This window comes from Anguilla rostrata, chromosome 1 (assembly GCF_018555375.3).
Source record: "Anguilla rostrata isolate EN2019 chromosome 1, ASM1855537v3, whole genome shotgun sequence".
NCBI lineage: Eukaryota > Metazoa > Chordata > Actinopteri > Anguilliformes > Anguillidae > Anguilla > Anguilla rostrata.
The window spans coordinates 27,988,921-28,133,099 of record NC_057933.1 but is presented as its reverse complement, the minus strand read 5'-3'; the positions used below and the strand labels follow the sequence as shown (position 1 = coordinate 28,133,099).

Genomic DNA, 144,179 nt, shown 5'->3' with positions numbered 1-144,179 from the left:
TAATTTGCGTGGATGATACTCCATAAATGAATTGAAAAAGACACTATCTAACTTGCAGAAATGAATGTCTTTCCAGTTCAAGGGACTGTTAACTGGAAATTGCATTGTAAGTATATGCATAGACTTGCAGGACTTGGGGCGGTGAGCCAAGTGCGCAATAAGGAAGGAATTTTAATCGATTTTGTCTTCTCTGAAACGTTGCATCCCATCAAACCTTGACGGTTGGCATAATTATTTTCTATCGCCTTCATTTGCATAAGCCCCCCCCCCCGCCCCCCCCAAACAAAAAGGCATAATTAAGAGGGGTTACATCACAGGAAACCACAATCTTGACTGCTAAGTACTATGCAAAGCCTACAGTCAAACTTTGTATCGTGGGTATTTAGTAAACACAAAGAAAGGTAATATATCAAAAATGGGAGTCTTATCACTCAAAAGATATTTAATGTGTGATTAATATAAAAAAGTGAAAACTTTACTGTACTTTGCTGAAATGTGCAAATGTACAAATCAAATTCCAGGTGCTTGACATCCGTGGAAAGCCACAACACAGGACTTAATCAAATAAAATGTGTCATGATTATGACTTCCAATCATAACTTTTCATAACAAGAGTTGACATAAATCTAGCTTATTTTACTCTGGTTATCTGACATTGAGTAATCCTTTGATATTAGTCTTGTCAGTGAAATGTCCAATCTGCTGTGTGATGCTGTGTCAGGATCTCAGCATTGTGTTCTTAATAACCTAGCTTTCTGTATGGATTTTGGCAGGACAGCCTTTGAAAGAAGGATTGCATAAGGCATCATGGTTTCCTAAAGTACAGAAGACCTACCAATATGTGTCAGTGTATAGCGCAAGCAGCTGAACCACTGAATGCTTGTTCGTACAGTTTGGCTGTCTCTTTGTGTAGTAGTGCTAAGTTATTTGTTATTCTGTAATACTAGCATTGATTATTCACACTCTGTTCTGCATGGCTTCTTCTCAGTTATCAGACCACCTAAAGGGACTTGTCAAGGCCCCTCAAGGACAATTTTAAAACATTTAAGATCCCTCATAAATTAATGACCTAATCATGGCCCCAAATAAAAAAAGTGATGACATTCAATTCACCTTCAGTGAACTGAACACCATAATTCCTATATTTTCCATATCCATTTTAAATTATTTTGGCCGTTATACATGTTTAAAATGAAGTACACAGTAGAGGTTTTACATATGATGTTTCTCAATTTTATTAATGCACAGACAAGTATAATTGGAAAACATGAATTTCATAAAATGTGTTGCAAAGCAATTTAAATATAAACGCAATCTATCCACCCCCCACATTCGGACCTCAATAGATGAGTCAAACCTTTTGTGACTTTAGCAGAATTTAATATAATTAAAGCTGCATCAGGCAAGTTTCCCAATGATTGCAATGTAGTGAAAACATTTAGAAAATTATGAACTGTTGGCCCTGCCCACCTCACACTACAAAGACCACTTCCCCAACCCCATCACCCTAATAATGACATTGAAAAGCATAATAGTGGTGATAAGAAAAAAGATACAGTGATAGAGAGGGAGATGAAGATAATAATAATACTAATAAAAATAATGACAATAACAACAATGATAGCAAAATGAAAAAAAGTAGACGGGGAGACTGCAAAGCTGCAGGGCCGAATTTGCTGTTATCGTCCTGTAGTGGTGGTGGTGGTTCCGGAACAGGTATAATATGTGATTCCATCTGTGCTCCTTCCCTTCTGCTTCGACAATATAGGATCTGAGTTCCCTGCAGATTTCCCCAACTATTCCCATTCTGTCATAGCCATGGGTTTGTATTCACCTTGTGAAAATGGTCAAAGAGGCTTTGTCATTGCTCAATTTTTGAGATTAACATCTCTGGATGAGCCTCAACATTGTTTGTGGGCACCAGCAGCTTCTTACTGATTGGGAGAGTAGTATGAGCCTGTGTCAACATCAGCCTTTCTGCTGGTGAGCAGTGTTTTGTCATGGGGCATGTTTCTCATACTAAGCAGGTTCAGGAATAAATTGGCTCCATCCCTTTTGGATTTCTCCATCAACTCTTTTGCACTGCGGAGCACTCTTTCCGCTAACCCATTCAATTGTGGATATTCTGGGCTACTGGTTACATGCACAAAATCCCAGGTTGACGCAAAGTCCTTGAATTGCTGACTCATGAATTGAGTTCCATTATCTGAAATGACTATGTGGACTTCCATGCACAGAGAAGTGCCTCTCGTGTTTTGCGATTACTGTGCTCAATGTTAAGTTGTGAAGCAGGTCTATCTCAAACCAACCAGGTCAAGAGTCGACCAGTACCAAGTAATGTTGGCCATTCCACTCAAAGATAACTGTTGCTATGGTGGACCACGGCAGTCCTGGCATATATGTGCAATTGGAATGGCTCCTTTTGCTGATATGGCTGTTTCGTTGATTCTGAGCCGGGGTGTGCTCTGTGGAGAAATGCAATATGATCCTACAGCAGTGATGAGGGGGAAAACTGCTTATGGACTTTTCATCACAACTCCATCTTGCACTGTGAGTTTGTCTCTGTATGGAAAGTACTGTTGAATCTCTGATGCCAGCTTTGCTTTACGGTCCGGCCACCCATGATGGATAACTCTGCACAACTGCTGAAGAGTTAGGTCCAAGGATACGTGCTCTTTTAACTCCTCGAGCCTGGATTATGAAATGTGCTGTACTGACATGACGTCAAATCAGCTACTTCATCACCATGCTGGTCTATGCTTTCCCTGGGGGCACGCGACAGAGTGTCAGCATGTTTCCCTTTCTTGTAGATGCTTGTAAAGCTGTATCTCTGTAATGTCAATATCATACATTGTAGCCGTAGCTAGGGCTGTCTGTGTGGGCTTGCTGAGTATTGTAACTAATGGCTACTGGTCGGTTTCAATATGCACAGGCTTCCTATAGGTCGGTTTCAATATGCACAGGCTCCCCATAAGTCGATTTCAATATGCACAGGCTCCCCATAGGTCGGTTTCAATATGCATAGGCTCGCCATAGGTCAGTTTCAATATGCACAGGCTGCCCATAGGTTAGTTTTAATATGCACAGGCTCCCCATTTGGCACAGGAAAATACAAATGCTAATAGCTCTTTTTAAATTTGCACATAGCGTATTTCCATCTGGGTCAAGGTGCGTAAAGCCTATACAATAGGGGTATCTTCTAGAAGGCATGCTGTGCTGATTCCATACTGCGAGGCATCAGGTAAGTGTGACAGGTTTGAGGATGTCGTAGTATTTCAGTGTGGGGGATTGGATATGCTCTTTTTAAAATGCTGAATGGATCCTGATGTTGCTTGCGCCAACACCATTCAGCGTCAGGGTCAGTTCTCGTTGGGGTGCTGAGAGCTCACTGCAATTTGGAATACATTTTCCAAGGTAATCGATCATCCCTAGGACATGTTGAAGAGATGTGACATTTTCAAGAACTGGCATTTTGCTGATTTCCCTTGTTTATGAGGGATCTGGCATTAGTCCTCAACATATTTGGTTAAATACTATATGAATACATAAATTTAGCTAAATTGATAGCTTTAGCTGTGTTCATAACTTGATAATAGATAACTTGTATCATTTTGTAAAGTCACTGCTTTGGCTAGCAATGTGACATTACGTGAAGTTCCTTACAATGCAGACAGCACCATTATACGTAGTTTTTTCATCCCAGTTAAATTGGAAGGAATTCATTTAGGCCCAGTATCGATTTCTAGAGTTATTTTTTATTTTTAGGAGGCCAATGGTGCAGCATAGATCAAACACTAGATGTTTATTGCATTTTAGAAACAAAATTATAGTCCCCTGTGTTATTGCTGCAATTTCTTCACTCTTCACTCTTTAATATTTGTAACATGTATTTTATTTATGTATTTATTTAATATTTTAGAGGAATTCCTGAACATATCTAGATTTCTTTATCCACTCAAGATATTGCATCACCTTCTTCAAAATCTGCTTCTAAGCCTTTTAAAGACATATATGCGGGGTGTAAAACTCCTGGAAGGCTGCAGTACCTATGAGTATTCATGGTTTCTTTTTAACCAATAGTCAGCAAGTCTTGACATGGTATGTGGATTCTTTAGACAATACGTGACTTCAATTAATCACTTTTGCTGAAACTGTAAACCAACAGAATACTGGCCCCTCCAGGACTGGATTCTGACACCCTTGACCTAGACTTAGGGCCCATTCTTGAATGATGCACTTAACCCCAGCTTCCTACAATGCCCTTTATGTCAGGGGTCATGCCCCCATCCCTCCCCAACCCAATGTAATTAAGGTTGTTGAAAAAGAGGATTGAGTTCTTCCATATTTTTCCCCTTAAACTGAGTAGCACAATGTAGGTTTGCAATACAATTTTGTTCCTGAAACAAATCTTGCAAAGCTAGTGCTAGGAACTTGCTAGAGAAATTGGCCGTTCAGAAATCACTGCCATTCCCCTGCCTCCCACTGTTTTAATGGCAACGCCTGTTCTCATGTGCACTTGCACACGGTGTACATAGCTGATTTTATTGCTGTAAAAAAACAATGTAATTGCCATTAACCAAGATTATCCATGCATACATATCTCAAATCAAATTGATCAAGTCTACACGTAGTCCCATTTTGTGAAAGGAGCCGTTGACATTGTTTTTTATTTTAGATTTTATTTCTTTAGATGTGATGGCATCCTGGGAGAGCACCTTTGTTGCCTCTGCCTAGAACCGGCCCTGGCTAGAATAAATAGCAAGCAAGCTACCCAGACAATGCATGTTACCCAATATTCTGACTCATCTTAATTTTCCTGACTGATTCAGAATTTGCTTAAGTTTCTTCTTCGGGTAGTAGAAGAAATGGGCCTACCACTGCTAATAGCAAGTACTGGCTCATACATACACAGCTGAATTGCTTCATTCCTACTACTGGTCTGGTTGGTAATTGATATCTGAGTTGGTGTCATTTCCCATATAATTCTCAAAGTTCTGCTAGCTAGCCAACTGCTAGTGAGAGTACTTTAAGCAGGCTGTCAATCAAAAGTGAACTTCAATATTTCAAATTGAAGGAACACACCTCCACAGCCCCCCAGCTGTTCTGCTCAGAAATGATTTACTTTAAGAGGAAATATCATTATTCTCGTATTTAAAAATTTGGAAAAGGTATGTAAACATATTTTTTCATGTGGCTTAATGAATACCATAGTTACAGAAAAAGTGATAGCAGTTTTTGAAAAATATATTTAATTTTTTTTTTTTTTTTTGCATTAGATAGGAAGATAGACAACAAATGCAAATATAAAGGTGCCACTTTGTCTTGTTGCAATTTGTCATTTTTTTTTAATTAACACTCCTTTTCACCAGTCTGAAAATTGCTGTGACTTTTTTATGTACCTGTGCTTTTGTGGTGCTGCAATCTCTTTGCTGGCTTGGCTTCAAAAAAAAACATTGACAGCCCAGATTTGCATTAACATTACAAATGGATTAGTTCTTTTGATCTAGTTGTACTGGATATTTATGTAATTAGTTAGAAGTCTGAAAAATGAGATATATTTTGTAGAAAAATTTGCTCTATTGCACAAACAGAAATTTGCATGCATTATGTGGAAAAACATACTTTCACATGTGAAATATGAAATATGGAATTTGTAAGTGTTGCAATGAAAAGGGGAAATTAAAAAACTGTTTTCAGTTTTCAATAAGGAGCAGGATATTTTGTATGCCTTACACTGGAGGTAAAGTAGTGGGGAGTGTGTGTGGGGGGGCGGGGGGGGCGGTAAGGGATGGGGGGTGAGCTGACAGGTTAATTTAGATTTCAGAAAAGATTTAAATAGTTCAGATTTAAATAGTTCATTGGAATTCTCATTTCCTCTATCCGAATGATTTCGGTTTCAGGGAAAGAGCAGAAAACCTATATTACCTAAGATTTACAGCTTCCTTCCAACTAGTCTGTACTCCTATGTGCAGGCACACTGGTGACCTCCTTCCCATATATGTAACTCACCACCCATCTAATAACCCTAGTTATTAATGTCTTAACTGCTCATTGGTTTAATTTCCACTCTGTGGGGCCCTCTGTGTTCAGACAGAGAAATACAATGCACTGCATCTTGCAGCCTATATGCCGTTGCAGCTAATTGGACTGGCCTTGTTACTCGACTTCTTGCAAATGAGAGCGGGTTAGGTCCTGAAAGATGCATTGTCTTTCCTTAAAAGCCCCATTAGGCTTCGGGCAAAGGAGTGGGGCTCTCATTAGTGCACCTATTTCTCATGTGGTTACAGCGTTCACTACCACAAGTTATGCACTCAATCAAGCCCGCTACAAACGCCTCTGACAGGGTCGTTTGTCGAGAAAAGGACAACATAATGCAGAATGGCGCAGAATAACCGATATCGCATTCCAAGTTGCGAATACATGTCATGGGGGGAAAAATTTTGAGTGAAGAGTGCATACAAACCTGGAAGCCCTAATTCAATGTTGAGATAATTGCCTTCATTCATCTTTGTGGATGAGGACTATTTTAGAATATTGAGGCCTGTATAGCAGATTAGCTCCAGATGATTAGCTTTCAAACAGTGACAGGACTTCAAAAGTCACTGAAGCTTAACCATTGGCCAGACTTTTAAAAGCCTAGCGGCATCACTGTGGCAGTCCAGCGGAACCACTGCAAACAGCTGATAAGTCTAAGGCCTGCTGGTCAGAAGCAGGCATTGTAATTGTGTTATTTAAAGAAAGGATACCTCAAAAAGTAAACTGCAATTAAGCTGTGACCAGGAAAATCACATCTAGTGGGTCATTCACATAAGGCACTCTCTGCAAGTGCAGTCTGGGCCCTATAAATAGACATTTTGGGGTGATGCCTGGGCCACATCATTAGCTGTTACTGGTAGACTCCGGCTGTTGGACACGCCTGGCTTTGTTTCACTAGAAGCAGAACAGGAAATCCAGGCTTGGTTCCCAAGGTTACAGTACCACTATAGTAACTCCTCCAATCAGTATTTGCTTTCCTGTAGTACTATCTGGTTTTGTATTATGGAAAAAATGGTTTTAGCGACAGTGCTCCTTGAGTGAATTCATGCAGCACTGTGGGCTTCTAAATTTGAGAAAATAGGAACAATCCACTATAAACTGTATTAAAATATCATCATGAATCATGAAAAATATGAAGAATCACCCAATACTAATACATTTTTTATTGATTACTTGGTATTTACTTAATTAACTGTGGGTTTAAAATACTTTTCAGGGGACATTAAATTTGGCTCCACCTTTTTATCTTTGCAATCAATGCCTCGCAATGCCTTGCAACACCAGTGCATTTTAGGTTCATGCTTTCTGTAGTATACATATTGTATTCCAGTGCAGTTAGTTCATGTTAACCACCCGTGCATTAACAATGACCCCCGTATCCTGTATTGTGGAAGCATGGTATGTATTGATTTAATTGGCTAAACAATGTTCTCTCCCTCCAGTGGAGCTGCTCAGTGGCCAACAATAGAGGATTGTGGTTGTACTGGGCAGCTCCCAGGTGTGAATGTGTATGAGTGTGAAGCAGGGTGTTCCTGCAAAAGAGAATCTGTGCTCAGTGAACCTACTCTGGGTAAATAAAGGTTAAATAAAATAAAAATTGATCACTTCTGCACTAGCATCAAGTCAGTTTGCTTATGTAATCTACTGTACCCACAGAAAACACGCCTGTCAATATTGTATTTTTGTAGAAAGGTTTCCTGTTTACATTCTACAGATTTGATCTACTTTTCATGTCTTGTATCATTATTTGCAACTGTACTCAAATGAACATGCCAACAACCCAGATGATTCAAATGATTAAAGCACTGCCTAACTTGATTAATCTGATCTAATCAGACTGTCAAAGAGGGTTATTTTATGCTTACTGATTTGACTTCTACCATATACAGATTATCACAAAAAAATATCTCCTGCTGATAAAAGGGCTAATTTCGAAGCGGGGTAGTTGCATACGTAATGGAGTCGGAAGGACGGTGGCAAAACAATTGCCTTTTTCATTTTGCCACACTAATTTAGCGGCAACGTCATGAAGCCCAACGAGTCCCCACACCGTAAAATTGCGAGTGTAAAAAAACCGTCCCGGGGGAATTGAAATGTCACCGTCGGATGCGTCAGCTGGCGCAAAAACAACTGTCATGCGCTATTGGACGGTGAGTCAGTCTGCGCCGTCGAGAAGATAAACACGAGCGGTTCTTCATTGTGCGATTTCAAACCCCCGCATCCGTCGCGGGCTCAGCGGAATTCGTCTCAAAGATGAAATGCAGATTCCTCCCCCCCGATCCCAAGAGGCTAATTATTATGCTTTTTTTTTTTTACCACTCTTTCTTCCTATTTTTTATTGCAGATTCTTCTTTTGTTACCGCAGTTATTCATAAGTGATTTGGAACGGCACAAGATTGAAGCCAATGAGAAATAGTCACCCTCGTGTTTGCTGCAGTGACACTCAGTTTGAACTCTCTTCCATGCAAGCTCGTTTACCACTACAGGGTCCCCTGATATCCTGTCGAGGACTTCTGACAGCATTTTTGAGTAGCATATTCGATATTATGATCTCACTTTTACATTCTTACACTTTCCTCCAGCAGAGTTTCACTGCATTTTTAACTAAAAGGAACTACATGTGAACATCTACTGGGGGTTGGCTGCAAAGAGAGGCTACTTAATTGCAAGCTCTTTAACTTTTATGGTCCAAGGGTTTTATAATTGTGAAACTGCTGCTTCCCTGTAACTGTGCATTCCTGCTTGTTCCATGATCATAATTTTAGGGATAATTACACAAAAATCATGTCAGATTAGACTTTGGACCACACACAATCTCATTTTATCCTAAACTAGATTTTGATTTTTATTATAAATTATTACCATCAATTTATATAAGGATCCGTCATATCAAACTGAGTCCTTTGTACTTGCAGATAATTTACTGGCATTGCCCTAGTTTCTACTCATCTCCAATCTGTTCCTTCTCAAAATCAGTATTATTTAAAGTCAACCACTTTCTTAGTTATGATTAATATAATTTAAAGTGCATTAATCAAAGGTGATGAAAGCATATTAAAATCAGGATTGATACTCATTTAAACTGACTTGCAAAATAAGGAAGGAAAATCTGTGATTTAAAGGTATATTATTTTTTCAGCAATGCTAAGCTAACAAATCTCCGGTGTACTAGCCGTATAAGTACCTTTTTCCCATATTACAGTGGTACACTTTGTGACTAAAGCAAGATGGCCATACTCCTTACTGATCAACTTGTGCCAGGCTCTCCATTTCATTTGAAGCACTTTAACAAATGAAAAATTCTGTATTTGGTAACTCAAAAGTAGGCTATAGTGCACTGTAAAAACCTTGATTGCATGACCAATCACTTGTCACTGATGAGGATTATAACCTTACAGTTATGCCTGGTATCAAGAACTCATCAGTGAAGATGATAACATCTTTCGGTATCAGTTTACCAGCTTCCATTCCATGCGAAAGACAAATCCCACAAAGAAGACAAATTGTGATTTGAGATGTTTTTTTAGAATTGTGATCTAAAGTACATAGTACATCTAAAGCAAATGCTAAATGCTGTATTGTTATGAATTAATCTGATTTCTCATATTTCACTGAGCTACTCACTGGTTGATGACACTTGCTAGCTAGTTGTCTCAAACCAGATGCATGATTTTGGAAGTGCTATGACTGATAGTGAGGCTAGCTAGCTATCCAACTAATGTGATATTGGACTGTGTAATAGCAAGTTATCCAGTTATCCAGCTAGCTAGCTTCTGAACGTATGCATACAGCTAACATTTGACATTTAAATAAATGTTAAACAGTAGCTGGGCTGTTTAATAGTCTCTATAAATCATTTATACTAGAAGTTAGCTTCAAAAATATAGCTCTGAATGAACTACTGCTAATGAGCATACTAGTTTATCTATATCATCCATTCTCTATTCTCCAGGTTTCTCCCTTCTCAGTTTTAAATTTGATTGATTTTATAATTCTTTTTTCTGGTTGCGTGAGTGAACTCAATAGAGGAATAAACAGTCAGGAGCATAAGGAAAATTGACTAGATCATCACTGATATGTGAAACTGCCAAAATTACAACTATTTATCAAAGAGCAATCCTGCATGTTCTGGACAAATGTAACAGCTAGACACACAGCATTCAAATTCTGAATGTGAAAATCAGATTATTTCCCCCTTCGTATCTCAATCATTTGAAATTTGAATTTTGCTGTATTTACAGCAAAATTGATATATTGTCCTGGCTGTTCCAGTGTCACATCCATGTCCTTTATAATCAACAAATGCAAAGGTTGTTCAGTAATACTGAGACTAAGCAATCAAACCACGTCCAATGTATCTGCATTCTATTATTATTTTTATTATTTTTTGTGATAATGGTTTTGTTTTTAGTTCTTGGACAAAATCTGTGTGATGACTCAGTACAGTCTGTGATCCGGTGCCAAATTCTCTGTCTTTGTCTCTCAAATGAATCAAATAAATCTGTTGATAAAAAATGCAAATATTACAGTACAGATTGAACAAATACAGCGAGTTGACAAGCAAACACAGGACTACGTATGACTGAGTCACATGCAAGTATTAATTTCTGGAAATATTAACAGAGGAATTAAACTCCAGTGCTACTTTAGCTTTTACTTAGAGCTTAGATATAATATGAATCATATGGATTTATATATTATTATTAGGCATGGCAGAGTGTGATGAATTCATTTGTTTTCTCTTTTGATGCTTTACATCAATATGTATTTACTATGAAAACATTTTTTTCATATTACAGTGGTCCTCATATTGCAGTCTTCCATTTATTGAAAATTATTTAGCAGCACAGAATCATTTGCATTGTTGATTGACAATAAGAATAAAAGCATTATGTCCTTCACAAACAATATTTGGCAAGCTATGCTGTCTCAAAAATAACTATCCAAACCACATCTGGAAATAAGTAAAGGAATAACTGCCTGTATTTTTCAATCAAAGTTAACAACAGATGTGAATTGAAGTTTGGCCATTGTTTGCTACTGTAGAATTCAAACTAACAAACAAACAAACAAAACAAGAGTTGTCAGACCCAGGTGCTCACATCAGTCCATGATTGACCACAATAAAACAGAAGTTTGCTTTCTTAGAAAGAAAAAAAAATCTTTTGAAACCACAATTTTCACAGTATGGCCCATTTATGCCATTACAGCTCCAGAAGTTCTATTGGAGTCATATATCACTTTCCTTAAGAATTCCCTGTCAAGGGGTTTGTGGGTCTGTTCAGTCACAGTCGCTGTATCAATGTTTCCATGTTTGTGCTCTGACCATTTCACCCCGGCCTGCTTTGAGGACAGCACAAATTGCTTTCCCTCAATGACCAGCACACACACCATGCAGGAACAAACAGAGAGGTAGCTGCATTGACTGTTTAAAAATGATATTCTTGCTTTTCAAGGGTACTTTGAATGTTTTTTTTTTTAATCTGCTTGTCAATGTAATAGTGAAATATACTTCTACTTTAACGTCTGCTTCTCAGTTAAGTTGCAGTACCAAAGGATTTGCCAGGTAAATGATATACTGTAAGAACCTGCTATCAAGTTATAAACTAAAGTGAATGTAAAGCTATTAGTTAACTTGCTAACTCAATAACCCACGCCATGCTACTGAGCACACCACCTACTGAACACATTTTTGCTAAATTAAGCCATGTTCTAGGCAAAATCCTTTTTTAAACTATTTTCCCCCTACTATGCACAGAAAGGTTTATGTATATGTAAGACATCTTTCTTTCTTTGTCTCCCTCATTTGGGCATGGATTTTCTTCATGAAAACATCATAAGGAAAAGTTGGATGTCTTTTTTATTTTTATTTTTTAAATTAGCTGTTTGTGCAGAAAGCACTTAGCACATTAACTCTGCCTATACCTGCCCACTGACCCCAAAGAGGAAGTGTCCATTATGACAATGTTTTGTCTAATTCTGACTTGTGCTTCAGTATACACTAATTTCATCCCAGATGTTGAATTTATTTTATGACTTTTGTTATGCGCTAAAATCTTCATTAGCATCCTTTTTGTGGCCTTCTCCTTTTAGCTTTTCCAATCTCAAGCCACAACTGATCGCTGGCACCGAGCCATGAAATGAAATAGCACATTCTTTGGCTTATTGACAGCTAATTTGATAAGCGAAACAAAGACCTGAGTTGTGAGCTCCGCATCATTCAGGTGCCTTGTCCTTCCAAGAAGAAAGAAGATGGCCCCTCAGGGGACCCTCCTCTGACTTTGCCAAAGTACAGTAGAACTCATAACTCAGTCAGTATAACTCACTCTCAGGCTATACAGCACCGACAACTCTAGCAACAACTCTAAAACAACTGCAAAACCTGCAACTTATTTCAGCACTGTCTTTACCACTTTAAGCGCTAGGATTGATACCTCATATGCAGCCACTAGAATCTCTCCTACCTTAAAAGCATAGTTTATTTTCTGAGATCTTTGATATTATTTGAGTTTTAGTGTATGTTTTTGGTTGGTCCTGACAGTGGTTATGTGCAGCGAAGAATATATTAGGTACTTACAGAAGTTTCTGACACGAGCCAGCTTTACAAAGGCTGGTATAAGGAATTTGGAGGTTTGCGGTCTAAAACTAGGAAAATGTACAGCATGTATATCTTTGAAGACATGCAGATATAATAATTCTGGAAAGTACCACAATACATCCTACTTTAAAAGCTCTGGAGAACTGAAAAAGGACACAGAAATGATGTGCCTAGGTCTGAATGCTAAACCTGGCTTTCCATTGATTTATTTTGTGAGAAAAAGCAAGCAAAAAGTATACAAATGTAGACTCATCTGAGATAGAGCAGAATGTCCTGGGTTCATATAATCACATCAGTTTATTTCAGCGTATCTCCAGGAAGGGCACATCTCTGCACACATCTCTGCATCAATGGACACTCTGGACAAAACATAATTGTTAAAAATAAACTATGACTACCAAAATGCACATCAAACACAATTCTAAAAGGCTTGCGGACACATTCCACATACTTTTATATTGACCATAAAAAATATGTTTATTGGCATCATAAAAATCTATTTCCTGAAGAGCTCTTTCATTTTGTTTAATTTGCTCAAGATTGTGCCCACACTGTGGGTCTCTCTCTCTCTCTCTCTCTCTCTCTCTCTCTCTCTCTCTCTCTCTCTCTCTCTCTCTCTCTCTCTCTCTCTCTCCCTCTCTTCTTCTCAAGCCATTTACTTATGGTTGATATTTGACTTTTTATGTTTGCACACTGTTTTTTGTACTCACAAACTTCCATTCTCCTTCAGTCTCATGAATGTAGGATTCTATCCCAGCTTAATGTCTTAGTTTAACTGAGTTCAACCTTTTATATTTATTTTATGTATTAGTTTCATCTCATGGTGTTAGTGAGGTTTCTTGAACCTCAGTAGGTGGAGCCACAATGTTAATGGCCTACTTGTCTGAATGAGTCCAATGTTTTTTTTGTTTGTTTTTGTTTTGTTTTCCCCATGGCAAAACATTATGATTCGTCCAAATCAGAGACTCACTGAGAACGTATTACATACCGTTTCAGGGTGGAGGGTGAGGGTGAACATGCACCATCTGTGAGTGCTGACTGCGTCAGAATGAAGCCAGATAACCTGTTACGCTTCTTAGGATTAAAATAGTATTTCTTGTAATAGCATTGTCTCTCTACCACTGCAATTAACAAAGAAACTTTTTGGCCCTCTCCCTCACTTCCTTGCCAAATTCAGAGGTGGTCTGAATTTGCCCTGGCCTATCGGTGCCATCCATTTACTATTGCTTTCACTACCAATTATTCAAACTCAGTATTTGTTCTTTGGAACGTTTAGATGTATTTCCAGGTCAGTCTCATTGCTGAAACCTCTGTCAGTTCCCCACTGAAGCGCATGCCGTCATTCGTTACGTCTGTTCGCCCCTCTGCTCGCTAGCTGAGCCGCATGCTGATTGTGTAGGAGGGCTACGCGTCACGCATAGCTGGCACAGGCGGACAGCGCGCGACTGATCGACCGCGGGAGGTTGTTGGTGCGCGATGAGACACGAATAAACATGCCAGCTGAAACCTACCCTCCTAAGGGTACTCTGCGGTCAATTATCTTTGAACCGTGCTTTAACAGGCAGACTGCAACCCACAACACCCCCGTGCTCCCCCCCCCCATTCCACCCTCTCTCAGTGGGGCTGCCAACTGCAGCCAGAGCTGGCACAATCTGGATTTAATACCAGACTACAGGGACGCATCCGCGCGTCCAAACAGGATGAGCCATGCACGCGGCAGCCCGGAGCCAGCATTTAGGCATTCAATAGAGTCATGGTCTTTTCAGATGTAGCAGACCACAGACCGTTACTGTTTGCTGGGCTAAGGCAAATGTAGCCTCAGTCCTGCTACTGCTGAAAAGGACTAAGTCTATATTCGCCCCATTCCTCGCAGTTCTGTACATTCCTGTAAGGTCTCATGTTCAGTACCACCTCAGGGGATGGAGCCCCTACAGCGGAGACTCCCCAGCTATCGCGACCACACCATGAACTTTCTCCATGGTCTGTGCGACAGCATGGCGTTCCCCAAGACCGCGCAATCACTAGCATTGCAGTTTGGTGTGCCAAACAAGGCACAGTTCCTTGTGACTATTATTATGCAAACAGAAAAACAGTTTACATAAGTTATGAACGTGACCATGGTTATACGATCGTAAACACTGGGTTTCACTTAGATTCTTATCTTCAATAAGAATATAGACAAGAATACATAAAATTAAGGCCAGCCACCACAATAGCGTACAATAACCAAAAATGTACAAATGGAATGACTGGTAGCTTCATCCAAGGACTTGACCCAGCATTTGTCATTGAGACAAACGAAGCACAATAGGTATGCTGGGTATTCTGTTTCTTTTGACTTGCTCCTTTCTACACAGATTCTACAGAATAATATTATATAGTTTCTATTCTCAAGATCTGTTTGACTTCCTGGAGAGGAGCATAATTAATCTTGTCTGTGCCATGTCTGAATTTTTTTTTTTTTGAAAAATTACATCTGCATACTGATATTTCTGGCAGACAATATTATCATTGCTATCATAATTGGCTGTCTTAAGGGACATATTCTGTTTTTGAGTTTTCTTATTTCAATAACTTTAATGTTCTTAATGTAGTATAGTTAAAAAAACGAATGTAATGAAATATAGTCTTGAGAGTCGGTATATTGCAGTCTGAGGCAGGGTTTGATTTCCACCAGAACTCTCCTTTGGATATAGTTTTACGGCTCTCTGAGCAAACATCATCATAACGGTGTATATAATTCATATTTCCAGGCCTCTGAATTCCCAAGAAAGAGGAATGTATTTTTTCTTTCTTGGCAGATTGGGGTTTTGAGCGGGAGAGCGGACCCGGTCTGCAAAAAATATTGTGTTTGCCTGTAAACGTAAATCATGCCAGCTCACGTGTGGTTTTAGCCTCACTTGTCTTTACGCAATTATTAATTTGTAGCTGAAGGCAAAACAATGTCTGCACAAAATCAATATTCCCGGCAAAGGTTGTCATTACGTAAGGATTACTCAAAGGGAGATGGATTGCGCTCATAAATAATTCCAGATCTGACCTGCAGATTAGAACCAGCACTGAGGGTAGGGATAAGAAGTTCAGTCAGGTAATTTATCTGCACTGGCTCTGCGTTTCCAATGGTGTTTTAAAAACCCAAAGCAAATTATTCCTGGATGTTTCAATGATTAATGGACATGCAATGTTTGTTTGTAGGTTTGGTATTGCAGGTTTGTTACATAGAGAGAGGTCAGTATGTGTTCTATGGGGTTGACCAGCAGAACTCTGACACAATTACATGTTATGTCTCTTCTGTTGCATGGTGAAACCCTTGTTTTTTTTTATTATTATTATAATTGATTTAGTAGTTGCCTGCATCCCAGCACCTGTATTATGAATAGGTTGGGGCATTCATTAAATATTTCCTTTTAAAACAAAGACTATTATACGGTAGTGTTATGGCAGGCTCGAAAAGGCGCAACAACTGAGTCCAATTTCATAAAAAAACAATCCAGAACTGATTTAGAAAGAGAACCCAGACATTTATTAATCTAAATTACAAACTAAAGCACAAACTAAAAAAAAAACAAAAACCCACAAAGTTCCCAAAATAAAAAAAGATCTTCACAAAACCACAAACCACATACACAGAGTCCCAACACGACAGCCCCAACGAAGACATCTTCAGTCTCATACTGCAGGGCTTATGTTGGCCACAGGCAGGTGGAGGCGATCAAGCAATTAAGCAATTATCCCCACCTGCGCTACCAAGACAAGCAGAGGCAGGGGATGTAATATTGTATTAAATTATATTGTGTGGGTATGTTTCAATTGTTGTTTTATACAGTACTGCGCTGACAATATTCGGTCCGCACAGTCACAGCTGTTAGCTGTTTACCCATTCTCCTTTTCCTCCAAAATCATGATCTGAACTTCAAATGACATTTGATGACTTTAAACAACATTTCATGTCTCCAGATGAATAACTGCTGAATAAATTGTGCCATATTTAAATCCAGCTGTTAAACCATCCTCGCTTGTGCTGACAATAGTTTGGAAATCTATTAATAAGCAAGAGTTTGCAAACTCAAATAAATACCACTTTTTCCTGGTAATTATCCTTTATAAATATGAATGAATTGGGAATCATGCTCCAATGCTCTAATATGAGTAATTACACTGTAATGACAGAAATTGATATAGTGCAACAGCTGTGTATGTACACATTGTCCCATTTTATTCTCTTCTGTCATTTTCTCTGTCAGAGGGTGTCAGCTGTCGTCTACTCAAGGATCAACATCCTATTAGACATGGGTGAAAGCCAATTAACTCGCAGAGCACAGTCACATGTCATACACACTCACTGAAATCCTCTAAATCTCCTGACTGCTCAGGTGCGATTGTTGGTGTACGATGTGTTGCAGCCATCAATTCTCCTGCTGCCAGTTTCAGTGCCCGCCACTCTAAGCTTTCTGCAGACTGCACAGAAGAGCTGAAATATACATGCTCCCTCTAGTGGTAAACCAGCATGATTGCAGTGATGGCTCACTGAGCAACTTCATATCGGTGAGCAAGTGTTTGGTGTATGTAATCGCAAATTATTAATAAGAAATACATTATTTTAAGACAGGATGGTTTATGGTTTCAGGTGAACAAGGTGTACTATAACACCTAACACATTATGTCAGGATTCTGTTGGGCAGTGGTGTGTGAAGGCAAGGGTTGTTGATTTTTGGAAGGGGATGGGGGGCTGGGGGGTGTGGGGGTGGTGATATTTAAACAAGTTGTACATCGCACACTGATATTCTTCATAAGGAAATCTGGAGTAAATGATCTGAGAAAATGGACACTGTTTTTTGTCCCTGCAGTTGTTCAGCTCTCTAAGCAATTTCCAGTCCTCACGCACACACACACGGCATATAAAAGGCATATAATCAAGGCATATAATTTTTTCCTTATTCTTAACAAATTATTTTTATGCAGTGGTGGTCTAGGCCTGTGGATGAACTAACTGGCTACATATATTTTTAGCTTGTACTTAAAATTGAAGTTTCCACGGATTGCTCACATAGTTAAGTCGGATATTAAAACTTTATCAAGTTTCTTTAAATGAGTCTCGTTCAAAGTGTGCCACCCCCAGGTCAGCCTTGGTACTGTGGCCTTCTCCATCCAACACTGAAGAAAATGTAGCCCCACACCCTATATCACAATATTTGCATTCGTCTGGAGCCAGTTTCTTTGTCTTTCTGTGCTCATTAGTCACAGTAGGCAGCGGCAGGAGGAATCTTCTGGAACAGGATGTGAAGAATGCAACCACTAAATTTGTTCTGCCTTGTCGCGTCCTGTTATTATGTTCCAGAGGTTTGGCAAAGACAGGACTGCAAGCCATACACCTGTTTGTTGACTGTATATAAATACTTTTTTTCCTATCATCATTATTTATGCTACTGTCAGGTATTTGTGCACCCCTTATATCATACCAAAAGCTCTGACAAACGGAAGACCAGCAAAAACAGTAATATTACTCAAGTTATATTTGAGCTTAGCAGGTGCTCTTATGCTGCAGGTGGGCTTATGAGAAACTGTATACATATAATAATAATAATAATAATAATAATAATAATAATAATAGTAATAATCTCAACCATGATGTTTTTTGCATATATCTTCATGTAATGTAGCTTGATTCATATAAAGCAGCAAAGTGTTTCACAGGGAAGTACTTGTATTTCTACAAGAATAGAAATAGAAATAAATAAAAGTAACAGTATAGAAACAACAAAAGATCGCACATGGAATAAGTGAACAGTAAAATATGAGGTAAATGTAATCCATTGATGCAACTTTAATCTGAGTAAAGTACCTCACTCACAATCATACAGCACAGAAACTGCATTTCATTAGTTTACACTATATTCCTTTAGCAGAAGCTCTCATGAAGTACCTCATACAAGCCAAAGTGCACAACTGAATTTGAATATGTTAATAAGAGTAGCAGGAAAAAGATGGAAAAGGATAAATAACACTCTCAAGGGTCCTTCATACTGTGATTTTCACAGAAAAACACTGGAAATAATGGCTTTCTTTGCACACTATCTGGTGATGTACAGCAGAGACAAACTCATGGGACCACTGCTTTCAACTTTTTCTATGCTAGGGCATGAGTTGCTCTGCAGATACCCAATCCTCAGAGGTGAGCAGGCTTTCTCTCTGGAGCAAAATGAATGTTAACTAGCTACCCTGGTTCCAACCCTCTGCACCACCGACATACCATGCTCAAACAAGCTTTGATGCTGTCTGCAAGCACCCTTTGAGTCAGCAACAGCGGAGTCCCATTGGAGACCTGAACCAGCACACATTAATACACCACTTCCCTGACCACAGACATCACACCTGTTATGAGATGTCCTCATAACAGTCTATGAGCCTGCAGCGGGATTGCCAGGATTTCCATTTTGGATTGGCCAAGGTAATTCTGGCTGGACCCTTTAATTGCAGAAATTATGCCAACTGTTTGCACACCCCGTGTCTTTCATTTCATTAACTTACTGTGGTTTCATGGCTCTGTCATGCCAAATATGCACCATTTGCTGTTATTGTGCTGCTTATGTCATGAACAGCTGATCAGCATTCTAATTTATTCGTTATTGACACCTGTATTCTACACAGCTGGAAACTGATGTGTTGCTGTATGAAATATAGAACACTGAGTGAAATAGATCAGTGGTCTGTCTGTGCAATGTTAGAAAACGTACTGTACATTAACTAACTTAGCCACTACTCTCTTCGTTGCATTTCACATGAACATTAGTTTGCTAGTTAATCTAACTGCTAGATTGCCAATGCTAATTTTAATCTTTAATTTTGTGTAATCCAAAGAAGGGAAATGGAGGCCACTTGTTCCAAGGGAGTCCACACTAGTGTTTGTTTGATTTTCATAGATGGTGGAAATACCTGCGATGAGGCAGCCAATCCTGGCAATATCAATTAATTTATAGCCCATAGCTACAGATATAATTTTAAAAACAAGTTTTCGCCATAGCCAGACAAGGACAACAAAAACCCGTCGTACTCAGAGCCGCTGATACTGGCCTGATGTTAAAGTAAGGTGGTGCTGTGATTGGTCAAGCCTTCACACGTAATAGTAGCCTAATAAAATGTCATCTTTTTATTCGATTTTATTTTCAGAAAGGGAGAGGATATTTTATATTTTCATTGTTTTATACTTTACTTTGCATTTAAATGTTAATCAATTATATAAATTATAGAAAATTAAGGTTAAAAAATATGTTCTCACCAGTGTCATTTTAGGATGGGCCCAAGGTAAAAGTGGGTAGGCCCAGGCCTGTTAGGTGCACCCATAGCGCTGCACCTGCTATGGGCATGCCAACTGCAGCATACAGATGATTTTTTCCCATTCAAAACCATATGACATCAGCTGCTTGTTGATTCTATGGAACAGGCTCTCGATATCTGAATTGGTAGTCATTATAATTCATTAAGTGGTGTTCTTATAATGTGTCATGAGACAATACTGTAATTGCTAGTGGATTTAGCAAACCCAAATCAGTCTACTGTCCATTGTTTGTAATCAATATACACATGTGAACCACAAACAGAAATATATGCACATATATCTTCACTTTTAGGTTTCTGGTTTTGTTTAAATGTATTCAGAAAGATAATCATGTTGGATAGACATTGCTACTCTACATCTGGCTGGTTTGTAAACGCCTAGTATAGAGTGGCAAACCAAATACCCCAAGTTCATAGTTTTTACCTTTTTCCCACAGGACCCAACTAAGGCCCCCCCCCCCCCCCCAACTGACGGTGGAATATCATTGGAAAATAACTTGAGGCTGCATCACTTTTCAAAGAGCCTTTCACAGCAGATTGCAGGATGTTTTATTACCAGCTGTTGTCTCCTGTGGCGTGAACTTGGGAAGACAGCAATGTCTGTTACTACTGACAAGAGCCGATGCACAGCAGGACAGCTTTCCTTAATTCTGCTTAATAATGTTACTAATTTAAATGGATGCACTCTTTTCCCTCCTCAGTTGTCCTACTTGCTAATCATCTGCTAAGCATTTGTGTGTCAGCTTTTTTAAAATGTGCTGCCTGCATGAAAACACATTTGCAGTACATACCGTGCACAGTACTGGATAAGTTAAATTATACTTCCATTTTGCAAAAACACATCAGTTGTTGTCAAGGTACCTGGCTATGCAGTCTCTTAGCATATAATATTCAGGACTTGTTAGTGACAACTGTAGCCAGCATCCCCACTGGACAGCACATAATGCTGTAGCTTCTCCCAAAAGGGACATTTTCAGTCAATGATAAATGAAAATAAAAATAGACATTTATAATCGGTATAAAATATAAATTAGGGTTAAAATTTATTTCAAAAGGTTTTGCCTTGTCTTTTTTTTTTTTTTAGTTTTCTAGCATAACACTTCGCATATTTCTCCAACCCACGGACTCACTCCAAAATTATATGGCACAACCGAAAGCAAATACACCACAAAAGAAAGCACTTTAGGAGAGATAAGCAATTTTCTTGTGGACAATCACTAATGTCTGTATGAGGGGAAGAGCCTTTTCGCCTTTAAGTCTTTGTCAAAATAAAACTCCAGATTTTCTGCGGAGTGCAGCAGATTGTCAAGGCATCTCTGTTCACTGTTGGGTTTTTTTTTCCCCCTCTGGCTGTCTTGGAGAAAGTTGAATGAAGGATATTGAAGAAAAGAAAATGTCGACCCAAGAAAGAAATTGAATGAAAAATAGAGCAGGAAATTGACATTGGTGAGAAAGGAGTGGGACAAGAGCAAAAGGAGTAAATAGAAAGGAAAATACTTTTCTTTATTGCCCGTTTCATTTTCCTTTTCATGAGAGTGATTGACGGGTTTATGCAACAATCACTTCTTGAAGGTGGGCTTTGGAAGGGAAATTGTCTTTTACATCAGCACAAGGCAATCCTTCTTAGCCAAAAGGATTCTGTAGTCTGCACTGGCACCCACGCGTATGTGCAGTAAGCTGCAATACTGCTGACATTGTCTTCCATTTAGGAACAAAGTGATTCTGTGTGAAATTCCTGGCCTGTCACATTCAGTTGAATCAGTTGATGTTTTGTGGAAAATGGAGGCAGCCGTATGCAAGTGTACTGAGCTCAATTTCTGACGCAATCGAAAAGTCATGTTCTCTAAGGTTCATTTTTGAGTCCTTATTGGCTTTTTGACAAAATATTTTCAATGAATTTGAAAGTAAAATAAATTTAATATACAGGATAAATGATGCTGGAAAAAAGCACCAAAATCATTTCCAAGTGCATGCATAGCTAGCCACTAGTGTTTATCAACTGGAGTCAGCGGATTAGTCACACCAATTGTAAGGGAGAAGGTTGCACTCCAGAAGGAGTTTAAGTTTTAATTAGCTGACCCCTTGTTTGGGTCACACAAGCAAATCTATCGGAGCGTGCTCAATATCTAATTAACTGGCTCATGCTAAGCCCTTCCAATTGCAAAAAAACCCTCAGCAAACCTTATTACATCATTTATATCCTTGAGCAAAAAAAGCCTACTTAATCAGACGTTGTCATTCAAATTAAAACAGTAAAATAATTTTAATTGAATGCTTTATTGGAAAGAGAGATTCAGATTCAATATCTAACAACAGTGTTCCTTGTCCCTTAACTTTGAGATTTTTTCTTACTCTTAAGCAAAAGTTACGCAGATTTTCTTAATTTCTCACAAATATTACAAGTCAGGCAAAAGTTTAAATGTATTATATTTAAATGTAGCATAATAAAAAATGTGAATATATGTTTTGTAATATCCTGTGAAGTGAATCCTAATGATTTATTTATTTATTTTACCACTATCAAAAATTCATTGACTTTTGCTTTATACCAGGCATCTTGCCACCTGGATCAATCCTTGAATAGCAGATAGAAAACCAAATACAATGGTCTGCTTACCCTAGCTGCACTTTCCAACAACAGTTTTTACATTCTCTGGCCTTGAATCACTTCCTCCAGTAGCCAGACAGATTCCACAAATTGTCCACATAACTGCCAGGCAATCAACACCCTATTCTTAACATTTAAAATGATTTATCTACCTTTGTTGAATCTCAGTGTTCTGATTTGCTTGCTCATAATGACTATACATGAAGGGGTGGAGTTGAGGGTTGAACATCGATGCACACAGCAAAAAAGGAAAACTAAATAATACAAGTTCACAACAGTGCATGAGCATGCATAGTTTACATGCAGATACAAATGAAATTAGTTGAATTGGTGTGACATATGGAAACAGATTGCACGGTCATGGCTTAAAATATCAAAATTGAAAGATATAGCTCATATAGTTACTGGGATTTGAAACAGGTAATACAATTAGTGCATTTTTTAATAATACTTCTACACTCCTAAAGAAAATTGAGTAATAAAAGTCATACTTAAGAAACATAGCTAGTATATGTCAGTAGCTGTCTCTGTTAATTTGAATTGCACACCTAAAATGGGCCAGTGAAAAGTATGGTTCCAGCGAATGATTTCATAATTTCATCCATTTCTTTTTCATCTCTCCTTAAAAGCCCTTTCACACAAAGCACAAATGTCTGTGCAGATTATTTCCACAGAAATTTATATTAGGCAAGTTCATGAGTTGCAATGGGAGCTTGCACACCAGAGCAGAACCTTTCATGACATGAACCTGACAAAAAATAAAAATCCGGAATACATTTTTGTGGAATTCCATCAGTGAAAATACATACATGAAAATACTTGACCAATGAAATCTTTAGCTTTCTATGACGTCACATTTTCAAACATTTTCCCTGGATGCAAATCAGATATTAGCAAGCGACCCAGCTGTATACCACATAGGTAACTACATAACTAGCTAGCTAGATTCATTCAGATCAGAGCATAGGCTGCAATAAATGGTTAATAAAAGATTTAGCCTCTGAGCTAGCCAACAGAATGTGTACTTTTTTGTTTTTTACATTTAACATGGGAGAATCAATCAGATCTGTCTAGTTTTAAAAAGATTAACTATCTGTAGGTAAACACATTTGAAAACTGCTTTGGAACCACTGCTTTAGGAATAGAATAGTTTTTGTTGTTAGTTTAAGCCAAAACAACCACTCAAGCATAGGACACATCATATAATGTCGATCTACAAGATTGCCATTGTTATATCAAGATCTACAGCTTTAAATTGGCTCTGCAGCCATGGTTGTTCTTACATCCAGAACCACCACCCACTATCCCCGTTTCCCATTGACTCCAAAACCCCTGAACAACTTGCACATAAATGACAAGCTTATTTCCTCCCACACAGCAATGTGTCCATCTGTTACATTGCATTGCGTTTTTGTGTAGCATATATCTTGCACCTTATGCAAGGCAACACACATGCTTTGCATTTACCAATTTTTACAGTTTAATGTTAATTAAAGAAATGTGGATTGAGATGTCATAGTCAATTTTACAGACCATGGGGCACATCCACACGCAACAGTGATTTAACAGGATGAGCCACCCAGGTTGTTTCATGAAATCCTAAAATGAATTCATTTGTTATGTTATCAGTAATTAAATAATATATCCCAACAACCTTAAGGGTCATTTTACACTTTAAATTAACTGTATCAATGACATACTTCCAGTCAGTTACACTTAACATTAATTTGACATTATACCACATAAATAAAAAATAATAATAATATTTCAAGTCATTATTGCAAATAAGAACCAAGTTATTCTGGTTAAATAAAGGTAAGGTGAACATATTTTAACTAAATAGTCTGCAAGCAATATAAGTGTGTTCCAAATTAGTGATAATGTAATACCTAAACAATCATTTCATTAGTCTTTTGTTAATAAGTTTATAGCTTGAGCTTAATTAAAATAGTTAAAAGATTTTATCAGTTCTCTGGGGAAGGCTGTTACCTATTTGACTGTCATTTGTTTTGAAATGTAAATTGATTTAATTAAATAAAATAATATAACTATTCATTAAATATTTTTTTTTTAAGTGTACATATTCACATAGAGTTAACAGGTAAAATGTTTATGTGAAACCTCTATGAACCCACACCATTGAAAGATATTCCAAAGATGCAGTGTATTGTCATTAATCTTATCAAGTCAATTGTCATCTTTTAATGAGAAGCAATGGCATTTTGGGAATTGCCATAGCAACTCTTGGCTGTTTTACTTAAATGTTTTTTTTCAGAATCTTCGATGCATGTAATGGAGGTCCTGTTTAATATAAATGGATGTCACAGGATAAAGACAGACCGAGCTCTTAAAATACTGTCACCTCATAGTCTTCAATTACTTTTGGGCAAGTTGTGGAAAGATAGACAGAACATCAAATCAGTCTCCCAGGGAATCTCTAAGCCATTTTGGAACGTGAAACCTTTTTCATTCAGAATCGTGCCATCTGCTTCTGTTATCAGGGGACCCCTTGGAATAGAGTGACACTGTTGAAATTTTTCCTGACACCCTTAAAGGAAGCTTGTGCTCTTCACTGTCACTTTTCATATTATAAACAAAGTCCTTAAAATGAGAATAATTCGGTTCAGAGGTAGAAAAGAAGATACATCACTTTTTTTCCTGCCTTTCAGAGATGTGTACATCCAAGTAATGAGACATGCAATTTCAAAATATTTCATTTCTGTATGAGGAGTATTGGAAATATTTGATTCATTCCAAGTGTTTGTGCTATTACACTGAGGTCTTCATACATTATATCCTCAATACTGTTCATTATATTTCAAATTGAAGACATAATCACTTCAAAATGGTTTGATTACAGACCAATGGTTGACTGGGGGTTGGGAGCGAACATGCAGAAGGATTGTCAAGTGGCTACACCTCAGAAATACAATACTCAGCAGCCCTGACCTCACAGTCAGGGTGTCTACCATCAGAGGAGGCTTGCTCTCTCAGGGGGCTTTATGATGTCACAGTAGACACCTGGTAGACAACCAATGATGCCCCCATTCTCTCTATTTAGCAAGCTGCCAAGATGGCAAGATGACAGCTTTCAAAATCTCACAAGCTCACTCAGCTGATGATTGACATGCAAACTCTAGCCTGAAGTAATGCTGAATTTTAAACCAGAATAATATTATTCAAAGCTTGTCGTTGTACTTTTATTCAAGACTGTCAGCGGAGTTTCAGTTTGTATGTGAAGTTTTATTTTTCTTCTATGTGATGAATACAATGAATACTGAAATAGTTGTTTCTTTCACCGCTTATATGCAAAGAAACCTCAGATGTCTGCAGGGTAAGGCTTCAGAAATGTTCACAAAAAATATTACTAATTTTGTCACCTTCATGTTTATTCAATCAATAAGCTTTCCGTTGTCCCTTTGAAAAAATAATTTAGACATATAAGAACTTGTCTTCACAAGAAACATTTGACATGTCCTCACAACACAGTTATAGTCCTTGGATCTTTGGAGTGACTATAAAGAAGCAAGAGTAGTGGAGTTCATTAAAAGTTGCCTTGGTAAGAATTGAGTGTTCAGCATTGGATGCGGGATGTGTTGAAGCTATTGTCTGTTGTCTCCATCTGGGAGAATTGTGATCAATACTGAGCTTTCAAAATTATTGTCACACCATCGAAGGTTGTGTAACACAGTTTCTGCTGGTGGATGCTGGGAATTGTAATGAAACCGCTCTCTCAGTATGGGATTTCCTGTTAAATCTGTACCTGTATAATTGTACTCTTCTCTACAGGCACTAAGGAACATAAAGACCATTGTATCTGGGAGTAAAAGATAATATACAACTCCTGGTGGTCACAAGATTATTGAATGATTTAGGCAAGTTTAAAGCATGATGTAGTTGGGAGCAAGCCCCAGAATTGGTAAAAGAGGTGGAACTGCTGAAGATTCAGTGCTACAGTAAATCATAACACAAAGTAAAATGGTCAACACAATTTGTCTCGTCATGTCCATTATCTAAATAACAGGTCTCACTATAATTTAGTGGAAAAATGTTTTTTGGGGGCTGGGGGGGGATTTGGCTCCGCAAATATGAAGTTGTTCAGATTAATAATATGCAAAACAAACAAAAAAAATAAATATAAGAGATCTCCAGAAAGGAGTGCCTGCTAAGCATCCTTGGTGCCAATACCTTCCTTTCGCCTGTGTTCCTGATGGCCATGCCATCTGTTTCACACCTTTACATATTTCTTCGAGCTGTGTGCAGCCACAAAACCGGAAAACAGAGTCCAATAAAGCCTTCTCTCTCTCGCAAAGAACTGTGCACGTCATGTTTGCAACAGCGTGAATAATTAGAAACAAATTGCAGAGGAACGGATGGTTTCTGTCCTAGACACAAATCCTCCGGTGCCGATTGCATATCTGTGTTGAATTTAATAGGCATTCATTTTATGCTTGTGTTGCTGATAGAAAATCTCATTCCACAAATTCAGTCAAAGATGGGGTGTAAAGCAATTTTGGTGCTATTAAGCAGTCCCATTTAAACAACTTTGTGGAAGTGAAGTAATAGCCTCGTAAAGAACCGTAAGAAAAGCTGCGTGTGATATACAGAATGAGAGAGCATTTTTAAATGCCACATTTTCAATGTGTTGCTTGAATTACGATTTGTTCAGGGTCCAGCACATAGTCACAGCAACCATAAAATGCATTTGCATGTAGTGAATAGTGTTGTAAAAGCTGGACAAGAACGTGTAACAGAATGAGAGAAAATATGAAAAATATAAAATGTAAATATGCCACAAGTCACCTTTTAGAATTTCTAACCTTGCTCTGCCCATCTAACCCTTACCAGTCTAAATTATTTTCTACACCTCAGAAAAATTGTTGATTTAGTACACAAACTTAAAATGGATTAAAAAAATACAAATAAACACATTAAAAAAATTTGGAGGGAAGAATTAACTACTTTCTATGCATTCTATGGAGTCTGGAATTCCATGAAGCTGTTCCTGTCATGGGTCATGCAAAGGGCCAGATTGCATTTATTGCATGTCATCCAGGAATAGTTTATGCTCAGCTTGCAGCGCTGCTTGTCCTATACCAGTTGTGGCCCGTGGGCAATATTATATTACATTATATTTTATATCCATCATCCCTAACACGCTTATTCCTGGTCAAGATTGTGGGGTGAGAGGCAGGAACACATCCTGGACAGGTCGCTAATCCATCACAGGGCACACACCTTTCACTCACACATACATATCTACAGGCAACTTAGAGTCTCCCATTAGCCTAAACAACATGTCTTTGGGCTATGGGGGGAAACCAGACTTCCCGGAGGAAACCCACGCAGACACAGAGATAAAATGAAAACGCCATGCAGAAAGGCCCCAGCCAGATGTCAGAAGCTTCTTTCTGTGAAACACTGTGCACTGTGCTGCCCATTTATATTATATTATATTATATTATATTATATTATATTATATTATATATAAGAAAATAAAGAAAATTAAAAAAATTAATCAAGAAAATTGCTTTACATGCACATATTTTCTGTAAGATAATGAAAACATATTTGTATATACACTCTTAGTAATAAGAAATATATTGTAGAATGAGTCATACAATGATATGTAATGATATATGACAGACTAGGGCTCAGCTGGAAAGCTTCAGAATAGCCCAGGACAGGGCGAAGTGAGGCCTTTGGTGCCACTTATGTGACGATGCTTAAAATCATGAAATGGTGATCACTAAGTCAAGTTAAAACCAAAGATGCCATATGGTATCATTGTTTTTGAACACTGCAGGCATGTAAAACATTGGCGAAATTCCACAAAAAAGTTTCAGTAATAATCAGTATGGTTAATAAATTTAAACACAAAATTTGTATTTTTTTTTACACAGTAGTATCTTTGAGACAAGAAAGCTCAACATCAGAATTTTTCTTACCACCCGAAATGTGCTCTGATTAAAACAAATGCCAACCCCCGCAACCCCACCTTAATTGGCAAAATTTTCAGTCAATAGTGTCTTTCAATATCAGTAATGCAAGGGGCTTCATAAAAGAGAAAGTGTGGAAAATGGCTGTTAAATATGATGATATCACAATTCATAACTGGGCTAATCCCTCCCTTTCTAACTTAAAATGTAAAATGGCGGGTGTGCATCAACCAAGTTGAAGCCAAGAAGATGACATGATGTTTTGAAGATCATCACATGAAAGATGCTTGATAAATTATTATTATTATTATTATTATTATTATTATTATTATTATTATTATTATTATTATTATCCTTGCTGAATCATAGGGTTCCAGCAGCAGTTGTGGGTGAACCCCTAAAAAAGATATTAGACAGGAAGCCATCAATCACTTTGCACCCATGTGGCAGTGATAAAATGAGAAAACTTGCTGGCTCCATTTGTATCTTTCACACAGTTAGGACGAATGGTGTTGTTTCTGTCTATTCACACACCTTGGACAGTATACGTTAGATAACAGGCTTTATGAATTATTAAGAGCTGTTGCAATAAGACAAGGTAGTGATCATGCCACTGAATATCATTTAGCATTTATTGGTTAGAAGTTACCTTTGGAGTCACCAAAGGTTAGCATGGTGTTTTCAGTGCGAGCACTCTGTTGGGTAGAGCTGAGATTGACATTATTGGAACAGTGGAATGTGAGAGCTAACTGACGGAAGGCCATAATTGCAATTGCTGTGCAGTTTTCTTTGTGTGACGTACACACAGAATTCATTATAACTCCACATCTTCAAATTTAATAAACTTGCCTTTTCTAATACAAAACAAATTGCAATTTTCCCATATTCGGATATGTAATCAAGATCTTCCTGTCCGTCATATTTGAATAAAGCTGGATGCAGTCTAAATTCAATGACATTTTTATGAATAAATGGAAGTAAAAAATCAGTTTTATCTTTCAGATTGCCATTGGTAAAATGTGATGTGTGTGTCTGTGTGTGTGTGTGGGGGAGGTTGAGGTATTAAGGCTAGGGCTGTGAAAGGTAACATATTAAATTAACACAATTTAATTAGAATGCTTAATACCAAAATTTAATGCAATTAACACACAATTTCCCCTTCATTCCAGTGTGCACCAAGTACACGCTTTGCATGCATTCAATGTTCTCTGTTACACAGGAAGATATCAAACCATGGGGAGACTGCAGCTGGGCCTATTCCATGATGACAATTCATGGCATTACCATGCAAGGTAATGAAACAAAACTTACAGGAGTTGATTAAATCACTTCTAATTTGGTTACGTTGTGGGCACATTTTCCTACTGCAGTAGCTACCAATTTTTTTTTTCTTCTGTTATAACCTTTATGAAGATTACTTTGTACAACTGGTTCCCGTTTTGTTCCTACAAAGTTAACTTGCCTTTACCCCTTGTTCCCTGCCAATCTGGTTGGACGGAGGGAAACTACGGATTTGTTTGTTTGAGGATTTATCTTTATTATTTTGCAACTGTTTGTGTAACCTTTGTTGTGGCCAGCAAGCAGCTTACCTGCCTGGTGTAGATAGAACCATCAAGGCTGTCCAGGGGGAAGAAGAAAGTGCAACTTAGAGCTAGGTTTTGTTTTCTTTGTTTCCTTTTTCTTTGTCTCCACTGGCTAATATTTTTTTAAATAAAAATTCTTGCCACTTCTGTGTCAGAACCATGCCTACTCTGAGAGTGTGTTGATCTGTTGCACTGCTCACACCCTCCTGTGTGACTGACACAGCATTGGGTCACTATATATATATATATATATATATATATATACACACTGATCAGCCTCAACATTAAAACCACCTGCCTAATATTGTGCAGGTCCCCCTCGTGCCGCCAAAACAGCTCTGACCCGTTGAGGCATGGACTATATTTGGATTTCTGTATATATTTATATCTACTGTATATTTGTATCTGATATTTTGTATCTACTGTAAATTTGTATCTGATTGTGTTACTTTGTTGTCTTTGATGCTGCAACAGTGCAAATTCCCCCTGGGATCAATAAAGTACACTACTACTACTACTACTACTTATTACATTATTGTTTTTTATTACATTAAAAAATTTGAAATTGATTACATTATTGGGGGTTATTACACTATTGGTAGTTTATTACATTATTGGTTGCTACAGGGCTATAATAAGCTAAGATATTGTTAGAGGGTGAATTATTTCCACATGATTTTAAAAACTCTCGATGGGTCAGAGTTATTTTGGCGGCACGAGGGGGACCTGCACAATATTAGGCAGCTGGTTTTAATGTTGAGGCTGATCAGTGTGTATATATATATATATATATATATATATATATATATATATATATATATATATATATATAGTACATGAGAGAGAGAGAGAGATAGATAGATAGATAGATAGATAGATAGATAGATAGATAGATAGATAGATAGATAGATAGATAGATAGATAGATCTTTATCACATGTCTCTCCCTCTCTCCTCCTAGTATATATTGTCTCTCTACACTGTTCTATCCAAATAAAGCTGAAAAAAGCCCTATATATATATTTTTTTTTTTTTTTTTTTTTTAAACTCCATCAGTGGTGGTCCATCAAGTATATGGTGGTGCAGTAGGTAGCACTGTCATGTTCTCTCCACGTTCCTATCACAGTTCAAAGATATGCAGGTAGGCTAATTGCAGACTCTAAATTGCCCATAGACGTGAGTGTGAGAGTGAAGGGTGAGTGAATAGTGTGCGTGCCCTGCCAATATTGATTGTTGGCCTGTCCAGGGTGTATTCCTGCCTCTCGCCCAATGCACACTGGATAGGCTCCAGCATCCGCTGTGACCCTGCCCAGGATAAGCAGGTATAGATAATGGATGGATGGGTGGATGATTAGAATGTCAATGCACAAACATTGTCATTTTAGTTTCGGGATAAAGCAGATTTAAATTTCTCCAGTTTCCATTTCCTTTTTTTTTTTTTTTGGCCAGATAAGGAGAAATTAAAGGTCACACACTTTAATCATGCAGATTCAGTTTTAAAAGCATACTAAAATCCATCTGCACTTTAATGAGAAATGGAAATCACTTGGAAACATTTCAGCAGCACAACACAAAAAAAAAAAAAAACAACAGCAAAATTTACATATTTATAACGGGAACTGGTGACAAGCCACTTTTACTCATTGTTGGCAGTATATTCCCAGGCCCTGATGTTTCAAAAACTGCGAGTATCCAATTGATTTTCTCCTCGCCACTGCCAGATATGTTTTCTGTGCTTTGACAGGTAGAGGAGATTCTATCAGGACGGTATTGACTTTTCTGTATAAAATCTAAGAGCCTTAGACCTGGAAACTCCCCTGAAATCAGCAGATTTATAATGTCAGTGAGAAATAAAAAATAAAAAACAAGTATGGTGAGTAATGCCCACTGCTAATGTCAGAAGGGCAGAAACATGGCTGTGCCAATTGTGCCATGACCTCTTGCGATGAGCCAGCTAATCCTGCCATCGCAGTTTCCTTTATTTATATGCTGGGTCGTTCTGTATGAGACCCCTGTGACACCTCTCTTGGTATTTAAAGGGTACCTAGGGCTGTGCTGTGGAGAGTGATCAATATCGGCAGGATCAACATATCAGATTGGACCTTTGAAATGATTTATGTTGGGAAAAGGTAGTCAGTATTTGACTTGATAGGGTGCAGGGTTATCACCTTTTCCAACCTTTCTCTCACCCGTGATTTGCAGCTATGCCTGTGCAGAATTTTTATACATAGCCCCATTCAGGGTAGTTGTTTGCTCATTTAATGAATTAGCCATTATACACTCGCATCTTTATCTAGCACTTGTGTTCCACTCTCATCTTACTGTTGTACTGTAGCTCTTTATCATAGCTCTTGCAATTGTCAGACTTTCCATAATTCCACTGACTTAGCCTATGCTTACTGTGTTAACAACACTGATGTTCATGGCTATAGATAACTGATACTTAATGAGAATTTAACCTTATTGGATCATGTTAAACATGATATTTTTCCTAATATTTGAAAATAAAAACCCACCAAGCTTTCCTATACACAAGTTATTGACCTGATATTACTTGTGTCCTAATAATTTTAGAACTACGGAAGCACAGAAGGATATCAACAATCACTTATTTGCGTCAAATTTATGCTTTTATTTATTTATTTTTATTAAATTAATAACATCCTCACGTCCTGATACTCAGTACCAAATAACAAAAATGTTGTTTGATCAGAATTAGTAAGAAATTAAATGCCCGGAAAGCACTAATAAATAGCAGCTTAATGAACCATAACTGCACATTACATTAATCGACATCCTAAACATCATGAAAAATTTGAAAAAGTAATGGCAAATTTGCAAAATACTAATACAGTCACTACATTAGGTACACCTGTTCAACTGCAAACTGCATCCGTTAACACAAATATCTAATCAGCCAATCACGTGGCAGCAACTCAATGCATTTAGGCATGTAGACATGGTCAAGACGATCTGCTGAAGTTCAAACCAAGCATCAGAATGGGGAAGAAAGGTGATTTAAGTGACTTTGAATGTAGCATAGTTGTTGGTGCCAGACGGGCTGGTTTGAGTATTTCAGAAACTGCTGATCTACTGGGATTTTCACGCACAACCATCTCAAGGGTTTACAGAGAATGGACCGAAAAAGAAAATATCTAGTGAGTGGCAGTTCTCTGGGCGAAAATGCCTTGTTGATGGCAGAGGTTAGAGGAGAATGGACAGACTGGTCCAAGCTGATAGAAAGGCAACAGTAACTCAAATAACCACTTGTTACAACCAAGGTATGCAGAAGAGCATCTCTGAACACACATCACGTCAGACCTTGAAACAGATGGGCTACAGCAGCAGAAGACCACACCGGGTGCCACTCCTGTCACCTAATGAAGTGGCCGGTGAGTGACATTTACCCAGTCAGCAGTTAGTCCCAGGTTTATTGCTCTCTAGCAACCAATGTGGATGATCAGATGGCTGCAATCTGCCTGCATCCACCGCATCAGTTGGGTTGCTAGATTGCGGAGTGGAAATTAAGATGCTGATGTTGTCCAATTTGGAGTATGCAGTCTTAATCCTCACCTGCTGAACTGATGTGGCAGTGATTGAACAGACATACAGCTATGTTGGCATAGGAAATATTTCAAACTGGCAACCCTGATTGAAAGTACTGTAATGCTTTATGAAAATGTTGAACTGTTGGTTTATTTTGTAAAAGCAGATCAATATTTTGGAGATTGGGGAAGTGAAGCAGTGTTGTGAAACCACAACAGCCAGTTTCACGGTTCTGGGTTTTAACTGATCCTACATTGTCTTGCAGCGACAGAGATGCAAGCAATAAAGATTCAGGTAAAATTTATATCAGATTGTCTGGCTTTGGAAGTGCATCAGCGTCACTTTGTGGCAAAAAGGATGTACTACAACATTACTGAAGCATTTTGTTGTACCGTGACCAGACAGAAACAAAGGACAATATGTATAAATATTATCATAATATTATCAAGGTTTCCTTTCCGACATTTCTTTTTATGATCCCCGTAAAGGAAGTTATATTTAATCATTAACTGTAATAATGCACGAATAATTTTTTTGGACTTTTAGGAAATTCTTGTGTGTGTTGCTAAGTAAAGGTTGTGTAAGTCTCTCTGGATAAGAGCATCTGCTATATGCTTGTAATGTAATAATGTAGTGTGTGTGTGTGCGTGTGTGTTTTGGCAGGGTATTAGCTTGCAGTGATTTTCTTTGCGAGAAGAGAGACAAAGATGCAGGTGAAATATTTTCTGTTGTAACTGTAAATAAATTTCCTGACAAGTGACTTTTGTACTCATTCCAAGGTCACACAGTTTAATGTATTATTACAGACCATATTTAGTTTTTGTGATACATTCTGTAGCTGTTATCTAACCATCCCTTAGGATAAATAATCATCAATGCAACAGAGACAACAGAGGGGGATTTAATGTTTCATTTCCTCTTTTAAGACCGAACATTGTAGTAGAGACACAGAAAAGTACTCACTTCAAATCAATCTTTGCAAGAATTATAAGATTATGAAATTTGGTAAAAATGTTATTCAAAAATAATGCTTATTTATTCATTTATTTTGTGTCATGAAACACCCCAAAGACATGTTTATGTTGGATTTAGATACTTTACAATACAATGATGGAATGACCAGTTCTGAAATTCTGAAAACCTATATATCTATCTATACTGCACTGTGCTTTGTAGACATTAACCCCTTAATTCCACCCCGAGTTTCAAACTTAACTTTCAGGTCTCTCTTTCAGTTCAACACAGTGTAGTGTTTGAAATAAATAGCCTACAGCAACATCAGGCCACTATTCTCAGTAGAATGCATACTAACGTAGAAATAGGAGAGGTTTTTCTTTCATTTATTTCCAGTTTTCCACCTCCAGATACAGTACAATTTTGTTGAACTTTTTTAAAATTTTGTTTATTCATTTATTTATTATATATAATGTTTGCTACAATTCAGATGCATAAATAATGCAGTACCCTGAGAAAGAAGCAGAATATTACATCGTTTCTAAACGACGTACGCCCAAGAATGATGTTACCTAATAAACTGTTGCTGGCCATTCTTTCCGTCTACGATAGTATTTTCCATCTGGTGATAGGGGCGGGGTCCCAAACTGTCCTCATTAAATATTAGCAACTGTTGTTTGCATTGGTCCAGGTGGCTCGCAGCTGTCACAAACTACGGCTAAAATCGCGGGGCTAAATTTAGAGCTGTGTTCGGGTTACTGAGCAGACATCATTTAAATTTTTTTTTTTTTTTTTTTTTTACCATTTTCCTTCTTTATTTCTTCTTACAAACTGCATCACAATGAAATCAGGATAATGTCCATGTATGCCCCAAAAATGCCATGGGCTTTACTATAACTACAGGGTTGTCAGTTCTATTCCAGATTAACACAATGCGATTTTTACACTAGGACAAAGTAGCCTATTTAACTTGTCACAATTCATTAAATATCGAAACGGATATCTGGACATTTATGGATAGTTATGCATGATTCTTTTTTGGAGTTCTCTCGTCTGCAATAGCACAGCGCCGCCTTGGTGGACCCCTTTCGAATGCTAAACCCCGGAGCAGAAAGCAAAGGCACACGTAGGCTACTTCCTGGACCAACTGCAGATAGTTAGACTAACAGTAACTGGAGTTATACGGAACAGTTATACAAGTAACGTTATATCAAATGGACCTAAAGAATCTACGGTTTGTATCCAATGTTCTAGTTTGCAAGCTGTGAATATTTTTGATTACTGTTTCCGTTAGCTATTCCGTGCTCCATGACTCACGCTGGCTACTGCGTCGATGTGGAAAAATCTGTCTGCGGAGGACGGCTACAACTTCCATCTCCCAGTTGCTAGGTTGTAACCAGGCCAGCAAGCGGCCTAGTTAGCTATTAACTAAAAACAGTAGCCTACAATTTATTTTTACTTTAGGGACGGGTATCAGTTTAATGTGAAATAACTATTTTATCATTGTTTCATAATGCTAATGCCGCTTTGTATCTACTTTGCGATAGTCAGCTGCAACATGGCTATGAGCAAACTATTTTAACTAGGCAGGTAGGTTAATTTAGCAGACTAGTTTGCTTAACTTGATAACTTCATAAAGTAGGAATCTGACCTGCCGAGGGGTTTCATCGATTTTTTGAATGCAGATAACACTGGACTGGAATCAGGGCTAAACCCCGGATGTTGTTTGTTTTGGTCTCCAGCGATGTCTACACCATCTTCTGAAATGCTGGAAACACCACATGGCTACCCCTTTGAAGAAATTGAATATGGTGATATTGAAGTTGAAGAGGTAAGTTTGGTCAGCAAGACAATAAATACTTAAATATATTAAGACCAGTCGTGTTTTTAAAGTATTGGCTATTTTTTCCGCTAAGACTGAGTAAGTTGGCATTCAGTCTTATCATCGCTACGGAAAGTTACCAATTTCACGCCTAAAGTACCATACTTTTAAAACTGCCCCAGTCTATCCGCTCTTAGAGAATGTGCGGTCATATCTGCTTGTCAAATATATGTGCGCGTGTATAGCCTACCTACTAAGCATACGCAAACACACCGACTTGCATCTTTGCCCGAACAGAAATGGTAATCTACGATCATTATAACTGTCTATAGGGATGTATGCCAAAACTATTTTTGAGAGCGCATTGCATAAAATTTACCAATAATTGTGCTTTCATTGGTTTTGTGTTATGCAGTGTACTGACTGCACGCATAACAAAAACGACGACGTTTTACTGTAACATTTTAGAGATATGACAATTTAATGCCATTATATGCATATATTGTTGAGATTCCATTACACTTGTAATTTCCATAATTAGTCTTCACATAATTTGTGATAAGCGAGGCCCAAACCATATGCATACCAAATATGAAGCTGATTTACTGTGACATTTTGGAGATATGACCATTGAATGACATTATAACTGTGTATGGGCATATATGGCAACACTATTTCAGAGAGTCCATTACACTGGATTCTTCCCTAATTAGTTGACTGTCTTCATCTGACTGGTAATGAGCAGTGTCCAGACTATATGCATACCAAGCATGAAGAGCATTTTGGAGATAGGATCATTGAAGTTTAAAGTTTATAACTGTAGATGGGCATATATGGAAACACAATGTTTGCGAATCTATTACACTGGATATTTCCATAATAAGTCCGCACTTTCACTTTATTTGTGATGAGAAACGCCTAGACTGTATGCATACAAAATATGAAGCTGATTTTGGAAATTTTGAGATGGGACCATTTAAGGTAATTATGACTGCATATAAGGCAAGACTATTTGAGATTTAATTGTGCTTGATTTGTAATTTAGGCTACCTTGTTTCTGCTGTGGATAGGTGAATAAAAATGCATTTTTGTATGTTTGCCTTAAAATAATTTAATTTGTGTTTTCCTAATTGCTGTAATCCATGACACAGTGTCATCACAATTTAAACATTCATGTACTCGTTTGTTTTCGGGTGGGGATCTTCAGCCAGAGAATGTTATTTTTGTAGGGATATCATTCTGTTTTTCACCATATGTTGGATAACCTGAAAATGAACTTGTAACTCTTAAATAATTAAATAAGCCCTTTACTTTCTGAAATTATTTGATATTTCAGTTTTGATGGGTTTCTAGTTAGCCCCGGCAATTTTTAATACATGTGATGAAGGGTATTTTAAGTACTACAGAAGTTTCAGACAACCTGCTAGCTTTACAATGATCTGAGTTTGTGGTCTAAATCAAGAAAATGCATTTCACGTAAGATCCAAGCAACTTGTACAACAAATGGTAAATGGGTTGTAAATGGACTGCATTTATATAGCGCTTTTATCCAAAATAATTACAATAGATGTCTCTCATTCACCCATTCACACACACTCACACGCCAACGGTGAAAGGCTGCCATGCAAGGTACCAATCAGCTCGTTGGGAGCAATTAGGGGTTAGGTGACTTTTTTGACACACCCAGGGCGGGGGATCGAATTGGCAACCCTCCGACTGAAAGCCAACCACTCTTACCTCCTGAGCTATGTCGCCCAGTGTAAAACAGTGTTTTACCTTCAGAGGTTATACATGTATATTCCATGATTATACTCTAAAAATTACATTCAATATTTCTGTTTAGAACTGTTTTCCTGTTTCCCACACAACCCAGGACCATTATGCTCAAGGAAAGATGTACCTACGTGATATAAAAACTGATATTTATGTATGCAATTATGAATAAACACTATACAATGTATGTATTCATATGTGCAGGCTCTGGAAACATAACATTTCTACTTTGGAGTTGCTTGATGGGTATTTTGATATTATTGGCAGGTCATCAGAAACTTATGCAAATATCTAAGATGCCCTTATGTACACACAGCCTGAACCAATGAAAACCATCCCTTTAAGTCCAACTCAAATGTTTGGTCATCATTTAATCAACATCATTGGGTTTCTCGATAAGGTGTATGCTTACCGTGTCTTTTTAAAAACATTTTACCATTTGCCACTTGACTTCAGGTGGTGGGACGGGGGGCATTTGGAGTGGTCTGCAAAGCCAAATGGAGAGGCAAAGACGTTGCCATCAAGACCATAGAAAGTGAATCGGAACGAAAAGCTTTCATAGTTGAGGTAATGACATCCATTAGCTTCATTGTTGTCCTGTGCGTTCTATGTGACATTAGAGGTGTGGAAATGGCACTTTATTGTTCATAGTAGTTGAGCCATTTCAGTTCTCCCGCTAGTAATTCCTGCAGCGTAGTTTTTCCTACCATCTGGCAGATTCCACTCAGTACACTCACATCCTCCTAGTAACACTTGTACAAGCTAAAACAGCTACACTTTGTGGTGGTATTTTAATTATGGGACCCTGTAGCCTTCAGGGCTTTGAACATATCATTGAGTCAAGACTCAAAAACTCTGAAATTAAAAAACTAGAATTGTTCTTTATTGCTAATGTATTTGCAGCAACCACAAGGTTGAGTAGCTCTCTGTTCAATGGGCGTCAACATGTTTAAACAATAGCAGTAGCAGCACCTTTTAGTTGGTTAATGCTAAAAGCTCTAACAAAGAAGGTTAAATTGTCTGTTAGTTTATGTTGCCTGTGGTTAGTCTGCCTTGCTTGGTTTGTCATTTGAAGTGAACCAATTTGAATACTTTCTTCTGTCTCCTCTCCCCTTCCTCAGCTTCGCCAACTTTCTCGTGTAAATCATCCTAACATTGTTAAGCTTTATGGCTCCTGTAACAATCCGGTAAGTTATATTTTGTTAGATATTTCTTTTATGCTCAACAGATCATCCTATATTTTTCCTATGCATGGCAAATTGTGGTCACTCACTCACGGACAACCTTTGAGGGACGTTTTGTGGGACGCATGCGCAGGTGGTGCCAGCTAAAATGTGTCTGCGGAAGTGAGTTGTGCCTTGGGTCTGGACGGTTCCGTGCTTATTTATACTCATATGGTTTAAAAATAAGTTACAGAGTTGTGTGTGTTATTGAAGCAGTACTGTTTAGTGTTTTGCTCAAGCAATGAAAACAGCATTGGCATTCCTGTTGCAAGTTCAGACATTACTGTGCGCCAGGTGGGGCATAGAAATGTTTTCCCATTTTCTGGAAATGAGTCTTTTACACAGCAAAAACTAATGTCAGAAAAAGATTCAGTCTTGCTTTTTTGTGGAATACATGCATGCACAGCTGTAGTTTCAGAGAAACTGGAAGCAAGTGAGATGTAAAGCTTAAAGTGTGAGTCCTGGTTTAGAATTGTACCTCGATTCATTTGCAGTCCTGTTAAACACACTGATTGTTTCTTTTAACAATAGGTCTGCCTTGTTATGGAATACGCTGAAGGAGGATCTTTGTACAACGGTAAATCTTTGCAGTGTTTTATTCCTTATCAATCTGTGTTAATGTAATCACCTGTGTCTCGTCAGCCCAGTTAAATGAGATAAAGATCTAACTGCTCTAAGCTGATGTTTGTCAGTGTTCATTTCAGTATTGTGAGGTGACATATATGACCTGAGATTGCTTGAGATCACTTGCGATTATTGTGTTTGACCAATCAGCGATGTTCAGTCCTCAAAGCTCAGCCCCAATTGTTTACGGACCTTAGAAAAGTACTACCTCAGGAGCAGGGACTAAAAAGGGGAATAGAAACCACGCCCCAGGAACCAAAATCAGCAATGGTTCCTCCTGTGGAAAAATTGACTTTAGTTCCTGAGTTCCGTAAACGGTTCCTGTGGTGGAAAACGATCTTCTGAGAAACTTCTGGAGAAAGTCATGTTTAGCCATTTTTTGGTGGAAACTGCAGGAGTGCCCGTTTTCTTAAAGGAGCGGTACATGACTGTGTTATGCAGTCTGTGTTTGTGACTGTTGCGAGAGAAGGACTGTGTGTTGCCAAATTCTGATAGGGACCGCTCCAGTGACACTGTTTCGAGCAGGAACGTAAGTGAGTGTGATCTGAACTGGATGAATGCAGTGACCTTTCTCTGAGAACTGTTTGTGACTGTGCTCTGTGTTTACAGTGCTCCATGGAGCTGAGCCACTGCCTTACTACACTGCCTCCCACGCTATGAGCTGGTGTCTGCAGTGCTCACAGGGAGTGTCCTATCTCCATGGCATGAAGCCAAAGGCCCTTATTCACAGAGACCTGAAACCACCAAAGTATGTATCTCTCTCCATGGGGTTCTGTAACATTCCCACTAAAGGGAAAAAATACACCACCTGCAGCTCAGTACAATAGTGATAATAAATCCTCCAATGTGTCTGTGTCAGTGACAAGACAGAGCAGGGAAAAAAATCAGGTTCTTTGCCTTAATGGTTTACATTACATTTCAGGTATTTAGCAGGCTTAGCCAGAGTGACTTTTTAAAAATTATTATTATTATTACAGCTGGATATATACAGAAGCAATTCAGGATAAATACCTTTCTCAATGGTAAAACAGCAGTGTCTTACCTGGGAATTTAACCCACAACCTTTGGGTTACAAGCCCTGTTCACTAACCATAATACTAATGCTATGCTATTGACAATTGAGTTGTGTATTTAATCCACAGCAGAGCTGGTGAAACGCTGCTGTCCTGCTCTTTCGTATTCTTCTCCTCTCACCCTCTCTGACTATCTCTCACCCGCTGTCTCTACTGTTCTCTCTCACCTCATTTCCCCTGTTTTCTCTGCCTCGCTGCCATGCTCCTGCTCTTTCTCACTTTCCATCACCCTTATCCTCCTGGCTGCTTCTCTCTGCCCCCCCCATAACTCCTTTAGCGATTATATTACTGGCCTTCAGTCCCTGCGTTCCGCGAAACAGATGTGGAGCATTTGAACTCCGCTGCGTAGTTTACGGCCTACGTTGTCATCGCGGGCGCAGTGTTCAGATACGCGCGGGCACTCCGCTGAGTGGTACTGGGCACGAGGGCGTTTTCGTAGCACGCCGCTGCCCTCGGGCGGACGTGCCGCCGGCGTTATTTACGAGATGCTGACAACAGAACGCGCCTGGCAAGGCTCCGGGATTGGCTGGCGTGAATCATTCCCCGAGAACTCCAGCCGAATGTCTGTGAAGGCCGCTGAATGTCTGTGAGGGCCGTCTAGGGTGGCGATGACCGCATGACCAGCACGTAAGGTCATTCATATGCAGAGCAACCCTGTTTTTCCTTGTCCTGGTTTTTTTGCGGCCAAGTCTTCTAGCCATTGACATGAATGTTTTTTATTTTTTGTTTTATTGATTTATTTTTTTATGGTGGTGTGGTTTATGGTGGAGATGACCACATGGCCACAGGGTCATAGGTTTGATTCCTGGGTAGGATGCTGCCGTTGTACCCTTGAGCAAGGTACTTAACCTGCATTGCTTCAGTATATATATCGCGCTGTATAAAATGGATACAATGTAAATGCTATGTAAGATGTTGTTTATGCTCTGGATAAGAGAGTCTACTAAAAATGCCTGTAATGTAATGTTTGACAGTGGGGAAAATGTATTTGTATCTCAAATGTCCATTGTCAAATTGAAAACAGTGTGGCATATAGATCGCTACCTAGATGGCCTGTACTTTTTTGTTTGGTGGTTGCTAACTTGAAAGTGTGACTTTAGCATCATCTCGACTCAGGTGTTGGATCCTCATCTGAGACTGATTGTTTGTGAGGTGCTGTTGCCTCGTCTTCTTCTGCAGCTTTGACTGAAATTGGGCCTTCGATTTGCATCTGTTTCAGCTTACTGCTTGTCGCTGGGGGAACTGTCCTGAAGATATGCGACTTTGGCACCGCCTGCGACATTCAGACCCACATGACCAACAATAAAGGGAGCGCCGCCTGGATGGCACCAGAGGTGTTCGAAGGCAAGTGTGATCGAACATTTGAGGAGGTTACTGCAGCTCACATGAACTTTCTGATGAAGTGGGCCAATCAGATACTCTAAATTCATGATATTTAACCATCTGTCCTGTATTGGTGAGGTTGTGACTTTCAAATTTGATTCATCAAACTTTTTTGTGAATGGGTATAACCAAGGACAGTAATGGTGCCAATGGGTGTTCTGTGCTTATGCACATCATTTTATGAATATTCATAAGCAAGTCTTCACTATGTACTTGTATTCTCTCAGTTGAACTGTATTTGTAATCAGTTGTTCTCATGGGCCTTTTAATAAGCAATGTATTAATTTAAAGTCAAAGTGTCAAAGTCAAAGTGTTTTTATTTGTCAAGTGCACAGTATAACACAGGTCATTCTGAGCAAAGATATTCTTGTGACATGGCAGGCAGCAACTACGTAGAAGCAAGAGCAAATTTAAACTGCAATTAGGTAAAATATATTACAGACATAATCCAGTTTGATCATTATTAGATGATCACTAGTTGCTTTATAATTGTGCAATAATGTTAATAGTTACCAGTCATTTAAGGTCAACAATTGATAGATTTTCAAACAGTAGCCCTAATGTGTCCTTCAAGTGTTCCCTGGAAAAGTGCAATTATATATTACAGTGTAGGAGCCTGATGTCTGACTCAAGTAGTGTATTGTGTGTTTTCAGGCAGCAACTACAGTGAGAAATGTGATGTGTTCAGCTGGGGGATCATACTTTGGGAGGTGATCACCCGTAAGAAGCCCTTTGATGAGATCGGTGGCCCCGCCTTCCGCATCATGTGGGCAGTGCACAACGGTGAGATTCAGATGTTAATTAATTTGCCATTTTTATTTATATATTTGCAAGGACCAACGTCGAAGATGTTTGATCTTCGTTGTGAGGAAAAGCACAACTTCTTAACATGGGCCAAGATTCAAATTCAGGAGTCAAATTCAAATGCACAATTCAAATGAACAGATTTTTATGTGGGAAAGTGCAGTGAAGTAATGGAGGGTGAGACATTGTAATCACCGTGGAGAGTAATGAACCCCTGAAATCGATGGAGAGCTTTCGTGTGCTGCGACTGATTCGCTAATTTAGATAATCTAACTCTCACTCAGGTACGAGGCCTCCCCTGATCAAGAACCTCCCCAAACCCATTGAGAGTTTGATGACACGCTGTTGGTCCAAAGACCCGTCTCAGCGCCCGGCCATGGAGGAGATTGTGAAGATCATGACCCACCTGATGAAGGTAGCGTCACTGGAGATTATGAGAGGAAGCTGGGTCTGACGCCAGAATGTTCTGGTCCAGACTGTGGGTATTTGGTTAGGTTTGATTGAGTATCAAGCTGTATTAATGGATACGCTTTGAAATATGAACTATGTACCAGATTGTACTTGGCAGGTGAATAATATACCTTCCAGTGAGAATAATATACCATCCAGTATCTGAGCATGGATGGCAGTTGTTGAAGGCTTAATGTTTTTCTGTCTCTCCTCAGTACTTTCCAGGATCTGATGAACCCCTGCAGTACCCATACCAGTATTCAGATGACGGACAGTGTAACTCAGCCACCAGCACAGGTACTTATTAAAATATGCGACACAAGAGTATGAGGGACTTTCTTTAGTAGAGAATGTGTTATATATTCAGCATTCTTTTTATTTATTTGTGAAAATCTTATTTTCCCAGGGTCCTACTTGGACTACACCTCCAACAGCAATAAAAGTGATGGAAACTTGGAGCAGGGGAGAAATGACACCATCAAGACCATGGAGACCAAGTTTGCACCTCACTTCAAACCGAAGGTACAGCAGCTTACCTTGCTTCTGTTTCCAAGGCCTTTTAAAGCCACAAAGTGAGCGTCCGCATGTCCGACAGTCAAATACTCCCAGGTGCATAAAGCATACAATCAAATTTTAAAAACTTTGGTACATTGGGATGAATTGCTAGTTTCCCGAATGACCATCATTCCCGTGGGGTTCGGATAAATGAGGTTCTAATGATGTTCAACGAGCTGATGAGTGCTAATCTGTGTTTCGCAGGGGGAGACGGTGCGCCCAGGTCTCCCTCTGTCCAGGGGAAGCAGTGTGGAGAGCCTGTCTGGACGGACGCTGGTCCTGGCCCCCTGCGAAGGGAAGCGAATGAGCGCTGACTTGTCAGAGCTGGAGTACCGCGGCACGCTGGGACCTGCAGGTAACACAAGGGCAACCTTAGAACGCACACTTAACACAACGGGGACAGTTAAGGCCCACAGGTAACACTGCAGAAAGGGTCCAGCCTCCTTAAGACCCTCAGGTAACACTGCAGAGAGGGTCCAGCCACGTTAAGACCCACAGGTAACACTGCAGAGAGGGTCTGCCACCTTAAGACTCCGGTAACACGCAGAGGTCGCACTAGACCACGGTACATGCAGAGAGGGTTCTGCCACCTTAAGACTCTCAGGTAACATTGCAGAGAGGGTCCAGCCTCCTTAAGACCCTCAGGTAACACTGCAGAGAGGGTCCAGCCACCTTAAGACCCTCAGGTAACACTGCAGAGAGGGTCCATCCACCTTAAGACCCTCAGGTAACACTGCAGAGAGGGTCCAGCCACCTTAAGACCCACAGGTAACACTGCAGAGAGGGTCCAGCCACCTTAAGACCCTCAGGTAACACTGCAGAGAGGGTCCAGCCACCTTAAGACCCTCAGGTAACACTGCAGAGAGGGTCCAGCCACCATAAGAAACCCCAGGTAACACAGCAGAGAGGGTCTGGGACAACTTGGAATGTATAATTAACACAAGGCAAGTGTTTGGATGCACCTTAGGACCCACCGGTATCACTACTGAGAGGATTTGGGTATCTTTAGAGCCCACAAATTACACTACAGAAAGGACTAGGCCAACTTTAGGACCTACAGGTTACACTACACAGAGAGTCGGGGCCAACTTTGAATGCACATGTAAAGCACTACAGAGAGTCAAGATGTTTTAGGACCCACAGTTAACACCATAGAGAAGTTAAAGCCATCTTTACGACTAGCAGGCTATATCACATAGAGGGTCAGTACTCACTGTGAGACCCACAGGCAACATTAAGTAAGGTCCGTTAACTCTAAGCATATTGGAACCTGTTTTTAACCCTCTGGGGTCTAAGGGTAAAATGAGGCACACTGGTGATTGTGCGATGCTCTGACATTTGTGTAAATTTCATCAACTTTATATACAGTGATTCCAAAGTGTTTCATTGTGTAAAGTATATATTGATTTTGTTTCAGTCATACATTTTGTAGTATTAGAGTTTGTTATTCTTGGTACATTTTGAAGTGTTCAGAGTTAATTTTGTTCTTCCTAAATTAGTTAACTGAGCATTTCCCATTTCTCAAAATGGTGGGCATATTGTAAGTGGGCAGTGCTTTGCCAAAGCTCAGCATTTTCCTTCCTTTCACTGTGGTCTTTTTTTAACATTATTAAACAGAAAAGTACTGAAAGAACATTTGAGGTTTGCATTGCTGTGACCACAACCACACTGCTTGACTGCGGATACAGTTGTACCAGCTGTGTGGTTATATTATGTTCAGTTTGCCTTCACAAGATTCGGCAGTTTTCCACGTGTTGTAGACCACGAACAACAGTAGTGAACTCCTGTGGACATCCTTACAAGCCACCATTGCTCTATTGCATCCTGCTTTGAAGGGTAACTTAGCACAGGGCAGAAAACTGCTGTAGCAGAACTCCCTATGGGTTGAAATTTTCAGGTCGGATGCGCTGCTGGCCACACCTAAATCAGTGATGTCAAAGCAGATTGACAGCTGAGCCTTAATACCTGTAATGACATCACTGATTGGGTGTGGCCAGCAGTGCAATCAGGTTGAAAATTTTAACCTGTCGAGAGTTTTCCAACAACAGTTTTCTGCCCTGTGTTGACTTACACTTTAATGTACTCTAGCCTGCTTTGGCCCACTACAGACTGCTTGTGTGTGTTTTTCACAGCACGACCCCCATACAAACGGGGGCATCGTAAAACAGCCTCGTTTGGCACCGTACCAGAGGTCCCCAAGTTCCTGTTCACAGGTATCGGTGCTGGCAGGTGGTATCGGTGCTAGTGGGCAGTATCGGTGCTGGTGGGTGGTGCCTGTGCCATTTGGGTTTGCTGGTTGGTCTGCATCTGCTTGACTCTGGCATGTGACTCTCCTGCTTGATGCTCGAGGTCTCAGACATTTTAGATTCCCCTTCCACTAGGTAGCACTCCTTAATGTAGAGAACATCCAGTCACCTCCTCAGTGTGTAACTGTAGTAACAGTATAACAGTAACTTAATATGTCATGGATTAGTTCTGACCCTTATTTTTTGTCCTCTCGCACACAACTGAAATCTTTCCCTTTTCAAATGGGTTTGACATTAGGAAATCAGAAATTCTGAATCCATTAATACTATGTAAATAAGTATCTCAAGACATGAGATGGTGGATATGAAATGCTAAATTAAGAGTGTTGTTATGGTGGTTGGCCATGATCGGTTGATGCCATTTCTCTCTGCCAATCAGGTGTGAAAAGAATCATCATCCACATCTCATGATCACTACAGCTTTTTGTGGATTTAATTAGTCCTTTAGAAAATGCGAATGGAAGTTTGTAGAAAAGAAGGATCCAGCAAAGGTGCTGTACTAAAATCTTTATGAAACACAAAAAAATAAACATAAATGGTGTAATTTGCAAAAATGAGTTATTCAGAGACAAACAGTAACCATATCCTTGATGACATAACCTCTTAAATGATATGCAGATTATGTCCTTTATATGAATTAGCTTCTCACACTGAGGTTATGTGCAAATCACAGTCAATGGGACTATGTACAGTGATTGATTACCAAGCAAGCTGTAAATGTTGCATTAGGTTGCATTAGATTAATTTGGGAACAAAAGCAAAGAAAATATGAGGGCTATAGGAGCATTGCTCCATATTTGCCCAGATTATCTCATAGCATGTGACTCCTTAGCCACTATGGCTTGTGAGACGTTTTCTCATGGTAACGATATGGTTTAAGAGGATATACGGCATGTTGGACTGGGAGCAACACGTGATTGCTTAACTCTCTTGTGTATTGTGTTGGCTGTTGGGTTAATACTAATTGATGGCTGATTAGTTAATACCAGTGGGTGACCGTTAATGACTGAGTAACTGATCTTCTTAGCAGTGGTGACATTTGCAAGGTCCTTATAAGGCAACCCACGACTTTAAAAAAATCCTTCTAATATGGTGAATCCAGCCTTTCTTTGTAAAGTCTTGCAGAAGGCTCCACTCGCAATGCTGACGCTCATGTTCACAAAGCATCTCAGAGTAGGAGAGCTGATCTAGAATCAGTTTAGCCATTTGAATCAAAATGTATAAGGGTTGGATGTGGGCAAGGGAAGGTTGATCCTAGATCAGCGCTCTTACCGAGAGGGGCTTTGTGAACACAGGCTTGAGTGTTGTTAAATTCAGAGAAGGACCAGTGAATGCATTTGGCACTTGAGCAGTGAATCCTTGAAGCACTCTTACATGCTGCAGTGCCGTGATATGGCTTTAATCCTGATAATGCTGGTTCTGAATGCAGCCTAGAGTCCCACAAAATTTTGCGTGATCAGAATTGACGTCATTAAAGGGAAGGAGCTATGTCTGCAGTCTCTAGGGTAAATCCTGCGTCTTCCTTTGTTGGTGCCCCTTGTGGTCGATAAGGTGTATCCACGTTGCCAGTGCAGAACAACAGGCTAGGTCGGAGGGCGGGGGAAGGTATTCATCGAAGAGACCAAAGTTATGCAGAATGTTCTAGAGACCTTCTACATCTGTGGCCTGCTGAGTGCCTACAGATGAAACTTGGCCTCTTGGTTGACTATCCAGTACAGTACACTGGATGCACTAACATCCATGATGAAAACTGCATGTCGTCCCTGTCAAGTAAGGAAAAATAATGTAAGTAATCACATGATGATACGTGAACAGCCCAGTCTGGGCCCTTCTGAACATTGATGTTATGTAATGGTTCTGCAGTATCTGCAATAGCATTATCAACATTGCTTGATTCACTGAACCACAGTGGCCTAATTTATCATTTATGATCTGAGAACAATTTGCATAAAATAAGCAAATTTGCCTGCTAATGGGGTAAGAAAAATGTCCTTGATTAAATTTCTGAAAATAAGCAATATAATATTAAGTTAAGATAAATTATCTTAATAGAAACATGCTAGGTAAGAAAATCAATCTTGATACCATACAAACAAGTGTTCTTGTCTGAATGTAAGTTAACAGTGCCCATTAATATTTCAGTTTTTGCAGTGAAGTTACTTGTGCTTGGAGAGGATTGTCTGTTGTATCACATTTATCAAACTGAAAAATTAAAAGTGCACAGTGATGATAAATGCATCCATGTGTTCATGAAGAAGCACACCACACAAGTACCGTAAGATCATGAAATGCTAATTGCCAGTGACCCAATCCCTTTCCAGCAGATCTAATGCAAAACATTTAATAACTAATAATTGTGCATCACATTATATGATCGGTCATTCATTACACTGTTAATTACTGAAAAGTTTATGCATGAATACTTCAGTGGCCTTGTTGCTGTTACTGTAGAGTATATAGCAATGTAGTCCTAGCAGAAGTGTGTGTTCATTTGTGTAGTGGATAGTCTTCAAGTATTATGCTGCTTGTTGTAGTAATAGTTTAATGGACCATAAACAGACCCACTGTTTTATGCACATGATAATCTTTTTGAAGTTGAGCATTAAGCAATGCCCCTAACTAGCCATGAATGGTATGGAATGTTACATACAGTATATTGGTGGAAGGCATGTGAAAGATGAAGTAAATGACTGAAAAAGCAAAAGGAGCAGTGGGAACCAAGTTGGAAGGCAAGGCAATGATTATTTTCCTGCCTCGCAGTAATTGCACACCAGTGGACTTGCACTTCTTCATACAATGGATTGTCACATCTTGATACAGAGTAGGAGGATGATGTCTTCATCTTCCTGCTCCTTAGTTTTCTAACAAAGACACTTGTACCACTTACGCTGAGATGTGATTGCAATGCTGCATTTTATATGGGGGTGTTTCATTTACAATGTGCTGAAATTTATCAGTGTAATAGAGAGTGGACTGTAACAGAGCCAGCCACATGTTGCCCCCCCAAAGCAAGCACATATGACTGAAGCTGTTCATGTTGTTGAAGTGGCCGGTGTCAGTTTGAGTCCTGTGCATGCTGGTTTGTGTATGTGTATACTTGAGCTGGTGTTGGTGTTTTTGATGTGTATTGTTGTGTTTTTGTGTGTGTGTGTTTGTGTGTGTGTGTGTGTGTGAAGCACATGCTGTCACAGGCCAATGAGTTTAGAGTGAAATCTCTACAGCTGTCCCTCTGTTCCCCCTGCCTCACCTCTCCTCCTCCCCTCCCTCTCCCCTCCAGCAGAGCGCGACTCACGCTGCTGTCCTCTGCCCTCTCTCTTCCACAGGCAGCTGTGAGAGACGCAGATCTGTGCAGGATCTGCCAGGGCTCGGGACCGAATCCAGTCAGGTATGGGGCGCTTGTGTGTGTGTGTGTGTGTGTGCACGTGCATGTGGCTTCGTGTCTTTGTGTGTGGAGTTTATGTTTGTGTGTGCGTTTGCGACTTCATGTCTGTGTGGTGTGTGCCTAAGTGCTTGCGTGCGTTTGTGTGTACGTGTGTGGGTGGTGCGTGAGTGAGAGTATGTGGCTTTGGGTGTGTGTGCAATGTGTGTGCATACGTGTTTGTGTGTATGTGCGTGTGTGTGCGCATACGTGTGTCTGTATACACATGACATGGCAGTTTTGGGTGAGCAACTTCCGACTGTTGTTTTTGCTTTTTGACATGTAGCGCCTTTGTGACAAATGACAGCACGTGGTCACCTGGCCCAGTTCCATAAATAGGTTTGAATGAACATTAAGTGGATACTGTATCTCCGCTTATAACAGGTGGCAAGTTCTTTCCCAAAAGTACATTGTGTGAAGGTTTCTTTTTTTTTTTTAACTACAGGCCCTTGGTTGCACCTGCATTAAGCTCAAGTAGATTCTCAATTTAATTTTCTTAGTGTCATTGAACAAATTTCTTTTTTAACATCAGAACTGAGCACGTGCCTGCTTTATATGGCGTCTCCCATTGGACCAAGGAAGAACTTTTGCTGCTGTTGTGTCGGCTGTGTTATGATTGAGATGTGTAGGAATTCCTGTTCCCTGCCCCCACATGCTTTAGAGACCAGCATTCCTAAGGGTGTGTGTCACCCAGCTGTTTTGAGGGGGATGCGTCACCCCGATGTCCCCAAAGTGACACGTAAGCGTCCAGGCGTCTGCGAGACAACTGGGGTCACGGCAAGTTTGCCAAGTTCACAAAGGAAGTAGAACCCTCGCTACAATTTGTGGAAATGGGTGTATTTGTCAGTTCAGTGCTGTGCCTAACATTAATTTCCATGGCAAAATAACTAGCAGGTTCTTGAACGAGCAGGTTCAATTCCACTACTTGTTCATTGGATGTGACATACATTACTGTACGTGGAAAGGAACCTGTTTGATACATTTTGAAGGTGTTCACGCAACTTTTGGCTTAACAGAGGTGGTGTATTAATGGCTGCTTCATCCAGTGCCATCCACCATGTAGTAGCTGTCTCCTTTTTAACCCTCCATGGGTTTGGTTTCCTGGGTAATAAGGGGGCTCCTTTTCTCTGACAGGGGAGCAGGGGCAGCAGCAGGTCCTCCAGCCCGAGTGCCAGGATGATCACGGCAGACAAGGCTGGCCGCGGCTACAGCTTCTCCCCAGACGACCCCACGGGTAGGGCCTGCAGCTCTCGCCTTCCCCCCTAATGGCAACCGTGGTGGGGGGAGGGGCTTGCATGTTCATGAGTGTGAGGGAATGAGGCCCATGCGTGGATCTATTGTAGTCATACATTGCCCTCCAGAATTATTGGCACCCTTAATTAATGAGTGAAAAATGGTGAATAACATTAACTTTGAATATCAAATGTTTTATATACTCAGCAATATGAGAAAATTATATAGTTTTATTGTGATACTATTTCTCAGAGTACAAAATCTTTAACACAAAGTAATTTGAGTCCTTGGTCCTTGCTTGTGGACTCTCCTCTTTGGCTCACCCCACAGGTTTTCAATGGGGTTAGGTTAGGGGACTGGGATGGCCATTGCAAAAGCTTTATTTTGTGGTCAGTGACTCATTTTTGTCTGGATTTGGAGTTATTCTTTGGATAATTGTCCTGCTGGAAGTACTGACCATGACCCAGTTTAGCCTTCTGGCAGAGGCAGCCAAATTTGATCTAAAATCTGGTATTTGATGTAGTCCATGATGTCATGTATCCCTGGACCTTTGGGAGTAAAACAGCCCCACAACTTTGCAGATCCACCACCATGCTTCACAGTGGGGATTAGGTTGTTTTCTACATGACTATGCCTCTTTATGCCAAACCCACCTCTGGTATTTGTTGCCAAAAAGCTTATTTTTATCTCATCTAACCTTAGAACCTGGTTTCAGTCCACCCATCTGACCTCAGAACCAGGTTCTGGTTTCGGTGTTGTTTAACAAAGTCCAACTTAAGTTTGTTGTTTGATGACAGAGGAGGATTTCTTCTGGCAAGCCTTCCAGATAGCTTGGCTTGGAGGCGGTGTAACCAACTTCTGCAATTCTCCGACTGTTGAAAATTAGAGAAGCTTTTGCCTTTCAAACCACCCACCCACCCTCCTGCGTGGGGGCAAAATATACTTTTGTCTTCTTCCAGGCAGGTTCTTCACAGTTCAAGTTGTTTGAAACTTCTTAATTAATAGTGGAGATGAGTATTATAGCCATTTACTTATTTATGAAGGTCAGCAACAGTTTGTCTCATTTAATTTGTGTGTTCTTCGAGCTTCCCCATGTTGATGGATGACTAAGGGAGCTTGGCCTGCCTGTAACCTCATATTCATGCCCCAGTGAAATGGGAAGTCATGGATGACAACTTAGTATTTCCCCAGGACTCTGTTGTGTTGAAAGAAGGTTTTTAAAAATAACTTTGAAGCAATTAAATGTTGGATGTAAATGGGTGTAAAATCAAGCTGATAAACACCATTATTCATGCTCATCTTTACCACGGGTGCCAATAATTCTGGAGCGCACTGTTTCTTTGAATCACTGATACCAACCAATCATAGTGTTTTGCTTGGGTGAGAAGGCTTGATTGATTTGAATGTGTGAAGCCATGCCTTGTAATGCTGTAAAGGGATAGTTCTCCTTCAGGAGGTGGTATTTTGTATTTTGAAAAACACACTTAATAAGAAATGCCTTTTTTAAAACTCCAAACACTATTCCTTTACCTAGCGCTTATCTTTGCCTGATTCATTGTATCTTTCCCTGTTTTCCTACAAATTAATTCTAGTAAAATAATTTTCAGTACTCCTAGAAAAGGAATTGCACCATTAGAGGTCCCAGGGGAAATTGACCCAATAAATTACCTTTCAACAGTATAAATGGTTCAGTAAAATGCAATATCATATTGGGGTGAATTTTCCTTTTTAAAACTCTGACTCCCTTTACCCTGCTACGCAGCACAAGTTTGGTTATGCGGAGATGGAAACTGCGATCTCAGTATGTAGCTTTAGGTTTGACAAGAAGCGATTGGGTATACTGGAAGACACCTGTTGGTGGTACACTTGCCAGTTTCTACCAGTGATGAATCTCTTGTTTGCTCACCTCTAGATACTGGTGGTTCAGACAACTCCATTCCCATGGCTTACCTGACCCTGGACCACCAACTGCAGGTAGTACTTTATTGGCCCCCTCTGTTCCTCAAACTCAAAATCTCCAGGCTTTAGGTAATAAGCCGTCAGCTCATTGGTCCTCGACCCTCGTTCTGGGAAGACCAGGATTTCATGGATACTTTACAGAAGTTTATTACGCAGTCACCTCATCTCAGTTGGTTTCTTGGACCGGAATTGCTTACTGATTTTAAGGTGAAAATAAAAAGTAGCTGACCTTGAGGTTCTCCAAGACCAATAATGAGGTAAAGTGGCTCAGAGCATCCGATTGGGTCATTTTGGTGTCACAGTTTTGGTTCAGTTTGGTTCTGCATGTTTTTTTGCCAAAACAGAAAAAAGCACCGTTGCCACTGGCAATATAATTTTAATTTGACCCAAAATTGTAATTTAAAATGTTTATCAAAATGTATAGAAATCATTGTCAAACGCCATCAAAAGCTAAAGTTACTTAAGTGCCTTGTTTAACAGTAATCATTTTTTATTTTTATGATGAAACTACATTTAAATCTACGGAAAGATGGAAACATCACAGTACAGTATGCCAGTCAATTTACTCCAGATTATCACAGGTGCATTGTAGAAGTACATTTTTTCCTGTTTTTTCAGTCTCAGTGCACAGTAATGTCAGAAACCTAGGCTTGGAGATTATTCCGAGCTGACATTTCGACTTGTGTGAAAAATTCTTGTCAGATTTCTCTAATTACACCATCAAAAGCATGTTTCTTGTTCAAGATTTATTCTGTTGCTATGGGGACCATAGACTGAATGCTTTGTGAAGTAGTGGCGTTCACACTTGGCCTTTTGCTGGCAGGCTGACGAATGACTCCTCAAAATGTTTTTTTTTTTATATAGCTCTTTATTTTTAAACCACATTTCGTGTTAATCTCCTCAGCCCATAATTTCTACATGAAAATGGTGTTCCTATAGTTGTTTTTGTAATAAAAATCAGTGCTTTGTAGTGATGTAATAATGTTTTGTTATGTCATTGTAATGTGTAGTTATTTGACATTGTTTGTTTTTCAGCCTCTTGCACCCTGTCCCAACTCCAAAGAGTCCATGGCTGTGTTTGAACAGCACTGCAAAATGGCACAGGAGTACCTGAAAGTACAGACGGAAATAGCCTTGCTCTTCCAGAGAAAGTGAGTGAGGGAAAAGAGCCTTCAGAAATTCTGCCGTTTCCTGATCGAGGGGTATTGCAAGTGATGTGGGAAGAAAGTTCTTTAGATCATTTGAAGAAGAGATTTTTCTTGGGATAAACCATTTTAATCTCCGTGGGGGTCCCCTGGTGAGAGGAATGTGGGATAATGACGATAATCAGGAGGGTGGATTAATGAGATGACACTATGGCTTTTCAGAGAAATTAAGACCCTGTGTTTCTCTCTCTTTTGCTGTCTATCCGTGATCCTATCTCTCTTGTAATTGTCCCTCTCTCCCTTTCATTGTCTTGACACTCCTTCGTTCTCCTGGTCTCCATCTTTCATCCTTTAATTCTCTTTCCCTGTCCCCGTCCTTATGTCCCTTCTGAATCTCCCTCTCAGTCCTTCTTTTGATGTTCTCCCCATCCCACCCCTCCCTCCCTCCCCCCACTGTCTTCCTCCTTCCTCCTCACCATATCTGTCCATCATCTCTCCCCCTCTCTATCTCATCTCACTCAATCCAATTCAGACATGCTTTATTGGCATGACTGTATGTGACAGCATTGCCAGAGCATAACATTCAAATGAGACAATTGCAATAAATTGAAGGAAAAAATGACAAGGGAGGCAAGTTAAATGATGAAAATAATAATAATCTGCTTGTGACTGAAGGACACGCATCATATTCAATTCTTACATCTGTAGTTCAGAAAATCAGGGACGCTGGCTCCAGTTTTTCAGTGGAATGTCCCACTCCCCCCCTCCCTCCTGTCCCTGCAGGAAGGAGCTGATAGCCGAGCTGGACCGAGACGAGAAGGACCAGCAGAACACTTCCCGCCTGGTCCAGGAGCACAAGAAACTGACGGAGGAGAACAAGAGCCTGTCCACCTGCTTCCACGAGTGCAAGAAACGGCTGGAGCTGATCCGCACCCAGCAGCAGAAGAGACAGGGCACCTCCTGATGGAGGCGGGGCACCTCCTAACAATGGGGGGAGGGGGGGGGTGGGGGATGTGGGTGGGATAGGGTACCTCTCAATGTGGCCAGGCCCTCAGAGCTGCAGGCCTTGCCTATGTCAGTTTAGGAAGTCTCCAAAACCATGCCAGTAACCCATGCCTCTTTCTTTGTACTTTTCACCCAACGGTCTTGTGACAATCTTGTTTAGGTGCACAGTTGGTCCTGGTTTTCTTTGATTTTGTTTGGCACAAGCATGGCAGATCGAGGATGGAAGGGTTGTGATGGTTGGTGGTGGGGTGGTCCGATCATTACCACTAGCGACCGTAACACACAAAGAACACATCTGCCCAAATCGGAGAGTGTTTAGGAACGTCTGTTGACAGCTCGAGGTACTGCATGAGCAGGGTCCCCTTCCATTGGGGGTCAAGAACCTGTTGCCCCCCCCCCCAACATTGTCTCTTTGTGTGGTGCGACTTGGCAAGTCTGTTACTCTGAAAGATTAGTCTGTAAGATGGTCTTTAATTGTGTGGAATTTTTAAAGAATTGTTAGGCCTTGAAAAATTTGAAAAACCTTTTAGACAAGCCCCTGACATCCATTAGTGGCCAGTTTTATAATGTGGCTAAAGCTGCCAAATTTGTATTTAGGCCACTTAACATATGTGATTTAGAGAGATGTATTTTTAAACATGACCTGTGTATGTGCCAGTTTTTCTACAAGCAAGACACAGACTGTAACCTATATGCAAACTTTGCAAATAATCCCATTTAAAGATGCAGTATTAATGATTAATTTCAGTCCATTAAAGATGGCCAAAATTGTAAAGCTGTTGAGGTCAATTGCTTTAGACCCCTTGATTACCTGTTTTGCCTTCTTATTATGAATTTTACTTGTTTATCTTTTTTCCATGTATATTGTTTTCTATTATTCAATTTGTATTGTTTTATTTATTCAGTCTTTTTTAATCGCAAGTTATTGTATGACAGTATATGCACAATGGTACTGTAAGAAAATGTTGACTCGTATAGGAAGCTGAAAGATTTTTGTAATGTAATGCTGTAGATATTTCCTACCTTTCTTTGTATTTTCTTTTTGTTTTGTTTTGTTTTCATGCAGTTTTCTCATTATTGGGCCATTCATTTATTTTATTCACTTTGATGCTATGGTACAAAAAACTTTTGGCTGTTATGTAATATTTGAAAATGTCAGTCCAGAACGTGACATTTTTAAATGTCTTGGTTGTCTCTAGTCAAATATTTACTGTAATATTCTAGGCATTATTATTATGAGTATGAGTATTATTATTATTATTATTATTATTAGGTGCATAGGCATCCTATTTGTTCTGGGTTTTTTTTTTTTTTTTTTTTACCAGTTTGGACATAAAGGGATATAATATCAACAGGTATTGGCAAAAGTTCTCCAAACTTGCTTGTTGTTTTTTCAGGACAGTAGTAAGTGTGAGTCATTTTAGTATGCCATCAGTGGGCCAAATGTTGGCACTATAAAAGATATGAAAATACAAACTTTGAATAGCAATGCAGCTCCTGAACCACAACCACAGAGCGACAGAATTTAGTGCATACAGTGGCCTCTACAATTTTGGGCACTGTTAATGACCATAATAAAAAGGCTGTATAAAATTACCCAGGTAATGACCTCTATTGCAAAAATGGGAAAAAAATTTCATTATTTCATACTAATACTATTGCTCAGATAACGTTTTTTGAATAAATAACTATTTCATATGGACGGATATACTGAGTTGTCTTTTATAGTGTTTTGTGAGATTGGTGAATGTGTTGGGGGATCTTTACCCATTCCTCTATCCAGTGTTTTTCTGCGTTCTTAAGATCCTTCATTCTGTGCTTGTGGAGGACTTTCCAAGTGAACCCACAAATTATCAGTCTTTGCTGGAGTTCAAGATTCTAATGAGTTTAACAAAAACAAAACAACCCCCTAACATAAAAAATCCGCCACCATATTTCACCATAAACACTGAACAGCAACATACTCCTTCCATTGCCAAACCCACCACCAGTGTGCCTGGCCAAAAAGCAAAATTTTTATTTCATCTGACCATAACGGCCATTTTCAATTGACTTAATTGTGGCTATGACAGTTGCTTCGTATTCAAACCCTCTTCTGCAAACTTTGCCCTAAGTCAACAGAAAAAACTTCTTGCCCATAACACCTCCCCCTAGTATTTTGTTTTTTGACTCACTACAGTTTTGACACCATGTCTACAATCCATCCAATGAGCTGCTGAAATGGGTATGATGTCACAATCAGGGTACGGATGGAAATTTATATTTCCCTCACCTCAGAAATAGAACATACAAACATTAAAACAAAATTAGGTGCAATCACACTCAAATCACACAAAATAGCTCTCGATCTGACTGTTCTACTGGCACTCTGAAACGTTGGCCAGAAGGAAGCAACTGAAACTCACTGTGAAGGGGGTGACTGGTGTCATTTGCTCTAGTCAGAGCCTTTCTGCATACTGAGTTAAACCAGTTGTGTTTGCGGTTTGCCTATTATTTTTTCAGTTGTGTTAACAACTCTGGCTAATTGATTTCTGCACGTGTGTTAAGGTTACCGAACCAAACACAGATATTAAAAACCAGACTTCTCTCCACCAGGCTGGCATAGATTCTCTGTAGGACATCCATACTGATGCCAAACCCTCTCAATTTCCAGATTAAAAACTGTTTTTGTCTTGCTTTTTTACAGATAAAATCAACGTTACTTGTAAAACTCAGCTTATGATCAGTAAATGTCTCTGAATGCTTAAAACAGTTCTCCAATCTCTACAGATTGCTTATGAAGAGTAAGTGGTAGGAACAAGTTCATCATTGTTAAGAATAAGGTTTTTGGGTTTCTCCACATTAATCAAAAAGCCACTGGATATACACCATTGTTCCAGGGCAGAGATCTGATCAAGATTTGCATCTCCATCACCAGTGCCTACATGCTTAAAGTAACATGTTTATCCTCCACTTTCGGTTTATTTGTGTAAATTGAAAATAGCAGCGGTGATAAAACACAGCCCTGGTGGGCTCCTGTACTTAAAACCACCTCATCAGGAAATAGCCCTTGAACCAATGAATGAGGCTTCCATTTACGTCCAGGTCGAGGAGTCACTCTGTGCCTCTGTGTGCTTTATAAGCAAACTGTAAGCTATCCAGTTGGTCTACTATGGATGAGGCCAGATGGCTACTCACAATGGCCCTCATTTACGAAACAAACGTACGACAGAAAACGGGGCGTGCGGTCATTTCCACACAAAGCTCGGCATTTATCAATTTGGACGTGAGCGGAGGCTACGATCAAATCTCACGTCAAATCTCAACTCATGTACGCAAGTTTTCATGTCAGCGTGGACTTGTGGTGCAGCATAGTAAATCTTACTGAGAATTGTTATTAGACCACATTCTGACTGGCATCTAAGCATATGCAGCCACATATTCATCACGTAAAAATATGTAGCCTATGGAAAAATATTCTGTTTTGTAAAGGCCTACATCGACTGTGTCATATCCCTAACATAAATAGTTCACATTTGCCTAATCAGAATCAGCCACAACAATCCTGCCAAATACAAAACTAACATGATTGCATTAGCCTAACTAGGTACATTGAGCTAAACTAGAGGCTAGGGAGGGGTGGGGAGAGATGCAGCCTGAAGAGATGAGTCTTTAGTCTGCGCTTGAAGGTAGTCAGATTCTCTGCTGTTCTGACCGCCACGGGAAGGTCATTCCACCAGCGAGGGGCCAGGACAGACAGCAGACGCGAACGGGAAGTACAGACACGAAGAGGGGGAGGTGCCAAGCATCCAGAGGTGGCAGGACGGAGAGGTCTGGCTGGTGTGTAGGGTCTGATGATCCTCTGGATGTATCCTGGTGCTGACCCCTTAGCTGCCTGGTATGCAAGCACCAAAGTCTTAAATTTGATGCGAGCCATAACAGGCAGCCAGTGGAGGTCAGTGAGCAGGGGGGTGACATGGGAATGTCTGGGGAGGTTGTAGACCAGACGAGCTGCGGCATTCTGGATGAGCTGCAGGGGTCTGATGGCGGATGCTGGCAGACCAGCCAGCAGCGAGTTGCAGTAGTCCAGGCGGGACAGGACCATCGCTTGAACCAGGAGCTGGGTTGCGTAGGTGGTGAGGATTTAACGGGGCAATTAACGGGGTTAACAGTTTTTTGGTGTAGGCTATGAGATTAATTTCTTTTTCATTTTGAGATAGCCTACTTGTTAGGCTACGCTACTGCTGACATAATTACAAGCAATTAGGTTAGATGCTTATTCAGTCACCTATTTAAACAAGAGCTTTGACAGTCATCAAATCTCGGCAATGGTAGATCTGGCTCTGTTAGAAGACCTCTATGCGCCTGTAAGACGAAAACGAAACGAACGAAACGAAAGCATGTTTATAACATTAAAACATCATTAAAATGAAGAAATAAATTAACCCTGCAACCGTGTAATTATTTAAATACTAGTAGCCTAGGCTATTAAATTTTTACCATTATCCGGCTTGGACACAGGTGGTGCGTCTGTGTCTCCTCCGCCACCTGTTATGCCTGAAATGGAAGCAGACCCGATAAACGCGGACACTGCGTCAATGCAAGGCTGGAATCCAGCTGGCCTCCTCCAGTCAGCTGGGTGCTGCGCCTATGGGCTGCAACACGCTTTTTGGTGGCGAGTTTGAGGTCTGACCATTTTTTCTTCACCTAAATGTAGCCTAAAGTATTACGATATAAGCTAATTACTAAATATATATATATATATATAGGCCTCATCATTCTTACGCTGTGATTGGCGAGATATGAACGTTTCATGAATCACACGTGAACCCTGTCGTTAGATGATTTCTGCGCTCGGATGTGCGCTGGTTTCTACGTTAGATTGATAAATGAGGGCCAATGCATGTAACCAGTATAGATGGCAAAGCCGCAGGGGTTTAGTTGCCTACATGCCTTTTTATGCCTGTGGGGGGAGGAGATAGAGAAAACAGTCAACATTCCCATGGTTTGCTATATCAAATCATATTGTCTGTCTCTGTTGTAAATTCCTCAAGACCACTACAATGCATTGCTAGGCAGCAGCCCTCCTTGCAAATGTTTACACAGCTGGCCAAAGTGTTTCACCCCTGTGATTTCAAGGCACCACCTTTCTGTTGCTGGAGCGGGATTAGCCAGTAGCTATTCCACTTCCTATCAGAGGACTGACACGGAGGCAAGCACTGCAATGTGGAAATTGTGATGAGATGCTTTTACCAAGCTGCTGAACTCTAAAACAAGAATGTTTTTTATTCGAATTCCTGCTCTATGAGACTGTATGTGCAACTGACTGCTAACCATACGACTGTCCAACATACCTTCAATCACATACCACAATAAATGTGTATCTTCAGTCTGGAGTTGTGCTGCTCTCTAACTCGAGCCCCATGGCGGTCAATACTTCAACTTGCCAGCATTATACATCGGAATAGTTTGGTGGAAGATCAGGATAGCCAGAGAAAAGCAGATGTCAGGGTGGTATCGGTGACCTCACATATTGGCTTTTCCTCCTGAACCAAATTATTTTCGACATTCTCTCAAAGGCGATAATCTAAAACTAGATATTCAACAGCATCTATAGATGTGTTTCACCTGAGTCACTTTTGCTGTCTCCTGACAGTCCTTTCATCCTCCAGCATACAATCCCCATCTAGGCAATGGTGCCACCAGATGTCACGGTCAGCATCAGCATCCCCCAGGTCCTCAGGTCTAATCTCGGTCTTCCTTAGTGAAGCCTTCAGCTGGTATTTGTATCTCTTCTTCTGCCATGATGTAACTGGCCACATAATGCTCTATGGGGCAGTCGATTGTTAGCAATCCTTATGACAGGTCCAAGCCAGCCTAACTGGTGTTGGGTGATTATAGCCTAGATACTTCTGCAGTTGGTCTTTGCTAGTATTTCAGTATGAGGCACACCATCACGCCAGGTGAGTCCCAGGGTGCTCTACTAGCACCCTATATGGAAGCACCCTAGGAGCTCAATGTGACAGTTGTAGGTGGCCCAGGCTTCACAGCTGTAGAACAGGGTTGTGATGCAGGTGGAGATTCTACCATAAGGAGAAGACTACACCAGCATAACCTCGGATGGTTCACCACAAGATGCAAACCACTGGTAGATTTTTCTGCCCCACTTTATGAACCTCATAGTCATTATTATTTCATTTCAAATCCAATGTGCTGGAGTAGACAGTCAAAACAACAAAAGAATGTATTACTTACAAACTGTCAAAATACTTTCTTATTGATCTCTGTTATGAGCTGTCTGTGTTTCTGGGGCCTCCTGGGCTGCCTGACAAGTTTTCAGAAATCTGGACTCCAAAGCTACCATTCTCCACATTCTTTTGCCATCTTTTTCTTTCAACACCAGTGGATTATGACACCGCACAAGCAATATTCTTTCCTGTTTTTTACCCTTTACAGTGTTAATTAATAAGCATTGATTGATTCCATCAAGAAAGCCCAGAAGAAAGCCCTGTTTATGGTGGTCTTAGTACACCAACATCTTGTAAGTTTTCCCGACTTTACTGATATAAAATAATTAAGATGAAAGGGTCATTGTGGTAAAAAAAAAAAAAAAACAATCTTTATGGAAAAAAAGAAACTGCTCTCTGTAACTATGACCAGGATTCAGTCGATGTTTTTTTGCATTTGGCCTAATTCACAATTTGAGCAGCTGACAAAATTAACTTACCTTATTATGTTTAAAGAAAAATATGACATCACATTTGAGTACAAGTGTTGATTGAATTCACACACCAGTACATTCAGACAAAGGGTATTGTCAGTGATTTGCTGTTTTGAAGCTACCCTTTGTGTGAGTGTATTGGTGTGTAGTGTTTTGCACAGTAAACATTGTGTTGCTCCAAAATATTTATTCATGTCTTCAGCCTCATCCCCAGGTTCTCAGTCAGAAATGGTTCAGAGTTGTCCTAACTCCCCCTATATTAACAGTGTTAGGAGAGGGATTATGGGCTCACCCTGTTATGAAAACATTGCTCTCAGCCATCATAGTGATTGTTTACACATACACAGAAGAATCTATTTATGGATTCTCAATTCCATCGTGGTGCCGATGGAATTGAGAATATTGTTTGAAAGTGCAGGGAAGGGCCTTCATAAAAGAATTCAGCACATGGAGTCGACTTGCTCTCAAGTATTTGTACTTGTGTCACAGATTATTTGTGTGATTTTGGATTTTGAAAAAGTGGCTTTCAAATGGGCAGACATTGTAACCATTCCTTTCATCCTCTGTACTTACTCTCTTAAAACTTGGTCAATCACATACATTGTTTGCTGGGAGAAAAGTGACATGCCCTGTTGTGGGTAGTTGCTGACTACATTTAATGAAGAGTTATACCCAAGGACAATGTCCATCACCCATGTCCCATTGATATGAATTAATAAAAAGGCAACAAACTGGGGTATTTCACCAGCTACCCTTGAGAAAGGTCCTATGTTGCATACACTGGCTAAAGTATTGATATCAATAAAATACATTTTGAAAAATGAAAGATTTTTATTTGCATGTTCACCCAACTATATTTATTTTGCATCTCAGCTGAACTGTAACAGGCAGAACTTTCCGTTGTGAAAATACAACGCTAACCACCTGTTTAGCCTCTAGGGAACCTGTAGTGTCGCTTTTTTCCCTCACATACAACCCACACTTCAACAGTTGGCAATTAGTGGTCCATGCTGCACTAGTTCCAGCTGGCTTATTGAATATGAGAAAAAGAAATAAAAATAAAAAATAATATATATATTATCAAACACATTGCATTATGTGTAATGTGCCACATGTCAGACACAGATAATGTGAAATTGTTCAATCGTCAGGGTGATGTGGGACAGAAAATGTGCTTATTAATAAATTATTATTATTATTATTATTATTATTATTATTATTCATTAGGATTCCCTTTCCTTTTGGTAGATCCAGCTGAGACATACTGACTAGCAGTTTCTGCCAGAGAAACTCTGAGAAACGCACAAAGTGATGAATGATTGAAGCATATGTGGGCCACTAGGTGGCAATGTGGACCATTTCATATGCTTCCAAAGTCAAAACCGAAACACAGCCTCTGTTGGAAAAAATGAGGTCCCCATGGGACATTTGCACACAATGCATATAAACTGTGATATGATAACTGAAAAGTACATTACTAAGCTTTACCATTTTGTCTTGGAACAGCTCTGGGTGTCATAAATGTTTCCTCTTTTGAAATATGTATTAAATGTAATTTTTCCATGCACTGTTTACATGTGAAACATTTCTGGGATATCATATAAGAATTGTATCATATAAGAATTACTCTGTCATTTATTTTATTTATTTTTGTAGAACTCATTGTCCCAAGTTGATATTGCATCCTGGGTAAATTTCATTTATTTTTTCATTTTATTTTCATCTTGACAACGAAGACCAGCTTTTTTTGTCTGTTGTCTGAAGATGAACGCTGAAAGTGAATTCTTTCTGTCTGTGTTGGGTGATGTCATCGGATCTGTATGTAAGACAGGAGCTGTCTTTGCTCGCTGCTGTGCATAGGGTCCTGGGCTTATTGCTAGACTCACTGTCACCTGTGATCATCCTTTGCTATTTTTTTCCAAATGACCTCAGATGGAACGTTCTGATCTACTTCTGTCAGGATGTGGAGATGACAGGAAGGATGACTTCAGAAGGTTTTGCCTAAGGCTTGTGTCTTCTTGCTCACGCTGTCTGTGTGGGTATACGTGTGTGCATTTTGTGTGAGTGTGTGTGTGTGTGTGTGTGTGTAGGCACAAGAGTTTGTACGAGATCATGTTTGTATCAATATTTGTGTTGTACGTGTCTGTGTGTTTGATTTTTAATGTATAGTCACATTTGCATGGATCTTGTTGCTTTACTTGCTGCTTCAAACAATGACACAAATTGCATGATGATAAACAAACATTTTAATCATTAAAATTTTGCAACCGATAACTACAAGCATAATTTACTCTGTGGCCCAAAAAATATCTTTAAAAAACTCACTTTTATCTGCTGTACACAGAAGAAATATTTCCCATGTACCTTTGCCAATTAAATATCCTTAACAACACATCATAGCTGATTCCAAACCAATCAGATGCTACAAATTAAATTTAAACTTAATTAAATTAAAACTTGATTAAAACTGGAGTAGTGCCCATGGATCTTAGAGAGAGACTAAATCTGGTACGGTATTAGAGGCTAATAATTCTGTAAGACAAACGACACAGGTGTGTTTACTTTATTGAAAGTTTTGCAATTTGGATTTCTGTTTTCCACTTAAGCGCACTGAGAAACCAAAGATTGTCACGATGATTGAAAACTGGGGTTCACTCTTGTTGAACATCAAAACAAAACATGTCTACTGTTGAATTTATTTTTAGAGAGCCACTAAATGACAATCACAGATATTGCCCCAGTTTCACATTGACTACAATTTTTATTGTCTCTAATATTTGAAATAATAATATAGTTAACCTTCTGACACAATCAAAGATATTATATATCCTTAATTTTTGTTAAAGTAAATGATAAAGCACAGTGAATTAATCTACATGAACCTGGAATTCTGCAGTATCATTGAGTGGAGACCTCACTACTTTTCTTCTTAACGTTTGGGATCGACACGCCTGTAAAATTACAAATTCCTCTTGATACTATCTTCAGTGTGTGGATTTTCCCTATTTCTTTACTGCTGTAATATAATACCATGGTGATACAACGGACATCAGTGACCCTTTCTGAGAAAACAAAAATGGTGTTGTCAAGTTTTTGACCAACTCTTGCAGAAACATAGATTCTTTACAGAAGACCTTTCGCTCAGAAAATTGCTAGGTCCAATTGATTACAACAAATGGGCATTCCTTTCAAGGACTTACGAGAACAAAGCTTTCAAGAACCTTAGTAAATTAGTCTTAAAATAACACTTCAAGGGCACCCTTGAACAAGTAGATCATGTGCTTTGAAAGACCGAACACTGAACACTACATCCACTCATTTTAATTGTTCAGGATGTGTGCAGTGTGGAAAAAGATTTCTATTTCTAACTTTGCTAAATGCATACACAAACAGGAAGCAACATTATGTACGCTGCAAAACAAAAAGTACTTTCAAAACATTTAATCTCACATGTTCAAAAATGAAGTATAAATAATTTGGCCACAACTTCTGCATTCCAGTTAAGGATGGCTAGGCTACACAATTGTAATTCACACAAATTGTACTGACGGACACATAACTAATGTAGATACCTGTAAACAAGTCAGACAGTAAATGCCAGAGAAATATATTCCACAGTGATTACCAGTGTACAGAGTGTTAGTGTGATGTAATCATAGAGATACTGAGCTTGTAAGATGGTGAACTTGTAAGATGTTGCAATGTCACTACTGTACTTTGTTAGTTGCATAGGTATCATAATATTTTTCTGGAAGCGGAGTTTATGTAAGATCCCATGCTTTAACAAAATCCTACATACTGCATTACAGCAATGCCATACGCCTATAAAACTCTAAATAGTATTCATGGGATATGTTATATATGGACTTATGACAGTAATTTCTTTATGATTATCTTCATGAGCTTCATAGCCTTATGGCTGTGGTCATAAGCTGGTGATAATATTTATGTCTGAATGATGGCAAGGGCTGGGCCTTTACTCTGAGTTTATAATGGTACTTTGAAGAGTAACAACCCACTTCAAGAACAATATTTCCAACTGAACAGATTATATATACATTCAGACATTTAAGTGGATAATGGCAGTAAAAATAGTTTTTAAATGTGCGCACTCCTGAATAAATATGCCAATCAAATAGCGTAAACAGCAACGATGGTAGATTGGAACAGTCTAATTGGAAAGGCCAGTGTCAAGTAGCATGAGATCACTCAAGACCATTGACTTTTCCTTCCACGTGCTCATGTAAGGCTGAATGACAGCTCTTCGCTGTTTAGCAGAAACAGCACTCTTAGAATGTACAGCAGTGAATAAATAAATTCAATTCATTAGCCCAGCCATGCTGTGCTGTAGTCTCTTGTGACACAGGGGTTCCGTTTGAAGTGATTCCTTTTGCTTGTTAGTGTACAATAAAAATTCATGTGATATTCACTGGTGGCGAGGGGTTATGGTCAGAAGAAAACAATATGAGCCAAAAGCACAACGGAAAAGGTGGATAGGCCTATTTCAAAATAAAGTTTTTTTGCCCCCTATATTTAGCATAATCTGGTATGATTGCTATTAGCACGTTTGGGTGATTATCCCTTTATCCAGAGCAGGGGAGTGAAAAGGATAATTACGATATAAAATACGGGCTATATGGTTGTAAAACTGCTCGTGGTGTCTTGAAGCTTAGCTAAAGTAAATTAGCACTTGCTGCAGTTTGCTGCCAGGTTAACAGGAAATGTGTGTGCGGTTGGAAATGGGAAGGGCAAGGTTCTGGTGACCACAGCCAGACACCTTGGTTGAGGCAGTTGCTGAGGACTTCAAAAACAAACTCCCCTCTCCTTCCACACTTGTCACTCCCACCCTGATGTTCAATGTTACAGTTTCATTAAACAAAACAATTTTCATAATTAATTTGAGGGTTCCTGAAATCAGTAAACATGCAAAAAAGGAACTCCAGGGAAAGTCTTAAAGTGGACAAGCAGTGTCAAGTCCTGTCCATAGACTGTATAAAAATGGTCTGACTAAGAAAATGTCCTTTGTTTTTGCAGATGCATAGCTATGTAGAGCTGCAAAACTTCAGCAATGAAGATCCCAATAATTCTTACTAACAATTCCAATGTCAACAAATGTATAATTAAATATTGATTGCAAAAATAAATAAATTGTTAACTTAGCTTTCTGCAGCTGGTGCTATAAACTACTGATCATGGACCACAATGTAAACACGTATAAGCAAACGAAGCTTTGCTGCAGGATATTATGAAATATCATTTACAAAAACACTACTTTAATTTAAAACCACAGTTGTATCACAACAACATAGCCTCTCACCTTTGCACTGAACAGGAAGCCTCTTTACCAATTACAAATAAGCCTGTTTCAACAGGCTTATGACATGTTACTGATATTATGGAGCATATGGCAATTGCTGAGCAAAGCCAACATAAAGCTTTCCATGGGTTTCATTTAGTCATAACTACCCCAGGTGCCATTGTCAGGATCCAAGGCTGAGTTATTCTCCTCAATAGAGAGCGTGTAAATCCTGTAGAGGCTGACGACCGGACGAGCCGTTATTACGAGGGTCTAGATTGACAGCACGTGGGTGAAAGTTAATAAATGGCCGATGCTTTAGGGGACAGCAGATGTCAAGAAAGAGGAAGTATGTTAGACTGAGGAGCTAAGAATGACTCATAAAACTTTAGAATTCACTTTTGTTTCAGATTTCAGTAAGAGGAAGTCGATCCTGTTTAAGGCATTATGTAGGGTTTTTTTTTCTTCTTTCTTTTTTTACAAGGTTTCGTATTCTTGGTGCGCTGTAGGTTCTATGCTTTCTTTCTGCTGTGGAAAAGATAGTGAAGACAGCTGCTTGCAAAGTGAGAGGAAAGAAAATGCACGGTGTTTAATGTGGCCATTGTAATGTGAACAACAGCTTCTCTGACATCTTGTGGGCAGCGTATTTTGTCGAGGAAGGTCTCTTTCCTATGTGCACAATATTTACAAGAGAAAAACGAAAAGCAGCGACATCATCATATCAATTTTGGACATTTTTAAAAAAGGCACGTAATAGCTGAACACCTGGTTTTGTTTAAGTGCGTTATACTGTTCCTGAACATCATTGTGTAGGCATGGGTTGCAGGCAGCACATTGAGTGGGATAAGCCAACAAGATGACTATAAAAACAGATATTGCACAAACCAGATGGTCATCTCCTGCTGTTCTTTCCACTCTCTGTATATATTTTTATATGGTCTATGGTATTACCTTACTCTCAGGTTTTGGCCCTGTATGGGTTGTTACACTAGCTATGGATTTTCTTTCCTCAACCTTGCCTCTGTATGAATATTCATAAAAAGCCATCAACTCAAGTCTTTTTGCGTTTCAACAATAAAATAGACTGAACTTCCAATGTTAGATGTAGAATTCAAAGCTGACCATCGAGTTGGCATGAAGGCAATCAGTGTTCTAACGGTGAATGTTAGAAAGATAATGTTAATTGTGAATGTGTGTAATGGTGTGTATGGAGTTTATTGCGTTTATTGGGAAAGATACAGTATAGCAAGTATATGATGAGCCCCAATGAACATGTTTCATACATACAAAGAACACGTCCCTTATCTGATGCAGTTAATTTAGAAGCTCAAAGCAATTTGCTCTAACTCATTTTCTCTGGCAGTGAATGTTGTCATAGAACCTCCAAATTAAATAAAAACACAAAACTACAAGATACCTACAAAGTACAAGATACCCTTTCTCAAATGTTGAGGTGAACATGAAGTTTTATGCAAAAATTTTATTTCACCATTCAGTGAAAATATATTGGACAGAATTGTTTTGATCAAACTTGAAAGCACCCACTTCCAACAACACTTTACTTGAACTGTATTTTCTCACAGTTGTTATGCACTATTGTTTATGATGCTGCACTTCCCACGGTTGAATGCAGGAATTCATGTTTGCGCGTTCTTCGTTCTTACAAGTCCTTTTGGCAACTCTTCAGAATCCGCCGTCACCTATCCTGTACAGACCGTGTTTTCAAGCCAAGAATCTGTGCATTTGTAGCTGACTGTCAACATTTGGCTGCCGTTGTTTTCCCCGTTTAATTCCGTGCACGCAACGTGGGTGTGTCCCAAAGTCGTGCAATCGTTGGCCAGACAAAAACCTGATTTTCGGAGTGTGCTCGAACCCTCGGGAAGCTTAAACTGAACACCTGTCCGCCCCCACATGTGCCCACATCAGCTTGTGAATTTCCAGTAACTAGACCGAATCACCTCGAGTGCCCGTTGGTATTTCCCTTGCAACTCCGTGGATTGGAAATACAGCAAATGCAAGCTAATGCTTTGGATCGGAGGAGAGGATGAGTGTACCAAGTGCCTGAGGAGAAGTAGATTTCACTGCAGGGTGGAGTTGGAGCTCTAGTAACACACCTTGATCCACAGGTTATTGCATGCCTAGACAAAACCTCATTATGTTTAGGCCGGTTACAGATCACAAGAAGGTAGAAAAACAAGCCCATCATCTGCAGACTGTCCTCCACAGATTTGTCACTCAGTCCTTCCTTGAGAAGATTGAGGCCGCATTTTTATTTTGGGCTCAAATTAATGCAACTGCAATGTGTTTTTTCCTAGAATATATGGAAAATACCTTACTGCAAGTATTACTTACACAATGTTGTGTGTTCAGTGATTTCCAACATCAAATACAAACATTTATGCAAGCAATGGGGACAAAATATTTTTTTAATGCATTTGCATTTGTGTTTGTGCATTTTTGTGCGCGCGTGGATGTATGTGCACGAGTATGTGTCCTTGTATCTGCATATACCTATCAGTGTGTTTGTATACGTTTCTGTGTCTGCATTTATACGTATCCAAGATTATGTGCTTGTTTGTGTCCATATATGTTTGTGTAGTATCTTTGTAAGAATGCACATGCGTGCGTTTTTGTCCGTTATTCTTTCTGAAACAATACCTGCCCAAGAGGAAACCCGAGAAGGCAAGGTTGTGTCTGAGGAGGGCCAGGTCATGAATAGTGGTTGAAACGGTCCCCAAGGCACTGTCAACGCCGGGCTAATTGACGTGACCGAAGCGTTTTGGCGCTCTCCCTCGCTGACGGCCATTGAGTCGCAGGAACGCGCCTGCATCCGCGCGCTCCTGTCCGGGCTTGTCTGCTTGAGACATTTGGCAGATTACCCCCGCTGCGAACTGGACGAATGACTGCGGAGTGAGTCACCCCCCTGCACAGGTGCAGACTTTAATGCTCAGGGCCCCCCTCTCTGGCTATGACTCATGTACTTTATAGAAAGCAGGATTGCCATTACCTCTTGTTACTTCATTACTTAAGAAAGAAACAATTGGATTTTGGGGGCCAAAAATGACAGCTGGAGAGGCTGGCAGAGGGCTGTTGCTCTCCAAAAAGCCCATGCTAATCCAGTATCAGAGGCAGTGTGAGTATCTTTCCTTACATGGACTTTTCATCCTGTATGTGGCTGAAAACCAAGGCCACCCCCCCCAACTCCCTGCAAAAAAAAAAATGCAATCTAAGTTCCTCATTCACCCTACTTAGCCCCACAAAAAAGGTCACAGGGTACAGGAAAGGCATTTTGGCCTGCCTCACTGTGTCTGTCTCTCATGCGGCTAACAGCATCTCCCTGGGGAGTCAGCACTCAGCAATACTCTCACGCCTGTTGCTTTCTAGGCACAGTCCAGAACAAAAGACCTACTACCATAGCTAGTGATTTTTTAAAGGAGAAGATATGCTGAAATTGTGTTTAGTGAATGGTCATTTGGCGAATACAAAGAGCTGACTAGATGGGCTGTTAACTCGGAATAATCGTTCGATGTTTTTCCCCAATACTCTTCGGATTACACCAGTTTTCATGTCCGTGATTCGAATAACTTTATTAACATTTCAAAACATCTTTGATTTTACTCAGTGGAGACAGTTATGGTGCTTATGTACCAGGACAGGCTGATTGTGAAAGGATTTAAATGTTAAAATTAAGTATATTACTCATGTGTGCATGTGTTTTTATCTTGTGTGATCCTGATGTAAACATTAAACATTCATTATTGTCAAAATGTAATTTCATAATGTAAATTTTATTCATACATTGTTTAGTTTTTATCTGGTTTAAATGATTGATACCCAACACATAAGAGTAAGATCCTTAATATAGTAGACACATTCTTATTATAAATGAGTTGTTCTCATTATAAATTGTGAGTTGTCTGTATAGTCAATTGTTTTTGTCTATTACTTAAATCTGCAGTTGGCAACTTTCACAATAGTCGCAATGTTGTGACAATATTTTGGAAAGCACATTTGCCCTGCCCACAGAGAAAGAGACATCCCCCACCCCACCCCCCTGTTTTTCCACACACCTCATTGTGAACACACATCTACATTTCTAGCTACGAGTCCTTCGTAAACAGGATTACAGCCTGGCATATCTACGCTAAAATTTCAGCTCCAAAAATCAAAGTAAAACTATGGAATCTTTGTTGTTGTTGTTATTGTTGCATACTACTGTGGGCTTACTAATAACGCAATAAAAAAAATTCAGTTTAGTCACTGAGTTCAGTAGCCAATGAAGTGATGGCTTTCTGACACAATGCATAGACCATGTATTTTTGTTACTAGCTACAATGGCTACTTATTGTATTTTTCAAAGTAACTTCATGTAACACTGTTATAATTGTATAATATGCAAGAAAGTCAAACAGATATGTGGAAGAACATGAGTTTGGGGAGCTGATGTTCCAATGTTTACACTAGCTTTTGCATAAGTAAGCTCCATCCAATTTTCATTTCCTCCTTTTGGCATTAGATAGTGTGGGTGGTGTACAGTAGGAGCAGGTCTGCTTGGTGAAACTCTTTTTCCTTTTTAATCTCGCTTTGTGTACTGTAATATGAACACACAAGGTCAGTCTCATTGTTGATTGGTTCATATTGTAGACTTTGTTTTGAAAACAAAAAAGCAGGCCGAGTCCCTGGTTGCAAAATGCAGTATTCGAGGGTGTAAACACAGCATATGGTGCTGGATTCCTCTCACAGCAGCTCTTTCTATGATTGCCACCAATTAAGCATAGCCATTCCCCGATATGAAAAGAGTTACCGACTGTAGCTTTAAGTGCTGACTAACAATGAGATCTAACAGAGCCTGTGGTTCTCCATGGCCAGGGTTGTAGACCTCTGCTATAACATGTCCTCCATCAGTATGAGAGGCCCCCTGTACTTAAGGAGGCATTCAGCCAGCCAGCCAGCCAGCCTCTGCTGCCTGACTGCCTATCTCCAGCAGCCATTGCAGTGGAGGGCTGCACAGCCAGCGTAAGTAGGCGGAATTCACGAGCATCAAGGTGCTGAGTATACTGCTGACCTCCCTTCCTTATGATCTCATTGGTCCTCTGGCCACAGTATCAATTCAACCCTAGAGCACTGAAAGAAAAATGGTGTTTTCATGTTTGTTCCCACAACCTATTTGTAGGTCATTCATGTTCTCTTGTTGCTGACCACATTCCCTGATAATTGTACAGTGCAAGGGTCATTTTACAATGCACTTTACAAAGAATCCAGTATAGTATATTCACAAAATGTGTTGTTGCACTTTATGTTGAGAAAATCACAGATAATGTTCATGAAAGGAAATGAACAATTATGCCTTTCCAGGGGGGGGTACTGATTTGTTTTCAGAGGACTTGAGCAGGATACAACTTACTATAGCTCGGCAGCGTATAGCTCCAGAGATTTTAAAGAGTTCTTTTAAAAATATTGAGTGCCAAGGTCACGCCAAGTATAGGGAATTAAAATGGACCAAAAGCATTCTGTGGCATTCTGACAATTTATAACTACATGCAAACCCCCATAGGGTGGAATTCTACATTCAAAATTAAACATCACATGGCTAATGATCCCTCGTACAAATTGTACAATATATGTGTGTTATCAGGACTGAATAAAATGTGACTCATTTCATGTTCATTTCTTAAGCTTTGGTGTGCATCTGTGTCCCCATCCTCCTATTCTTTAGTAGCCCACAGCAGGATGGATTTACATAGCATTTTAAACTGTTGCAAGGGTTGGCTGCTTTGATATTCATAAATGACTGAGGATTAGAAGTTATATATATAAATTAATATGGATGTCAGAAGCTAATCTGTTAGCAAGCAGTGCACCATCTTAAATGGTGCTTGAACACACATGTATTCATTTTTTTTAAGACAAGACAATGCTTCTAGCTATAAATCTTTACTGTGTCATTTTAAATGTGATGTGTGGAATTCCTTTCTTTTACTTTGCTGTTACTGAATCTGCCTACAGTATATTGATTATGATGGCTTTCAAGGGACACGATATCAGGAGGAAATCACAAACAAGTTGTCCTTTATGCTTTCTGTGATTTTACATTGCGTCTGGCAACTGCAAGTGCTTCTGTGGAGTGCCGTGTCCTATAGCTGTGGTCTATGGTCTGTGGTCTAAGGCCCGGAATAAGTATGACAAAATTCTTAATTTTCTCTTTACATTGCATTCATTTAGCACTTATTCTTATCCAGAGCGACTTTCAATGTAGAACATAAGCACATTCACATGAAGGAATGATAGTGCCAGACTTGGCTAAGAACATTTTCAGACCAGTTAGCCTAGTGTAACATCACTAATGCACTAATGCGCTAATGCTAATTAATTATGTTAAGTAAGCACCAAAATACAAATCCTGAATACATACGGATTACATGCATAACAAGCCCTAAGTTGAAAATCCTAAAACCATTTTTTAAAAATGCCATGACCTGAGTTAATACAAAAGGTTGTAGTGTCTGGGGGTACGTCAGGGACAGGAACTGCATTTGAAGATGGAAAATGATTCTGCTGTCATGCGAGCCCTTGCAGTTACCTGTAAGTGAGGCAAACAAGGGTTTCTTCTTGCTGTAGTTCTTTTATTTTTCATCTTTGCGGTGTCGTGTAGAGTAGTATAGTATATAGTGGAGTGGGCTTGTTAGCAAAACGGTGTATGGTCGCTAGATGGGACAAAGATGTTTATCGAGGAAACTTGATTTTATTGTAACATACATGTAACATACATAATTAAATTGACGTATTTCCTTAGTGTAGCTCACTATTGAACGCTATTTAATATAAGAACACTTGCTTTCACTGGATACTGCTTTCATTTTCAGTTGCTTTGCCTTAATGCAATAAATAATGTATATTACCATTGTAAATGTGTATTATTATTATTAGTAGTAGTAGTAGTAGTAGTAGTTGTTGTAGTAGTACTGTAGTAGTAGTAGTAGTAGTAGTAGTAGTAGTAGTAGTAGTAGCAGTAGTAGTAGCAGCAGCAACAGCAGCAGCAGTAATTGTTGTAGTAATATTAATACTGTTATCTCATTAACCAAATGAATCACTGGCCAAATCAATCAGACAAAAGGAATCAATGAAGTGTTTGATTGCTTGAAAAGTGTCTTAAGTGTGTGCGTGTGTGAGTGCGTGCATATGTAAAAGAGTCAATGAACCAGACACTGCAGGGGTGAATGAGATGGCAGTTAAAATATGTTCTTGTTTGCTGATGTCAGTGCAGATGCCAAGGCAACTGCAGACTACCCACTGTGGATAACATGTCCTGTCACGTCCTGAGAGAGCAGGATTATGTTAGAGAATCATCTGGGACAACTAAAATTTCTGCCCACTGCCAAAAGTTCACTGACTTGTAAAAGAACCTAACTGACAATTGTCTATCAACTTGAAATTCCAAATTTAGAGCAACGTTATCCAACTTTCCCTTCAATTTTATTTATTTATTTATTTATTTATGTATGTATTTATTGTTGAACAAACTGTGTTTTATTAGTGATGTTTCACATATGGATGTATATCGTATGTGAACAATAATTTTATGCACGTCGTTAAGGTTCACTACAGATTTCACTTGGAACTGCGATGAGTGTGGAAAATAATGAATGGCCTAGTAACCGTCAAGATACCACGAAGATCTTGGAATTTGCGCAGATTCTGCGGAGAATTGATTCTCGTGAATAAAAATTGAGTGCGTACACCTCATTACTCATTGCGCGGGCACTTCGACTCATAGAGAATTCTCCTACCCGCGAGGCTGCTGTAAAGATTGGCGGTTGCGCGCCGCGCGCACTCGTTATGGCGATTCACCAACTCCGACTGCGGATATTTCTTTGAGTAGGTGCCTAATCGCTTGGGGCGCCAACGCAATCTACATCGCGTATTGTTGTGAATGGGAGTTAGAATGACGTCAGTGCTCGAATGTCAACAATGTAGCGATTGAGAGTAGGCGTTCCATTAGACTAGTGTAGCAAACAGCAGAGACCAGCAGCATGCGGCACTGGACCGACAGGAAACCTGAACAATTACAACAACAAAAGCTATAATAATAATAATACTCACTTTTATTTTATTTTTTTAACGAAAAACATAATAGTCTATTGAGAAACAATCTTCCAGCATCATGGAAGCTTTGAGGAACTCTGGAAGTCGCCCACCATGTGAAAAAAATCAAATTTGGTAAACACGGACAATAAGGCTGGATTGCACGGGAAAAGCGAAAGTGAAAAGGTAAACGCTACGATAATTAATTATCTGAAAATCTTTTGTTCAGCAACGTTCATGCTAGTCGTTTCCTCTTTCCATTGTTTTAAATAGCATTGGAAGCAAAATCTGGCTAGCCAAATGCATGACGGCTTATGCCGTTCAAAAGTAGCTGGTGCTTTGGGTGGGCTCTAAATCTCTAAATGCCTTAGTTTGCGTCCGAAGATGAGACAAGACGTCGTGAAATGCATGCGTGTAGTTCTGAATTTGCAGTGCTGGGCTGCGTTACGATTTCCTATTAGACTGGCTATATGCGCGCTGAGAGAATTTACTGAATGGAAGACTGAAAATGTTAGGATTCTACATCCTGTCGCGCGGCTAGTCCGGTGGCAGGGCGCTGGGGGTTTGTGTTTTGCATGTTGTTGGATGCAGCGCGTTGAGAGAGGAGGAGGTGCAGACTGCGTAGGCTAGTGCCGGGGGGAGGGCAGGCATGGACTCTTGTTTTCGTTGAGAGAAAAGAAGCTGTCAGTTGCAGGCGGCCTTGACCGATCACTCGACCATGGTTAAGGCAAAGCAACCCCCCCCCCCTCTTCAGATCGCATTCCCGCCCTCGTATTCACTGCTTTCTTTGGTGAACTTGGGAAGAAAATTAAATATGTATCAGGATATTAATCACATGAACGAAATTTGAAGAAACATTGTATTGTATTCCTGCTTTCAGATAAGCTCGGGCATTTAAAATCACTGATGTATTTGTAGCCTATATATTACCCACCATTGTTTCGTACCAGTCGTTGTATCAAAGCCTTTGATCTTCGTTGCATGTGCAAAAATAACAAAAACGTCTATCGAACTCGGACGTTTTTGTACCGTCCGGGCTCCTTGTTTCAATTATGTAAATCGTTCAGCTAACCATGGCATTAAAATCTCTAGCAGTCTAAATTTGATAAGAAAAACATTTACTAGTCAAAGGCACCATTTATCCTTGTTTGGAAATGCAGTGAAGTAGCCTATTATACTTTGTGATTTTTAGTGTAATTTTTTAATGAACAGTGTATAATGAAATGCATGTTTACAAGTGTTCAATCGACATTATTATTTATAAGTATTTCGGTCTTCTCTCTCTCTCTCTCTCTCTCTCTATATATATATATATATATATAATATATATATATATATATATAATTTTTCCCATTGCTGTAGGCTACTGTAAAATTGTGTGTGCATCAATTGTTCTGCAACCGCTTTCGGTGCATGGTAGAAATTATTCCAATTGTTATGAATGAGTTTGTTGCACCATTCTGAACGCTTCTTAGCGTCCGTTTGTGCTGCATCAGCTGAGACGCACATACTGTATACACAGTCATCTTATAAAATTCCCACACGAGCATAAGTCAGTGTCGTTGGAAACAATATGTCAACGCACTTATTGGAGGCAGTTTGAAATGTTAGTTTCCTTGTTTCGATGCATTCAGGCGGTTAAAGAGACTCAGACATTAAAGCTAACGCATACAAAAGCCAATGTATCAACTATAACGAATCCGGAGTTGAAATGCATACATATAGGCTAGCTGCATACATATAGCCCAGCAGATGACCTGGCAAATTTATGGTACTTTTTATTTTTTTTGTTGTTGTTGTTGTTGTTGTTGTTGTTTTATTTACTTTACTGTTTTATGAATCTCTTTGTTTTGTTGAAATGCGGGGGGACAGCAGTTAGCCTGGAAATATCAATACAATCAATTATAGCTAAAACATCCCTTTGTCTGCACCTGACTGTGTAACTGCATGGTGTGTTGAAAGTACGACCACACATAGCGGGATTGTGTCACTGAATGTGAATGCCAATGCCGTGGCTTAATTTTCAATCACTATTAAGAGCTGCGATGGGGGCATCGGGGAGTATATGAAGCTGTCATGAGAGTTTGGAACGAGTCGCCTCTCCTTTACACCATCCTATTTTTAAATGATAGTGACATGCTTCTAAAAATAAATAGTCACCGAATGCTCTTAGCCTGATTGGAAGAAAAAGAAAACGAGGACAAAGTCGGATAGTCGTGTAGTAGGCTATATAGCTTGGTGTTCAGAGGGGGACATGGGAATGTCTCTAATGCATTTGAGTAAATGGATCCCAGAACATGTTGATCAGTAAGCATGGTAATGAGACAATGCAAAACAAACAAGGGTACAATAATTTTATTTTAATTCGTTTTTAGTGCCATTACATCAAAGCCATGATAAGATGATGAATTACTGCTAATTAAGTGAGGTATCCTATGGTAAGAGAATGACAGTAACAATGACAGAGACACTTTGCTCCCCAAACAAAAATAAGGTAATAAAACAGGTCAAATCCATGAATAATGCAAATATGTTCAATTCATCAAAACAGTTTTTTAACTGGCTTCAGCAATAGCCTATGCAAAATGAAAACATTCTTTGTTTTCTATAGCTGAGGTTGGAAGGATTCTGAGAATCTTACTTGGTGACACCGCACCATAGGTGTCAGTGCTTTCTTTAATGATAAAGGCAATGCATTTGATAAAGATAAATACTTTTACTGACTCTAATAATCTTTTTGATGTTTTCACAAATTGTTCCTGATGATGTGGCCTAGGTAAGAATTCTTGTTTAACACAAAAAACATGTGCACATTGTACACAACTGCTTATCTTTGCAATTTTAAAATCAATCATCTAAACATACACTGTTACTTGTCCTCAGTCAATAAAGTAATTTTCTGGCCTACAAAGTTCCTGTCTTACACTTTATATTGAATAAGTGTACACAGCAATTTTTGTCTTTGTCTATAATATGTATGCATGAAATTGTAATGCAACACATGATGGGAATTTTATTACAATAACAAATTGAAAGACTGGTTTTGCTGTGAGTCACAGTTTGAAAAGGGAAGTTTTATAAATTTATAAAATGAGTTAAGCATCACTACTATAATGAACATAAGTAGCAACATATGGATTATACTAAATATAGTTATTCATTTAAGTTCATTTAAGATAATAACCAATTCATTCAGTTCCAAACCCGTTCATTTAAATTAATAACCAATAAACCAGCAGGGGTTAAATTTGAAATTAGATTTCACCATTTTTTTTTCTGGGAGGTATCTCAGCATGTATGTAAGTCACATCCAACCTTCTGCAAACTCACACATGAAACATCATGCACAGGTGCGATCTGGCAAAGTGGATCGAACCACAGTCTCCCTGCACACAAAAGCACACTCCTGAGAAGTGGGTTAGTCCATTAAGCTAAAGGCTCAATCCCCCTGCTGAAGGGCTAAAGAAGTGCACTACTGGCACACAAATTGCATTCTACTACCACTGCTACACACACACACACACACACACACACGTGCATGAGACAGTGACACATACACAAGCACACCTTACAAATTGTAATTAATTTTTGGCAGTCCACTTCTTCAATAAGATGATATTTGTATGGAACCCTGCCTCCGTTACATCATAATTTGAATTGCGCCATCTTCCAGTGCTGGTTTTGCCCTTGAGCATTTAAAAAAGCAATTTCTTAAAAATTACCACACCGGGGGTTTTAAATGGGTGAAGCCGGCCACCTTAGGGACTGCACCATATGACCTCCTACGGCTGTTTCACTCTGGCCTACATCTGTATAGAGGGTGTTTTTGTCTTTAAGAGTACTGGTCTAACCTTTGTGGTTTGGTCCAAAAATACACTGCACAATGTGCAGGATACTTTAAATATGTCAGTAAGCATCAGTCATGACTTTGCCTCTCCTTCCATGTTTCAAATTCTCCATACTTATGCAGAGCACTGATGAATAACTTATGATTTGTCTGTAATTATATATATGATCATGTGTGCTTATTGCTGGACTGTTGAACTTAATTTGCTCACATGGATGCCTGGAGGATAACAGCAAAAATTCAGGTTGACAGCCCAGATGGTCACATGCTCACATATTTCTCTGGGCCATACTCATGTAAAAAACTGTTTTATGACAGTCATGTTGCTATAAAATATAGCCTGGCCCTAAAAACAACTCCCTGTTGTGTCATTACCAACACAATGTAAGAACCAGCTGGGTTACTCTGTCTTGTTTATTCAAGTTTGTATTACCATAATATTTCTGCCTGTCTGCATATCAAGATACCTGGGAATATGAATGAAGATACTCGAATAGCTGTACAATACACTGAGCTTTTCTGACTGTGTTTAAGCACCAATAGCAATGCTTAAATGTTGTTTTGTATTAACAGTTAAAGGAAGAATGAGGCTTCCTTCATCTAAAAATACAGGGATCTACTACATACCATCAGTGACTCACTAATTTGAACCAGTCACTGTTTTGCTGTTACTAAGTAAGGCAGGGTATAAGGTTGTAAGGTTCTAAGAAGTCGATAATTGATAGGTCAGTGTTGGTGTACTCTTTATGGAGGGGATGAAACCACTGACCCATTACTAATTGCCATCACCTCAACTGTGTTTCATTCTTGCACTCAGGTATGCTGTAGTCCACAGTAGAGTGAAGTAGTGGTTTCAGAACTGGATGTATTGCCAAAGTATGTGTACTTCAACAAGTTGCTTAACCTGAACTTTAATATGTGTCCTGCTATATGGATGGATCATTTGTGATGTGCATAGAATGCCAGTCTCTTGGTTTGAAATCCCTTGCAGTGGAAATTAATTAGGTAAGTTATTGTTTATTGTACACTAGTGTAAAGTAAAGCTACTGCCAATTTGTCAAAGAAGATTGAAGCCTCTGGTGCCCTTTAAGCTGCTTATGTTTTGATCTGTGTGGTATGTGCAAGAAAACTTGCAGTTTTGTGGAATTTTGGAAACACCATCAATTCCTGAGCTGCCTTTATGCGTTAGCTAGCATTTGTCGAGACTTGTGTGCAGCAATTCAGATATTTCGATTTTAAACATACTCACAATTCCTGACTTGCATAGCTTTAAAAGCGCATTATTCGGGTTACCTCAGTTAAGAGCATCAGATATATCAGACTTATTCAATGACATTGAATGATCAGTTATTGTTTCTTGTCAAATTAGATTTCTTCCACTGACTAAATAGGAATCAACCAGTGCAAGAATACAGTTCACAGAATAATAAAATTAATCTCAACAGCCCTCTCTTTTCAAACAGATTGTCATTTGCCATTTGTCAAACGGACAGGTTTATATGACACAAGTCTAATATGCAGTCTATTTGTTTCTGGTAATTCAGTGGGTTATTTACAGAAATCTCCTTTATTGGAATGACCCTGCCTGCGAACCTCAGCGGTATCAAAACATGTTCTCGCTGTCCTAACACGTCAGCACAGAGGTATGCATGACTCTGCTCCGGCTGGTGTGAGGCATGCGCTCTGCACAGGGTTCTGAAATTTAAGAGGACTTTGTCCCCTCGCCATTTACTCTGCGGTTTGTTCAGTCCTAGTCCGTGCTGTCAACAGCAGTGTCTCTGGCCACCGTTTTCAATCCAAACCTAAAACCGAGGGGGTGTTACCGGGTCTACCTGTATTACTCTCATTTCTGTAAAAGGGCGTGGCATGCTCTTTCCATTGAAAGCCTGTATGCAAAAATGTAGCATCTAAGATCCCAAAACAGAATCATCCCTATAATTGCTGCAAGTGGCGGTTTATAGGTAATAGGCTGGGTAATAAAGTACTTATGGGGAAAAAAAATGTAAGAACGGAAGAAGCACATTGTTGGCTGTCATTGCCCCACATGTGGAACTGGGCACATCTGGAACGTGGACATGGCGTCCCCACTCTAATGATAGCCTGGCTTGGCGATGGTTCACCCAGAGGGCAGTCAAGAAACAGTATGAATGTGCCAATGGAATGCTGATGAATCTGAATTGCAATGCTAAATTTGAGTGTCCAATATTGTGACAGAGGAGTATACCTTTCATTGGGAGCCCTTCTGTGGTTTGAGCAGTCATCTGAATACAGCATTAGGTTAACATATTTCCTGAGATACTGATCTCGGTAGCGCAGTGCCACTTATAGTGGAGCAGACAAGCGTCTTTTCCTCCTGAAATAAATCAATGGAATGGTCAACAGTAGTGCTGATTCGCAGATTAAGATGGATTAATTATCTAATTGTTTGTTCCAGTCTCAATGGTAGTTGATTCTTCTAATGATTGAATCTTGCTTAACCTTTATTGACATTAATGATCTCAGTGAAATTCAGCAAGGTCATCTTGTACTGGTGCAGACTGAAGCCTGTACATTTCTACTTTCATGAATGTTACAAGAGCATACAGGTTCTAAAGTGTCTCAGCTGGTAAAGGTTGGGGCCTACAATCTCAAAATCTCAAGGGTATATGATTAGCCCAGTAAGACCAGAGTTCCCCATGTTGCAGCTATGTAAGTGCCTTGTAATTTCTTACAATGCGCTTACATGTTTTGTCAAAGGGAGACCGGTGACAGCAGTCTGTTTATCGTGTGGAAAACTGTCAGCACCAGCTGCCATCTCTGTACAAGATAGAGCAGTACTATCCAAGAATAATGTCATTAATTCATAATCCAAATAGGAGAAAATGGGGAAAGGATTTATGGATAAGCCATCAGACATTTGCTTTTAAGTAACCTTTTTGACAACTAATAATACCTATTTCAAATGCTATGTCCCCAAAAATATTTGGATTGGCTGTTTTATACATTTCAAATCCCTAGTATCCATGTTTGCTTCAGGCATTCCTACCCTTGAACCCATCAAACCATTGTTTTTAAAATAACATTTCAGAAGACTGATTGTTTGTTTAATTATTGATGTGTATTTCTGACAGGAATAAAGTAAGAAAAAAATTGTGAAGGATGTGCAAAACAAAGCATGAGAAACAACCACATACTGGGAAACTGAGGGTATGCAGTACAACGTGCATATACCATGATGCAGCTGCTAATTGGCCTTAGGACAGAGTTAAGATACTCCTATTCAATAAAGTGGTCTTCTGGCTATTGAATATTGCACTGATATGTGCAGAGTTGCATGATCTGTTTGGCTGAAGCCCAAGCACAAAGCCGTCACATGTATCAAAATGGCTGCCAACAGTTTGGTTGCCATAGCAACAACATAGAATAAGGAAAATGATTACTTTATGTTGGTGAAAGTAGTTGGTGATTTTTTTTCCTCCCACAACTAACAAAATGAGACAAACACATTTTTTTTAAATTGCATGTGTGTGAATTAATGTGTAAATCCACCTTATCAGTTCCATGGTTGTCATGTTGTCACGTACTACCCCATAGTACAAATTTCATGTGACCTTCTGTGTCAGCTCAGTTAGCGGTTAGCATTATTGAAGCTGGCCTACCTACAAATGATTTGTGCAGCTATATTGCTCTGTTAGAGTGATTCAGTTGGGCTTCCTTGAAAAAGTGTTTTTTTTTATCTCAGTGGGATCTGGATGAATAAAATAGCACTGGCACTATAAACTGTGAGGACATAAAAATGAAGTACGGAAAGCAGCACATCACCATTGCTGATGGAGCAAAGTAACCAGAAGTCGACAGAAGCAATATGGTGACTACTCTTTCCATAAACCTCTGCCTTGGAGTGGAAAAAAAACTCCAGGCGGTTGTATGTGCAGACAGTGGCATTGAATGTGACATTAATAGCTATAGCTCTGAACAAGCAGCACCAGTCAGACCAAGATTGACTCCAGTTCTACTGTGGATGAGAAGAGAGACATTTAAGTGGTACCTGTGGTCCTTTGAGGTGGAACATGGATTTTAGTGGTGTACAGTCATGCAAAATGTTTAATCGTAAAGAGAATAAGAATCCCAGAGAAAGTGTTTGGTTAGATGCAGACTGAAATAGCACTGCTCCAATATGTGCTTGGTATGTCCTGCTAAATGCATTTCCTGGATCATCATTTTCAAGTATTTATGTGATTTCTATAGAAGACATTCTGTTTATTCAAAAACATGCCCTCTATAGCACAAGATTAGCACAGTATTTACATTCAAGTATTTTAAAGGTAACAGTTCTTGTTAACTGGGAATGGTTTCAGCTTAAAGAAACCTAGCATCTTGCTAAACCACACTAAGAAATTCCGCTGCTGAGGGTTAATATTTAGAAGGCTGCTGTGGGTGACTGCAGGGCCTTGACTTATTTTTGTAGAGGGTGACTGATTCCCTATCTGCATCCATGGCGATCGTAGCCTGAGGTATATTAGTACCGTTTGTTTTGTGTTAAGCGGAGCTTTGGAGATGTGTGCGAGAGTGTGTGGGCTACGAGGCTTGTCAGCATTTCCTCTGCTGAGGGCCCATGTAGGTGGCTGGAGTCTAAAAGCGTCAACGGGGACCGATTAATCACTCACTCACCCACTGATATGTGCTCACTCGCTCGCCCACTCTCACTCTCACCGACTGACCGCCTCACTCGCTCTCTCACTTTATGTCCTGCATACTAGCTTACTGATCAACTGGCCACGCTCACTCTCCGTGCAAGTGAAATACTTAATTTTACTTTAAAAAAATGTCAGTTCAGACTCAAGTAAAAGCAAGAAATCAGTAAACAGGCATTGGCTGAGATTAACCTACTGTATGAGTGAAAAGCCTTGTTATTTTGTCCAACTCTGTTTAAAAAAAAAAAAATTCTTAGCCCATTATGTGGTGATATGTTTTTTATGGAACAAGTGAAATAAGCAGCAAGCATGTGAGTCCTTGGAAGACATATAAAACAATTGGCAGATTCCTGGTGTAGAGAGGAGTGAGGGGTAAGATGAGATCATTGTTTTGAAGTGAAAGGAAGGGGGGGGGGGGGCGACTCAGATGAACCCAAGGCTGAGTTATTCTTGTCTGTCTGCCAGCACGGCTCAGCCCGTATAAGCTGAACTCCCAGATTTCGTACAGTGTCCCAGATGTAATGCAGGCAGTGTCCAGAGTTGCACAGAGTCGTTCACAGACTCAGTCGTTTCCCATGCGGTTTGCATTGGAGCCGCTCTCGCAAAACAAACAGTCCTGATGTGTACAGCAGCCAGGGAGCTTTACACAAACTCGGTATTTCGTCAAGTGCTCTAGGAATGAACAACAAGTCATGCTTTTGGGGACCTGTTGAGCATGTGTTTAAGAACTAACGGGGCGCTGATTTGTTCTGTGCATGGAAGAAGAATGATTCTGCAATAGACAGACAAAATGATTCAGTTACCCTATTTTTCAGTTCCAAATCGAATGAATGTTTTTGAAGACAGCATATTTTATGAATAGTATATTATACACAAATGCATTTTAAATCTGATTTTACGGTAATATGGTCATGTACTACAGGAATACTAGTCATTCATATGCATTTGCTTGACAGACTAACCAGGGTGATTGTCCTGTGTTCCATTTTGTTCATTACGCATTTCTCCAGCAGATTAATGCATTATCAGAAGATCAGTTTGTAAATGATGACAAAGCTTTCTATCTGCAAACTTTAAAATGTCCTAAACCTATCGAGTATATTCAAGGAATTAACTCAGACAGTGTTTGTTAAGGTACATGTTGCATTTTACTTATTAGCTACACAAACTTACTCATGTCAACAGAACACGTTTGGTTCAGACTTTCTTAAAATATTACATCCACATTTGAGGTAATTTGTTAGGTTTAAGTTTAATACCCAGGAAATAGCTGTGTGAGGACTGGTTTGAATTTCACATGAATGGAGAAACCCCCCATTGTCTTCATATGTGTATTAATTTCATTTAAAAAATCACCACAATGTGTGCAATAGTGACTTTGTACTTTTTAGGTGCATCCTTATGTTTAAGTTAAATTTCAGCTGACTTCTGGTCCTAAAAACATTCAACAGTATGCGGAATGCAAATTGATATTAAATTCAAGGTGTGATAGGCGTTTGAAATTGACCCTTGCCGCTTGTGCATGCGTTTGCTGTGCTGTGGGTCTGTTTTTTCTGCTTTTTGCTTTTGTTCTTCTTATTCATTTTTATTAGCCATTTCATAAGCCTTGTGGTGACTTTTGTGCCTGTCTGTTTTGTTCTTCATTTAGAAAAAAATAAACACAACAAGAAATATCTTGGAAAAGGACAGGGTTGAATAGTCACTGGTAAAATGGTTAATGTAAAGTTTAAAAGGTGTCTGTTTGCCTTATTGCTTTTGTCAGCTTTTTTATGTTAAGCTGCAGAATCTGTAGCACTTGTGTAGTCAAGATTTTAAAGAAGAGGAAGGCAGGGGTGGGTTCGGGGGGGGGGGGGGGTTGACATAGTTCAGGGTTTGCATCCTGTTAAGCTTGTACAGGTGCTGGCTTAGAGGTAGATGGGGGTGTTAGGGTGGGGGGAGGGGGGGCGTACCACCCACTTCCTGTATCACATTCTGCGGTGCAGTGTGACTCAGTGTCCCGTTACCAGATGCTGAAATTAACAGGAATCGCTCTTGTGGCTTCTTCATAGCTTCAGACCTGCCGTCTTTTAATCTCTGGTGATGTCATCACAATTTGCGGCATCTGGGTCTCGTCTTTTGTCTTTCGAACTGTCAGCAGTTCAGGAACACAACCGTGCAGGATTATTTCAGACTCACAGCATATGTCCTCCCTGATCCCCTTGCATTTTCTCAGATAATTGTAAACAGATACCGTGTAACCGAGTGCTTTGTCACTTGCTTTTTTTTCCAGAGCTGTGCTGGTTCACTGCGTCTTGAAGCTGAGCAAACTGTTTTGAGTTTAGGCCTGCTGATGCTGGCCTAGTTCTTCAGATTTTTGATCACCGTGCGATGGTATTGTGCGTAAAACTCAATTTTTCCATTTCTAAAGGTGTTTGAAATGAAAGGTTGGGCGCCAAGCATTTATGAGTCATCCACTACAAGGGCATGTGTCAGTCCTTGCGGAAAACACAATGAAAAATTGCAGGGCCATCAGAATTTTATTATATTTTATTAATTTTTTGCTTCTTACACATGCATATGGAAAATTTCAAGGTGCCAATCGTTAATTATGTCGCTGTACGGTAAATCTGGCCGTCGTTTGGAATCTACGTTCTCCTGCGGAGGATGGTTCTAATTCTGATGCATCAACTCAGATTAACCTGTCTTTGAACTCTGAAAGCTGACTTAAACCAAAGACATGTGGAAACTATTTGTTTACAGAACTGTCCTGATGTGTTCCACAGTGCCGCAGGGTACAGTGCCACATCAGTCACTTCATTGAACAGTGGCTACAGGATGGTAAAACCAGTTCTTCAAAACCAGCAACAGACAAGCTTGGTTCTTCTTTTGAGGTGAATGTAACCTACGCCCTGTTCTGACCTGTGCTTTGTATCCAGATATATCCAGATTGTGTCCAGATTCAGTCGAGATGGATGTCAGTTCACACCTGGCATCAGAATGCGTCTCCACATGCGCCTGGAGTGACCACTCGTGATCAGATCTCACTGCCCCGCTCAATATGCAAATAAACACGTACGTCATTTCCGTTTGCAAAGACAAAATGCGTTGTCGTTTTTAAGTGGCTGGAGGCAGCAATGCACTACCTGTGCCAGAAATTAAAAGAAGAAGAAGGAGGAGTTTGCGAAGACATTGGCGCACGGGCAAAATCAAAACAAAAACAGAACGGGTCTATTCCTTGGCGTGTTCCAGGCAATCCAAATCGTCCAAGATGTTTGACGCACTCGTAATATGTCTCTATGCGCTTTTCAAAATTTTAAAACATCGTGGACAAGGCCGGTTTATACGATTTGAGAACCAACTGGAGATGAGAAAATGAGGAACAAAAGGAGAGCCGCTGCTTTTGCCTCTGCTGGGATAGGGCAAATGAGTATGTACTTCCGCTTACGCAGAGGACATCAGTTGAATAGGTGGTCCTTCAGTGTGGCCCAGGACGCATACGTGTACACACTGCTAAAAGAATGTGGAAATATGTGACCCAGACCACCTCCGAATGTGGTCTGAGTGATCGGATCTCAGTGCATCTTGGGTGCATTCACACCTGTAGTTAGAGCTGTGAGAGTTGTGATCGGATCACTCAAGACGCATTTTAATGTCAGGTCTGAACAGAGAGTAATACTAGATGCTGCCCATCAGCTGACTCGTTGCTGTTACTCCATGCCCACAGTCGGAAACTGAAGAGTAATTCTTTTATGCAGTATGTTAATGTGAATTTGAAAAAAAAAAAACTATATCAATGTCTAAATGCATAGGAAAGAACAGTGTCCACGTCTGACAAGGCACATGTTAAAACACAAACTGGTGTGAATTTTCTCTCTCTCTCTCTCTCGCTCTCTCTCTCTCTCTCGCTTACACACACACACACACACACACGTACACACACCCGCACGCAAGTCAAAAAAGAGTTAGCGGGTTTTAGTAATTATTTAAATACCTTCCTTGTGAGGCTGATTAGTGTTTAGACTGCCTAGTGACATGTCTCAATTGACAGAACCCTCATCCACACTTTGCGAATGGATTGTGCTGTCGTCGAACATTGATATGCAATTCGCCAACTTCAGAAAACAAATAGTAATGTTATGACTCACTCTTGCTCTCAAATATGTGTACTGTTTCTTGACTTTTCATACAAGGGGTGCCCAATTTTTCTGCTACCATTACCCTCAATGGTTTCAAAAGGGAACCCCCCCCCCCCCCCCCCAAAAGTGTTATTTTTTTCCTAATGGGAAAAAAAGATGTCTGCTGAGCATGATCAGTGAGTGCTTTTACATTTGGTTACTCACTCAGCAGACGTACTGGCGACTTATGAAGCTTGCAGTTTTCCGCCTTACCCTCACTCTGACACATTTGTAGGGCCAGAGGTGCATGGCCGCCTCAATCAAAGATCTGACAGCAGAACCCTACACAGCTTTCCTAGGTTTCAAACTCGTGACCCCGTGTCACCCCCAAGATCCTGTGGAATAACAGCCATTTTTCATTTGACTATTTGTAGGGAAATCTTGATGTGCAAGCTAGTTTCTGCGAATGTAATATGTTTATAGCTTGGTGTGTCAGAAACCTTTTAATAGAAAGTTAAATCATAACTTTGGATTACAGGGTGGGTAATATGCCCCACAAAAAAGAACATAAGCTGTTTTGTGTCAGCATGGATAAGTAATCATAGCAAGATTCATAAACAAATGTTTTACCAACCAAAAGGAGTCTATAGTAAAGAAATTAACAGGGGCTCTTTTGAACATGGCATCCAGAATCTGTTTATGAAAATCTTGCTGTTTTAGTGTATTTCCTTCAAAAACAAGTGAAAAAACTGCTATTACGGTAACATTTTTTCACAGAACTCTTATACTTTCCTTTCGCAAGGGGAAAACCCATGAAGTTGCTTGTGCAGAAGTAACCTGAAATGTAACTGTAAAAGCCGATTAATGGCTTTACATGTAGATTACGTGCATAAAGTCAAAAATAATATCCACTTATTCTTGGTCTGCTGAGGCACAAAGAAGGGCTCTGTTTGAACTATTAGTCTCATAGTTTAGGCTGTGGCTTAGGGTTAAGAGCTTAGTAAGTTTGATTGTGGTTGAAAGGCAGGGTCGTTCTGAACACGCTGACTGAGGCGTGACCTTGTTTGGACCTCGTGATGATCTAATGCTGTCAGTCGACAAGGGTGTCTACATCTGTTGAGACCAATCATCATCTGATGGATAACATGTACATCTACAGTTTGGCAGGAATGTCATGTGACTCTGGGGTTGTTTTGGCAACGGGGCATATCATCAAATCAGCGGCTCTCACGATGTGGCTCTCTGTTAGTTAAGGTGAAAGAGGCCATTGTATCTGTCACCGTGAGGCTGGCTTGATGGAAGATTGTTAGCCACCCCTCAAGATTTCTGAGCAACAGAATTTCTGCTTGTTAAACAACCGGAATGTTCTTGGTGAAATGTGTGGAACTGTATGATCCAATAAGCTGTCAGGGTCTTAGCTCCCAAGCGGCTCATGCACTAAAGGTGCTCACCAGGAGTGAACCCTAGGACATATACTGTAGCTTGAACTTTGCTGGCTTGTGTCGAGGCTGCAATTAAACCTCATTTGTTGACTGATTAGGAGTCTGCAGGACACAATTGGCTTTGTCCAGTCTGATGCATAGGTAATGTCTCATAGGCTGTAAGATTACATTACATTACATTACATTACAGGCATTTGGCAGATGCTCTTAACCAGAACGACGTACAACAAAGATGGTGCAAAGATCATCTTGTGTTTTTTTATCCTCACCAATTATTTATAACACAACCACATTCTTGACTGCTCATTGTGTTGAATAAAGGTGGGGGAGATACCACTGGGTTTCTCAGCACAAAGGACATTTGGTGGAAAGTTTTGTAGTTTGTTTTTCCAGACTGGCTCTTAGAGGAAGACTCCAAAGTACCACTGGTGAAAAAAGTACAGTCACCGTGGTATCTACACGTACATGAGGAAGTTGCACCCCACTTTATTTTTTAGGAGAAAAATTTTCACCTTCCCGGTGGCTGATTCTGCCTGCAATCAAATTTCATAAGTCTGTTTGGTGTATCCAACTGAAGTATTTGCTCTTAGTAGTTAGAATGTGCTGAGATTACCCATTGGTCCAGACCACCAACACTGTGGGGTGTTTCATTATTCAACCAACCCACAGCTTGGTTTTGTGCACATTACAAAATTGACACAGGAATGCTTTGGCAATGGAATAGGGTTAAATTTCTTATTTTGCATTTACAAATAGGGAAGGAGAAGAGAAACATTGGTAAGAAAATATTATTTTTTAATAAATGAGTCAAAGCTCATATATTCCTAATGGGCTCAAGAATAAAATAATCCATTAGTAAATAATAGTTACATTGTGCCATGATGTATCAGCATAAACTAGACAATCCTTTGTGTCAAAAAGTCATTTCATAGTAAGTAAAAAATTTAACATACTTAGTTCATTTTCTCATTTATTCTTGAATGCACTTAGTTTTTTATCAGGACACCAGAAAAGTGGAAAAACTCACTATTGGTCAAAGCAAATCAGTCCATGCTGTACCAGAACCCTGACGCACACCAGCGAAAGCCCGCCCACTTCATAACAGTGAGGTGCATTCCTTTATAATTACAGGAGGTGCTCTGGGGAGACAATCAGAGGTCCTCCCCATCCAAGGTGTTGACTGGGGCCTCCGGGGGGTGGGCAGGAAAGGTGTAGTGTTGATGAAGTTTTTTTAATTGGATAAGGGCCTGCTTAAAAAGTGCCTGTGAGTGCTGGTCCGAGGTCAGACCTTATGGCAGACTGCTGTCACAAGGGTTAAAGGTCGAAAGTGGTAGAGCTGACCTGGGACCAGTGCCTGTTGCACAGACCGAGATTAGACATTGTTAGACCCTCCTCCGACCGCTGTCCCACTGCCAAGCTCTAGTTGTGACGTGTCTGCTGGAAGAGAAGGCCTGTGCTCAGATAAGAACCAGATGACTGACTGGAACACCCGCGTGGATCTCGCAGGGTGTGAATCATATGGGAAACGGCCAAGAAATATTGTAAAGATAATCCTCCGTGCCAGCAAATTGCTCATTGTGAAACAGCATGTTGCCATCTAAGCCTGCAGAAGCCGGTTGCCATTTACTACACACTGAGTTCTGTGAGCTTGCCGATTGGAGGAAAGCTTGTGGTAGCGAGTGAGCTTTTTTATTTTGGTTATCTCTCCATCCTAAATCCCCTCTTGCCCCTTTCTCATCAGAGTGTTTGCTTTTGATTTTTGGCACTGTTTCGGGGAAGTTGTTTGTTTTCAATCATATAGGTCTTTGGGAAGAGTGAGTGTCCTCAAAAGAAAAGGAGAACAGATTGCTCATATGTTGCAAATATATTTTTCCCTGCATTCTGTCCTCTGTTCAGAAAAGAGGATGCTCACCTTCCTGAAGTAAAACTCCTTGCTGTGCTCTAGTATGAGCGTTTCTCCATTTGGAGGAGGGCACGGGGTGTGGGTAATTGAGGTAACTGCTCAGTTAATTCATACAGTTTTGCAAGGCCCTCTCCCTCCTATTTTTATGAGAATATGTGAACCCTTATGAGTGTGGGGTGTAATCTGAACCTGTAGAATGGTGGGGGGGGGAAGGGTCATGGTAATGGGGGGGGGGGGTGCAGTTCAGGGTACTCTCTGCAGAGTTAGGCCACCTCCATCCACCACTGTACGCTCCAAAACTCAGCCTGCTGTGAGCAGATGGATTTGTTGAGTCATGTGACATCATGTATGAGAAAAACACAAGCGAGGCCAAGACGGGTGATGGGGGAGGGACTGTGTTGAGATGGGGGATGGGGCAAAGAGTGGGGGGTGGGGAGCAGAGGAAATCTGCTCACAGGCTCACCAGACAAAGGAATGCACTTGACGAGGCTTGTATAAGGTCATGTCTAGTGAACTCCTTTGGGAGAGCTGTCAGCGTGGATTTATTTTGGCACATTGCTGGCATGCAGAGGGAGGCAGAGCCTACAGAGAGGAGGCATGCCGACCCTGGAGCGCAGTCACCCCAGGGAAGGTAACCGGCAAGTAGCCACAACCAAAAAGCACGCCCTAAAGAGGCTAGCTGAGGTTGGGCCTGTCTGAATTGCGTGGGATGCCCTTTTGGACAGTTTATTTATTTATTTTATTTATTTATTGTCTTCCTGCTCTGCTTTAAGTTCTCATCTCATCATTTATCTGTGGCGTATTAAAATGAATTGCCTTACAGTGGTAAGCAGCAACATGACATCTAGGTAAAATATGTAATATAACCATATTCGTTTGGTAATCGCAAGTTGACTGCAGAAGGTTCAAATGGTGACTTTGCTAATCTCTTTAGCATGTGCCTCATAAAGTTTCGCCTTATACGACCCAATTCTGGACCACAGAAGACGTATCCGCAGTACTCAGATGTTTTCTGGCATATGTTAAAATTGAAATGTTTGAAACTGTTGAACATAACAGAGAGGAAAGGGAACATTATACTCTGGGGTATATGTGTTTTACTGCAGCAGCGCTGAATAGGTTTTAATGGCATATTTACAAGTTACCCTAAATACACATCCTGTCCTTAATGAAACGGCTTCATATAACAGTGAGCAAATGTTATCCGGTAAGGAGTATTTTACCCACTGAAGTGAGATGTTTCTAGTGTCAGCTGTCATTTCGCACACTTTATGTGCAAGCAGACATTTAATAGTGGTAAAACAGAGCACTCAAAATATACTCTATTCTTTTCACTGTAACTGGAGTAGAGGAGAAGGCTATGCTAAAAATACTGGCTCCCACTGTATGGAAATATTAGCCAGTCTACCCTAACATAACACTGCTCGTCTAGCAAAGAGAAAAATGAAAGGAACCTAAGTTGCCCTCAAAATAAACTCTTCAGATGTTTTACGGTGCACTGTTGGTAAATTTAATATTAATATTTTGTACTTGGAATAGATAGTGGTGGAATAAATATGGTTAAACTCTTAGAATCTCTTAGAAGTTTGCAGTGGTGAAAACTTCACCTGGAGAACTTATCCCTGAAAGCTTTTTTGGCTTGTTTGAGGATGAAGCGTGAAGTCTGTTTTCCATGTTTCTAGTAAGACCAGTCTGACTTGATGAAATCCCGAATAAATTTATAAGAGCATGATGTGGATATGGATGTGGACAAAATAACATTGATAGCTGTATAACAAAATAGCAATTATATTATAAACCAGGGATTTCCGAACTGGGGTCCACTGATCCCCAAAGCTCTGTTATGGTGGGGTTCCTCAGCACAATGTGAGCATAGTTTATGTTTCCATTTTTCATAAAACACAAATATTGGTCTCTCAGATCAAATACAGATGGTCTGGTTTACTCATCCTTTATAAAATTACAGTCTTATAAATACTATAATTGAAAGACTGTAATTGATTCCATTGACTTTTTAAAACAAAGATACAACTTAGATGAAAATCTTCTACCCCTTTTTCTCATGTCTGTTTGCAATGGGTAAAGGAAAATGTTAACAAATAAAAGCAAACATTATTTCTTATTTTCATAGATGTCTTCCATTACAGGTTCCTTATTCTCCCTTAAGACAAATCATCAGAGAAAGGAGAGTAAACTATAGTTTTAAGGCACCTGCCTGCCACTGTGGAAACCATCCTGTACTGTTGTATTGAGCTGAGGATTCTGGAATTGAGTCTTGAAGCATGACATTCAAAGAGGGGGCTTTCAGTTCGGGTGTGGAATGACTAATGCTTATATAACTATCCTGGCGAAGAAGGGGCACTTGTTGTAGTAGAGTGTGGCATAGTGTTTTTTTTGGTCTTTAAAATCTGAGGCTGTGCACTGTGAGACAGATGAGTGCCAATGTTCTGGGTGATGAACTATTACGATAATTTCTGCATATTTTCTGAATGAAATAAAAACCACATTACCATACAGCATATTGACTTTTTTATTTGTCTGCTTTTATTTTCTTTAATCTTACCTGATGTGCTTGTGAACATCCCAAATTCAGAGTCCATGTGAAAAGACTCTGGGGGAAAAAACACTACCACTTGTGTCTGTTACATCCGGGGTCTCCTGGTCCTGGAGAACCAAAGGCTGTGCTGGATTTTGTTGTTGCTCAATTAGAGCAGTTGATTCTACAGTTAACTCACTTCATCTGGTTACTTGGGTCTGAACTGGGTGCTGATTTTCACATGAAAACAAAAACCAGCAGAGCTTCTGGCTTTCCAGGACCGCAGTTGCAGACCCCCGTATTAGACGTTGACACGAAAGCAAACTACAGCGTCATGTGATGTGACTTTGTTGGTCAGACAGAAGCAGCAAGGCTGTGCTTCTGATTGGCTGTGCTTCTGATTAGCTGTCATATTGGCATTTCGCATGACCTCTGAAGTTTGGAGGTCACTACTGCATCAGATATGATAACAAAAGCCACACGGTGGTTACGATTGGGAATGTGCTCAAAAATATTCAATTATTGTCCTTGCGATTTATTACTCAGCCCTACATATTATACAGAATGACTTCTTTATTGTTTTTGTCAAAAAGAATATCTGTCTGCAGTCTTAATATTGGTTTGTGTGAAGCAGCATGCAGAAGCTGTTCAGTTTCTTTACCCTTTTCTTTACTCATTCATTCAACAGAAGCAGCAGTGTTGAATTCAGAGTTGGTCAGACAACATAAGATGCATACTCTAAACCAGGGCGAAGAGATGGACAAAGGTTTATATGAACGCTCATTACACTTGAGGAATTTAGCTTGTGGGTTGAAAGGAAAAATAAGCACCCAGGGGTACTCAAGGACAGGACCATGTCTTAGGATGTGCTCCAACTGGCCCAGAGAGATGGCTGCAGTCCTGGTATGATTGAGGATTTAAGATATCTTGGAACCAGTGGGAGTAAAACTAGAAGTTCCATATGTAGCCATGTTGCACTGTGTTGCTCTGTCTTGTTTTGTCGCAGGACATGGTATAAATGCAGCTCTATTCCAGTTGATGCCCTGTTGTGAAATATTCAGTGTTAATCCAGCTGGTCAGTTTACAAGTGCATAAAATGTGCTCTATGACAGTAAAATGTATTTGATTAGAGTTGACTTAATGACCACTCCACATTTTGCATTACAGATTGAACTTTTATCAGGGCATCTGTTCTACGGTTTGCCTGTTTCTGTCCATCTGTTAAAACTGGAACCCGTTTTTTCTCATGCGTAATAGCAGTGGCATTTGTAATTTGATGACATATTTCATTGGTTAGGCATCATAATTCAAATGATCTGTACTGTAATATTAGAACGTTTATAAAAATAAACATGGTCTGAATGCTTACATAATGTTATCTGTATACTGTATTCCTCTTTTAAATGAGCACGTAATTATTTTTTAATGTATTTTTAAATTAACATATCAGCAAAAACACCATCTGCTCTCAGCCCAGTTGCACAGCATGCTCTTGATATCACTTTGATCATTTCATTCAGAATAGCCTTTTGGCAAAGGGCAATAACCAATGACGCTAAACCACTGCCCCACCTAGGGTTTTAACAGCTAGCTGCTTTTACTAAACGGCTGTCTTAACTTGGCTTGCATTGGGTGCGATTTCAAATACAGCACTCCTAGTGTTCCCAGGCATTGTGTTAGTCACTTTGGACATGGTTCTTGCTAAGCAAACGAAATACAATTATGTTAAGTATTTCTATTTAAGATCTAGGGTCATATTAAACTGGTTATCATATCAACAGGGTAGTCTGCTAAATAGGGTCGCATCACATTCCTGTCTCGTCACCTTCAATCTTTTTTTTTTTTTCTTTAAACTGGTATTCAAAATCGGATGTGATTGGATAGGATTTTGGTATGTGGGGAGGGGTTTCAGTCGGTGTTGCTGAGGTGTTTTTTCTCCAATTATCAAGTTCAGGGAAGTGTTCCTCACGTGAGACTGTGCATCTTTGAAGTGTGAAGGCCTTGTTTGAGCCCACGTGCTCCGTACCTGCAAGATTTGTCACAGCATCCGAGACGTCTTATTCACCACCTGCCACCACCTTCCTTCCGTATCCTCACTGAGAGGGTACAGGGGGATTACAGGGGGTTCAAGAATTCAAACCCCAAAAACTGAACCAATAGCAATCATAAAATATTATATTAGAATATAAATCATGTAATATAATTAAGCATTGTACTATTGCGATATAATTTAACTGGAATGTAAAGAAATACAGTTATAAATCCAGTAGACAAACAGTCCTTTTACTGCCTTAAGTGCAAAATAGGCTAATCGCTAATAGTGTTCTTTTTCAATGGCAGGTGGTTAAATATTTGGTTAAATATCATGCATTCAGAAAATATCTCCACCCAAAAATACATCTTATTCTACTGCAGCAGAATTGATTAGTTGTAATGATGGGGAAAGTGGATTGTACAAGTGCACATTAATCTGTTATTTTCTCTGAGTCAGCGAAACTTAATAAACAATAAACACCTCACTCAGAGCTGATTTTGCTGATCTGCACAATTGGTCTTCTTGAAGGTTACTTGGAGCTGTGGCATGGAACTTATCTATATCAAATACATCTATCAATCAGAATGTGTTTACTCACTGAAAATTGACTTTTATAGTTTTTTTAAGGGAACATATTTGCTTGGAGGAACCAATCACCTACCACTTTCAGTTGCCCTAACAAAAAACAATTATAATGAATTGTTATGATGAGCATTTCCTTGGACTGCATTGTTATTCTTAAAGTGCCATAATACTGTGGAATTCATTTTAGGTGTATGCCACTTTCTCAGTGTATTGCATTTCAAGTTGAGTTTTTGCGTTGTATGAACTTGGCCTTCACAAATATTGCTGAGCAAGGGGGGTTAACTTAGTGTCGTATAGAAAGAGATTTGTCTGCCCCCTTGAGTTACACTTGAGTCTCGATTTAAGACATATTGTCTCAATGTCTCTCAATCTTCTCCTCATTATTCACGCTCACTGGCTGCCTCAGTGGAAATTCTAGATAGCAATTCATCAGGAAAAGTGAATGGGTTGCTGCGGCCACAGTGGAGCCCGCTGTGTGTGGCATAGCCTGTGTTGTGCTGAAAAAAACCTCGCGTAAGGTCTGCTAACCCATCTGGCGTGGGAGATTAGCAGCGGACAGGGCAGATGGGGCCACTCGCCGTCTGCGGTTCACCAGCGAGCGTGTAAATCTGACTGTACTACGGATAAGCTTGATTGGCTCAGACGGCGTGTTTGTTCCGCGTGTCGCTAGCGAGTGGCCGTGCCGAGAGATGAAAGTGGAGGTTCCTCGACGCTAGGCTACAAAATTGGAGATGCCGCGGGACAGGTGGCTGGTCGGGTGCAGGATGGTGCCTTGTCAGGTGAACTGCCGGAGGGGAGGAGCGGGCGAGGAGCGAGCACTTTGTTAACCAACAGAAATCTCTGAGGAAGCGTCAGGGGGAGGGGCCTGGGTGGATTCCTGGAATACCATCAGAGCTGTTACTTAGCCCCGCTCATACATGGAACCAGCAACATTGCTGGGTTTGATTATCCGGGTTAAGTAATGGTTTCCCGCATTCACACATACATCTCCTATACGGTAAAAAGCTGTGTCGGGTCTGTTCACACATGACATGACCATTCTGTATAGATTGGGCAAGGCACGATGTCTATCCTCCTTGAAACAATGCTGGACAGATATTAATGTTACATTAAGTCGTCTTTTTAAAAAAAACAGATATTTTGTTGAATAACAGAATAATAGTTTCGGTAGAGATGTAAATCCTACCAATACAATGCAGTTGAAGAATGATTTTTTAGATAACTTAAGATAACTGTAAGATATTAACTTATAGTAACATCGTTAGCCAATATAAAGTAGGCCTAACTCAGTTATATGACCCCAAATAACTATGGGTAGATAAACAATAGAAGCATGGGTTGTTTGCTAAAATCATAAAATGCTGGTATGCGGAGTTGCTTTTGGTAAAATACAACTAAAGCAATCCTATTAGCCAAGTTAAATAGCTAGCTATGTCTGCCATTGATATGTGGTGCTAGCCAGCTTGCTACATTGGGTAAAAAAAGTTACTTAAAACTGGAAGAGCCACACGCTGATGTTTATCAGGGAGAAGTATTGAATAGCACACAAGTGTTTTGTGTGGCAGTGATAACAATTTTGTAGCCTAATGGCTTGTACAATATACAAAGCCATGTCAATCAAAGACAGCAACACTGTCTATTACAGTCCTAAAATAAATGCTAAAATTTTCCTCACAATATCACTAATGCCACTCCAATATCTTTTGTAATGTGTGTAATGTTAAATTTTTGGCTGGGCCGCAACAGCGGAGCCAGCCCTATAAACACAAATGTCTGTGACTGAGTGACTGAGTGATGAAGTTACACCATTGGTCGCCAGAGTTATGAAGTTACACCATTGGTCGGCCAGTCCAGCCACATACTAGGTTTTCACCTGGTCTTGTTGCAAGAATTGTTGAGAGGGCCGATTCAGTAAATTTACGATAGAAATTGTGCTAGAAATAAAAGGTCTTACGTACAACTGTCATGACCTTTTGCACGCTTTATCCGGGAATGTTGCTGCTTTTGTTCACGCTACAGTCCTGGCAAAAGAGTTCCTTAAAAACCTTACTAGGTCCTGACTCTGCAAAATGGAGGAGCGTCTTGACAAAATTGACCTCGGCTCCTGTTCACAGATGTTGCCGACATGGAAAATAGCCAGAACAGTTACGGGTTAAGATGCATGTGTGAAAGGGGCTTTATTAACTTGGCTGAACTCACTGAACCTGGATGGGACTGAAATACATTCTGTTAATCATTGCTAATGGCAGTCTTGTCTCTTTCTTTCTCTCTATTCCATTGCTTGCACTTTGACTTTCTTTCTCCCTGGTCACTCTCTTACCTTCTCTTTCTCCCATTGGCCATTCTCTCCCGCTCTCTCTCTCAGCACCTACCCTCCCAAACCCACCCACTCTCCTCCCACTGAAAAAGGTCAAGGGGACCACGTGTTAAGAAAGGGATGATGAAATATTGATACAGTGTGAACATAAAGTGGGTCAAGGCAGGTTCAGTGATAGGGATTGTGCTGAAAGGAGACAGATCGGCAACCTGTCTATCTTGCTATGAGAAAACCACATAATGCTTTTTTAGTGTTTTGGATCAATCACCTTTCTTATACACCAATGTAAGCGTCAGGCGACATTCTTTTTTTACCTCACTATCCTGATTAGTCAAGGGGCAGACCAGTTCTTTCATTTGGCCATATTTTATGATCATTGGAAAGAAATAAGCTCAGCTTAAATACAGCTGGACAGTATTAGATAACTATTAGATGTCTCAGCTATTTGCGCATGCACACACATAGCAAGCTCTAATGCTTGGAATATATGTTTTGCCTCCACTATTGGCAGCACAAATTGTTTTGTTACTTAGAGTTACAGTTTTATGTTTCCTTGTACAGACAACAACTTTCTTTTTTTCTCATGCGCTGTAGAATAGACGAACCCTCTCCCCTGGGTCCGTTCCAGGTGACGTAATGATCCGTCGCTGGATGGAAAGCAGTAATCCTCAAACAGTGTGAATGCTTGCTCTCTGCTAGCAATGGTTATTGCGTTCGGGGAGCTCACAACCAAATCACTGGGGCTTATTGCTGTGAGAATTAATGGCAGGCTACCGTGTGATGAAACACTGCGTCACCCAAGTCACCATCTCATTCTTTCGTGTGCACGTTGCACACTCTTGCAATATGGGATAAGGGAGATTGCATTTGAGAAACCTGATTAAAAATTTAATTAAATGAAAAAGCGGGTGTGGTTCAGATGCAATGATAATCAATTTTATGTGGAGTGCATTCTTCCTGGTTGATTTAGGCCAAAGAAAGGCCAGTTAATGTGTCTTTTTTCCACAGTTTGGCACAATGGCTGTGGGCTCTGATTCGTGATTTTCGAATTTCTTAGTTGTTATGTTCAACATGATGATTGCAGCCAATAGAGGGGGTATGGACAGGGCTGCCGGCTGAAATTCAAAATTATATTTTGAAGTTACAATCCATCAACACAAACTGTTTTAACGGCCTAGTTGCTGAATTGACTGATTGGCAAGAAGCGCATCTCTTTTTATCTTTTTGTCTTTTTTTCTATTTGAAGATATGAGAAAGTAGGTCATCACCTGACCTGGGTAAAGCATGAGGCAGCAGGTTTCAAACCGACAGCTCAGCTTTCTAGCCCAGCCTCAGGAAAGCTGTCATAGTTGAGATGCAAACACACAGTTCCTGTTTTTACTGCTCTCAACAGACGTGTAGTCCAGTACTGAAACCTAATTGGTTAGTTTTATTGGTGTGAAATGCAGAGTCTGCTATGTGCAGTAATTATGGGAGACTGAGGCTTCATGAAAAAGCCTTGGGGCTGGGAGGGGTTTGGGGCATGTATCCGCTTTGTGGTTTGTTTTCGTAGAGTTCTGTGCTGGATCTATGCTGGAAACAACCATTTATCTCCCATTTTGGGTTTCCCCACAGGTGTTCCACCAGGGAGGTAGAACTCCAGATAATGGTGACATGTCAATGCGGGAGAGCCAATCAGGTGTGAGTAGAACATGGCCATATTTGAAACTAGAGAACGAGCGAGTGAAAGAGACGGAACTGGCCTGCCTCAGGCCACAGATCATGTGAGCAGCAGAGATTGAAGGAGAGGGGGGTAATTTTAGGTCACAGTTTTTTTGCGTGTCACCTTGTGGGAACGTACAGCAGTTGGAATCGAGGTCACGTCGACGCTGTTAGTGCAGAGCGGCCATATGTCTTTCGGGGTAATGTAGGTTGCAGAACTCGGTAGCTTGAAACGTATTATTTTAAACTAATTTCCGTTCCGTTCATTGTTTCCCAATAATACATACTGATTTGTGGGTAGAGACTTTAACAGTGTAGACATATTTCCAAGATATGGCTGTTCTGGAAAAAATAATGTATAATGAAATGTATATTTTTTTATGCCATTTTTTTTTCATTGTTTCTCAAAACATTCACTGGTTTACTTTAGCTTGTCTGTTTCTGGGGCAGGTGGGGTGTAGCTAAATTTAAACCAGTTGCCCATCAGTATGAAGCTCAGATTTTCTTGTCAGATTGATTTGTTCACTGTCAAGATTCTGATCCAGCTGTCAAAAACCAAGTGACATTCAAAGGCTTGTCACAGTCTGCCCCCAGCATCTGGTTGAACACATGCCACAGAATTATCCAGAACTTCTTCCCCCAGTGTGCGCTACCTGATGCTGCCCCTCTTGCCCTGTGTAACTGATTTGAAAATGAGGTGCTTTGACAGTCTTTCCACAGTTCAGCAGCATTCACGCCTGGCCAAGGGTGTTGATAACAGTGGAAATGAATATGGCAGTTCAAGTAGCAATCTGCTTACCTCTACTGCGAACAATTTCAAAGAAGAATTATTTTAATCTTCTCAACATTGGTGGGCTTGGCAGACTGTCCCGTAATCGGAGCTGCATTGATCACATAATCCACCCCTCAATTTTATTTAAAGCAACTTGCTGTAAGCCAGTCCTGTTAAGTGCTGTCCTCAAAGGAACAGTGGCCACTGAGATCCAAACCAGCAACCTCCTTCATGGTTATATGTCTAGCCCTCTAGCCACTACATCCTATGGCCTCTCAATGATGTAACCATAAGGAAGAAGAAGGAAAGGATGATGGCTGGTAAAGCCACCATGTCTGTTCGACCCAAATAACTTGTGCAGCTGAATCCCTCTGGAATATTTAATTTCAACAGAAGTACATTAGATCAAGAATGAGGTTTGGCCCTGTAGGTGAAACTTTTTACTTTGACATATATAGTACATCAGAGTATTTGGTCAGTGACACTTTTTTTATTTTTTGTTTTGGCTCTATACTCCAGCACATTGGATTTGAAATGAAACAATGAATATGAGGTTGCATTTAAATATACGTTCAACTCCAATGTTCCATGTAGGAATTACAGCCCATTTTATACATTGTCCCCCATTTTAGGGGGCTAATGGTCTGAAAGTTCTTTCCTTTGCTATGCATTTCAGCGTTTCATCCAGGCCTTTTGGAGACGCCAAAGAGAATAAAGTTAGCCTCGCTCCTTGCCAGCTGTGCACTGCTTGTTTGCCATTCTCAAACAAAACAAAGGGAAATTATTCAGACTCGGCATGTTCTGATGAACAATGTAAGACTCTGCACACAGTCTGCAGAGCGCTTCGCACTCTTTTCCACAGAACTAACAACCGTAAGTAAGAATGACAAGGCTGAATGAGATTCTGGCGCATCCAAGTTAGAGGGCCATTGTACTTTTTTGTGCCTTACGTCATGACAGTGCTTTCCAAGAGACGCTGTTTTTCGAAGTTGAGCTTTTCCATACATGGCTTAAATTCAGACCAAATAACCAGCTGGCAGGTCTGTGGTCAAAGTTAAATTTACAATATATTCCATATTGTGGTCCCATAAAAAGGAAACGGCCACCAACACTGCACAGCAGCCTGCAAAGTTGCATTAACTACTTTGGTGAAAAAGTTTGCAAATTTGCCTCAGAAGAAATGTCTGAATCTCTCAAGTGTTTTTCAGGCAAGTTATTACTAAAGCAGAACAACAGACTGTGGTCAGACTCTATGAAACATAGACAATATGCATAAAAATTAGGCTCATTTGACCCACGAACCAAGGAAAAATCTTAGCTCTCAACTTCACTTTTAACAAAGAGTCTGCAACTCTTACCATAAGATTAATAAGCATCTACTTGATGTGACTGCTGTGTAGATTTTCCTTGTTGCTTGCAGAAGATGTATTTAAATAAAATGTAAGGTAACTGGATTTGAGGTTGTTGCAAACATGATTGAACTGTTTTTTTGAGAACCTCTTTTGAGAGCTGGCAGTTGTAAGCAGGACTCAAGTGGGAAGCCAGTGGTTCTATATGTGGACGGCATTTTGGCGGGCAAGGTGTCGCCTGACCAGTGAGATCTGTATCACCTGGCGTTCGCTCCTGGAGGTCTGACTGGCAACTGCCTGCGTTGCGCGGTTATATTTGGAGTTTGAATCACTCCGCATGTAGGCTTCATGCAGTCAAGTGGTGGTGGTGGGATGATCACGGCCAAGCCATCCAATCACGTTGCAACACAAATCAGCCTATTAGGGGACTGGTTGCATGCTCATTTTACGCTCAGCGTAAAACCTCTCTGCATTTATGGTAATTAAGTAACCTTACAGTGAAACTTTATTTAGTCTGGTTCTTACAGCACTTGAATTTATTCATTCAGATTTTGTTTATTTGTTCTGAGGTTGCATTGCACATTTAATGTACGACTATACCGTGACACTAGTTAGCCTGCTTGCTTCATTACTGTATATCAGTCTATTTCTGACATGCATAATAATTTACCTTGATTGAAAGACACTAAATGCCATTTTACAAGTATTGTATTGATTTTCAATTATTAATCCCCAGTTCTGCATACCACTGTATATTTTTCCATTACCATTAATTTAAAGATATGGGGAAAAAACCTACAGTTAGGTTAAATTTGGGCTTTATTCAGACAAAGAAAAAATGGTCTGTGCAAGGTGGTTTTGGTAGGGGGTGTATCCAGGGCACTCGATACCTTGGAGAAAAGCCATCTGGAGAAACTGCAAACGGATAACCAGGCCATCCATTATGACCCCACTACAACATCCTCAGGAGCCTTAGATCCATTACCATTCCAGGGGTGTGTGTGTGTGTGTTGGGCTATGGCGGGGGGTGGGGGGTAGGCATTTTATTTAGAGAGGCTTTGATGCAGTATACCATCTGGCAGCTATCTATGTGCAGCACCAAACACTTCATCTGTAACGCCGATTCAATTCTTGCACATAATGAAATCCGCCTAAAAACGTGTGACCTTTCTTAAATAAAAGGAAAGGAATATTATGTGGGTGTGCATATTACGCACATGAATTATATTTTTCCCTTTTGAGAGGTTTGTTGAATGCTTCTGAGACCACGTACTGTATCTCACACACTACAGGCATTTGTCATTAAATGCTTTCAGAAATTCGTAAACACACACTTGTGTCATTGTTACTGCACTGCCTTGTTACTGCTGTGCAGTTAACAGAAAGATTTTTGTTGTTTTCATTTGGCAGGGTGAGCATATTTGCAGGCCAAAAATGTTATGAAAAGAATGTTAAGAATTAGTGAAACCAAGCTAAAAGAGTGGAAACTTAAGATACATGTGTGTGTATGTACATGTTTGTGTGTGCTTGCAATGTGCAGATATGCTTGTGCTTGTTCGTATGTGCCTGAGGAAACAAATGTATGTACATTTAAATACACAATACAAATCATTAGGAGGTCCGAGCTTCAAATCATTGAAATGGCTGGAGTGTGTACTTACCAACAACACCCTTGTCTCCCTTGCGCTGTTTAAAAAAAAAACTGTCTGGAGCTGTGGTTCCCATGTGGGTTTGATTGTCTCAATCCTCCCCACCCTTCTGCCTCCCAAAACCTCATGTCTTTTGGAAGGAGATTTTTTTGCCGTGATATTGGGCCGCCTGTGGCTAGAGTCTGATGCTGTAATGGAACAAGAGAAGGCTTGCCTCAGTCCCATTGGCAGGGGGTGAAGGGGTTTCAGTACATGTTCTCTGTGGTTCACTGAATGGCTGCTTTGCTTTAAGTTTTAAACAATGTGATAATTTATATAATGTCCTTAAAAAGGGAGATGCCTGACACACAATATATGTAAAAAATGGCATCAAGTGCACAAGGTGGAAAGGGGAAAATCAGCCATGTATGCTAAAATATGTTTCTAAAAACATTTGAGGTGGGAAATATGCCTTGTAATTGCTGAATCTTCATATTTGATCTGCAAAGCTGCACAAATTAATTTGCATAGAGAATACTTTATGCAAACGAGATGGACACTCCTTCTCCACCCACCCCAGGAAGCATTTTTTAAAATTGTGTAGTAGGTGGAGCCAGGCTGAAACAGTGAGCATAATTACGCTTTAAAGAGGTTTATGACTGTAACTTCAGAAATTGCAGGTTCAAATCCATTGCACTGTTGAGAAAGGTGCTTGAAAAGGTACCTGAATTGCTTCAGTAAACATCTATGAATGGCTTATGTGACAAAAAAGGATACAATAAAAAGTTTGGTAAATCGCCCTGGATAAGGCCATCTGCTATGCAGAGGAGTAATGGAAAACATCCATAGCTGATTTGCCTGCAGAACAGTGTTTTGCCTTGAACTGCTTGTTTTAGATACCGAGGCAAAGTAATAATTTTGGTCTCTTAAATAAACAAAAAGCTGTAAACATTAAACATACCCTGCAGTTAGAGTTGGCATCAGGGTTGCTAGACGTGAGCGGTTATTTCCCAAATGCAGGCTATTTTCAAAAGATTCAAGATAACCATCGGATTAAAAATGAATGAAATTTTAGTCGAAGATGGAGGAGATGTTGGCAAGGGAAATTGGGCAAGAGATTCCTAAGCATCTGGTCACACATCTGGGCGTTAAGACTCCCAGTTTCGCTAATTCATTGACTGAGTGGGACAAAAAAAAGGCTTAATTGCCTCTTGTTCTGCCTTGGTCTCTGGCAGACCGTGGAGAATCTAGCACAGTCTGTACAAAGAGTATTATTACACTCGCAGAAGACTGGTAATGAATGATATTAATAAGACGCCACCCCCAGCAGCTGATGCAATTTGCGCAGCCTGTATGAATTGCACTTGTGTGTCAGGAGCCAGACTTCATGCTGCTGAGCTCATGCGGTGCATAATTCAACTTGCCAGGTGCAGATTAAGGCATTAATAGACGAAACATTGCGAATGGACATCTTAATATAGGGCCCTCGAGCGCGCGTTGCCATGTGGTTTGAGCTCCCAGAACATTTGGCTATAATTTAATAAGCCTTTTGCGTCTGAATTACAAAAGGCTGAAATGCTGTACATATCCATGGCCTTGCATATGATATGTATGAATGCATATTATTTATTGAGCTACTGTACCAGCCCACGTATGCATAATAAACATCGATTTTGCCACACAATATTGTGCTTGTTTTTTTTGTTGTTTTTTGTTTTGATATATATTTTAATGCATTTTGAATGCAGAAAGAAGCAACCATGGGCAACCGATTGCATTGTAGCGTAAGCTATCGTGGACTTTGGGGGGTGGTGGAAGCAATTGTGGACCATAGGTGGGGGGGTGGTATGGGTGGGGAAGGTGTTTGTCTGTTATCACTGCCCGAGAAACCGGCTCAAGAACAATAGCATTGAAAAAGTGCACAATTGAAGTGTTTTTCAAAAAAATCTAAAACATTTAAAATCTGAATCGTATGGCATCTGTGGTTGTGGCCCTAAACAACCAACCGACTGTTTGCACGGTTACTGTGTGCGCAGATTCACTGACATTTAAAGAATCTGGGTGCTCATCCTATCAGATATTAAGCCAACTATATCAATCCCTGCATATAATTTTGCTGTTCAGTATTCAGTGATCAATGATTGCAATGTTTATTTAAAAAAATGCACATTACTATTAAGCCAAGTTAATTAATTACTGTAATACACTCATTGTGTACTTTTCAACAATGATTGTTTAGGGATGTTTTGATGGCACATCACTATGGGGCATAATACTTGCAACATAACAAGCTCTATATGTTAATTACAGTTTACATTCCTGCCATATTGCACCTATCCAGATGAACTTACAGTGAAAACACAAATGAAGATACGGGTTCAAGTGCTATAATTCCCTTGAGAGGGAAAGCATTGTAAAAGTCCCTACTGAACAGTAGGTTGTAAAAACAAGAACAAAGCTACGCTAATGAATGTTAAGCTCTGAAAGCAGACAAAGCTATGCTTTCTTGTCAGATGCTAGGACTTGGTAAATGCTACAGAGGGGCTAAAGGAGAACCCAAAATACAGTAGGAGAAGGTGGATCTTCAGTCTGCGTTGGAAGATGGTCAGTGTGTCTGCTGTTGTGACCAATGTGGGAAGCTCAGTCCGCCACTGACGGGCCAGAATAGACAACAGATGTGGCCGGGAAGTGCAGGCTTGGAGAGGGGGAGAAAGCCAGATGTGCCAGGGTTACGGAACAGAGTGGTCTGGATGGTGTGCGGAGTCTGATGACCTTTTGAAAGAATGAAGGGGCTGTCCCCTTGGTAGCCCAGTTGGCTGAAACCAATATTTTTAGCACTGAGTTTGTCATCTATCAAGTTTTTCTCGATTATTTGTGCTGGAAGAAGCTGTCACAGTGTCGCTCAGGGTGAGAGAGGTCATTTAGGGCAGAAAACATGGCAGGGATCTACAGAATCTCAGTTTTTGAAACATGGCAGTGATTTGCAGTATGTCTGTCTTGGTCAGAAGAGCTAGCCATGTGGTGATCCATGCAAAGACCTGTAGGTCAGATGGTAGAAAGTGAAGAAAGGGTTCAGTATCATTGGCATTGCAGTGATAAGCTCACACGCTGTGAGCAGCAATGACGGGTCCAAAGGATCTGTTGTAGAGAGAAAAGAGGAGTTTTGACTGTGGGTTAAATCTGTCCTCCTTAGCGCCAGTATGATTTTGATTTACTGTAGCAATCCCAAGGAATTATTTCTACTTAATGATATATGTAGGCCTAAATTTACATGCCATACATTTAATTTTTAGAAATTTTAGTTTGCCTTTGATATTATTCATGAGTGTTTCTGGCAAATTAACTGAAATTAGAAAATATTTTTTTGGCTACTGTGTTTTTTTCTATGTCCGTTAAGCATATGAATTTAGTATCCTCTTTTGTGTGCAGCAGCTAAAAATAGCATCGTACAGGAGTAGTTTTTTAATGTTGCTTATAGCATATGCAAACAGACGTGAATTATTCTAATCCATTCCCCCGAATGTTTTTTACGGTGTAATTTATGGTTTCCTGGAGTCTGACTTCGGTCAGAGAGAAAGGGTGAAAAAACCTAAGAAAGATGTAGCGTTATTTTGAGACTAGATTAGTGTGAGGCTGCCTGAAGGCTGTTTGGGTTTTAGTCGCTCTGCGCGGGCAAAGCGAGCCAGCGGCGTGGAGTAAAACACTTTCGATGCCGGAGCGTGCCGCCGCGGAGCACGCATCAATCACGTTTTCCAGGAACGGAGACCGCTCTGAAAGGAAGTCGACCGCAATACGTCCAACCTGTCATTTAAAGCGAGACCGCCCTTTGTGCTGCAAATAGCACTGCTCCGTCTTCTCTGTGTGCTGCTTTGCTAGTCTTCTGCTCTGTCTGTAAGCAATTTCCTGTGCGCGTGGCTCTTTAATATCATCTACCGTAAATTTTCCGAGCATTTTAGCACATTTGACTTTTTATACATCCATTGGGGATGAAACGATATCTTTAATTGTTGTTTTCTTTTTATCGAGTAAGAAATGGCAATAGCTTGTGTGTAAAAAGTTTGACATTTAAACGTTTTTCTCCTGGTATCAGCAAAGGCCAGCTGAGGAATTGGATTTAGCCATCCTCGGACTAATGCTTCCGATAGGGAAGTTAGTTTGAATATGCTACTTCTTTCTGTTGATTTAAATGCAAATGTACTTATGTGTCCAGACAGGAGAATCGTATATGGAGTTGGCTGGTTGATTATGTGTCTCCTGCACTCTCTGTTCACAGAAGCACCAGCTATATCCATAGTGTTTCAGTATGTGAGACTGTTACTTCTGTGGGCAGGTGTAATATTAAGAAGACAAGGTCATAATGCAAATGATACATTTTTTCATTTGGGTTTCACACTTTTTCATATATTGGCTGTCATCACCTCTTGCACATAGCAGTGTAACTATGGAACGACATTAGTATTTTTCCTAGATTTTATTCAGATTGGGAAGGGACTGAGCAACCCCCACACGCATTTGTGAGCATGGTCTTCCCCCTTGAAGTGTGCCAGTGTTTACCCTAATCTGTTTGGCTGTAACTTGTTTTCTCATTTGTATCTGTCCTGTTTGTAGTTGTGTAATGATGACATGCAGTTAGCCCTCATTAAAAGATCATCTGTAATTCAATCTCCCTGCAATGGGTGGGTGGTATCACAGGCTGGCTTAGCCCAACATTAAATATGTTATGTCCGGCTGCTGCATCTTTTCACACGGTAGTCAACGGGTGGAGCTCAAAGTCTGAGGGAAACAGTTTCAGCAAACAGCCTGGGTGTCTGCCTGATCAGTAGAGAGTCTCTGATGAGCATTAAGATTGACCAAATCCCTCTTTCCCTGGGTGATGCGATGGTAATTATGCATTGAATTTTGGGGCTGCCACCGTATTTGTCACTTGGATAGTTCAGTTTTGACACTAGGGCTCATTCACAATGTGGAACAATGCCTTAACAGGATAAGCTACCCAGCATTCCCTGTATGGTATGAATCTTGATTGTAGGATAGGGGTTGTTCCTAACAGAATGCTGGGCGTCTGCATTAGTTTTGGAACTCACATACTTCTAGTACCATACTCAGAGCATCTGCCTGTGAAACATGTATTAACACCCGACGGTGCATCTGCCTCCTCCCACACACAAACCACATTAACACACATCATAATCTTTATCCTGTTAAGCCCTAGCAATGGCAGCATATCAACTTCACATTATAGGCAAAATGAAACGATTTTCAAAAATACCTGTTCAATTTTGATCCATATTTCTTCTGTTGTAGCATGGACTGGTATAGATTTTCCGAATAGAGGAATTTGGTTGTAAAAGAACACGACGTTATGTCACGAGGAATAATTGTGGCTGTATTAATAGGGATATTTGCTGAGCGTAGGGCTGAATTCTTGCTCATGCCACAGGAATGAATGAGGTCTGTGGTGTGTAATTACACTAATGAATAGAGGCTTGCTCTGCATTCTGTTGAACTACTGAGTCATTGAAAGTCTCAGACAATGATTAATACTTTCCAAGACTCGGTATTTTGGGATGCAATGACTGACTACTGCAGTTTTGTTCAAATGCTGCAGTGTCTTTTCTTGTTGTTGGTTTACAGTAAGCCAATAATTCAGTTGGTTGCATATTTGCGATTCATTGATATCAGTTGTATATGGACAAGGAAATTGCATCCGAGGAACAATAATTTTGGGGCATTAGTGGATGTTGTTACTTTGTCACAGCCAACCAGAAACTGGACTTCCATACTAACAGAATCTTAGCACTCAACGTTGTTTACATTTTTGTGTATGTGGGGGGTATGCATGAGGTGTGTGTGGACTGGTTTCTTTCTGTATAATCATCCACTTGTGTTTTGTAGTCATTGTCCTAGTTTTTTTATACAGTATGTTTGGTTGGGGTATTTTAATCTAGGAAAATCAACAGTTTCAGGGATATTTGTTGATTTTTCAGACCAGTGATTGGCCCTTCTTTATGACTGAGATGAAAACCCATTTTCACCTGCAATGTGGTATTGTGAATGCAAGGAGTGTGTGTGTGTGTTTGTGTGTGTGTGTGTGGGGGGGGGGTTCCTACTGAGGGAAAATGAAAAAGCAGATTCAGTCTGTTAGCAGTCTGTGATGATGCGTCTCTTGGGGATTGTATTACAGTGTAGCAGAATATATTTATTTGCTAAATTATTTATCAGCTTAACAGACAAGCCCAGCTTTCATCCCACTTATTATCCATTTATACTGCTGGAAATTTCACTGATGCAGTTAAAGAGAAGTACTGTTCTCCAGGGCAAAGGTAGCAGCTCCTTGCCTGCAATTCAAACTCCAGTTCTCAAAATTCCGAGCTACATAATCACTCCCCTATCTGTGTTCAAAAGCCCTTTTCCTGTTGTCTGCAATTCAAATTGATTGTTCGAATCACTTACATCCTATACTGTCTTAACTATATTTACAGTGTACTTTCTGTATTTATGCAGTGGATCATAGATATAAGTATAACGCCAATCTATAGCCAATATGTATTCTTTAGAGACCACATACCCAAAGCAGAGTGATGACCTTTGTGAGGTGGATTTTAAATTGGTGTAGTGTAATAATTGGGGAACTGGGCTTGGAACTAGAAGAAAAATATCCCGTTTAGTTAAATATCAAGACTACTGTCTATACATTTGACAGATAATCTTGATTTAAGCCTAATCCATCTCAAGAATGTGGCTACACCCATATTGGTATACCTCATTAATAATGCACACATTTTTTTGAGGGGAGTGAAGGCTGAAGAGGGTTTAATATAGGAAGAGAAACCTCTGTTAATTACACAGCTGTCATCATTGGACACGCCTGCGCTTATTCGACACAGCATAAATATCAGCAAAGATGACAAAGCAATTGCGCACAACTGGTTTATCAGTTTAAGGTCAGAGAACTTTGTGGTTGGTTTCGCATGTGTAAGAGTTTTGTGTGAATCACTGAAGTCCTTAGATGCCCTAGTACTTTTCAACTGCGGGTTAAATACAGCTCACAAAACCATTATATAATAATCTAAAGGCCAGCGCTGGACACCTCTTCCAGCTATCACTGAGGTTGTTTGGCCATAAAGACATGAAGTTAGTGTTTTTAGAGTGTAGGTATGGGTTTTCTTTCAGTCTCAGATCTACGTAGTAGGAAGTCATGACTCATGCGGGCTACATTCAGAGAAGCCTGAAAACAACCTGGCACGCCACTCCACACCCTTAAACCTTAATAGATTTTATTTTCACTGATTTGCCTTTTTTTTTGTTCTTTGAAAGTGGCAGTCATTCTGTGAAATTTTGTTGCCATGCCCTTGAAGTGTATAGAGTGGATGCACCGATTGTTTGTGAAGGGCTTTTTTTTTTTCACGTACATTCCAGACAGTTGCCAATTCAGTGATTTAATCGCTTCATGTAAGACCATTTAGAGCACCCAAGTGAAATCTGGCTTAATAGGTATTAGTTTCTACTCTACAAGGTCATGCTTCTTTAACAAATTCAGAAATTTTGAAAATATGCCGCCATTTATAACGCAAGTGAACTCAGGTCATTTCAGACTATTGTTGCTCTGAAGAGCTGCCATCTGTGATTACAGAAGCAACCTAACAGATGCCTGACTTGTGTTTCTGACAGGAAGTAGAGTGAAAGTTCATATTTTTTTCTCCTTTGTTGCAGCCTCCGAAGGATGAAATAACCTAGCTTCCACAGCAGATGCAGCAGTATTATGCTCTACATCATTACCAATTGTTGCATTTTCAAACTGAGCCAGATTACTTGTAAACCAGAAAATAATAATCATACCAGTGTATATAGTCATTTCTGCCAAGATTTACTGCATTGCTTAGCATTTGCTTTGTCCAGTGGTGTGTGGATTGTGTGCACACTGAGAGATGTTCCAGAAATGATTGTGGTAAACCCTTTTGTCCAGTTTAATAGTTTATTTATCATTTATCACATTCATTTATACCTAAAGTGAATGTAGCTTAAGTGGCTGTAGATTGTCCAGGGAAGGCCAACATGACTCAAACAATGTATGTATTAATCAACGGTTGACCAAATAAACTGCATTATTTTTTGCTTACCAGATGCACTTAACCAGGCCAGCTCATATGACATGCCTGTTACGCATTATTTGGATGGCAGGTATGCCATCTGCCAAGTTATGGCACTGAGAGTTTTGCACTTTTCAGGGTTTCCTACATAAATAACCACAATGACCACAGACTGTCAGCCATTAAGAACATGAACTTCTACACCTTATGACCTCATGTAAACACACAGAATTCAGATACGACTTCACACAGCCACACAATAAAGCCCCAAACTTGGGTTATTTAGCATTTTCTCCTTTTTCCTGCTGATTTCATCACAAATGCTCCAGCCCCAAAATCAATAATTCTCCCCTTAGGGCATTTAGCTTCATCTGCCAATAACAACACTTGATCAAAGTAGTCTGATGAAAATAGCCATGCAGGATATGCTATTTCAGCCAATAGAACACGTTTTTTAAAACTTTGTGGTCACCATCGTTGTTTTGTGTGGAAGATAACTTGCTTCCTAACTAATAATTGACAAAAAAACTATTGCTTTATCCTTTTCGAAAACTCATTTTTATTTTTGGTATGCATTCTCTGTCATTTCACATACGAACCTCAACATAATGTTGTTGCAAGACAAGGTATGAGTATCATTTATATTTTCAAAGCAATTCACAGTTCCATTGTGCTGGAGTACAGAGACAAAACAACAAAAATTGTGTCATGGACCAAATACTTACGAACTGTAGTAAACTGATAATGCACAGTGCGCCATATTGATAGAACATCAATGTATAGCTTTCTATTTGTGTCTATGCATCTGCATATATGAACTGGACCATTGATACAATTAGAACAGCAATCTTATCATTGTCTATGTCAGTGCTATCTTTTATCAGAACCGCATACCCAATGCAGAATGATACCTCTTTGTGAAGTGAAATTTAAAGTGTACTGTAATAATTTAGGAACTGCGGTTGCAGGTTTGATTCCCAAGTAGGGTGCATTTGTTATATGCTTGAGCGTGGTATTTAACATGATTTGCTTCAGTAAAATATCAGCTGTATAAATGGATACAATGTAAAAATGAAGGCCTAAGCTTTGTAAGTTACTCTCAATGAGAGGTTCTTATATGTGCCTAAAATGTGAATGTTAATTTCAAAAAGTTAACTGGTCAACTTATGTTTTGTAATGGATTGCATTGCACATGTGCATTGTCGTTTTTCCATTTTTTTTTCTGCAGTCTCCAGGCCCCATACTCCTTCTTTTTTTGATTCCACTTGCCTTTGACTAACTTTATGCGCTATGACAATGAATTCATATATTTCTCTTTCACCCCAACCCCATGGAATTTATACTAAATCTCAGGTTTCACATATGTGCAAAGGGTTGATTGGTGGATAGGGCTCACTCACAAATTACAATTTTTTTCACTAACCATAACAGATGATACGTCTTCATATATGTAGACAGCAGCCTCTAATTTCAGCCCAGCAGATGATTCACATAAAGGAGATTTTTTTAAAACACATTTGTCATCAAATTCTTGCCTCCATGTTTCATGCGTCGACCTCTCTGACCGACTGTAAGTTCTCTCCCACACGGTATTCCATTTCAGTATTCCAGAGTACATGTGTTCACTTTGGCTTTTGAACTGGTGGCCCCCTTCCCCTTAAAAACCACGATGACAGCAGAGTTCAATGCTTATTCCATGTGTTTTTCAGTTTTTTGAATCAATCTCTTTTTGGAGCGCGAAACGTACACATTCCTTGAAAGAATGTACACAGTCGTAAAAAGAATGTACACATTCCTCCAGAAAAAGAAGAAAATATGTTGGATGTAAATATGAGAGCTTATTTTCCAGCACCCATGGGAACACTGTGATTTCAAAGGCCCTATGGAAAACTGCCCGCCACATTAAAAGGAAAGAACAAAAAGTGTCTCTACTGCAGTGATGCCTTGTTTAGCAGGTGCCACTTAGCTTAGTTATTGCACCATAATGTGTACTGTTGATATTCTATGAGCTGGATATGGAACCATATCATTGTCCCATCTGGTCTTTGAACCTGAAACCTTCTGGGCACAGATTATATTCCCTGATCAGATCTACATAGTAGTTCCCTGATCCCTTATACCAACCTTCTGTCCAATGAAATGCATTGATGCTACCGCTCAGGTTAAGAGGTCCGGATATTTGCCTGCTTCAGTTCACTTAACTTTGTTGTTGCATGCTGATTGGTTATTCAGTGTGTGCTTCCCTTGCCTTTCCTTATATGGTCTTAAAATAGATGGAGTGAGTGTTCCCCTGTTGTGTTGACCTGCAGTATTAGATTAAGAGCAACTGCAGTAAGAGTGAAGTAAGAATTTCAAGGCTTGTGGGACTGGCCTCTGACCTATAAGTTGTTGTTTTTTATCCTTATGAATGCAGTCTGTTACCCATAGTTCTAAGTTTATGCTCTGTATGATGAATTTCATTATAGCCAAGCGTTGAGTTTCATCTATTTGTTATCTGGGCTGGATGTCAGCAAGGGATAGGCCACTGTTAGGCCTCTGCATCAGACATGTTGTGGCAGTTACCATCCATTAATTTTCTTTCATTGTCACGTCCCATGTGGTAAATCATTATAACTGTCACTGTCTGTCAGTGGCCCTAAAAAAAGCTGATTTTTAAATGGCATGTTTGTCCAACCAAACACACTTCCTGAGTTTATTTTCTTATAAAACAACCTTTGGTGTCTTTCAATGGACTTTTTCTTCAGGCTTAATCAATCCCAGATTGGAAATGAGCTGAATCTTAAGGTCTTTCAAATGAAACTATAAAAAAACGTGCAACTCCTTAGCCGACAAGCTCATTGTGTGAGGATGCAAAATATGTTCTTTGGCTGCAACTGTAACCAGTTCACAGCAGTTCACTTTTCTTTTGGCTCAGCATGTTTGTGGTCATTGTCCGTTAGCTCGTACGGTTTCAGTCAGCACTGGACTCCACCACTGTGTGTTTAAATCCGCCGTTCAACCACAACACCACCCCCTTCCTCACACGCACACTTGTGATGACTAAGAGCTGTTTTATACTTCTGCAGAGTACACGTGAAAATGAGCAACCGCTGCCTGTATACGCCTTGACGGGTGATGTGACGTGGTATAACGGTCACGGTTAAACAGTAAGTATTCAGCAGTTTGATTAGAGGCTAGCCGAAGACGTTTGATGATACCGGCATACTTTATCAGTAAATAAATAAATAAAAAATACTTTATACTTTACATAAATTTGATTACTCGGCCGTCGCAACCTGTGCAGCATGTTGCAAGAGTATAAATGCCCTGCCCGTTTGCGAGTGCTACACTCAAGGAAAATCATACAAACTAGGCAGACTGTGAAGAAGTATAAAATGGCCTTGAGGCAGATGCCGAAGGTGGGTGTGCCTCTGCATCGCCTTTTCCTCCGGTACATACAGTACAGTACTTCCCCTTTGTTTGTCAACCTGCCATTTGTTCCGTGTTCATATTTGGCATCCTGGTCTTAATTTGCTTGCGTATCGCATTTTATGTTCGATTGGGAGTGGTCCAACATTCAAACCGTCTCACATTTAATGGTGAACAATATAGTAAACCTGGGCATGAGTCCATGTTTTAATATGACTCACAATTACACTACAAAAGTGAAATGGAGCTTTCTGATAATCTATTGGTGGGTGTCTGGGGAAATAAGCCCCCCAACCCAATTTTGAAATTAGAGGAAGCAACTGGGACTCTAGCCCTTGTGTTGACATCTAACTGTAGTGTACAGGATGAGCGCTTTTTCCATGTCATACATTCAGCGTGGATGTTTACTGAGGCATTTGAAATAAGGTGTCATGCTTATGGGTGTAATAGTAGCCCCTTCCTTCTGGAATCTGAAGAATTTTGGATTTCCCAACCTGCTACAACACATTGCTGTTACCCTTGTCTGTGTTGTGCACAGAAATCTGCTTTGAATCCCACTTTGCATCTTCATTTGGAAGTGATATAATAAACAACAAAGCACTATTAGGAAGAGCAGTCATCTGTTTGTGCGACAGCTACGAAGAAGAAAAATACCCGGCTCATTTAAACATCGAGAGCACTGTTCATTTAATGACATATAATCTCAATTTCAGCCTAATCCATCTCAAGAATGTGGTTAAACCTGTGTAATTATCCTCATTAATAATACACACATTTTTTTGAAGGGAATGCATGGTGATGAGGATTTAAAATGGAAAGACAAACCTCAGTTAATTACACAGCTGTCATAATTGGACATGCCTGCCCTTATTTGACACAGCATAAAGATCAGCAATGGGTGGCCTGATGACACAGCAAAGACACACCTCTGGTTTATCAGTTTAGAGTCAGAGAACTTTGTGGTTGGTTTCGCACTTGTCAGAGGTTTGTGTGAATCACAAGCCTTTAGACGCCCCAGTAGTCTTCAACTGCCAGTTAACTACAGCTCACAAAACCATTATGTGTCTAGTAATCCAAAAGCCAGGACTGGACAACCTCCATTAATGAGGTTGTTAGGGCACAAAGACATGAAGTTGGTGTTTTTAGAGTGTAGAGTCTTCGCCTGTAGGCATATTGGTTTTCTTTATTTCTCAGATCTGCATTGTAGGAAGTCCTGACTCATGTGGGCTACACTCAGGGGAGCATGAAAATAACCTGGCACGCCATTACAGGTTACATGAGTTAGATGAAAAAAAACTTTTTCCACCAGATTAAAAAAAAAAAATAGAATTCCTCTTGGTTTGTTGTTCTTTGCCTCTGTGAAAGAAAGTACTGTAGGCAGCAGGCGTTCTGTGAAATTTTATTTCCACGCCTTTGAAGTGGAGTATCGAGTGGATTCACTGATTGTCTGTGAAGGTGTTCATTTTTGTTGTGTGTACATTTCAGACAGTGTTGCCAGTTGAGTGATTTCATCGCTACATATAAGACCATTTAGAGCAATCAAGTAAAATATTATAAACATGATTTTAACTAGCACTCCAGGCAGCCATGCTTCTTTAACAAATTCCACTATTTCCAAATATACGTCTGGATTATTGTTTCTGTGAAGAGCTGGCAGCTGTGGTTACAGAAGCAATCTAGCAGATGCCTGACGTGTGTTTCTGACAGGAAGTTGAGTAGAGTCCTCCTTTGTTGTCTTCTCCACGCGGTGAAATAACCCAGCTTCAGCAGCAGATGCAACACTTCTATAAACTCATTACCAAATTTAGCATTTTAAAACAGCCAAATGACTTGTAAACCAGAAAATAATTATCATAAATGACAACATCTCATGCAAGCATTGGTATTACAGCTGGATGTTAAATTGCGAAATTGAAGTTAAGTTCTTTTCTCAAGGGCATAGCAGCAGTAGGCCACATGGGAGTCAAACCCATAACCCTCTGGCTGCCTGCTCAGTTCCCTAACCCTGGTGTTCCTAGATTTTTTAATCTCATGGCCACCTCAAATGGTTTAGGACCACCATCTCAACTAAGCTATTCACAGTTAACACCTTTGTCCAGGCTGCAATGCATTGCCTGTTTAACACGTACTGGAGGCATGTTTAAAATGTATCGCATACTCTGGATCTACAGTATATGAGGCCTTTACTGTATTTTTAACAATACAGATGCATGCAGATACCTGAATGTTTTGAGGTTTGATTATGTGGGTCCCTGGTTTTACAAGAGCTTCGTTCTGATTTGTTTGGTGTTTCCCTCTGGTCAGTGCTGTATGTCAAGTGGATTATATTTCATGATCCTTAATGGAAACCAGATAAACATTCAATATAATTCCAATACATTTTTTTCCTTGGCTTACAAAATGAAGCAACTTGTTTTTATTTTATAATTTGTACATTTTGTTGTTTTTATCAAGGTCCACTAAACTGATATAAAGATATTCTGTGAAAGAAAAAATATATATTTTGTTAATTTTTGAACAAATATTTGTAGAGCTTACATTGCTGCAGCTTCTCTATGCAGTGTTAGTACAGTTGCAAATTGTTAGTAACATGCTGGCGCAAGTTTCCATATTTCTGAAAAAGAAGCGCTGCACTTTTATTTCAACTGTCAAAGCACCTTTTTAATTACGGTTCATGAAGGCTGTGAATGCATTAACAGAACACCGTGCTGCCACTGTGAGCAATGGTTAGCAGGATAAATTATGTCCTTCTGAAGTAGGTGTGTTACATTTCACAAGGCTCACTGAAAATCTTAAGCCCGTGGAAATGAAAGTTATTGTGAAGACAAGGGATTTGCATTGGGAGAAAGGCTGCAATAAAGGATTTGGAATAAAGGATACCCTTGTTAAACTGTACTAAAACAGTCCCTTGGCTGTTGAGATGATACAGTTGAGAAAACAGGAAGTACTGTTTTACAGAAATAAATGGAAATGTGTGCATCTATGATACTGTCCACTTCTACCCCCCCCACACCCCCCCACACACACACAAAATGAATACATGCATGAATGAATGAATGAAGTAGCTCTTATGGTGTTTGTATGGATGATCTAAAATGTGGAAAATAAGCTATGACATTTTAAAAATTTTATTGTCTCAAAAAGTGATCAGAATCTATGTGAAATAGACATACTAATGGGTCCCTATGATTGAATTGAATATTGAATATAATTTATCACGTCAGAGATGTAATGGAGCCAAGCAATTAAACAAAGAAAAATACATTTCAATTAAGTGTTTCCATTTTCAGACATGTGTTCCTCTCCCTCTGCCTCCCACTGCAGTGAAAGCCGCTGGCTTTCTCCAGCTCGTTTCCTTGAGTGGCAACATCTGAAAATTCACACACTAGCTGTGTGTAATGAATGCTTAATTATTCTATTTAAAGTGGCATTGTGGTTCAAAAATGTAATTTGGTTTTCTTCATTCTCTATACGCATTACCCGATACTTTTTTTTTTTTTTTTACCACATCGAACTTTCTCTGCTGGCTGCAATTATGGCCACTTGCGTTCTGGTTGCTGTGAGTGAGAGGCTGGCAGTGGACTCTGGGTGTGTCTGTGCGTGTGTGTGTGTGTAGAACATGAGAGCAGAACGTGAGGTGATATTTTGACGATAGCCTGGGGTAGAAGTCTCATGTATCAGTGTCAATGAAAGAGAGAAAGGTGTAAACCACACCACTATAGCAGGTACCAAGGGAATTTCTCTCTCTCTCTCTCCCTCCCTCCCTCTCCCTCTCTCTCTCTCTCTCTCCCTCTCTCTCTGCCTCTGTCTCTCTGAAGCACTCTTCTCAATTTCGCTGTTCAATTTCAAGTCCCCTTATTGGTGTCACTGAACACTGAGTTAAGGTCAAATCCATTTCAGTTCATTCCTTTTTAGGAAAATTAATTATAATTAATTTAAATGTAGAAACACTTAATTGTAGTAACTGAAAAATCCTTATGGAACATTATGGGCCTGTGTCAATTTTTTTTTTTTTCTAATCAGATTGCAATTCCTTTTGTGAAAAGACTGAATTCCCTCATATCACATATGAGCAGACATGATCATCATGATCACGTTCAACATCACATTATGCAGTTATTTAGGATCAGGCCACCGTAAGATGCTCTTACAGATTTCTGTTTGAGTTTATATCTCCACCCCTGGGGTTAAAGTTGAGTATGAGCCAGATATAGGTGTTTATTCACTGCTGCCATCTTCCTAGCTCTTGTTTGTATTGCGAGTCTTGGCACTCCTTGTTCTTACACCCAGGTGCTTGAAGAAAAACATTGACTGATACAGGAAAAAGAACACCTTGCATATTGGATCTCCTGCCAATCTCACCAACTTTAACATTTCAGTAAAAATGTTTTTAAGCATTTCACATAGGAATTTTTTATCTCTGGTTTGCAGACACGTCCAGGGGAATTTTCATGTCCAGCAACATGTCTGATGCCCTCAAAGCACACAGTATTACGGTTAAATACAAGTGATAATGGTACATATTGAATTAACAGTTTTTATCTTTGAATGTATTTTGCCTGAAAGCTCCACCGGTAAAAATATAATTCTTTATCACGTACATAAATCATATGCAATGATGGAAATTTCTGAAACAGTCCTGCAAACAGAGGGCTTTGTGCATACAAGTAATGAGATCAATATTCCGTTAAAAAAACGAATGAGAATCGCTCCATCGCTATTCTATCAGATGGAAAGAAGAAGAGTCATTAACAGGGAACATTCATTATGAGAACGTGGCAACATCACTGTTTAAAATTAAGATGAGATGCATTTGATTTGCCTGATTTTGTCTGCAAGGCAGTGTTCACAATGGAAAAGCGTGCAACTTGAAATCAGGTTGCTAATCTGTTGTTGCAGCCATGTTTCGTTTCTTTGTTCATGTGCCCCTTTCAGGGAATGTTTTGAGTTGGACACATAGTCACAAATGGTCTAAAGATCCTTACGAGCCTAATTTGTAGTCCTGATGTGTCTGACCAAACACTTTTGCTTCGTATTTTGTTTCCTCGTTCCCTAGATGCCTCATTAAATAATACCTCATGGATAGTTAATTAGATAATTAGCCTTAGCACTTCAACCATAAGGGTTGCTTTCTGGGTTTGTGACACCGGGCTATAGGTAAACTGTAGTGGTAGACAGACATACTGCGAAGAGCTCTGGCTTAGGTATTAACCAAAGCTCATCCGGTCTTGCCTTAGGCCACCACTTCATAAGGCCAAAGGTTACCAAACATGACTTAGTCCCGATTTGCTTTCTAAATGAAACAGATTACCCCGGTAGATTTTTAGGGATTATTTAAATTTCTTGCGGAATTTGAGTCACATCTGTGCTTTTTAGTTCCATCATAATTACCTCACAAACGTGAGAATGTATGACCTCATGACCGGCACAAAGAGCCATTGTTAAAGCTGCATTGTGATGTCACTGTAGTGTCTTCTGCTCCAGATTCTCAGCCAGAAAGCCTCCTGCATGACTCGAGGAGAGTAAACAATGAGTACAGCTGCCCTGAAGCCTGAAATTATTTGAGATTTTCACGCCCACCACTCAGAACATACTTCCTGTTCCTTCAAAGGGCCCTCTAAGACTACCGGGATAGAAGAAAAAAAAACACTAATTAAATTCGCTTGCGGAAAAAGAATAAAGACATAATTAGGTCAGTTGGAAGGCCCATGAAGAGATACGATGCGCTCCACCTTGGGATGAATCAGTCTGCTTACGAAAGGCGATGAAACATTATTGTCATTATCATTTTTTAATTAGTGCACGTTCGCGGCCCAGAGGAATGCAGAGTTGCCTTTTCCGTGGCCTGTGATGTATTATTTACGGGTCACGCTGCACGGTTTTGGCTGAAAGCTGGGATTCCTTGCAGACACGGGCACCGATTCAACACAGGAAATGCCAAGCGCATGCCTCTTCCGTGAATCGGAGCCTCTCGCGAGCCCAGCTGTTCTCGCCGGTGAGGCGGAGAGTTAAGTGATCACCGGGGCCGCGTGCATTTTCGCAAGTTCCGTTCAAAGGTCACGTCAACACGGCATAAAAATATTCACCCCTACCTCGAAATTCATTAATCCGGAAAGCCTCGGAATTGGGCCTAGCAAAGCTGGCTCCCATCCCAGAACCTTGGGAAATCTGATACTCAGATACTCCTCTTCACTAACAGGACGTCCACCTGTCCTACAATGACCCAGTGCACTCTTTAAAAAAAAACAAGAAATGTTTAAAAAAAAAAAAAAAAAGTTAAAACTGAACAAAGCGAGAAGCGCCCTTCAGACAGGGCACCCGAGGCTGTTCTGTGAAAAACAAGCCGTGATTAATGTTTCATCGCTATCTTACACCTATCATCATATCATTTGACATGGGTATATATAGACGTTGGTGTATATCGAATCCCAGATGTATAAATGTGCGTAGTGTGCAACGAAATAGTTTCCATGTGTTTTTTTTTATTCTTCTTCTTGTGGATGACCCAAATTTCCCTTGCTGGCAGCCCACTGCATCTGTTCATAGACACCTAATCGGTTATCAAATGGTGAGGTTTTATCTGGGTATGTATTAGATTTATTTTCCTACTGTAATTTTATAATTATTTTGGTATTTGGAATTCATGCACTACCAATCTAACATTCATATATGTATTAATTCAGAGAACTTGTGACTTCATTCTCTAACTCTGAAGTGTTAGAATTAACAGTATTTAATTTACTGAGGAATATCGGACGTTGATGTTACCCTCTCCTTGGTGAACTGTGTCCGAGTCAAGGGTGCCTTCACATAAATGAAAGACGGAAGTACACAGGATAGTTTTTCTGTGCATAGCTCTTTCTCCTGCAGTTTTATAAGCAGATAAAATATATAGAAAATATATTCGTTCTTTTCTTTTTTTTCTTTTTTACATCCTGAAAAGGAAACCCATTCCTCTGGAGTTTTCGATTTCTGCAATTTCATAACACAAACACTGTCTGTAGGTGTAGGTGACTTCCGTAATGCAGAGCACACGATATGACCTTATGCCCGCAATATCCGTCCTTGTGGGGGAGAATTCCTGAGGGCGACGCGGTCAAACGGTCAAATCTCTTGACCTGAGTAGTGCAGGGAGTATTTGTTTGCAAACTGTATAATAATTCACTCAGAGCTTTAATCAGGCACACATGCAATGCTAGTCCTTACACAACCTGTGAATTTAAATGCACGGGTACGTAATCGGCCTGCTCCCACCAGAACGAGTGTGGTTCAGTCAGCCAGGGTTTCTTTGGATACCGCTACGCTAGTTTCTCTACATAGCGTGCCAGGTACCCGCGGCCACTAGTTTTGGCAGGGAGAGACATACCTCTTTGCCAATAGGTGCTAGGTCTCTCCTGCTGTGCTGCCTGGACTGTAGGGTGTGTATTAAATGGGAGTGCACGTGATGCGGGTGCGACATGATGCGATGAAGAGGCACAAATGGCTATACCAAATCTGGTTGAAAAAGAGTGAAAAAGCAAATCTGGGGTTCTCTCTCTCTCTATATATATATATATATATATATATATATACTGTACATATATTACAATGATGATGCTTTTCCAGCTTTTCATTTAGATCAGTTCTTTGTGAGTATATTGCTTATACCTCTTGAAGGAAAATGTATTTTCTGCAGTTTTACAAAGATCTAAGCATTTGGCTTTGGGTGCAACCCCCCAAATTGCAACGACAGCCATTTCTCAGCCTTTCTAATTGAAGGGCTTTTGGTTGGAATCCATCTCTTCCATGAGGTCTCTATAAGCAGATTACGCTTCATACCATGTGACACAGAGCATGAAGCATGCCTGCATGAAGGCTATATGCACCACAGGGGTGTATCGTCACGGTGTCCTAGGAGGCGGGGCTAGAAGCATGTTGCCAGAGGAATGACATTATCACAGGAAAGTCAACAGGCTGATATGGATGTCTGTATGGACTCATTGCTGGTGGGTGGGTGTAAGAGTCTGTGAGCCCCCTCATAACAGGACGCTGCCTCGCATGTGACTCGCTTTGAGACCAAGCCCAGCTGAATTCTGAGAAAGAGGATGGCACAGGAATGTGGCGAAGCAGCCTCCGTGTTGCTCTGTTACATCACACATCAAAGCGGAGAATATGGCAACTGTTGACTTTGAAATTAAAATTCCAGACATTGTCACCCAGGGTTTCCTCCCTGTCTGTGTTTATATTTGTGTTTGTTTGTCGGTTTTTTTTAAGTACAGATTTTCCCTCTCAGATAATATCTATTGAACCACATCCTTTGTGTTTATTCGGTGTTTTAGTCTGTGCTTTCAGTGACTCTGTGGTTTTTTCTAAAACCTTCAGCTTGAGATGTGAGTTTTGTATATGGATACTCTAAAGAAAGCTCTCTAAATACAGAAGCCATGTCACATTTGACTCCCGTGTATCTTGGATCAGTATCAGATTCTTCTTTCTTTTTTACACACGTAATGTGTATGTGAGAAGGAACCGGGTGAGCTGATTGTCTGAGAACCTTTGCGGAATACATTATGCTGTATTACTGTTTATTGGCCCCTGTGGCATATTCATCGTTATCAGGGTCCCACAGATCCGAGAACAGCTGTGTGTGAACGTGCCCTGAGGACCCCCACAGGCCTGTGCTGTGGCGGGTAGTCGACAGAGGGGGGTGTCTGTCAGTAACGCATCGCAAGCCTTCGGATTCGTGTAGGAGTGCTGTTCGCAAAGCCTGTTAGCTGTGTCGGTTGCCAAAGGCTGAAACACCCCCTAACACAGCATCTCGCGTAATGTCTGAGAAAATCAAATGGGAAAATGTGAGAAAAAGTGAAACAATGGCAACGGGTTCTTGGTACACACCATGCTGAGAATTGTTCCTTACACACCCTCAGACAAATGCCACATAGACAAGATATGTGAGATATGTGTGAGGTGAGTATATGTGAGTCAGACTTAGAGGATTATGATTACGGTATTGCTGTTCTGCTCTTTAAATTCACTTTGAGACAAAGGACATGATTTAAAAAAATCCTTCCTGTTTTATTATAAGTGCTGTATTTGCACAGAAGAAGTACCTGTCAAGAGAGAGGCCATACTGCCAGTGTTCTCTTCTCCTATTTTGGAACATCGATGGCTTTCTAATGCATGTAAATATGCTATCCTGAACCTTAGCATCTTAGCCCAGGGGTTGTCACTGCTTATTTTCCTATAAAATAATGGTTGTTGCCCTGATTCACTATCAGCTGCAAGATTTACCTCACACTAGACATCATGCATAAAGCGACTTGAATTGAATGGAACTCGTCATTAGATGGATGGCCTGAAACAGAAACTTTGCCAAAACGGGATGAAAGTGATACAGTGCGACCGAATGCATCGATCTTGAACTGTGATTTATCGCTGGAATGAATTGCTGCCAGTTCTGGGGCGGGGGCCGTGGCACTTTTGTCAAAATGAAATAGCTGAAGCTTTCAGTTGCCTTCATGAGGCTTAGCCCGCATTTAAATATGATTTGCGCTTTTGGGTGCGTGTGCGCAGTCATGCGTGTCCGGGCGTGTGGTGTGTGTTTGCATGCAGTTCGTTCTGAGTGTGTGTGTATTCCTGCATGTTGTGCCATGCCACATTTGAAGAGAGGTGACTCTATAATATTTTTAACGAGGCTGCTCAGCCCATCTAGAATAATCATTTTGCTTGCTGAGGGTGTGTGCAGCACTGTGTCAGTCCTGGTCTTGAGCTTCTATTGCATGTCTTGTCAACCTGCCCATCTGTCCATCTTCTGATGAAGACTGTAGGTTCACCTTGTCAGATTTCACTTTGGCTCCCCTTACCTGCTTTAGCTAACCTCACTTTTTCTCTTTCTTTGTTTTTCTTTTTAGACAATGTCAGTTATGGCTGTAGTAAGATCTGTCTAGTGACACTTTTTTCAGTTGCAATACAAATTGTTATTAGGTTAGGTTAAAATGACACTTAATGATTATAAATGGATCTCTTGTGCCTTCTTGATGATACCACCTTTTTGTATTCCTGAGAGGAACACTGATCTTCTCCACTACTGAATGTCACTGTGGATAAGAACATCTGCTCAGTGATTATAATGTACACAAATATAATTGTAATGTGACCTGTTCCATTCATTGACAATAAAGCTAACAAAGCCATAGAGAAGAGATTTTTATTGTGGTCCAACATCATCAGAGGGGCTCAATGACGATGTCATGGTGACTCAAACCAATCCCCTCTCCTTGTTCTGCCTCATATCTGTAGGTTGTGAACGGGATGTCCTTTGATGAGAAGCCTGGAGCCCCCATGTACGTGTATGAGTCGACGGTCCACTGCGCCAACATCCTCCTGTGGCTCAACGACCAGCGGAGGCGGGACATCCTGTGTGATGTCACCGTCCGTGTGGAGGGCAAGGAGTTCCGGGGCCACCGGGCTGTTCTGGCCGCCTGCAGCGAGTACTTCCTGCAGGCGCTGGTGGGACAGCCAGATCGCGAACTCACCATCAGCTTGCCCGAGGAGGTATGTCCCATCCTTGTGTGCCTACCCAACCGCACCCTACACACCCATAGGTGGAAATAACAATCCTAATAAATGGCAGTTTGAGGCAGGTAGAGCGCTGAGTGGGCACAGCTTGTTGGTGGTTACTGATTAGTGCCTGCTTCTTAGGCAACCTTCCTCAAGCATAATATGAAATGGCTCAAACTACTCTGGCTATAGGGAGTGCTGTTTTCCACCTCTGACCATTGTTTGCAACTTACAAGTCTTAATTTAATTAAAATTAACATCAAAATACATCTGTATGGCGCACTGTATATCCCAGTTGTCTAAAAACTGGAGTATTACTTTACATTATTATACAGGGTGCTAATGTTTTTATCTTTATGTTTACTGTATATCAGTACCTTCCACTGTGGTCCAATATACTAATACTGATCAACACATCAACACCTTTAGTTTTAATGTGTGGCTGCTGAATATTCTGAAGGTGACTACCACGCTTTTCATTGCCCAGCGTAAATCAGCTTGTTTGGAAATCTTAGACACTACTTGTTGCACAAGCAGTCTGAATTTAATTCATGATTAGTTCACTTTATATATTGCTCCACTGATGGATTATAGGACTGCCTCAAATATTTAAGCTATTTATATTTAAAATGAATATATTTATATTTATTCATCTTAATTATACATTTTGACTAGATGCTCTTCATTTAAATTTGTAATCTCTGTTGACAGTGCCTTATTGATGCAACAATTACATTCTCTTGATTCTCAGAAAATTCTCAGATTTTGTGTCTCCTGAATGCATGTGGGCCTGTTTAGTAAATATGCCTGCATGTAGCCCTGACCAGTAAGGACAGTGCACAAGCAGCGAACAAGTCAGTTTCCAATCCCACATGAACCCACCAGCATTCTCACAGTTCTCTCATGGTATTGTCAAAAGGTAGAATTCTGGCTTTTCTTTCTTTGTTATTTCCCTGATTAGAATGTGTTGCATGCAAGATTCTGCAAAAGATCTTTTGAATAAATTAGTGTTTTCCTCTCCATATCGAGACGAGAGGCAGACGTAAAAGTGCAGATTTCCCTGGGGGTGGGGTGGTGGGGGGGAGGGGTTTATGAGCGTGGCGAGGTTAGGGTGAGACTGTGTGAATGATATCATTCCACAGCCTGTTTTGTGGAGGACTTTCTGGCAGACTTCCTGACAACAGCGTGTGAATTTCGGAAGAACCCGCAAAGTTTAATTCGCACCATTTTCCGTATCGTAATGACATACTGCCTCACCGGGCCCAGAACGGTGGGGGCCCCTGCCGCCCTCCCAAAGCTACCATTTGCATAAAACGTCCCAGATCTGTCACATTGATTAATTTGTCTCTTTGACTCCACTCTGTACAATAAGTGCTTTTAACAGCTGAAATGCTTCATATGTCAAAGTCTATCCTCTAATGACCAGAAATCATTGTTAGTTCTCTGCCACCTTGTTTTTTTTTTTAACTGACTTTTTATTATTTTCTTCAGAAGGCAGTTCTGCACTCGTTCACTTGTTTCCTTCCTTCTTGTTTTCTGCTCTTCTCGCACACTTGACTCTCCTTTTCCATGTGTCTTCTCCACCAAAGAGAGGTCTGGTTGCAGGGTGGAGCTGGAGGCTCTGGTTGGAGGTTGGAGCTCTTTATGAGGCTTAGACCGTGGTCATTTAAATCTGGGATTCCCAAACTGACATTTTGACACACCCAGATTTTGAGTCTGTGGGTTCCTCAGAAAAGTGCAAGAATATCATCCCTCTTAAGAACACATCCACGGTAATATTGTAATTATAGTAATTATCAAGTATGTATGTTTTACTGATTAGTAACATTGTTTGTTTGTCCATTATAGTGTGTAATGAAATCTTAATTTAGACATGCTTTCATGTATTTTTGTGATGAATATAGTGTAGTGTTGACTATAGTCTAGATTAAGTGCAAGCATTATCTTAAACCCTAACCCTAAATCAGAGGTCCTCATAACAGCATAGTTTATCAATGGATGTTAATTCATCCAAGACTAAAAGTGACAGAGGCAAAGATGCAGGACTACAAAAAGATATGTTCTGCTTCTTCTTGTGTTACTCATGAGCTTCCATGTAGTTTTGTTGTACAAATATTTAGTGAACGCTGAGCTTGTTTTTCATCCTTCATTGCTTCAACTATGCCAGCTACTTCTTTTTTTCACAGGAAAAAACCTAGCTGGCACAGTGACACCACTAGTGTTTGTTTGTTAGTGCTTTTTTTCCCTCTTGATTTTGTTGTGGTAATATGATCGCGTTTTACCACAAGGATGTTTGTATTCCCGTGTCTGAGCGGCTGTTGCCACGTGGACGTGGCTCAGTCGGAGCTTCATCCCAGCCAAGGGAATTTCATCTCGTAGTTTCATCTCTTCTCTTCAACCGCAGAAAGGAGCGTCAAATGTTGGCTAAAGACGTCCTCCTCCCCGCCCGTTAAAAAGGCATTATTCCAGTCAGGCTTCGCATATCCAAGGTCTATTAGCTCGCGCTTTCGAGGGCTTGCGTCATTCAATTGCAAGGATTTCGTTTTTCTCTCTTTTCCCAGAATTATTTCATTTGCTTGACGGTATCCTCTAAGCCCCCCACCAACCACCACCCCCCCCACCCCCCCACTGGCCCCCGCTTATTAAAGTTTAAATCCGTGTAATGCGTTCGTGCTGCTCTGGGTGAGTGCTTCCTTCCATGTGCTTTTTGTCACTTCAGTCCCAGCTGCTTTCCCCCACCCCACCCCACCCCACCCCACACCCCCCTTGCGGAAATGTAACTAGAAAGCAGAAGCACTTTCCGTTTTCGAGGAGTGTGCTGCTTAAGGGGTCAGTTGGAGGTTCATGAATTAGAAAAGTGCGTTCGTTCGGCTGGAAAAGCAGGTTTTCCCGGGTGAGCTATTGAGCGGAATCACCCTGATTCGCTTCCTGGTGAAGGCCTCTCTTGACGGCACAAGGACCAGCGCAGACCCAATTTTCCTGAATTGTCAGAACGGTAAAGTTCATGAATCCGTGTGGAAAATAGGAAACTGTAAATACAAAGAGCCCATAGAGCTGACGTATCCAAGCAAATGCATGCATTAATTTAATAGGTGTAAAGTAAGGTCTTTGCAGAATGGCGGAGTGGCACAGGTTTTTATGGAACCATTATGTCAGGAGAACAGATCGGCTTCTACCCACCAGCAAGCTGAGTGCCAGGCTTTTTTTTTTCCCTTGTTATCTTGTTTCAGGCTTATAGAATGTTCAGTCGTACCCTGATAAAGGCTTGCAAAGCCAAATCACTGGTAATGGTAGTTATTTAATTACACAGTTAACTTGAGAAATGTGCACATGTATTGTATTGTGTACCTGTTCTTTTACGCACCCTGTAATTAGCAAGCATCCCAAACATAAAATAAAATCGAACACTTCTCAAAACTTGTAGTCTATTCTTCCCTGTACCTGCACATACTGTCCCGATAAAAGTAAAGCCATTGCTTTCCAGTGTTTGTTGATAGTCATTGGAGCTTTCGAATGGTCTGGCTGCACTGCCAAGTGCCGGTAACAAAAGACAGCGCTAATAGTAATGACGTCACATTTTTCTTTACTGATTGCTGGTGCATGTGTACTGTTAGAGCAATGCTCCGCCCTTATTTTGAGTGCAGCGGTTTCTAGGAACATTCTAGTCTGTGTTGATTTATTTTCTTTCCTCTACGCAGGTCACTGCCAAGGGATTCGCCCCATTGCTGCAGTTCGCCTACACCGCCAAGCTGCTGCTCTGCAGGGAGAACATCCAGGAGGTGATCCGCTGCGCCGAGATCCTGCGCATGCACAACCTGGAGGACTCCTGCTTCCGCTTCCTGGAGGCCCAGCTCCTGAGCGAGGAGCACGGCCTGCTCCTGTGCCGCAAGACGCCGTCCTCGGGCGGGGACGAGGACGAGGGCGGGCGACCCAAGGCCGCCGCCGCGGTCTCCCCGTCCGCCTCCGACCCGCCGCGGCCGGAGCCGGACGGCATCCTGGAGATGGACTTTCAGAAGCACGCCGCCTCGGACCTCCCCCGCTGCCCCAAGTACAGGAAGTACCAGTGGGCGTGCACCAAGCAGACCAGCGACGCCTCGACTCGCACCGGTACCTCAGGTTTATTGGAGGAGGCCCCGGAGGGGCCTGACGGCGGGCCTTCCAGGGTGGCGGTACTGCAGGTCAAGTCGGAACCGGGCACCGAGGACGAGATGGCCCCTCCGTGCCTGTCCGCCGACGAACTGGACCCCGATGACAGGGACGGCGTTTTGGCGATGGAGACGGACGACGGGCGGTGCAGCCCCGCCTTCGCCGACCGGCCAAAAGGCCCCAAGTCGGCCCCCTGCCTCCGCTCCTTCTTCAGGAGGGGCGTGGACCTGGCGGGCCTGCCCGGCACGCGGCAGCTGTTCGCCGACAGCCGGCTCCCCCGCCCGCAGGGCAAAGCGGCGTCTCAGGGCGAGCGCAAAAACGGGCGCGGCCCCTTCTCCGCCGCCGAGCCGGAGCCGCCGCCGGCGTCCCTCGGGGAGGCGGACGGCGGCTTCCCCGCCGGGCTGTCGGCGTCCTGCGACGCGGCCTGCAAGCAGGAGGCGGAGCTGGACCGGCGGAGCGTCATATTCGCCCCGGGGGGCTGCGAGCGGCTAGCGGCCCCCGCGCACTCCTACCCCGGCAGGAACTCTCTGGACAAGGAGCTCCCCGAGCACGCCGCGGCCAAGGCCCTGTGGGCCAGCGGCAGCCAGTCGCTGCCCTCCTCCCAGGCCTACTCCCCCGCCGAGCCTCCCTCGTTGCCGTGCCGACCGCGTCCCAACACCAGCTGCCCCGTGCCCATCAAGGTGTGCCCTCGCTCCCCGCCCTCGGAGGCGCGGACCCGCACCTCCAGCTCCTGCTCCTCCTACTCCTACGCGGAGGACGGGAGCGGGGGCTCCCCCTGCAGCCTGCCCCAGTTCGAGTTCTCCTCCTCCCCCTGCTCCATCGCCCCTCGCTGCCTGGCCGCCGACCCGCAGGACCAGGGGGCCGGGGGGGACGGCGTCTTTGCCCCGGCGCACACCAAAATCAAGTGCGAGCGCTCGTACGGCACCAACTCCAGCGATGAGTCGGGCTCTTTCTCTGAGGGGGACAGCGAGTCGAGCCACCTCCAGAGCCAAGGGCCAGAGGTGAGTGTCTGCGCGGGTTTCAGCACAATGTGCTGCGACTGCTCGCCCCTCTCATCTCTGTTGTATTCCGGACTTGCACGTCTACTCAAGTACAGGTTTGTATGTCCAGCATAAGACATTATCTTTTTTTTCCCTCAATATTTAAAATGTTTTTCTGCCTAATTTAGAATTAGCAGTTTTGCCTCTTGAGTTAGCACTATGCCGCACGCACCTGTATACCACTGTAGCTGAAGTGTGGTCAGCAACCCGCAACCTAGTTTTACACCTGCTGGCCGCATTGAGAGACTTAGCACCTATTGGAATACAGGCCTGTCTGTTGATCATTTTGTTCATGTTAAATGATAACTGCAGTTACCAATATTTTTCAGCTGATCCCCTTGTTACATTAGTTTAAATGTCGCCAGGGTAACAAATCCTTGTTATTCGTTGTGCCTTGACTGAAAAAATGTGGTAATCCACTTAGCCCAGTTAGGTAATGTTGTAAATGTCTTTCTTACTTGATAGATATTTGTTTTGGTCAAAAGGAGCAATATGTAAGACCCCTGCTCATCTGTAGGGCCACCAATTTGTCTCCACGTGTTTTCTCGCATGGTACTTCAGTCCTCCGCCAGATTGAGGTCATGATGACCTCTTTGTCAAGCCACTTCTCAAACAGTTATCCCATTTGCACCACCTCAGTGATCTAAGTTGATAACGTAATTGCCACTGATTAAGCGCAGACGTTGATTAACAGTGACATTTACAAGCGAAACTCGTGTTAAATTCAGTTTGACATGCTACAGTATTTTTAAATGATGTAGAGGGGCATGTACGTGGCCAAATTAAAAATGCAAGTAAGATAACGTGCATGACAAAGTTAAAAAAACAAATTCATGAAGCAACTGATTAACTAAGGATGGTCTTTATCCAAAGCCTTAAGTAGAATCAGGTGTCTTATCGCTAGGCTAAAACAAAAACCTTCTTTATATGGATACATTTTTCTTTTTACTGCTGCGATACTCAATCCTGGTTCTAGAGGACCACAGAGTCTGCTGCTTTTTGTTTTTTTCTTAAGATCAGCGACTGATTGACCCCCAAGAAACCAGGTGACCTGAATTAACTGTGTAATCAACTGCTTTAACTAATCAGTTGCTGTGCTACACAAGTGCTGTCAATAAGTCTTAGACAATGAAACAACAAAATGAAAGCCAGCACACCCTGTGACTCTCCAGGACCAGGAGTGAAGACCGCGGGCTCAAAGACTTGCTTTTTGCAGCATTTAGACTTCATCCATGTTCACGTTCCTTCCTGACTCTCCCTATATTACATCAACTAATTGTTATCGATATCTCAGATAGAAACTCATTTGTATGATTAGGCACTTAGACTGTGCCGTTGGAGTGCCTATGGGGACCCCTGGAGGATAGCCATTGAAATACAAGTTGAAATCCCTGCAGGAATCATGGTGGAGACAAATTATAACACTAATGTTGAAACCCTATAACCTGTTTACAAAATCACTTCACTACTTAATCCACCCAAATCCAAATCCAGCTGCCTTTATAGTCAGTCTTTTCATCCACAATATGACTGTATTATGAAACAGATTTTATAGACTTATTTTAGATTTCTTAACGCACAGCTTGTTCATTTTGGTCTCTAAGTAACGGATTGCTGGCATAGTTGAGGCAGGACGGAAATAAGATGTGACATTTCCGTGTTGCTGTCCCCACGCTGAGTGTGTGTTCAGTATGTGTGTTTTTAAGCATAGAGTAATGACTCCCCCTTGTATTATTTACAAGTAAGGAGGAAAATCTCCAGTCCTGGAGAGTGAGAAGTGAATTATGCACAGGGCTGACTGAGAGGAACTACAGTGGTGTGTTTCCATGGCAGTCTGAACTGTTCTGGTTTTGCAAGTGAAGGGGGAAAATCGCATTACAAAATTGCTACTGTGTCTGTGGAAAGAGTCTGGTCATTTCACATGGAGGAACAGCTGGATACACAAACTCAGCTCTAACGTGTAATCGTTACCTACATTGAGCCTGGCAATTGGTCTCTGTGTTTTCCTTTGTTTATTTTATTTTTATTTTTTGACCCTGGCGTTATGTGGAACCGATCTGTGACATGTTTGTCACAGGAAACCAAGGTAACCAGTCTTTGTACTGCCTATTAAGCTTTTTGGATGAGTACAACGAACCTGACTTTTGGCACAGATGCAGTTCTTCCCTAACCTCCCTAAAAAGTCAAACCAGTAATTAATTTCCAATACTTAAGCAATGTCACAATTTTTAACAACCAAAACATTTATGTGAATATCTGTGTGATGTGGAAGATAAAAACAGACAAGTCTTAAAGACAGTCAGTACTGCGTTTAGATGAAATCCTGAAACAGTGAAGCCTTTTTGGTGAAGGTCAGCCCTGTTTTCCCAGTCTTGTTCTGTCAGCTCACATCACGCCACCAGCAGTGATGATTCGATTCATAATGAATGACTCAGTCTACTTATTTGGTTCATGCACTCTGCCAGTTGGCCCTTCTGACTCCTTTTCCTGTTTATTCTGAAGGGAATCCTCTTTTCAGGAGTCGGGCTATAATCAGCTGAGTTTGTGGCTGCTCTCTGATATCACAAAGGGACCCACAGAGCCACTTTTTTCAAATATCATCTATAGTCTGAAGTATCGTTTTCTTTTGGTATGTGTTTTCAGACGCTTGCTGAAAGTTGTCAGCAAGCGTCTGAAAACAGTAAATACTTGAAAACATTTGAAGCCGTTGTGTTGGTGCATACGTGCATGTGAGAGAGAGAGAGAGAGCGGGGCAGAGAGAGAGAGAGAAAGAGAGACCCGATTATAAATAGTATCAGAGGCCAAGAACTGGAAACAATGAATTTTGTAGGGGAAGGAAACTGTTAAACTGGAGGCTAAACCAAACAGTCATTTGAGGCCTTCAGAGTCACACTGACACTGTCAGCCATAACCAAATACTTGAGTTAGCCATGTTGGAGAATTCCATGGGACGGTCACAAAAATGTAAACCCATACACTTTGTGGTTAGACTGAATGCCCTTCCAGACTGTAGCTGATGGTCGGGGCCTTGTTTTTACTTTTGGGGAAATTTGGATCAGCTTGTCGAGGTGACTACGGGCGACATAGCTCAGGAGGTAAGAGCAGTTGTCTGGCAGTCGGAGGGTTGCCAATTCGATTCCCCGCCCTGGGCGTGTCGAAGTGTCCCTGAGCAAGACACCTAACCCTAATTGTCAACAGTGATGGAACTGCATGGCAGCTTAACCGGGTGTGAGTGTGTGTTGAGGGAATGAGCTCATTGTAAAGCGCTTTGGATAAACGTATACATGCATCCATACAGATCTGCTTACTTTTGGATGCGGTTATGGGGCTGGTGTCCTCAGTTGTAAAAGTTTGTTTTGTGTGGTCACTGCTTCAGGAACTGAAATGTCAAAAGAACCAGCTTCTCTTTACAAAATTTCACTCTGTCATCTGCAAGTTTCAAACTGCCTGCTCAACTAAATTTAAAAATCCCAAGCCAAAGGAACACTGTCTGCCACCAATGAAGCCCAAACCATGACAATGCACCCCCAGAATTAGCCATTGCCCTAAATGCTATTTGTTTTTGAAACAGACAAAAAAGACACAGAGGTGGTAACTACGGAAATGAAAATATGACAAAAGTTCTGCTGAACATTTTGTTGTATCCTGCTGTTTTCCAAATACAAAATCACCCCCCACCCCCTTCCACCTGTCAGAGATTTCTGGTTTCTAGAACAAGGCTGTAGACTCATATCTAAAATGTTGCACGGCAGTAACAGTTCTTGACCCAGGGGGTAAAGGCGCATAATAAACGTAAATAAATGTGAAACTGCGGACAAATTAAGCATTTGTGCCGCATTTTACACCTTACATCTACCTTGTCCTTATATGGCAGTTAACATAACTTAGTCAATTACATGTGAATAATATGCAGCCAGTTCCGTGGCAGTTGTTATATATAGGTCTTTAGCAGCAGAATTCATTCATTATGCTGCAGGCATTTATGTAGCTTGGTAAATTATCAGAGGTCGTTTGTGTTTACGGTGATCGGCCGCAGTTGCTGACACGCCTTTTCCACGGTCTATCTAACCGTGTAAAAGGCTATTAAAATCTATTATTCAGATAAACATGGCTGTTTCGATGGCTACAGTATTACTTTATCTGGTGTTCTGTTTAAAAAAAAATAATAATAATTAAAAAAGGAGAGCGGAGAGTACGCCTCAACCCTGGTAAAATGTAAGAGTGAGGCAGACTGACCTATTAAATTGCATCTAGGTCTGATTTTTTTTTTAAATGACCTTGATATTGAGGTCAAGGGTGGTTTGTATTCTGTGGATCCATGTGTGTGTATCTGCATGTGTGCATGCATGTGTGTGTACGCGCATTAATGCATGCATGTGTGTGCATGCATGTATGTGTGCACACCTCCTTTATTTTGGTTCTCATGAGGGATAGTTCCTTTTGCATATAACATATTACAAACCACCCTACACTTCAAAAACGATTCAATTTTAGAATGGTTCATCCCCACCTTAGAAATTCTGTCATGAACATTTTCTGCTGGTTTTCTTTTCTACGCGAGGGTTAATTGATCAATTAATGCCACTGATTGGCCAGAGCTTTAACTCACCTCTGGCATCCCAGGTTTAAATCAGTCTTGATTAGAGGGAGAAGAATAAAAACCAGCAGTACTGCTGGCCTTGAGGGCCACATTTGAGTATTTGAGTATCTCTGCTTTATGGATGCTAACTGCTCGAAAGGATTTGAATGAATCAGTGCTTCTTAACCAATTCCATGCTCAAATCAAAATGACAGCCTGACTTACATTACCCCCCCCACCCCCACCTCGCCAACCACCACCACAAGCGATTCTCCCCCACAAGACTACTACCTCCTTGCTTAACAGATGAGCTCTACTTTTCACATGAGAGATGGGCAAGTTATTTATGGCTTCTGTTGGGTACACTTTGTCAAACCGCCTATGGATACCACTCCCGCCCTGAAGAAAAATACCCACAAGGCCGCTTTGGAATGAGGGCATCTGTCTTAGCCAATGACAACGGTCCAAAAATTTGTAGTCTGTGTGGTCTAGCCCAGGGTACTTTTTCACCTCAGCAATCCTCTCATTTTAGGATGGTGGGCTTCCCTCTCTCTCCTACGTTTCAGACAAACACTTGTCTAAACTGAACTGTTTAGGTTTTCATTGAGACACTTATGAAAACATGTTTCGAAAGTATATCATGTATGACAGTGAAACATTCCTGTATTATCTATCAGTCTGTTTGTCTGAGATATAAAAAGTAATCTATGTATTGTTTTTTGGCATAAAAACTGAGAAAGATTCATCCTTATTTTCTCAGAGGAACCTGTCAGGTTTTGTCAGTCACTGTGCCGAAAAGAAGGTTGGAGCCTTTAAAATGATGCCAAATGCTCTACTTAGATTATTTTTAATAAATGTAAATGGGGCTTATGAATGGTAGTAATATGCATTCTTTAGTAATACTGTAAGTTACTGTAGCATCTGTTGTAAGCTGACTTGGACAGAGTTTAATCAGCGATTACATGAAGCACATTGTTGTAATAGTTCAGTAGCTACGTAGATGTTTTGAAATACATTTTTTCCTGAGAGCTCACCCCAGTTGCACCGCTGTGAATGCCTTTTCAAACATGTTTGTCAGTGAGCTCGTGAGAGCTATCCTGATAACAGATCCAAGTTCAGAAGCTTTGTGTGCATGTTTTTAAGTGATTTCTTAATGAGCTGATGGCAGTCATGCTGATATATTATCCAAATTCAGCAGGTTTGAGGCAATTCCTGCTTATCACTGTTTTATTACACTTTTAGTTGGGGGTTCAAGAAAGATGGCTCCAATTTTTCAACCCGCTCACTCTCGATTAGGAATATGAATATTGAGAATACCTAAATTTATTCATTATTTTGTGAAGGGACATCAATAATACAGACTTGTCAAGTGTCTGTTTCTGAAGATGAGTTCTATCTGTTTCCGAGAACCCAGTATTTGATGAGATCTGTTTCTGAAAGAGACAGCAAAGGTCTCCCAGTATCTAAATGCATGTTCTGGCTGAAGTCCCAGTCTGGCTCTGTCATTCTTTCTATTTAATCATTCCCCATTGGCTGAGTGAAAGCAGCCTCCACCCTTTCCACTGTAAATGAAGTATGGTCTCTGTTCTATCGCAAAGAATAGCTGTCATATATCACTTAGGTGGGTGCAGCACTTCTGCTGTGCTTTAGGTGGAAATCATTTTTTTATCCTTGACAGTCTATACAATTATTATTATTATTATTGAAAATAGATCAGAAATAGCAGCAAACCATTTTCTGTTTTATATACAATACAATATGTGTCCCTGATGATGTATTACAGGTGATATCAAGGCTGAATTATTAGAGTTCATCTTACCTGGCAGCTCACGCAGCTTTACACCATTGATGATGGCGTGTAACTGTTACTGTCACCTGATCTGAAGCGCGGGGTTATTTTGAGCCACCTGTGATCAGTCTCTTCTGTTAATTACTTTCCAAGCTTCTGAGACTAATGGGATTTTGAGTAATGCCTTCCTTTTATTACTTGTTCATCCTCACGGAGGTGCAAATTTGAAATCTGGCAGTTGCGAGACTGGGAGTCCTACTGCAGTATGATGTGCAGTAATGGCGCCATCTTGCGGAATGGTTGTGTTATTGCCAGCAGTCATTGTTCTGTTCACTTAGTTCGTTTATCCTATCAGAATTCTTGAATTTTGGAGACTTTATCTTGAAATTCATTTTATTTATTTTTTTTAATGTATACTTTAAGTATATTTTTCTTCAAAACATGAATCACATTTTTTTTAAACCCAACGTTTTGTGAGGATTAGACCTTCGCAGTAAATCACTCCTTGTTGTGGTGAACTTCTCATCTTACAGCATTTTTTTTTTTTTTTCCAGGTCAAACTTCCTTTCCCAGTTGATCAAATCACAGATCTTCCACGGAACGACTTCCAAATGATGATAAAAATGCACAAACTGACCTCGGAGCAGCTGGAGTTCATCCACGACGTGCGGCGGCGAAGCAAGAACCGCATCGCCGCGCAGCGCTGCCGCAAGAGGAAGCTGGACTGCATCCAGAACCTGGAGTTTGAGATCCGCAAACTGGTACGACATCGCCCAGATCCACGCTAATGCGCTCATTCACGTGCCTGTTCTCAAACACGGACACAGATGCACGGATATACGTGCACTCTCTTGAGCCTGATTTTTAGGCATCGCGCTGATCCACGCTCATGCGCTCATACGCATGCCTATACTCAAGCACAGATAGATACACATGTGCACGGATATACTTGCAAACTCTTAAGCCTGATTTTTAGTTAGCGCAAGTGTGCACATTATCAGAGTTGTGCTGCAAGCAGTCAAGCAGTCATCGCATAGTCCTTGCATACAAACAAAGGACAAATATGAGATGACAGCATCCTTAGTGACTTAGTGACATTATCTAAGCTGGTTAGTGGTCTCACACCACATAAACACCGTAAAAACTTAAATACACCACAGTTCAGCAGACTGAATGCAAATACACCACAGTTCAGCTGACTGTGTATATTTTGAAGACAAAACTACTGATGGTTAAAAAAATGTTAAAAACACTCTGGTTCAGAGAATTTATATATAAAATGAGCTTACATGTGCACACTCAAATACGCCAGTATACAACACATATACATCAACACTTGTATACGATGAAATACATGCTTGCACGCTTACTGCATACACACAGAGACATATGCACAGACTCATACACACTAACATACACGCACATCCCGGTACGCACATTTGCACACACATACACTACATGACCAAAAGTAGCTGGACACCCCTTGGTCTGAGTTACGTTCTTAACTGCGTGTGGATATGTTTTATAGCTGCCATAATCATGCCTGGCAGAACAATGTACTGTATGGTATTGGCCAGTGTCACTGCAGTCATTTTTCAACTGGAACATAATTTTTTTTATTATGCATTTGCAGGAAATGCATTCCCATCCTCTCCTCTCTTAGTCTTTTGATAACCATGTGTTCTGTGTTTGTCTTTTTCCTAGGCTGTGTTTGCTTGTACTTTTTCAGGGTCTGCATTTCGTTTTCTGTCAATGACAGAGAGTATTATCTCTTTTTAGGATCAGATAACAATTCAAAGGGGAATTCCGCCACAAAACAACATTTGGCTTATTTAACAGATCAAGGCATAACTGATTCATTCTGTCTGTGCAGCTGGTCAGAGCGATTTCTGTACAGAGATATCTGTAGCAAAAGTGCAAGTTGGAGGTATATGTCAAAATGATGTACACCTTTACCCTTCCTCATTTTTGTTGAACTACAATGGGCGGATAATTTGAATTTGGAGATGCATAATTGCACAATACTGCAAATTGATTTATCACGCCCACATAGGCTACTTCTGTCTTTTCACTTTTGATGCCTTGTTTAGAAAAGCAACGATAAACAGCAATGAATGAAGAGACAAGAGACAAGCGTAATATACAGTATTTGTCAGATAATTTATTGAAATGCGTAGCTGTGGAGAATGTCCATATCAGCTCTCGTATGAGGGAATGTCAACCGTACATTTCTCCTTGCCTGGCTTACCGCTTTTATCTCCTCTCCCCCATTCTCTCTCAAAACCGGTGTTCTATAAAAAAACGTCTGTTCTTGGCAATTTTATTATGAAAACCAAATATTGTAAAAGTCGTGACCATGTTTGAAATAACTTGCTGTGAGTCCACTGGATAATTCAGACTTATTCAAATCATAGCGATGTTAAACCCATGAATTTTGCCCTACTGAAGCGGCATTTTCTTTTTATTAGAACTTCGGTAGTGAACTAAACTGAATTGAACGCATAAAACTAGATTTTCTTTCTTTAGTGGCCTGCTTGCTGGTGAGTATTAGCTTGCTACCCTCTCTCTAGCCATGCATCTATTTAAAGTTCTATGTGTGTGTGCACAGATTTGAGACTTGGTACATGTATTGTAGTGAAATAGTTTAAAAATGCAGTATACAGCACAGTTAGGCTATGCTAAATAGCAAATACAACCACTTCAATAGCACACAGAATGCGAAAACACCTATACACAAATGCAGCATAGGAGATCGTACTAACGGTTCAAATTTTCCCCCTAGATACCAAATCCTCAAAGAAAAACTTGAAGTATAAGAGGACTGGAGCATGTCACGGATGGCAAGGCACAATCACAAAAGATCAGCAAATGAACAACAAAAAATAAATAAAAGATCTGTTACATTTCATACATATCACTCCACACGAATGGGTGCTGATGTGGATGTGACCCCACTGTTCACTTTTGAACAGTATCTCATTATGCACCCACCGTACTTCATCAACAATGACACCAACTAATTGATAACCAACTTTGCTCTTCAAAAACGTACGGGAATATAATGGAAATTGTTTCATTGTTAATACTCACTAATTGTTTATACTCATTACATTGTACAAATGTTGATTTAGCGAGTCAGTCAAAAGGGTAACTCAGTCCTAAGAGCAGTTCATTCTAGAATGATAGTGTGTATGTGTGTGTGTGTGTGTGTGTGTGCTGCAGGGTAATTGAGGTGATGCACCATTTGCATTCCTTTGGGGCGTTAGGCAGAAGTTGTGCTTCTGTAATTTGCAAACCACCCAATACTGATTTCAGGAATATTGAATTAAATGGCAGATGTGTGCCTGATTTGCCAATTCTGTACTGTGTTACATGAATACAAAAATCTCCCTCTCTGGATCTCACCAACTTCAATGTGCTGATTAAAAACACTTTCTGTTCAGTGGAGGTCTATTTGACCTTCATTCACATGGTGTACATCATTGCGCCTATTGAGAGACAATACTGGTGCAGGAGGGCTTTGTCTTTCTGTCATTTGGGGGTTTTTTTCTTACTTTTTTGTTTGGTTTTCCATTAGTGGTTTGATTTGGAGTGTTAAACTGATTTAAGTGCTTATATTGGGGTGGGGATTTGGTTGAGTTTAGTGAAGGAGAGCTGCAGTGTAGGTGTAGTGGCAGGCCAAGATGGCCTCTCAGTTAAACAGGGAGCTGTAGTCATGGGTCTTGGTGCATAGCGGAAAGCAGTGCATCAGTGGAGGGGGGTGTTTATTTCAGTTTGGCTATAAGCAGATCCATTGAACTTGGATGCATTTGGTGGCAGTGTTCTTGAGAGAGAGGGGGGGGGGGCATGGAGAGACAGATCAGTAAACTTTAGTTTTTGTTGTTACTCAGCACTTGAGTTAGTGGAGCTATTGATCAATTAAAGCAGTTGATTACACAGCTAACTCAAGTCACCAGTTTTCTTGGGTCTGAATTGGTTGCTGAGCTTTAGGCGAAAACCAGCAGATTCTGTGGCTCTCCAGGACCAGGATTGAGTATTACTGTTATTTGGGATTTGGGTGAAAGAAAGCTTTGTGACTATCATCACTCTGTCAGTGCTGGCAACAAAAGTGGTGGATTGACAGGCAAACCGAAGATGATACTTCATTCACAAATCACTATGCAGGAGTTGATAACTGTGGTTCTGCAGATGGGAGACAGCTGCGCTGGAATAGATGGTCTTTGTTAAAATTTCCATCAGTGTGGACTTTTGTCAGATCCTGTTGGAGTTTATTGGAGTGGGGCAACTTCTGCTTGGTTTCTGACAGGCAATGCTGACAAAAATGCTAACTTGTGTTCACTGATGAACTGGAGGCCAGTGGCATTTCTCTGTATGGATTATAAAATTCTGTGCTAGGGTCTTCTGTGGCCACTCATGATGGACAATTTCTCTCCCATCCCCCCCCCCCCCGCCACCCCCCCTCTCTCTCTCTCACACAAACTCTTCTCTCTCTCTCTCTCTCTCTCTCTCTCTCTCAGGTGTGTGAGAAGGATAAGCTCCTAACAGAGCGAAACCAGCTGAAGGCCTGTATGGGGGAACTGTGGGAGAACTTCTCCTGCCTGTCCCAGGAGGTGTGCAGGGATGTCCGACTGAGCCCAGAGCAGGTTCAGTCCCTGAACCGCTACTGCCCCACCCTGCGCCCCATTCACACAGCCTCCAGCCCTGCCGCTGCCACCAGCATCGACCTCACCATCAACCCCGACTCCCCCACGCCTGAAACTGCCCATACCCCCACTTCCCCCCACCCTCCAGATACTGAGTCTGGCTCTACCCACTGGGGGCCAGGTAATGGGGCCAACGGGCTGGAGGAGACAGGGTCAGGGGAGGGGAAGGACCCAGGCCCCACCCACCCAGAGGCAGGGCCGCCTATAGAAAATAGCAGTCCCACGGTAACGGTGGATTTCTGCCAGGAAATGACTAATAAATGCACGACTGAGGAGCAGCCTAGGCAGGACTGCACCTAGTAATGACAGGTGACTTTTTTTATTTCCTCTGTTTTTTCTGAATGTTCGTTACTCCTCTGCCTAGCAGTCGTTTACTCTGGCAGCTTCTACCAGTGTTTTTCTTTGTAAAATCTGATTTTTAAAGGTTGACACTACCATTGTCTTAACAGCAGCAATACTCCAGGTGTTTTCTTTCACCCTGGGACAGTGGGGGGGGGGAAAAAACTCTTACAATGGTGCTACTCTCTCACCACGTCTCGGGGCTCCCTTCACAGTGGAAATGCTGGGCTTCTGGTTTTTGTTTTGTTTTTGTTTGTTTTGTTTTGTTTTCCTGTGTTGCATTCACTTCTGAATGGTAATGGCGGGAAAGCCGCATGTCATATTTTCAGACCTCCTGCAGCTACGCTGTCTTCAGCTCTAACTCTTCCTCTCTTTCTCTCTCTCTTTCTCTCTTTCAGTAATGAAATCTCAGGAAATCCTCTGAATGTTCAGTATTCTTCTTGGAAATACATTGACAAGTTTGCATTACACAGCAGATAAACAGAGCAGGTTCATATACAATATATATATTTTAATTATTCTGCATTACTTTACTCCAAAAATGAACATTTAATGTGCAGATTTTCACATTTAAACATTCCTATTTTGCGTGACATGAAAGAAAGAACAGTACAAGATAATTAATCATCATAATATTGTTCGCTTCCCTTCATAAAATGTTTGTTTTTTTACAGGAAGTATTTAAGAGGTTTTTGCTAGATGTTGTTTGGTAAATGTATATGTTGTGACATGGTGGAGTGATCTTTTTGCATGGTGACTTCTGTCACAGAAAATAATATTTCCCCTGGCTCCCCAAATGGGTAACATCTTGCAGTGGTTAAAAATGGATACCATTTTTTAAAACCATTTTTCCCCAACTAAATTTTTAGTAAATGTAATGTAATACACTTGTTTCTTTGTGATTGTTATCCCTACTCTCAGGATCAGCATTTTTACAGTTCCTCAATCATACTCCAATGATTTTGCACACCTGACTAGGATACCATAGATTTTCACTGGCATTCAAGATTCAAGATTCAAAATTCAAAAAACTTAATTGTTAGGTTAGGGGCTCACAAACAACATAAAAACATACACCCATGAAAGGCTCACATAAAATTACATTAAAAATACAAACAAAAACAAATAAAACAAATAAAAACGCGATAGCACTAAGCCTCAAACCCACCTTCTCCATAGTTAGTGTTTGAGGCAAAAGCAGAAGTCTTTTTGTATAGA

General features: G+C 40.5%; 2 protein-coding genes across 4 annotated transcripts; both read left to right on the top strand.

The window, feature by feature from the left end:
- Positions 1-35,322: 35,322 nt before the first annotated feature.
- On the top strand, positions 35,323-55,755 carry LOC135253680 (mitogen-activated protein kinase kinase kinase 7-like). 3 transcript variants are annotated; one of them, XM_064333289.1, is made up of 19 exons: positions 35,323-35,832; positions 36,341-36,429; positions 38,650-38,760; positions 39,315-39,380; positions 39,948-39,993; positions 40,650-40,788; positions 42,333-42,461; positions 43,155-43,279; positions 43,585-43,715; positions 43,966-44,047; positions 44,157-44,272; positions 44,510-44,660; positions 46,438-46,518; positions 49,600-49,605; positions 49,935-49,996; positions 51,164-51,263; positions 53,175-53,236; positions 54,257-54,372; positions 55,150-55,755. In XM_064333289.1, the coding sequence occupies exons 2-19, from the start codon at positions 36,343-36,345 to the stop codon at positions 55,328-55,330; spliced, it is 1,791 nt and encodes a 596-aa protein (XP_064189359.1). In that variant the 5' UTR covers positions 35,323-35,832; positions 36,341-36,342; the 3' UTR covers positions 55,331-55,755. The 3 variants fall into 3 exon arrangements, with proteins under 3 accessions (XP_064189359.1, XP_064189350.1, XP_064189342.1); XM_064333280.1 differs by lacking the exons at positions 46,438-46,518; positions 49,600-49,605 and having other exon boundaries at positions 35,329-35,832; positions 36,284-36,429; XM_064333272.1 differs by lacking the exons at positions 46,438-46,518; positions 49,600-49,605 and having other exon boundaries at positions 35,331-35,832.
- A 19,512-nt stretch (positions 55,756-75,267) lies between these two features.
- bach2a (BTB and CNC homology 1, basic leucine zipper transcription factor 2a) lies at positions 75,268-143,116 on the top strand. The gene is made up of 5 exons (XM_064333000.1): positions 75,268-75,635; positions 126,105-126,359; positions 130,064-131,512; positions 138,474-138,680; positions 142,437-143,116. Exons 2-5 carry the CDS (start codon positions 126,117-126,119, stop codon positions 142,920-142,922), a joined length of 2,385 nt encoding a protein of 794 aa, XP_064189070.1. The 5' UTR covers positions 75,268-75,635; positions 126,105-126,116; the 3' UTR covers positions 142,923-143,116.
- The last annotated feature ends 1,063 nt before the right edge of the window (positions 143,117-144,179 follow it).

Bases quoted from the DNA above. Each gene is read 5' to 3' on its own strand.
- bach2a (XM_064333000.1), top strand. From the start codon at position 126,117: ATGTCCTTTGATGAGAAGCCTGGAGCCCCCATGTACGTGTATGAGTCG. The intron at 126,360-130,063 runs GTATGTCCCATC...TCCTCTACGCAG, and splicing joins CCATCAGCTTGCCCGAGGAG to GTCACTGCCAAGGGATTCGC. The intron at 131,513-138,473 runs GTGAGTGTCTGC...TTTTTTTTCCAG, and splicing joins TCCAGAGCCAAGGGCCAGAG to GTCAAACTTCCTTTCCCAGT.
- LOC135253680 (XM_064333289.1), top strand. From the start codon at position 36,343: ATGTCTACACCATCTTCTGAAATGCTGGAAACACCACATGGCTACCCC. The intron at 43,280-43,584 runs GTGAGATTCAGA...ACTCTCACTCAG, and splicing joins CATGTGGGCAGTGCACAACG to GTACGAGGCCTCCCCTGATC. The intron at 43,716-43,965 runs GTAGCGTCACTG...GTCTCTCCTCAG, and splicing joins TCATGACCCACCTGATGAAG to TACTTTCCAGGATCTGATGA.